Below are 113180 nucleotides of genomic sequence, written 5' to 3'. Positions count from 1 at the left end.
TTTGAAAAAGCACCTTTGAAACAACTATGATCTGGATGACTAAGAATCTACTCAGACAGGCTAAAGCAGTGTTTCCTCAACATCAGCAAGTTTAAGATTCGTGGACTTCAACTCCCAGAATTCCTCAGCTAGCATGAGGAAAAAAAATCTGGCTGGAGAATTCTGGGAGTTGAAATCCACACGTATTAAACTGAGGTTGAGAAACACTGGGCTGTTTTAAGATGGTGCTTACTGGCATTAGGGCTGTGAAAAATACAGGTTTGAAGAGCAGACTCTTAATTTGAAATACTTATAGGAATCCTCTAAACTACATATTTTTCTAAGATTACACAATCACTACCCTTCAATTGCCCTTCCAATCCAGTTTTCAGCAAAACCCACCATGTTCCATGACTAAGAAAGGACTATTCTTGGCTCACAAATAACCTTTTACCCATATATATGCACCTAGACTGCATGACACAGTATTACGAAATAGTCAACCTTAGCCTGCCTGTTGAGCAAACTCACTCTATGTGGTTCATTTATGCTTCAGTGTGTCGTATAAAAAGGTAGACAAAGGAGTAAATTAAGATGCTCGTTTAACTAATTCTAACAATTATTTTGAGCCTGTAATGTGAATAGCCAAGGAGAGCTATTTAGAGGCCTCCCCATATAAACAACACTTGGGGTTCTCAATCAGAAAGCAATTTTACCTGCTGAGCCAATTTTTACAGAATATCCCAGTAATTCCGTGATAATATTTAGTAAGACCAAGAACATCTGGAAAGCCTTTCATGTACGTATCTTCATGTAGTGGAGAAAAAGGTTGGTTTTATATCTGCTTTCTAGAACTGACCTGCCCAATCTCTTATCATCTGAAGTGTGTCCTGCAATCTACACCAGGGGTCCCCGGTCCCTTGACCAGTACCGGGCCGCACAAAAAAGCAAAGCCCATTTGCGGGATGCAGGCAACACACAAAACAACACACCCTCCGGTCAGCGGAAAAACCTCTCTCTACGTAACTGGTCCCTGGTGTCCAAAAGGTTGGGGACCTCTGGTCTACACAGCTTATGGCTAGACTCTCTCATCGGATACCCACAAGGTGTGGGCCAAAGAATGTCTTCCTCGCTGGGTATCCTTTCTCCCCCGATTTTCTTAAAATGCTACAAATCCCCAGTTATCTTTATCGACAAGACAACATCTGGGCCCTACAGACCTCAGATAATTAAAAAAAAGTTTGGGAGATGCAACTCAGCAATTTGCTCTTGTCAGGAGAAAGCGTAAAGGTATGACGGCAGAGACCATGTGCGACTAGAGAAGAGGGTAGATGAAACGCCAGCAACCAACTGCACCCATTTGCCTTCTGGTAAATGGGCATTTTGGGATTAGCCATGCTCCCCAACCTCTGTACGGCAAATAGTTTTGTAATTAAAATTCCAGAATTACAGTCCCCATTCAAAGATGATAAATGTACCTCCCTTTGGAATCATCAAAATTTGCTAAAGGCTCTCCCAGAAGTAGGTTAACATATCGGCCATGGGAAAGGAAAGGAACCAGGATCTTGCCCTACCTGATTGTTTTACAATACAGGTAGTCCTCGACCTACGAGCACAAGTTCAGCCCAAACTTTCTGTGAGTTCTAAGTGACATTTAAGTGAATTTTGCCCCATTTTACAACCTTTTTTTGCCAGAGTTAAATGAATCACTGCAGTTGTTAAATTAGTAACACGGCTGTTAAGTGAATCTGGCTTCCTCGTTGACTTTACTTGACAGAAGGTTGCAAAAGGTGTTCACATGACCCGGAAGCATTGCAAATGTCATAAATATGAGTCGATTGCTAAGCATCTGAATTTTGATCACGTGACCCTGGGATGCTGAAATAGTCATAAGTATGAAAAACGGTTGTAAGTCCCTTTTTTCAGGGCTGTTGTAGCAGACTTTTTTCAGCTAGCAGATTTTGTGCTGTTAACTGCAGGCAGTCCTCCACATGTAATAATACTAATAAAATTGGAAGGGACCTTGGAGGTCATCTAGTCCAACCCCCTGCTCAGGCAGGAAACCCTATACCATTTCAGACAAATGGCTGTCCAGTCTCTTCTTAAAAACTTCCAGTATTGGAGCATTCACAGCTTCTGATCACATATGATCCTAATGGAGCCTGCCCATTATGGTTATACGCTGTGACCCTTGCAAATTGGGTTGATCATACAATCCACCCGATTTTACAACCTTTTTTTTTTTGTGGTGGTCATAAAAATCCCCGATTGTTTTTAAGCAAACCAATTGGTCACTATGGTGTGATTTTGTTGAAAACTGGAAGTTACTTCCAAGTTTTCAACAAAACTGTCGTAAAGCACAGTAACATGATCACAGAACACTGCAAATGTCCATACATGTTGTGCTGCCGAGTGCCCAAAAGTATGGTCATGTGACCTCAGCTCTCTCCCATCCCCTCAAAGTATTAGAACTTCAGAACCAGGCCGTGGCCACCATTTTGCAGGTCAAAATTGTCATTTTGAACAGTTGCTAAGTGACTAGTTGTTAAGTCAAGGACCACCTGTATGCTCATACACTGATTCCTGCAGGCCTCATTTCAGAAAAAGATTACAGGAAATCTCCAGTTAAAGGGATCAGGCAACAGATACAGAAGAGCCACTGGAAGACTGTAAGAAAATGAACTGACACAATAAACAATATTGACCTAGTTCAGGGGTAGGCAACCTTGGCTCTTTTATGACTCGTGGACTTCAACTCCCAGAATTCCTGAGCCAGCCTACCCCTGACCTAGTTACACCCAATGAAAGACACTTTCCTGATTAAACCAGGCCTTTGATAAGAACTGGGAAGATAATGATCTTTAGGAAAAGGAATATAATTCAATGTCATAGTCATTCTTTCCTTGCGGAAGGACTGATCCTAGAATTCATATGGATCAGGGAATAGGCAATAGGAAAGTTTTTACTGGAGAAGCTAGGAGTCTGCAACATTGGGCTATGTAACAATTTCACCAGTCTGTCTGGTTAAATAATATCCAGAATGAAGTATATATATATCGCTCTGGTTCATGAGCAAAAGAAAAAAGAAAAAAAATCAAAGCTAGGTCACAATAGAAGCAACCTGGCTACAAATAGGATCATGTATATTTTTATATATTGTATCTGGCAATTTTTGCACAGGCAACCCAAATTATACATTAAGGAAAGTTAAACCATTTCCATTTGCATAAATTACACTGGTTTATTTAAACAATCCCATTTTGGAGAATTAATTCATCCTGGATTTTACTAATCACAGGGAGAGGAAGGCAGAAAAAGGAAAACAAAAACAAAAACAAATAAAAGGTCATTCTTTTCTGACCTCTTGGAGTACACACAAACCACAGCCCTCATGGGCTAGAAATCTGATTTAAATACATATTCAAAAGGAGTACAGATATTTTTGAAGTGCACAATGCTAGGATCCCACACTATTCAACTTCTCTTTTGCCCCTCATCAGGCGACACATCTACTATTATAAAAAATTGAGGGCAGGGAGGGAACAATTATAGAGAAAAATAAAAAGACAGCATGCACTGGCTGAACAGCATGATGACACATGGAGACAACTGGAATGGCTGAGGACAAAAAGTAGATCAGGATTTCAGGCAGCACATTCAAACAAATGGAAGCATTACAGCAGGAAGCTGGTAAGCTTAACGGTTGTCATAGTAACAAAGGCCTACTTGAGTAACAGAAACCTGCAGGGCAGGAGAGAAGACAGAAGCAAAACATGGGTCCCACCACCTGCTCTTCCCCTCTTCCCTTTTGTTGCTAAAATCTTTGAGACAGTTTGTACAAACGCTAGAGTTTCGTACACACACTGCAGGCGTCTCCCTTTCTTGAACATGGCAGCATCGTTGCATGGCGGCATCGTTGACATAGTACTGCCGCCCTATTTTTGACAGAAAGGCTGCTTCATGGACGCTGCCAACAAAACACAGCAAAAAGGGAGCCTGGGCCAGAAGCTGAATGCAAGAGAGTATGGATCATGGGCCTCCTGCTGCAGCAACTAAGTCCTATCCAATTCCAGAGGCATCAATACACTCTTCTCCTCTCAACTGCTCAGTCTGGATTTATTCCAATCTTTGCTTCCCTCTCCTACTCCGCATCCACAGGTGCTGCCCAATGGAGGGGGTTGAGACTTCAACGTGCCAGGCTTCCTTTCTGGCCAGTCCAGAGTTCCCGCAGCTCCACTTTGCAGCCCAGGTCCCTCAAGGCAGCTTTGGCCACATCATCACAGTCCCGATGGGCTGCCCGGGCTTCGGTGATCAAGTTCTCCGCTCCCATCTCCAGGATGGGCTGGGAGAAGTCCTGCGTATGCGAGACCAAATTGCGAATCAGCATACAAGCTTGCTTCTGGAGAGAAAAGGAAGGAAAAAGACAGATGTGATTATCCAGGACTAATACAGTCTATCAACTTTTTATTTTGAGAGAGGCAGTTTGGTCTACTGATTAAGACACCAGGCTCGAAACTGGGAAGCCATGAGTTCTCGTCCCGCCTTAAACATGAAAACCAGCTGAGTGACTTTGGGCCTGCCATGAGGAGACTGTGAGTTCTAAACCTGCCTTAGGCATGAAAGCCATCTGGGTGATTTGGGGCCAATCACTAGGAGACTGTGAGTTCTAGTCCCACCATAGGCGTGAAAGCTGGCTGGGTGACTTTGGGATGATCACCTGAAGATTGTGAGTTCTAGTCCTACTTCAGGCATGAAAATCAGCTAGGTGACTTGGGACCAGTCCCTTTCTCTCTCAGCCCAAGCCCACCTCACAGGGTTATTGTTGTAGAAAAAATAGGAGAAGGAAAGATCATAAGATATGATTGCCACCTTGAATTGTATGTAAAAAATAATAGAGGCGGGATAAAAATAAAATAAATTTTATAACAGGGTAGAGGTTCTCCTCCATTGGCCTTTTTTCTGCTAGGACCTTTTCAGCTTGGTGTTCTCTAGTCTAGATAGGTTCAGGACAGTCAAACAATTTATATTATTACAGCCAGAAGGCCAGTATGGCTGTCACTGCTTAGGCCTTGATAATGGACTGCAAATCACCTGGGAATCTAGCTGCGGACTCTTGTCTAGCCCTGCTTCTTTTCCTGCACTCCACTCGTCTGATTATCCAAATTACTTCCCACCCCCCAAAATAGTTTAAATCCTTCATGTGTAATAGCAGAATTCTTGCAATAACCTGTTGTATAATTTCTGTTTGGGGCTCCTTTTCTTTTATGCTTCAACATGAAACTCTTGTCCTACTAATCTTAGAGATCCTCTAAAGCAGAGTTCTCCATACTTGGCAACTTGAAGACTTGTGGACTTCAACTCCCAGAATTCCCCAGCCAACGTGGCTGGCTGAGGAATTCTGGGAACTGAAGTTCACAAGTCTTCAAGTTGCCAGGTTTGGAGACTCCTGCTCTAAAGGATCTATTAGTTTTGCTGCTACCACTAAACTCTTTCCTGCTATGGATTTTTCTTTTCCTCCTTTATTTCTTTGCCTATGTATGATGTGGCATGACTTGGTGGAATTTAGAGAAGATATAGAACAGTATACTTACTAAAATTCTAGCTTTTATTAAATAACTTTAAATATGTTTTATGCAAGTTCCCTTACTATTTCAGTTCAAGTTAACTTTCTTTAATAAATTCATCAATCTATCACTCTCACAGTGTCTAACCTAGGGCTAGACTCCCAGCTTCTCTTAGATCTATTCTTTATCTACACTATCCCAATCCATCTCCCCTTGTTTCCTCCAACTCTTTTAAGTATATAAACTAGTAGGAGAGGACCCATGTTACTACAAATTAAGTCAGTGTTCTCAATTTTGGTAACTTTAAGACATATGGATTTCAACTCCCAAAATTCTCCAGTCATCCATGCAATTTTTGTTGTTAGTTGTGAAGTCGTGTCCAACCGATCGCGACCCCATGGACAACGTTCCTCCAGGCCTTCCTGTCCTCTACCACCTTCTGGAGTCCATTTAAGTTCACGCCAACTGCTTCAGTGACTCCATCCAGCCACCTCATTCTCTGTCATCCCCTTCTTCTATTGCCCTCAATCTTTCCCAGCATGAGGCTCTTCTCCAGTGAATCCTTCCTTCTCATTAGGTGGCCAAAGTGCTTGAGTTTCAACTTCAGGATCTGGCCTTCTAAAGAGCAGTAAGGGTTGATCTCCTCTAGGACTGACTGGTTTGATCGCCTTGCAGTCCGGGGGACTCGCAGGAGTCTTCTCCAGCACCATAGTTCAAAGGCCTCAATTCTTTGTCGCTCAGCCTTTCTTATGGTCCAACTTTCGCAGCCATACATTGTAATATGGAATGTTAAGAGTGGGAAATTCTGCTTCAGGAATCCTGTGAGTTGAAATCCACATGTCTTAAAAGTTGTCAAGGTTGGGAAACACTGTTTTAAATGACATTCATATATTCAACCATCACATTGCCCCAGGATTCCCAAGGCTGAAACTAATTTCCCTGACAGATCTTTTGTAATGCTTTTTGGAAGGGTTACAAGATACACCAATTACCTTTTCTAACATATTTTATATTTCCTAAGAGTAGGTACAATACTGCTTTGATATAAGCTACCCCCAGCAGGTATTTGGATGACAAATAAGCTACCCTCTGGGTTTTTGGATAACAATAAAATGTATTTGGATAAAGCAGTGGTTCTCAACCTTTCTAATGCTGCGACCCCATAATACAGTTCCCCATGTTGTGGTGACCCCCAACCACTTATACATCACCGGGTGCCAGGGGCGTGGCCAAAGAAAAGGGAAAAATGGCGGACAGCCTTGTTTGACGACCCCCATGAAATGGTCGTTCGACCCCAAAGGGGGTCCCGACCCACAGGTTGAGAACCACTGGGATAAAGGTTAAGATTCTTTAATAAGTACTAGGTGCCAGATGACCTCCAAGGTCCCTTCCAACTTTACTATTATTATTATTATTAGTCACAATTTGAACGCTTTATTCATTTATATTTCATATTTGTAGACTTCCCATCTACCTCAAGTGCACTTGCAGTACTCTGCATTTTTATCACGCTTGTTCAATATATAGACCCTAGCGGGTTTTTAAAGAGTACTAAACCTGATTTTTTTCCACAGGTTTCAAATGGGTATGCTCAGAATTGTTTTCTTGCAGTCTGGGGGTTTATTTAAATAGAGTGCTTATTCTGTTCCCAGGCAACAGTATTTATTTATCTTTTAAATCTTACTGACAGAAAAAGGCCTCCAAGAGTCCAGAATATAAGCCCAGCAAATAAATAAATATATATATTTTTAAAAAAATTAAAAATAGATTTAAACATTGGTTTTAAAGAGAAAACAAATCCAGTAAAATTGGCAGGGGAAGGACACGGAGGTATTGCAATTATCTAGTACAGTGTTTCTCAACCTTGACAACTTTAAAATATGTGGACTTCAACTCCCAGAATTCCCCAGACAGCATGGCCGGCTGGGGAATTCTCGAAGTTGAAGTCCACACATCTTAAAGTTGCCAAAGTTGAGAAACACTGATCTAGTAGTCAAGAAGAATTAGCTGGTGTTTCCCGATTCCTTTGGCAATTTCAAGCTATTTGCAGCCCACATCCTACACATCCATTCCCAGGGGACAGTCCTGCCACGAGGTTTTCTCAGATATAGAAACAGGAAAGTCAGAAAGGCTGTGCAGGGACGGTGAGAGGTCTAACAGAAAGGAGGCCTGGCCTTAACGAAAACCCATGAAAGTTATCTGACAGCACTCTGGAAATGGGAAAAGAAAACAGGAATGCCTTTCATGGGAAAAACAGGAAGGCAGCTTCCACCAGAAATTTCTATGAGGGAAAAATCAGAGACTGTTGCCATAGCTACAGATCGGTTCTATAGCATGATTTTTCTGTTTTGCCAAAGGAGCACTCTGTGTGTGTGTGTGTGTGTCCGCATGCGCACACGTGCATGTGTGTGTGTGTGTATCAATCATTCATTCATAATTAAGAATCTGTCTATCTCATTTTTCTGTGGTAGGTCATCCCTGGAAATAAAAAAGAAATAATAATAATAACTCTTTTGGCCTTATAGTATTAACAGTATTTCGAAGAAAAAAAATAAAAGAAATGAAAAATCTCTATCATCTGTCTAATCTAGTCCATATCTATCTATCTATCTCCGTATCTATCTCTGTATCTCTGTATCTATCTCCACCTATCTCTGTATCTATCTATCTATTTCTGTATCTATCTATCTCTGTATCTCTGTATCTCTGTATCTATCTCTGTATCTATCTCTGTATCTATCTCTGTATCTATCTCTGTATCTATCTCTGTATCTATCTATCTATCTATCTATCTATCTATCTATCTATCTATCTATCTATCTATCTATCTATCTATCTATCTATCTATCTATCTGGACTGGCGGAAAAGCATGAAAAGAGCTGTGGTCCCAGTGTGGGAATAATGACATCACCTGCACAGCAACTTCCTTGGGGTGTGTCTTCATGGCCTGCAGAGCTGCCAAAGCTCCCCCGCCTTCCATGATGACTCTGCAGTTCTCTGGCTTGCGCAATGCTAGCATACACAATGCCGCACAGCTTTGTTCACACACCTAACAGCAAGAAGTGGTAGAGCCATTAGCAAAATCTTACCCAGCTCCCAAATACTGAAACATTCACTACCTCAGCTCACATCCATGCTAAATCAGGACTTTTAAACCATGGATACAAGCAGGCTGGGACAGCCTAAACCAGGACTGGGGAACTATGGCCCTTTTATGACTTGTGGACTTCAACTCCCAGAACTCCTGAGCCAGCCATGCTGCCTCAGGAATTCTGGGTGTCGAAGTCCACAAGTCATAAAGGGGCCATAGTTCCCCACCTCTGGTTAAACCATAGTTATCCAATCTTTTGGCTTGCCTGGGCAACACTGAATGAAGAATTGTCTTGGGATGCATATAATACATAACATATATACATACATACATGCATACATACAACAAATTTCCTTTACTTTTTAAATATTTTTAATTATTGTGTGGGCCGCGTTACTAGCTGTCCAGGGCTGTATGTAGCCCACAGGCTGTTGGTTGAACATGCCTGGCCTAAACCATTCATGCAGGGGGCAAGGATTATCTCAAATATCACCCTACACCAAAATAAGTACATCGTAGGCTAGTGCAATGTGTGAAACCCAATATTTTGTTTTTATAGTTTCAGGTACTTGAAAATTATAATAAATTATATTTGATATATAGCTGCATTTCTTAAGTTTAGATTCACACTGAGTCGCAGGGACTGCAGCCATAAGCCTGTAATTAGCATATGATTATATTTTGTAATCATGTAGGCCAGTGCGTCTCAACCTTGGCACCTTTAAGATGGGTGGACTTCAACTCCATGGCTGGCTGGAGAATTCTGGGAGTTGAAGTCCATCCATCTTAAAGGTGCCAAGGTTGAGAAACACTGATGTAGGCTATTCATTATATTTTATAATCAGGTAGGCTATTACAGGCCTAAGGTTGCATTCTCTGCAACTCAGTGTGAATCTAAAGTAAGGATACACAGGTTTTTTTTCTTGCAGTGTCATACTTTTTCATCCCTCAAGACTTCTTTCTTTTACTCTATTCCCTCTGTTACATTAGTCATTTTTAAAATCTCAGTTATAGTTGCTACCATCACATCAAACAGGGATGTGAGTTCATTCCAAGGAAAGGTAACACAACTCCTGAGAAGGAAACGAGCATAGATGTATTACACAGAAATTAACCCAGTTTGCATTTGTTTATCATTTTTTCCCATTTCTTGCATTTAAAAAAGCAAACTAAACAAATAATTCCTATTTAAATCAGTTTTGCATTCATTACAGGTAGTCCTTGATTTACAACTATAATGGAGCCTGACCTTTTTTTTTTTGGCAGTCATTAGGGCCCAATATTTGCTATGGAACATTTTGCTGAAAACTAGAAGCAAATGCCGGTTTCCAGCAAAAATGTCATAAATTGGAGTCATGTGACTGTGAGATGCTGCCCATGGCTGTAAATGCAGGCTGACTGCTGGCACCTGAAATGCAGTCATGTGAATGTGTGTGTGGGGGGGAATCCATTGGAACTTCAGAGCTGGGTCATAAGTACCTTTGGGGATGTGTATGTTATAATTTGGAACAGTTGTAATTTGAAGACTAGCTGTACCAGATGAATGTACAACCTTATCAAGAGTTCAGATTCAGTTTTCCAGATGCCTTTGCTGGAAATGTTTTTTCTTTTTTAACCTAAATGGAAATACCAGATTATCACATTTTTCCCACTGAGAAAATAGGTGGGTTGTTTCTGTTGCTTTTGTAATAGACGGATTTGATGGCAAGCAAGGTCTCCTACTAGCACTAGCAGAGATGCCAAGGAAGGAGCAGCTAATTAGACCACTTGAAACAGAGCTACTTTCTCTGGGTGCAAACACTCCCATGTTCTCAACCTACCTGTGGGTTGCCAAGGTGGCGACTCATGGCCAAAATAATGAGATCGGTCCCTCCTGCATTGACAATGGCATCTTTTACATCATCATTGCCTGCAATGGCCCGGATGGCACTGAGCACCTGTTTCACCACGTCCTACAATTTGCGACAGAATGAGAAAGAGTCCCCAAGAAACTCAGAATACGTATTAGAGTTTAAAAAGAAAAAGCAAGAGCTACAGATCTGTGACGGATGAAAGCCCTAGCAAGATCCCTCTCTCCACCTTCAGTCTCTGATAAAAGTGAAATACTCAGTAGAACAGGGGTCTTCAAACTTGGCCCTTTTATGTCTTGTGGACTTCCTCAGCCTGAGGAATTCTGGGAGTTGAAGTCCACAAGTCATAAAAGGGCTAAGTTTGAAGACCCCTGCAATAGAACAATCAAGAATGTGGATAACCTTTTATTACTACTGCTGAAAAAGCTATCTATAAATTATTTCTGTTCATGTAAAGTCACATGTGCAATTTGAGGGACTTCCTGCCCCTGTGTGACTTTTGTACCAGAGGTAATCTTGGCCAATATTCTTTATTCTGTTTTGGCAAAATTAGGGGTAAAAGCAGTATATTCAAATGCTCCCAAAAAAACCTATTCCAGATGGGGCTGATCAACGCCTGTCCCCCATTTCTGGCATATTTTATATAGCACCATGGGTGACATCTTTCTGCAAGACCTCAAGCATCCATTTTGTACTTTTAACCCCACCAAATAACTGAGCAGAAAATTTTGCCTACATCCTTCCAGTGACAATGAAAAAAAGACAATCTCTCCGCAACAAAAGGGGCACGCTCAACTTATTTTTCATGCACGGAGAGACCATTTTGAAATCATTACACAGTAGGCCTCCTTGTTCTTAGACATGCGAGACTAGGACTGCTACGATGTGATTCAGAGTGTTATAGGAATCCAATCACTTGACTTTGGATGTCAAAAGATATCCGTTTCCACTGGGCTTCTTTCTTGGGCTTGCAAATTCTCTTGCCACAGACACCTCCAGTCTCTTGGTAATCTTGTGGTGGGAGACACACTAAAAATATAATGTAAGCCTTGAAATAGATTTAACTGTTTTAAAATACCTCCTTTCCCGCAACCAAAACCTATGCCCTTATTAACAGCACCCTGGTCACTTCAAAAACAGACAGAAAGTATGGGAGAGTCAATTAGCCAACTAAGACAAGCTGGATCATTTCAAAAATAAAGGAGAGATGGAAACTAGTCAGCTAGTCAAGTTGTCCATTAGGTATGGTAAAATGAAAAGTTAAATGCGCCAAAGCTTGAACCCATTCTCTTTCAAATGAACTTGTTCTGGGTCAGTGTTTCTCAACCTTGACAATTTTAAGGCATATGGACTTCAACTCCCAGAATTCCACAGCCAGCAATGCTGGCTGTGGAATTCTGGGAGTTGAAGTCCACATGCCTTAAAATTGTCAAGGTTGAGAAACACTGTTCTGGGTTAACTACAGCAGGGCTTTTCAACCTTTTCACCCATTGTACCACTTTTAGGATATGGCAATATTCGAGTACCACCAGTTGCTTAGCAAGGTGTCAAAAACTTGATGACCAAAAAAAAAAAGGAAAAAAGTGATAAAGTACAGGTAGTCCTCGACTTACAATAGTTCGCTTAGTGACTGTTCAAATTTACAATGGCCCTGACAAAAGTGCCCCCCAAGCCACAGCCGAGCAAGACACCTGCCTGCCCGCCTGGCGGCGCTCTTCCTCCTGTCCGAGGTTTTCATTGTTGTGAGCATTTCTGTTGAGGATTGGCAGCGGGGGTGGGGTGAGGGGGTGTTTGGTTTTTATTCCCCGTCTGCTGGGTAGTTGCAGCAGGTTTTAGTCACTTCACATGACCCTGGGACACTGTGACCATCATAAATATGAATCAGTTGCCAAGCATCTGAATGTAAATCACAAGACCCTGGCTGCAACATTCCAGCTGATCGGCGCTTCTTCTGGGCTCAGCAGAAGCACAGGGATCAGTGCTGCTTTCCAGCTGATTGGTACTTCTTCAGGGTTCAGCAGAAGCACCAGGATCAGAGCCGAACTCCAGCTGGAGCCTGGTGCTGATCCTGGTGCTTCCGCTGAACCCTAATATCCCTGCAGCTCCAGCCATCTCTTGCTCAGGCTTGTGCGGTGCTGCTACTGGTTCAGCTCATTCCCCTCCCCGCTACCACTTTTCTAGGATTGTCGCATACCACCTGCCAGGTGCCAATGTACCACAGGTGGTACTCGTACCACTGGTTGAAAAGCCCTGAACTACAGTTTGTCTTTGGAGATTCTCAGTCCCAAAGGTACTTTTTCAAAAGGCAAGTAGATTTTCTTTGTTTTCCCGTGAAGATGTTTTGCTTCTCATCCAAGAAGCATCCTTAATTCTGTTCTTGAATGAGAAGCGAAATATCTTCAATGAAAAACAAAAAAGTCCACTTGTCTTTTGAAAAAAGCACCTTTGGGATTATCTACAGTTGGTAAGATTCTTACCTAAGTGGTTTCAGCCTTGCTGAAGGGGGTGATAGCTGACAGTTAGATCCCTGGGAACCATGGCACTGCTTGTTCCTGAGCCATAAACAGAGTTTATTAAGCACATAGGGTATGAAGGATCCTTCTCTGTTTGAAGACATAGATAACTATGGTACTGGCGATTAGTGTTCACAACACTGGGCTAAAGAAACAAAATAATCTGTTGCAGTGTTTGGTGTTTATTGCTGTTTTTATTACCTGGTGGTCAATGCAGTCTGCCAACAGTGCCACAATGAAGTTTAAGCCTCCAAGGTCCATGATCTCCTGGCAAAATTCATTCCGAACAGACAGGCGTGCCAAAGTGGCACAGACTTCACTCAAAACACTACAGTCATCAGTGAAGGCTGAGCAGGAGAGAAAAAAAAGACAAAGCATCAGTACAGTTGCCTGTGCAGTACAGGTAGTCCTCAACTTATGATAACAATGGAGTCTGCCCATCATGATTTAAGTTGTGACTGTTATAAAATGGCTTGGACAAGTGACCAAAATGACTGAGAACTTTTTTTTGCCGTCGTGATTAAGCAAATGGCTGCAAAGTGGCAGTCATTAAGCAAATATTGCAGTTGTTAAGCAAACCAATGGTTTTCACTATGCGTGAGGTTTTGCCAAAAAACCAGAAGTAAATGTTAGTTTTTGGCAAAACCAACCACAGGGTGTTGCAAACAGCCATAAATGAGGTTGTGTTGCTAAGTGCCCAAAGTTCAGTCATGGACTGCAGGGGGAGGGGATCATGACCCTCAGAACTTCAAATCCGGATGGTTAAGTAGCCCCCTCATAACTCTGAACAGTCACTAAGTGAGCGGTCGTATGTTGAGGACTATCTGTGCAACACCAGAGAAGTGACCATAAAGCATGGAGCATGGGAAGGGCTTCAGAATTTGGGCCTCTGAAGTGCTCACGAACAAATACAAATAAAAGTCACGTTTTTTTTTAGTATCTATGGCAGTGATGGCAAACCTTTTAGAGACCAAGTGCCCAAACTGCAACCCAAAACCCACTTATGCATCGTCGGGTGCCAGGTGGGTGTGGCCCATTGGCTGGGTGTGGCCAATTGGGTGGGTGGTGGCCCATTGGCTGGGCACAGCTGCGGTGATAAGGGCAGACTGGGTGGGACTAAAAAGTTCAATGAATCAATTCCAACTTTGCAAGATCTTTTTTTTTTCCCGCAAGAAGTTGAAATTGACTGATTGATTGAACCTTTTTTTTTTTTTTTGCACACGGCGGCGGAGGCCTAAACCGAAAAGGTTTTATAAAACCCAGCTGAAGGCTTAGGACTGGGGCGACGGCGTGCATGCCCACAGAGAGGGTTCTGAGTGCCACCTCTGGCACCCATGCCATAGGTTCGCCACCACTGATCTATGGCTTTAGTTCCGTGAAACCAAGGGATATCATTAAAAAAAAAGATACAAATAAAATGGTGGTGTAGATCTATTAAACAATATGGAGATAGAAGCTAAACATGCCCAACAATTTCCCATGGCTGGGGGGGGGGAAGGGAAGGTGAGGGTTCTTTGTCCCCACAGCAACTTGCAAAAAGCAGTTTAAAGTCAGGCACAGGGAACCAGAGCGACACTGTGAGATGATCAGAATTACTTCTTTATTGCTGCTAACCTATTTACAAGAATCTCGCTGGACTGACTGCCTTCTCTTAGGGACAGCCAGATGAGGGCTTCAGGAATTTTGGGGGGAGGTCAGGTCTGGGTCTCTACAAGGGGGCTCTAAGCTTGTCAGTCTCTTCACTCCTCCTCCCATTGTAGCTGGAGAATCCACCACCGGGAAAAGAAGAAACATAGCGGGCCTCTATTATGCAACTGATGTCCCTGTCCTGGAGCATGAAGAAAGAAAGAGAGAGAGAGAGAGCGTGTGAGCAGGGAGATGTTTTTACCTTTGGCTGCCTCTATCAGGATTCCCAAGCCATTATGCTCAGTCACAATCATCCTGGCATGATCATGGGCATGGCCAAAGGGCACCCGGATGTCATCATCAAAGGTCATGATGCGGAGCCCTGAACAGGCCTCTCGGACCACGTCTGCCCGGTCCCCGTGCCGGACTATAGCCTCAGCCAGTAGGGCAAGGATGCCCCCTTTCACAAGATCCTGCCGATTCTGCTCATGTTTCAGGCAAGCATAGCGGATGCAACGGATCCCAGCCAAAGTGAGGTCGGCGTCATCTCGACTCTCCTGAATCACTCGCAGCAACAGCTCCTGCCCGGGCACGTCGAGGAGGTCAGGCTGGCCATCCAGGAGGGCAGACAGGGCTTGGAGGGCTTTTAAAAGGGAGCATCGCTCTTCTGATGCCAGCCGACAAGCCGCCAGGACGGCAGGATAGGCACCTTTCTGGGCAGCCAGATAACGGACCGACAGCTCCTGTCTGCACTGCCTGGCAAAGTTCACCAAAGATTCATCCACCTTGCTTGAATCCGCATCGATGACGGCTTTCTGGAGACAGTCCAATATCTACAGAAGACAAAGGGGGGGGGGAGGAAAGAGTGGAATATCGCTTTATTCTCCGCACTGCATCCTCCTCCTCTTCAATTCTGCAGTCATTCGGAAAACATCTAAAAACCTTTCCAGAATTGGAGGATGCACAGATGGCAGCGGCTTCAATCCCTTCTGTTCATTTGCCTCTTTTCTCTCCGTGCTTTCCATTTGGCTTTTCTCACCACCCTGCTTCTCTGTTTTTCTTTAAACCCCAAGACTTTTAAAGCCGGATTGAAAATATTCCGTTCTTTGCCTTTTTTAAAAAAAAACTCTAGATGTTTTATTATTGTTTTTTATTTTACTGATCTTACGCAAACTGCTTTATGAGGTCTGTCTGAAAAATGGCATTGGAAATACTTTAATATATATACATGCAACATGCAATATCAGGTTAAAGGAGGCTAGATCATGGAGCTTCTACATTTTAAGGCAAATTATACCAAGATCTAGTATCCAATGAGCAAGCAATACGCAAAGGGGAATCTATATCCACAGTGCTATTTTTGTGAGTCCCTAGAGCAGGGGTCTTCAAACTTGGCCCTTTTAGGTCTTGTGGACTTCAACTCTCAGAGTTCCTCAGCTAGCATGCCTGGCTGAGGAATTCTGGGAGTTGAAGTCCACAAGTCCTAAAAGGGCCAAGTTTGAAGACCCCCGCCCTAGAGCTACCTGCATTGATCTACCTGCAAATGGGAAGATGAGCTAACTACAGCTATGTACTGGATCTGATGGACAATCCTTAGCCCTTTCCTGAACAGCATCACCTCACTCACCTGTAAAACCACGTGCTTCTGTTCTTGGCCATTCTCTGAAGCTGGACTGGATACCATCTTTACTATATTACTTAAATCTACGCCTAAAGGAGAGATAAAATAAGGTATCAGACTGAGTTTTCCAGAGTAATTCTCCTATTGTACCCTTCTAAATGCATTGGATTTTAGGTCCCATAAGGCTAGCCATGATCTCAATCTGATAAAAGCTGCACTAAAGACAGATCATGATGGGCAAAAGCTTTTTTTTCTTTTTAGAAAAACTTGTCCAATACCTGAAAAAAAAAACCTCACTGAGGAACTTCCTGACCATTCAGATATTTGGTATTATCAATTAGTAATTTACAGGTAGTTGTTGACTTATGAGCACAATTTGAGCCCAATATTTATGTTGCTAAGCGAGACATTTGATAAGTGAGTTTAGTGAGTTTTGCCCCATTTTATGTCCTTTCTTGCCACAGTTGTTAAGTGAACCACTGCAGTTGTTAAGTGAATCTGGCTTTCCCCCTTGACTTTGCTTGTCAGAAGGACGCAAAAGGGCATCACGTGACCCTGAGACACTGCAATCGTCGTAAATATGAACCAGTTGCCAAGCGTCTGAATTTTGATCACGTGACCATGGGGATGCTGCAACGATTGTAAGTGTGAAAAACAGTCATGTCACTTTTTTCATTGACGTAACTTTGAACAGTCACTAAATGAACTGTTGTAAATTGAGGACTACCTGCATTTTCTCCTTGGGGTGACTATATGGGCAAGGCAAATGTCTTTTGTTAAGGTGATGCTCAAATTATTCCAGCATTTTGGGGAATGGCTATACTGTGTTCACACAAGAACATTTTGATATACTGAGTTTATTTTAACAATATTTAATTTAAGAATAAAATCAGATCATTGTCAGCATTGGGAATTTTTTTCCCCTCTGGTCTCGTAGTTCTGATTGCCATAAGCCGCATCAATTCTCCTGGGAAGCCAAGTGATTGTTGGAACTGGTGCCTATGTCTAAAAAGATGACACTTCACGTAGGTCAATATTCCTGTCCTTCATGCCGTACCTTGAGATTCAAACTGCTGGATGGCTTCATTCAATGCCTCTTCCGGATCCATTGCAAACTCAACGATATTTTCCTGTACCACATCATCAAACGTCTCTTGGGAAATCCACTTGGCTGCCATATTGGCCTGCAGACAAGAAAAATAGCTAGATATTTTATGTAGAGGTATAATTAAAAAAAAATTAAAAGGAGACTGGCATAATAAAAGTAAATTAAGCCAGGAAATGATGAGCTTAGCAGAGAGGTATGGATAAAATAGTGACTCCCCTCTCTCTCAAAAGCCAAAATTCAAGGCTATGCAATGGTGCAGGAAGAAAATAAACCCTATTTTTATACATAATGAATTAAGTCAGTGGTTCTCAACCTGTGGGTCGCAACCCCATTTGAGGTCGAACGACCATTTCACGGGGGTCACCAAACAACGCAGTCCATTTTTTCCCCCTTTTCCTTAGCTGTGCTACTCCCTTTTATTCTATTGGCTTTTGAAAGCCAATAGAATAGACTCTCTTGAATAGAGTCTAATTCTATTGGCTTTCAAAAGCCAATAGGAATTATCCAGGCTGTCTCTGCCCTGCTGAGCCTGCCAAAAGCCCCAGTCTGCAAATGGTGCTGCAAGTTGTCTGCAGCGAAGGCGAGCTGTCTGGAAGCTTCCACCCCTCCCTGCTGAGCAACTACTAAAAATGTAAGTAAAAGAGGGCCAGGGGTGGGAGGTGGGAGGCCGGCGGGCGCAGGGAGGGTTGCTGGCAAGCGGGTGCCTGACCTCCCTTGGGCTGGGCCAGCTGGTGGCCCAGCCGGTGATCGGCCTGCGCCGTCTCTGCCGCTTGCCAGCTACGCCTCGGCGTGGCGCTCCCGGGCAGGGAAAGTCCTCGACTTATGACCAGTTGGGTAGTCCTTGACTTATGACCGGTGGGTAGTCCTTGACTTACGACCGGTTGGGGGTCGCGGCATTAAAAAGGTTAAGAACCACTGAATTAAGTGGAATTCCTCACCACAAAGTAAGGCAATGGCCCTTATTTTGCTGACCTTTTGAAGTCAGGACATATTTGTTGTGGGTATTAGCAACTCTAGAGTAACAGAAGTTCCACATACAAAATCATATCAGCAGTTGGGAGCAATGGAAGGGAACAGCCTAATCCATACCCACCCGGGGTCTTTTGTGCTCTCTAACCTGGTTTGTTTTCTTGCAGACGTTTCATTACTCAAACTAGGTAAAGTCATCAATGCTAGTCCATAACCCATATCTTAACTATTAGGAACTACAGTGGATGGGAAGCTGGACTAGATGTACTACAGGCAATTTTATGATTCTCTTGAATGGCCATTTATATTTTCCTAATAAAGAGCCTCTTGATGCGGGTGAAGAAGGAAAGTGCAAAAGTTGGCTTGAAACTCAACATTAAGAAAACCAAAATCATGGCATCCGGCCCTCTCAATTCCTGGCAAATGGATGGGGAAGAAATGGAGGTAGTGACAGATTTTATTTTTCTGGGCTCAAAGATCACCTCAGATGGGGACTGCAGCCAAGAAATTAAAAGACCCTTGTTCCTGGGGAGGAAAGCTATGGCAAATCTAGACAGCATACTAAAAAGCAGAGACATCACCCTGCCAACAAAAGTACATATAGTCAAGGCCATGGTTTTCCCAGTTGCAATGTATGGCTGTGAAAGTTGGACCATAAGAAAGGCTGAGCGCCAAAGAATTGAGGCCTTTGAACTATGGTGCTGGAGAAGACTCCTGCGAGTCCCTTGGACTGCAAGGCGTTCAAACCGGTCAGTCCTAGAAGAGATCAACCCCGACTGCTCTTTAGAAGGCCAGATCCTGAAGTTGAAACTCAAATACTTTGGCCACCTAATGAGAAGGACGGACTCACTGGAGAAGGGCCTAATGCTGGGAAAGATTGAGGGCAATAGAAGAAGGGGACGACAGAGAATGAGATGGCTGGATGGAGTCACTGAAGCAGTAGGTGTGAACTTAAATGGACTCCAGAAGATGGTAGAGGACAGGAAGACCTGGAAGAACGTTGTCCATGGGGTCGCAATGGGTCAGACACGACTTCACAATTAACAACAACAACAATAAATAAAAATTGTTCCATTTTTTTTTTCAAGTATGGAACCTGAACATCTCCCCTGACCATAACATTTCTAGTGTTCCTGCTTTGTTGGTGTTTCACTCTCTCCAGAACTACTTCTACCAGCCTAATCTGACAACACACAGTTTCACACGATACTGGCTATTAAATTAACCCTTTTTCTGGATTCACACGATAGACAAAGCTATAAACAAAAAAGAATAATAATAAAAAAAGGTTAGTACTGTACTAGCCAAGATTACCAGGTATTTTCCAGCCTGGTAAAGCATCCTATGTGAGCACAGTCAATCTGGGCACAGATATGTATATCCAGATGTAAAAGGGATTTGCATATACCCTCTGTTGAACACATCTGTTTTCATGTGGTAGGTTTTAAAGCCCAATCTCTGCTCTCCTTCAGTTGAAAGCAATAAGAAAAAGAGAAAAGGCAACATGACACCCAGGAAATCAGCCGCCAGATTCTTCTTCAAAGTATCCCCCATGTGGCTCTTCCACTGTTAGAGCAATTATTTTCCATTAGTTTTTGTACAGTATTTGTACTGTTTCATCAGAGATTCTACCCTAACCAACCAATGCATCCAACGAAGTGACATGCAGCTCACAAAAGCTTATGGTTTTCAATAAAATATGTAAGTCAGAAAAGGCGCCACTAGACTCCACATTTTTTGCATCAAAGACTAACCTGGGTCACCTCCTATACCAGTGATGGTGAATCTTTTAGAGACCGAGTGCCCAAAAACTGCCCCCCCATCCCCACTCTGCCCTGCCCACTGGGCCACCCACCACCTCCATGCCCTGCCACCGATCACCCAGGCAGCCGAGCAGCACTATGGTGGCCATGCCCTCCGCCCATGCCCCGCAGCATCATCTGCGCGCAACGGGACGCAAGGGCGGAGTCTTGTCCCCGCTGCCCAGCTACCATGTCCTTGGCTCCGCTGCTTTGTATGGGCCGCGCCCAGGGTCAACCCTCCTCTGTGGGGGGCTGCTGGTGAGGGGGCCGTGGGAGGAGGTAGGGCTGGGGAGATGGTGCGTGTGCCCATAGAGAGGGCTCTGAGTGCCACCTCTGGCACTTGTGCCATAGGTTCGCCACCACTGTCCTATACAGACTCTAGAGTGATTTTCATAAAAGCAATAAAACATATACTCTGAAACCATGGGGGGGAGAGAGAAGAAGGGAGGGAGGGAGAGAGAGAGAGAAAACATGACATCATCCTCAACCCCATCTAATCATCTCCGCTCATAGGGCACTTTATTCCAAAAGATCTACAGAAAAAGATCTGTCTTGACAGCTTTCTTAAATGTTAGCTAGGAGGGAGCCATCATATCTAGGGTGGAGGGAACTATTGCATAATCAAGGGCTGCAACCGAGGACTGCCTCCTGGCCCACAATTCTTAAACCTCTGGGCAGGGGATCAAAATATGCCTTCCCAGCCGTGTGTATGAGAGATAGACATATTCTACTTAAAGAAGACGGTTCCAGAAGCAGTGAAAGCCCAGCATATGATCAATAAAAATAAGGTTCTATTCACTGGTTTTTCAATCTGAAAAAAAAAGATATGCGCACAGCAAAAAGGAGCTGGGGACAAAGAAGCATAAAGTAAACATGTCTGAAAGTTAAATAACACAGCAAAGAGCTGGAAAGGAAACAGTTCAGGTCCCTGTTCCTTATCTTATCTTATCTTATTCCGCAGTTCGATGAAATGGCTGGTAGCTGGAAAAGGCTGAGAAGGAGGAAGCCCAAAGCCACCACTTGCCTTTTATTTGAACAGAGGAGACAGTATCATGCTTGACAGAGCACTGATCTCAGTTGATGCAAGGAAGCAAAGCACCTCTATAGTTCAAAGCTGACCTCTGGCAACAGGGAATGGATTTTCCTTTGCAGAAAAACAAAGATGCTTTTCCCCAGAACAGTCTCCCCCCCCCCAAAAAAAAAGAAAGTGCAAGAGAAACAGGCTAAAGCTATGCCAAAGGTGGTTTGGCAGAATGCCCAGTGAGGTGACCCCTGCAAGAAGAACCATCTTAGAAATTTCCTCCCCAAATATGGCTTAACATCGACCGTGCTAGAGCATCACTAAATGATCTGTATTTCAGTAACAACCATGATTTAACACAGTGAAGGAAAGACATCTGTTTGCACCATGGATTACAATGAAAATCACCCATCGATAGGCTACTGTTCAAATGTATACTGACTGCTGTAATGCTGAACACATACCATTTCAGCCAAACAAGACCTTTACAATTTGCAGAAATAGCTTCCAATTTTGCTGCCCCCACACATTTTCTGGACTTCAGATCCGCACTGCATTTATGAATACTGTGAATTAAAGATTTCTGTCCTGATTTTGTGGCATAGACATGCTTTAAGGAAGAGCGGTCATATACTACAGAAACCAATATTATATAGTTTATTCTTTACAAGAATTCTTGCTACAAATTATGGGAAATACTATAGTCAATCCTTACTCGTGCAAGGATGTAAGCATTACCACCATCGCCTGTCTTCGTACATAGCCACTATTAATAATGCAGTTATTATCGTTTGGCTTACTGCATTTCATTTCTCTGACCTCACTTTTTATGATTCTCCTTTCCAGTCACACACACACAAACACTTATAGCTCAGTAAGACATTTCATGCATCTGATAAACTAGACTGTAATCCTCAAAGACCCCAAAGATATATGCTTATTTTTTACAGATCATAACGATCTACATTTATTTATTTGCAAGGATTAAGCTGCTTATTAAGGTTTGGGATCAACTTTCATGAATGGAATTAAAAGCTTCTGAAATTCACTGTGCGCAACTGACATGCTCAGAAAGACAAGGTCATCCCTCAGAATATAGTATCTAAATGACAAGCTATCAATACACCACTCTGACAGTATGTTTTTTTAAAACTGCTCTTGTTGTATTCAGACTCAGTTCTCCTCTCTGTGTACTGGATATTTATTTTATATAGTTTTTAAGAAGAGATTGGACAACTATTTGTCTGAAATGGTATAGGGGTTGAACTAGAAGACCTCCAAGATCCCTTCCAACTCTGCTATTAAGTAAACATAAGATGAAAAAACACATTGTGTTCAATCGTGGCTTTGCAAATCAACCCAGGTTCACCTTACTTTTCACTGGGAGCTTCTAGAACTGAAGATTTACTATAGCAGTGATGGCGAACCTTTTAGAGACCGAGTGCCCAAACTTCAACCCAAAACCCACTTATGTATTGCCGGGTGCTGGGGCGTGGGCGCCAGGTGGGTGTGGCTACAGTGGTCATGGCAGATGGGTGGGCGTGGCCTGGGTGGGCACGGCCAGCTCAATGTTGCTCCTGGGGAGGGACGCCTGTGGGGATCGGGCAGGGTTGGGGGAGATCCAGGGGTCTCTGGTGGGTGGGGCAGTGGGCAGGAAGCTGGTTGTGCAGGGTGAGGTGAGGCAGGGCGGGGGTGCCATGTTGCAGGGCAAGGCGAGGAATGGGCCAGGCAGCGGCTTCCTGACACCATCGGCCCCTGCACACAAAGGCCAGCAAGCACATGGGTGCTGGGATGTATCCAGCCACATGGGACCTCGGCAAGTTAGCAGGCAGCTGGTTGAAGAGGATGGTTGCCATCTCTGGAGCATGGCACGCATGCCCACAGAGAGGACTCCGAGTGCCGCCTCTGGCACGCGTGCCATAGGTTTGCCACCACTGTACTATAGAATGTCATAAAAATACCTACTTTGCAATAGTGGGAAAACCTATTTGAAATATTAGCCTCTGTTGATTAAATGAAATATTTCTCCTTGCGATATTTAAAATACAACAAAACGCAAGAATGGGGAGACTGCAAAAATACACATCCCAGCTGTTTAATCTCCTAAACATTAGGCAAATGTTTTTCAGTAATGCATTGCTAGTGGAAAGCATCTTCTATTATTGCTATTGAGGCCCTTCCTAGCAATTAAGTCTTATCTGTGCAGAGATTTGATCCAAAGGTAATTATTTAGCAATAAAAGTTTGTGGGTTCCTATTTGTTAGAATTTGGATTCATATTGTGTCCAAAGGAATGTTTAACCTAAATTGATTATGTGCCATCAAGTCGGTATCTACTCTCAGCAACCACACAGGTTCTCTTCATGATTTGCCTAAATAAGGGGTCTTCAAACTTGGTCCTTTTATGACTTGTAGACTTCAACTCCCAGAATTCCTCAGCCAGGCACGCTGGCTGAGGAATTCTGGGAGTTGAAGTCCACAAGTCATAAAAGGGCCAAGTTTGAAGATCCCTGGCCTAAATAGCTGTAGGGTGGATTTTTTTCTAATCCAACTTTGTATTGATAAAGGAACCATACTTTATTTTCATCATACTTCCAGCTGTCAGGAATCTCACCTACAAGGCTGATTAATCCTTGACCACACAGACTTACAAAAATCATATTATGTTTAAATACACTACAAATCACTCTGTGGCCTAGGAAGTCATCACCCCCATAATCTTTTTAAGATTCAGCTGTGGGTTCAAAACAGAGAAGACTTTGAGGTTGTTAGGAGGATAAGGAGGGACAGGAAAGAGCAGAATTAGGTTTTCAAAAATAAAAAGGGATGTACAGGTAGTTCTCGACTTGTAACAGTTCGGTTAGTGACCGTTCAAAGTTATAAGGGCACTGAAAAAAGTGACATGACCATTTTTCACACTTATGACTGGTGCAGCATCCCTATGGTCACACGATTTTTCATTTGGATGCTTGACAACCGGTTTATATTTATGACGGTTGCAGTGTGTCCTGGGGTCATGTGACCCCCTTTAGCAATCTTCTGACCAGCAAAGTCAATGGGGAAGCCAGATTCACTTAACAACCGTGTTACTAACTTAACTGCAATGATTCACTTAACAAATATGACAAGAAAAGTGGGCAAAAACTCACTTAACAGATTCCTTCCTTAGCAACATAAATTTTGGGCTCAATTGCTGTCGTAGGTCGAGGACTACCTATACTGTGTATGTGATACGGTATCTCAAGATTAGCCCTCAGGGCTGGTAGGAAAAAAAAAGAAGTGAAATAACCCAGAGAATGAAAAAAATCACCTCCCAGGATATGCAAAAAAACACCCATTTTTTTCCTTTTTGACGTTAAGCTTGCGGCTTTTCACCATTCCGATTGGAATAAAGAACTCTGCCAAAGCACGCCTACAAGCATATGGCATTCTTTCTCGTTACGGTCTTCGCGGAGGAATAGCAAAGGGACCCCCCCCCCCCAAAAGAGGGTCTCCCCTCCCCAGCCTCGCTTACCTGCTCTGACCCTCGTCTTCGCCCGCGACAAGCCCAGCGCTACTGCCAGGAAACCCAAAGCCGGCGGTGCGTAAAAAAGACGTGCTAAGTGCAGCAACTGCGGCAACGCGTTCTTTTTGGCCGCTGCTCGCCACCGTACAATTGAGACCACGTGATGCAGGGGAAAGCGACTTCGCCAATGGCAGCGCACGGCAGGGGAATTTGAACTACGCATGCGTACGCCAGCACAGTTCTCCAGGGTTTTTAAAGGAAGGTGGGACGAACGTTAATGGAAGCTTCCTGGAGCTGAACTGCGGAGGAGAGAAAAAAAAAAAAAGAACACCGGCGGATCGTTAGGAGGCAGCGACCATCTCGATCTCTTTACTGCCACCTAATGGTTGCCCGAATTTTTTGCAAGCCAGATGTGGTGGGCTAAAGTTGTGAACTTGACGAAATAGCTATCTCCACGTTTGAAAGCATCGGCTCTGGTTTCTTTTTAAAACGGGTGAGAAAGATAACTTGATACTTTTTTTTAAAGATTACTTTATTTCTCCCACCCACGGAATTTCTAAAAAGAATTTAAATTTTTCTTCCAGGCAGCGTTTCGCGCATGCGCAGAGCGGCAGAAACGGCGACGGGAAGCTCTTTTTGCGCATGCGCTGTTGGATAGCGTCATTTCATTAGCTCATTAACGAGGTCCTCCTGTTTGCGCGTGCGCACGAAGTCGGTTCTGGACAGAATTGAAGGGTTGTTTTTTTTCCTTTTTTTTTTTTTTTTTTAAAAAAAAGAGCCGGGTGAGTTAGGAACCTGATCGATGCTTTCTGCGCGTGCAAAAGAGAAAGTGCAAATCCGCCGCAGCAGAGAAGGAGCTCCGGCGCGCGCAGACGGGCGGGCGGGCGAGAGGGTAGAGGCGCTTGGCGCATGCGCAAAAGAGGGGAAAAAATCGGCCCTGGTTAATGGAGGCTGCTTTATGCTAGAGGTTGGCGCGGGTGCTTCTCTTCTTCCCCGTCGCTTGGTAAGCTTTGGGGGTAAAGCAGCAGCGGAAGTCGGAGCAGTGGGGAAGAGCGGGGGAGGAAATGATATCCACTGACCAGGCAGAAAAAAAACCCCAGTCTGGCCTGGCTCCTCTGGCTTTGGGAAGGGTTTTTCAGAAAATGCTATTTTACAGTCCACAGTCTGTGGCTAGTTTGGTAGGATAAATGTTAAAAAGGAGGGTCTGTTCGTGGGGGACTCGCTTGTTCTTGCAGGTGCCGAAAATTGGCAGACAGGCAGTCCTCGACTTACAACAGGTCATTTAGTGACCGCTCAAAGCTACAACGGCACTGAAAAATAGGACTTAATTAATTACCGTTTTTCAGACTTAAAATGCCTTTTTGTAGCATCCCCATGATCAAAATTCAGATGCTGGGCAACCGGTTCAGATTTATGACCGTTGCTGTGGGCTGGGCATCGTGTGATCCCCTTTTTGCCACCTTCTCACAAGCAAAGTCCATGGGGAACTCAGATTCGCTTAACAACTGGGTTGCTAACTTATCAACTGCAGTGATTCACGTAACAGCTGTGGCACGAAAGGTCATAAAATGGGGCAAAGCTCATTTAACAAATGTCTCATTTAACCGCAGAAATTTGGGGCTCAGTTGTGGTTGTAAGTTGAGGGCTATCTGTATTTAACATTTGTCTGGCTTTGTGATTCTTCTTAGCGCTCACCAATGCTTTCCCGTCACATGGGTGTTGATCTGAGAGGAAAATGTTTAAGAATATGGCTTTTTAAAAAAACTTTCTAGGTTTTTTTATCATATTGCAGATGCTCCTCCCCTGCAAGGTAACATCGTCTGGATGTCTGTAACCATCATCACTTCTAGCATGGATATTCTTTTTTTTTTTTTTTAGTTTCTTGGTAATGTTGTAGACTAATCTAGAATCTTTTTGAACAAAATATTACAGGGAGGGGACTTGTCCTCGGTCCCTGCTCACTTTCTCTGAAAAGAGACACTGCATTTGCTGTGGGGTAACTTTGCTGGTGAGTTTTGAGAATTATTTTTTTAGCAGAGGGAATGAATTTGAAATTGCCAAAAAATGAGAAATGTAAGACTTTGACAAAAACCGGTACTTTTGTGGATCAATTGAATTTCAGTGACAAATCTAAATACAGGTAGTCCTCACCTTACAACCACAATTGAGCCCAGAGTTTATGTTGCTAAGTGAGAAATTTATTAAATGAGGTTTGCCCCATTTTATGACCTTTTTTGCCACATTTGTTAGGTGAATCACTGCACTTAAATTAGTAACAAGATTGTTTAGTAAATCTGGCTTCTCCATTAACTTTGCTTGTCATGATCCTGAGACACTACAACCATCATAAATATGAACCAGTTGTCAAGCATCCGAATGTAAATCATGTGACCATGGAGATTCTGCAACAGTCGTTAAGTGTGAAAAATGGGATTCAGCTGGTTTGCACCAGTTCGGCAGAACCGGTAACTAATTTTTTCTAGAAGCGGCATCCACACACAGAACTGGTTGTTCATATATTTGAATCCCACCACTGGTCATGAGTCACTTTTTTCAGTGCTGTGGTAACTTTGAACGGTCACTAAATGAACTGTCGTAAGTCAAGGACTACCTGTCCTCTACCTGCAATACTGAAGAAAGAATGCAGAAAAATGATATGGGGACCTAGGACTCTTCGGATAGGGGGCTGCATGAAAACTTCCACATTCACCAATGCCTTTTGCAAAAATTCAACATAAAGTCAGGATTTCAAATTCAATATAATTGTAATTGCTAATCTGACACCAAAATAATCAAAGATTCAAAATACCCATAATATATATAGTATATAGCATGTCTGTTAAAAGTAACAGTAAAAATCATTTCTAGTTGGAATACCTTGTTCATGGCAAAAGGAAAGGCCGTTAATTAAACTAACCACTAAACTCTTTACATCTTTGCAAATGACACTTGACCCTCTTTGTTAATCATTGTTTTCATACCTGAGGGCATGATATATCTTTCTATATTTTCAATACTCCCATTATTTTTAACATCTCTTAAGAAATGGACAAATATTAAAAATTCATGCTGATCAAATATAGGTAGTCCTCAACTTACAAGCACAACTGAGCCCAAAATTTCTGTGGCTAAGCAAGACAGTTATTAAGTGAATTTTGTCCCCATTTTATGACTTTTCTTGCCATAGTTATTAAGTGAATCACTGCAATTAAGTTGGTAAAACAGTTAAGTGAATCAGGCTTCCCCATTGATTTTGCTTGTCAGAAGCTTGCAAAAGGGGATCACCTGACTTCGGGACACTGCCACTGTCGTAAATATGAGTCAGTTGCCAACCATCTGAATTTTGATCATGTGACCGTGGGGATGCTGAAATAGTGATAAGTGTAAAATACAGTCATAAGTCACTTTTCTCAGTGCCCTTATGACTTTGAATGGTGACTAAGTGAACTGCTGTAAGTCAAGGACTACCTGTAGTAATTAATTCTGTTTTAGCCCACGTGTGAATTACTTTATTTCCAATGGATAATACTGCTAGGCTGCAAGTTTACCTTTTTTTTCTATTACAATTTATTTCTTTGTGGTAATCTTTGATTCTAAAAGAGAAAATAGGAAAATTTGGTCTTCTACGTATTATTGGCTTTTCTTGGTTGTAAAGAACAAAGGGAATTGTAAAAAGCTTTCAGATATATTGGGTAAGATATCCTGCTATTGAAAAGGGAATCTCCTCAGTTCAGGAGGAGGAGTAAATTTACCTTTTTTCCCCATCAATAACTAAAGCCACTCAATGGAGCTCCGTTTAGACCAGTGTTTCTCAACCTTGACATTGCTGGCTGTGGAATTCTGGGAGTTGAAGTCCACATGCCTTAAAATTGTCAAGGTTGAGAAACACTGGATTAGACAGTCAATCCTAAACTCTTCTGTACTCTTCCCAGCCTTTGGCTTATCCTAGATCAGTGGTTCTCAACCTGTGGGTCGGGACCCCATTTGGGGTCGAACGACCATTTCACGGGGGTCGCCAAACACCGCAATCCGCCATTTTTTTCCCCTTTTCCTTAGCTGTGCTACTCCCTTTTATTCTATTGGCTTTTGAAAGCCAGTAGAATAGACTCTCTTGAATAGAGTCTAATTCTATTGGATTTCAAAAGCCAATAGGAATTGTCCAGGCTGTCTCTGCCCTGCTGAGCCCGCCAAAAGTCCCATTCTGCAAACGGTGCTGCACCAGTTGAGTAGTTCTCGACTTACGACCGGTTGAGTAGTCCTTGACTTACGACCAGTTGGGGATCGCAGCATTAAAAAAGGTTGAGAACCACTGTCCTAGATAATCCAAATGCTGTGAAATATTTGAGGCTACAACACCCATCCCCACAAATTGGAGTCCAGACAGTAAATGCCCCAGGCTGCAGAACCCCACTAGGTATATCTTCAGAATTATGTTTTTACAGTCTCAAGGTGATTACTGGAGGTAATCAGAGGTCCCCAACCTTTTGGGCACCAGGGACCGGTTCTGTGGATAAAGGTGCGGACCGGAGAGTGCATGGGTTTTGTGTTCTGCCTGCATCCCACGGACGGGGCTTTGCTTGTTTGTGTGGATCGATTGCTGGCATGCCATGGACCGGTTCTGGGGACCCCTGCCTTATAGGAGCTGCACTCAGTTTCTCTAATATGTTACTTCTCTAGACAAGATTTCAGAAGTAGTTTTGTTTCCTAGGCTGAGAGAGAGTTACTGGCCCAAGCTCACGCATCTAAGGCAGGGCTAGAACTCAACACTTCCATTTTCTAGCCTGGTGCCTTCGCCACTACACCAGCTTGGTTCTTAGTTGATCATATGGGTTTAAAACCGGACAAAGGAGCAGTAGTTGTTCTTTCATCTGGTCTGAGTCCCCAGGTATGGAAAAATCATGATTTCAGAAAGCCAAGATGTACATTGAGTAGATCCAACCAAAGACTTATCTTACCTTCCTTCCCCATTTGTTAGAGGACGTATCTAACACCAACCTGTGTGGACCAGAATGGATTCTAATGAAGTCCAGCATTATAAATAAAGAATTGCTAACTTTTTTCCCCCCTTTCTCTTTGCCATTTCTCTTTAATCTCTTTTCCTTTCCCAAGTGAAGTAATTCCTGTGTGTGAAAAAAGTTGCTCCTATTCAGCATGTTTGTATGAGCTGCACATTAGAAATTTCTCTCCTTTTCTGTGGCAAGAAGCCTCAATTTCTCTTTCCCCCCGCCCCTTTCTTCGTAGTGGCTATCTTGTCTGCAATTAAACATCATGTACATTGGTTCTTGATACATTCCTACTTTCTGTACTACTCTCTGAACTTGTTTTTTGTGTCCTCTCACTGAATTAAATGTACTAAAGGTTTTACCATTAATTATTCGATTGTCACATATACAGATATTAATGAATTTTATTGATTGGTTATTATAGTTTCATTTTGGATTTCCGGAATTTACGTTTGTTTTCATATCCTGTAGTGTTATGATCCTGACAGAATTGGTTCTGTTGGAAGCCCCAGTTTTAAACCCACCTCAATCATATTAAATATAATGGCATCATTAATCATATGACATATATTCACAATTCTTGTGACAAATAATTAATTTGGTTGCATTGGGATTTTGGGAAATTAAATGCCTTTCTGCATGTTTTCTCCCTCTAGTGATCTTGATGCAGTCAAGAGCAGTATTACTAAATGTAGATTTTGAGTTTAGATAGTGCTCTAAACAAACTGATTTATACAGTGTAAACCAGAGTTCTACAACTCTTGCTTTTTATTCCATGTGGTTGATTCTTCCCACATAAAAAATAGTTCTGCTGAAGTTAAGTCTTGAATGGTTGATGATTTAGAAATCTTACTTAGACCTGCCTTTCGTGAAAGCTATAGGATAAAGAGATGTCACTGGCAAATGCATATTCTTAATTTTCCTCACATTTAGTTGCAGAGTCAAGATGGCCTCCCAACGGATGACACGGGAGTCTTTTGATGCGATCATGCAGGCCAACGCAAAACGGTATCTGGATCGAAGTAATCCAATCGACGAGGCGCTTCGTCAACTTAGAGGTAGATTTAGATTGTCCAAATTTACTTATTTATTTGCTACATTTGTTTGCCGCCTATCTCGCCCTGGGATTACTCTAGGTGGCTTACAGTAGTAAAAAGGAAGAAAATAAAAGGTGTGCAAACAGAACAGAAATAAAATAATAGAACCATAAAATAAATAATGAAAAAGGAACCCAGTGAGAATACAATGATGGGATAACCCAAAAGATGGACAAGTGGAGAGCAGAGTGCAAGGGGGAGGTAGGTGGAGTCTGCCATCAATTTAGCAGCCACCTCCAGCAAAGAATTTCTCCCATCTTGTCCCCTGGCCAACCAGTAGAGCCAAGTCTTTAGGTCCTTGTGAAAGGATAGAGGGTGGGGGCAAGTCTTACCTTAAAGGTAAGATGTTCAAAGGGGTAGGCGTTACAGCAGAGAAGGTCCTGATAGTTGGAGTTCTTTGACTGACAGGATTCGAAGTAGACCTTTCCAGTCTTTATAAAATCAATTATTGCCACATATTTGGGACTTGAGTAGAAGTGTGATCATACTCTTTTCCTGATGGTACCCTTTCATTGCATCTTATTCATTATTCAGATTATCCATCCTACACGCACACATACAGAGAGAGAGAGAGAGAGAGAGGCAGATTATGGACAGTTTACAAACAACACAAATGTAAAAACAAAAATACCATCATTTAAAAACTATAAAGGTGTATTAAAAATAATAAATACATAAAACTCACAGCCCATAATCTCATTCACTGAGACAATCAGCACAACCGCTGCACTGGCTCCATCACACTTCCATGTCCCCTGTTGACAAAACCACATCTTCAAGGCTTTGTGATGTGATCATCCCCCTGGCAACAAAAATTAATTTTTTTGATCTTATGTAGTGATGCTGCTCTTATGTTTTTATATAGCACTCTTTCATTGTCATGCGACAGTGATGCTTATATTGCTCCTGGAGATGCAACTCAATCAACTCAATCTCAACTCAGATTATTATGGCTTTCCTTTACTGTCCTTTTGCCCCTTGTTTAACCTTCCTGATGCACAAAATAACTTCAAACTGGCTGTCAGTTTCCAAATTTGAGTAAGGATTGTGAAGGATCTGACTTTTAATCTGTTATCTCCCTTTGAAGCCATTACCTACTGTAATTACCTACTGTACCTACTGTAAGATTTAAAAAAAACTCGGTATATTTGCTATTTTAATTATGCCCTCCATATAATAAATTTCTAAGATACTTACCACAAGAGGCTTATAGACTGTGGTGCATTCATGGAAACAACAAGAAGCAGGAGATGGAAGCATGTATGCAATAGCATAATCTGATTTTTTTTTTTTTTTGTTACTTGGAAAATATTCCAACTTTTTTTTTTTAGGAAGCATGCATCTTGAGAAAGTAAGGGAAGTGTTGCATGGAGATATTCTGGAGGCAATTTCAGGTGCAAAAGACATCAAAGAAGAATTGGGCTTGATTAGTGTTAGAATGGGGCTAGATAGGAAAGTTAAAAAAATCACCCTGGGAAAAAAGCAGTGACAAACCATCACTATAAGAGCCCCATCCCTGTGGAACACTCCACCAGTGCAGATGAGAACTGCCTCTTCCCTTTTTGCCTTCCAGAAGGGCATTTAAACCTGGTTTTGCTGGTTGGTCTAGGCCCCGAGGCGTCGCTCAGCACCTGAGGTGTCTGATGGAGTAAGAAGACCTCTTCCCCGTTCCCATCAATCTCTTAGCTTCTTAGCTTCAGTTTCAGTACAGCTTTTAATAATTTAATCTGTGTAATTGTTAATGTTTTGATATTTTAATTATTTTTACTTGCTTTATAATTTGTAAGCCTCCCAGATTCACCTTGTAGTGGAGATGGGTGGCATAAAAAAATCAATCAATAAATAAGAACTTTGGGGAATGTGAGATGATGGAGCTAGGCAACTGGAGATCAAAAAAGAGGATGTACTGAACTATCAGTCTAGGCCAGTGTAACCTTAGCCATTGTAAGGTGTGGACTTCAACTACCAGAATGATCTAGCCCAGTGTTTCTCAACCTTGACAATTTTAAGGCATGTGGACTTCCAACTCCCAGAATTCCACAGCCAGCATTGCTGGCTGTGGAATTCTGGGAGTTGAAGTCCACATGCCTTAAAATTGTCAAGGTTGAGAAACACTGATCTAGCCAGTATGTTGGCTGAGGAATTTTTTGGGAGTTGAAGTCCATGTATCTTAAAGTTTCCATGGTTGAGAAACACTGCTCTTGAACAGTAAGAAAGGCATTGAGAGAAAAGCCAACATTTGCACAGAACATAGAAGCAGAACAAATGAGAAGAATTAAGAAGTGACTTCAGCAGGTGGCAGTCTTAAGTAGTGACAAAAAAAATCATATTGTTGCCAGCAGAGCTATATGGAATAGTTCATGAAGTTCCCAGGAATTGGATGTGACTCCAGGTAACTCTGTGGAATTCAGTGAGACTTTGGTGCAATAACTCTGTCCATTTGTCAAAAAGGTCAATCGGTGAAACGTGTGAAAGTGTTGCGAAAACGACAAATAATGTTCAATTTCAGCCATCCACAGCTGTTATAGAAGACATAGATCCAAGTAGGCTTTTATGCTTAGGTATAAATTATCCTGATTTAGTAAACAGGTGGGTTTTACCTTGATTAGGTAATATTTAATGTTCCAATAGAATACAGTGTTGCATGATATATTGGTTCCTCATTTTTCAACTCTTTCAAATAGCAATAGCACTTACTTGAGCCGGTCAAAATCGAACTGCTAGCAGTCAGCAGAGTTAGCCTGCAACACTGCATTGTAACCACTGTGCCACAGGCTGATTGTTTTAAAGTTTGGTACCTCTGTGAACAGCAGCTGTCTTTTGTTTCCTTATGCAGTTCACTCCCGGCCAGTCACACGGGCCCAGTACGACGAGGAGGAAGAAGAATTTCAAGACGGTGGGAAGTTCCTGCGGGGTGACTGGAGGAAAAATGCTAGAAATGAATACTCGCTGCCTTCCTACAGGTCCAGCAGCCATGTCACAGAGGAGGAGGATTACTTTTCCAAAAGCAGCAGCAAACTCTCTTCACGGAATCGGGACTATGGCCAGCTGCCTGCATATGAACAAGACTATGGGAATGCATCTGCCCTGGAAAGAGATTACGCTGGCCCATCTTCCCGAGATCGAGACTATGACAATGCTGCCTCACGGGAACGGAAATATGGCTGCACTCCTGTTCGAGACCTTTCCAGACGCCGCGAGGCTGACTACGATTCCTCAGAACTGCTGGGCGACTTCAGATCACCGCGGCTTCTGGAAGAGAACTACAGGACTGCATGTAGTCAGAATTATGACCTGGAGCGGGGTCTTGAGACTGAGGGAGAATTCAGCTCTTCTTTGAATGCCGGGAGGGGAATAGAGAAACATGGGATGGCAACCAGAAGCCTGGGCACAAGTAAGGAGGAGTTGGCTGCTCATCTCAAGAAATGGGCCACTAAAGCTTTGTCCCCAGCAGATGATCTTCTGTTAAATCCGGTGGGTCCCTCCAAGCAAAGATCCCTACCTTCTCTTCGCCCCCAACAAAACCAAAGGCCGTGTCTGGCCTCTCAGAAGGGACTGCAGCCAGAGGGAGCTCTGAAACCTACAGGGTATGTCCGGATCAAAGAGCCCGACTTGGATCTTCTAGATTCTTCTGATATTTTTGCCAATTTTGGGGTTGAGATAATCAAGTGGGCTGGGTTCTGTGAAATTAAGAGAGACCCGGAGTATGCAGAACTTTTCCAGGTGCTCTTCACCTTAGAGACAGAGACCTGTGCCAAAATGCTGGCGTCGTTTAAGTGCTCGCTGAAAACCGAGCACCAAGATTTCTGTATGAACAGCGTCAAGACGCTGCAGCACCCGGCTCTGAGAACACCTAAAGTGGACAGCCAGTTTCTGAATCTGCTGTTGGAGAAAAAGGTGATGTTGACCAAGAATAGCTTTTTTGAGGTCATTAAGCCTTTTGACCGGTATATGATGCGGCTCCAGGACTACCTGCTCAGGAGCACGACGCCTCTGCTGATGGCCTGTAATGCCTATGAGCTCAAAATCAAAACTAACAGCTTCAGCAACACGAGGAAGATGGCCGCCGCTTTTCAGACTACGATGTCCCTCTGCCGAAAATCCTTGGCCCTCCTGGGGCAAACCTTCGCCCTGGCCTCGGCTTTCAGGCAGGAAAAAATCCTGGAGGCCCTCAGCATCCAGGATTCGGCCCCTCCTCCTACCTTATTTCCCAATTTTGATACTTCTGCCTTGTTTGGAAAAGAATATATCGAAACTTTGCAAAGTTGGTTGCAGAAAAGTGGCTGCCAGATGCAGTTAAAGAGACCAGCTGCCAGTCCTCCAGCTCAGGGTCAGTGGAAATGTCATGTAAATCACACTTAAAATTAAGTGTAAGGAGACCTTTTTAGCGTATGAGCAATGGGGAGTGATGTTTTGCGGTGCTCTGCCTCTCATTTTATCTCTATGAAATAATATAATAATAGTAGTAGTAGTAGTAGTAGTAGTAGTAGTAGTAGTAGTAGTAGTAATAATAATAATAAAAAAGTTGGAAGGGACCCTGGAGGTCATCTAGTCCAACCCCCTGCTCAGGCAGGAAACCCTACACCATTTCAGACAAATGGCTGTCCAGTCTCTTCTTAAAAACTTCCAGTGTTGGAGCATTCACCCCTTCTGGAGGCAGGTTGTTCCACTGGTTAATTGTTCTCACTGTCAGGAAGTTTCTCCTTAGTTCTAGGTTGCTTCTCTCCTTGATTAGTTTCCACCCGTTGCTTCTTGTCCTGCCTTCAGGCGCTTTGGAGAATAGCTTGACTCCCTCTTCTTTGTGGCAGCCCCTGAGATACTGGAAGACTGCTATCATGTCCCCTCCCTTTGTTCCTCAACACTAGGTTGAGGAAAAAGCCTATCTCAGAATGAGTGGAAATGAAAACTCAGACGTTCTTTATCTTCAATGAAACCATTTTATCCTTTAACTTTATTTTAGCTATATAGTGGTAGTTGCAGCTATTCCCAATTCAAGGTATGTTGTCATTTTATTGGGAAGATTATACTCTCACGCAAGTTGGGTTTCATGTTGTTGCACTTGGTATCTTTTTAGAAGAGGCTATTGATCTGATTGATTGATTCTGATGCCCGTTTTTCACATTTTTAGAGTTTTAAGGCAAATTCAGAAACAACCATCCAGAAATGGGTTTGTATATCTTTTAAGTTTTTTAAGCCTGTTTCTTTTATACAAACGGATTAAAAATAAAAATAAGTTCTAAGAAGTGCAGACTTGTAGTACTGAAATTCCCAACAGGTACATGGAGTAGATGAAGCAGCCTCTGCTTCTCTCTCAGTTCCCAGAAAAGTTTAATTCATAGTCTTTACACAAAGGACATAGCATAATCAGACAAAGCAGAATGGCAGAATCTCACTACTTAAGAACAAACCAACTGAGGGTGAAGGAACCAAGCTAGAAACCAGGAGACTGAATTCTAGTCCTGCCTTAGGCCCGGAAGCTAGCTCCGTGACTTTGGGCCAATCTCTGTCTCTCAGCCCACCTGACCACACAGAGTTGTGGGGAAAGTAGGAGAAGGAAGAAGTATTAGGTATATTCACTGCCTTGGGTTATTTATGTTATTTGTCTGAAATGGTATAGCAGGGGTAGACAACCTTGGCTCTTTTATGACTCGTGGACTTCAACTCCCAGAATTCCTGAGCCAGCCACGCTGAGGGGAAAGAGAGGTTTCCATGCTGAGCCATGCTGGCTCAGGAATTCTGGGAGTTGAAGTCCACGAGTCATAAAAGAGCCAAGGTTGCCTATCCCTGGTATAGGGTTTCCTGCCTGAGCAGGGGGTTGGACTAGACGACCTCCAAGGTCCCTTCCAACTCTGTTATTCTGTTAATAAAGGCAGGATATAAATAAATAAAAGATAAACTTCTTTGAACAAGAAATGCAGTAGCCATTATGTGCTGGGAAATAGGTGATAATCTTGCTATACTGAGAAATAGGCCAGCTGACTAAACAGGAGGCGAGGTCTAGAAAAATGATGTGACAAAATAAGCTTATTGTTAAGGAATATTCCCCCCCTCCCCCACCAGTTCAAAATACAATTTTATGGAGGCTTCTCTTAACTTGCTTGTTAAATGCAACACTCTGCTATCCAGGAGTGTGTACTGAAAAATGTATAAATAGCTGGATTTGTTTTTTTAAAAATCCATTAAGTGATTAGTCATTCTAAGTAATTTTTGAGACTCTGGTAAGTACCTATGGTAACCATTAGATATATATATTTTGTGCCTGTGGCACAAAATCAAACTCTTCCATTCACACATAACCCACACAATTTATGGTACAGAGCAGGGGTAGACAACCTTGGCTCTTTTATGACTCGTGGACTTCAACTCCCAGAATTCCTGAGCCAGCATGGCTCAGCATGGAAACCTCTCCCTTTCCCCTAAGCTTGGCTAGTTTAGGAATTCTGGGAGTTGAAGTCCACGAGTCATAAAAGAGCCAAGGTTTCTTACCCCTGGTATAGCATTAAACTGAAAACATAACCTGTGTCGTGCACATTACCAGTGCTAATGGTGATGAGCACACACTTTTTGGAATTGTGTGATAAATTTATTAGCAGGAAGACATCAAGTAACTATCTTCATTGTTATTGTGACTTCTATTTTTTTTTTCTTGTTTGGCGCTTGTTCTTTCTTTGCGTAGCCCCACAACGTGCTGATAGGAAAGTCGTTGAGACGATTGAAAAACTGGTGAAAACGATGGTTTCTGGCATGTTAACAGGGAAAGAGAAGGCCGAACTGAAACATAACCCGGAGTATTGGTACTTATCTTACTTGGTTCCTTCAAAGTGCTTGGAAGCAATATCTAGCTCCAATTTTATCATATCTTTGTGATATTCTAAAAGGTAAGTTAGAAAATAAATGTCTGGTTTAAGATGTCCTGTTCCATTCAGGAACCCACGGATACGTGAGTATGCTTAAATAAGCAAATAAATAGAGATGGACCTTAGAAACCCTAGTTCAGTGGTTCTCAACCTGTGGGTCGGGACCCCATTTGGGGTCGAATGACCATTTCACGGGGGTCGCCAAACAATGCAGTCCGCCATTTTTCCCCCCTTTTCCTTAGCTGTGCTACTCCCTTTTATTCTATTGGCTTTTGAAAGCCAATAGAATAGACTCTCTTGAATAGAGTCTAATTCTATTGGCTTTCAAAAGCCAATAGGAATTGTCCAGACTGTCTCTGCCCTGCTGAGCCCGCCAAAAGTCCCTGTCTGCAAACGGTGCTGCACCTGTTGATTAGTCCTCGACTTACGACCGGTTGAGTAGTCCTCGACTTACGACCGGTTGGGGGTCGCGGCATTAAAAAGGTTGAGAACCACCGCCCTAGTTCAAGGCCTGGTTTTCAACTTGCTGACTGGGGAATTTGGGGATGTGGAGTGCATCGGCCTTAAAGTTGCCAAGGTTAAGAAACAGTGATTTTGGTAGTCACCCAATGAAAATGCTGTCGTTGGGAGACAATGAAGTCATTGTTGAAGAATCACTCTGCTTTGTGACCCCATGTCTGCATCTGATGTCATTTTGTTGGAGGAATTAATGGCTGCTAAATAGTCACAACCAGTGGCTGATCTTTTCACACAGTATAGGTTAGCATGTTGTACCTAGGTTGCTTGTCTTTTTAAGTCTAGCATTCTTATTCTGAGAGCTGCCTGCACTGTTAAGGAAACTGGCACCAAGGGCGATTTCTAAAAAGTACCTTCTTGGGGAGGTTTAGTTCACTGGTTCTTAACCTTTTTGAACGAATCGCCCCCTTGAGCCAATGCGGAAGTTGTCATCGCCCCCCTCCCCCAACATAACCTCTCAATCATAGGAAATAATTCTTCAATTTATGCAAACACTTTTTTTCTTTTCTTTAACATTGTCCTCAGGACATATCGATGCAAATAATCTATTTCCAGTCTTTTCCCCATATCTCCCATATTCTGGCCAATGGCGCGCCACTGTATGGGTAAGGCTGCTGCGCAACGCGCATGAAGATAAGCGATGTGTATTCACATATGTACGGCGTTCTGTACTGAAGCTAGCTGGAGGAACATTTGAAAACACAATTCAATCCACTAATAGCGAGCGATCTGATGTTTTTGTACGACAGATATGCAACGATTCACTGTACGAAAATGTCTCAAAAGTGTCCCCAAAACATCTCGCTCCATCACCCCCATATTGCCCCCTTTTCCTTCCTTCGCCCCCGTCACCTTTTTCGTTCCATCGCCCCCCTGAAAAATGAAATCGCCCCCCTGGGGGGCAATATCGCCCAGGTTAAGAACCACTGGTTTAGTTGATGTGTCTGCAGTCCTTAGATCGGGGGTATGGCTGGCTCAGGAATTCTGGGAATTGAAGTCCACGAGTCCTAAAAGAGCCAAGGTTGCCTACCCCTTCCCTACATGAAGGAGTTGCTCTCTCTGTCTCTCAAATGGGAAATTCCTCCTTTGGGAAGTTGCAAATTCTGATTGGAATTGGGAAATATCCTGTTTTCCCTTGTTTGTAAAAACTAAGAAGAATTGGAGCCATTGATAGCTCCAAGGAGAGAGAGAGTTCCATAAAATGGGGACTCCCACACAATAGCTTTTATTCAGACCCATGTCTCTTGCAGGGAATGGGGACTCTCAGTAGGCTTCAGATAGAACCCATTTGTTTTAATGGTATCTCAGCTACTTTTGTGCTAGGTAACCGCTGGTCTTACCTGGTTTGTTATAAAACATCTGTAAAGAAACAGCCAAGCTCAGAGAGCACCAAGGACTCCACAGTTTTGAGACAGCCAGACGTCCATGCTGGATTATGAGGGCTCTCCCCTTAGATGAAAAAGCCGTGGTGACACAGTGGTTAGAATGCAGTATTGCAGGCTAACTCGCTGCTCACTGCCAGGAGTTCGATCCTGACCGGTTCAAAGTTGACTCAGCCTTCCATCCTTCCCAGGTCGGTAAAATGAGGACCCACATGGTTGGGGTCAGTATGCTGACTCTGTAAGCCGCTTAGAGAGGGATGGAAAGCGCTGTGAAGCGGTATATAAGTCTAAGTCAGTGGTTCTCAACCTGTGGGTCGGGACCCCATTTGGGGTCGAACGACCATTTCACGGGGGTCGCCAAACAACGCAATCCGCCATTTTTTCCCCCTTTTTTTTAGCTGTGCTACTCCCTTTTATTCTATTGGCTTTTGAAAGCCAGTAGAATAGACTCTCTTGAATAGAGTCTAATTCTATTGGCTTTCAAAAGCCAATAGGAATTGTCCAGGCTGTCTCTGCCCTGCTGAGCCCGCCAAAAGTCCCATTCTGCCAACGGTGCTGCACCAGTTGAGCAGTCCTTGACTTACAACCGGTTGAGTAGTCCTCAACTTAAGACTGGTTGGAGGTCGCGGCATTAAAAAGGTTGAGAACCACTGGTCTAAATGCTAGTGCTAGGTGAGCCTTTGGAAGACAGGTGAGAGTGTTCTTTTCGCATACAAGTGGGGGAAGCAGGAACAGCAGAGAGGAATGAGGGAAAGTGTTTGCAACAGGAGGGAGAGAGGGGAGGGGGGCAGAAAGGAGAGGCAAAAGATCGGGGGGGGGAGGTGGAATTTGGAGAAGAGTTTCCAGCTTTATTTGATTTATTTTCCATCGCCTCATAAAACAGGTTTCTGCTTGAAGAGGAAAGCCTTGAATACAAGTATTATAAGCTGAAGCTGGATGAGACGGAGAGGCTTACGTCTACAGCCAAGGAGGAAACCAAAGACAAGAAGACCCCTGAGCAGCAAATCTCAGAAGCCGTGAAGATTCTTTTGTACAGGAGGAAAGTAGCAAAGATCAAGAAGAAGCTCTTTCAGAGGAGAAGGCCCGGGATCCTGCAAAGGGCCGCGAGGTCCAGAAGAGCCAGGAGGTCCACAACTGGGACCCAGACGCTCTTGTCTGCCGGGTCGATGCTGAAGCAGCAAGCAGCAGGCACACCGGTGTCCAGTCCCAACAGTGACAAACCCAACAGTGATCAGGCAGAGACGCAGCCCCTAAAAGAACCCTCAGAGAAAACGGACTCACTGAGGCTTTCTGAAAATGCCCCATCTTTGATGAGCCAATTCCCTGACGGTAGGTAAAACCATAGAGGAGGAGGGAATACTCTCAGGAAAGGCCACAAACAGTTTTAAGTCAGTGTTTCTCCACCTCAAGCCGCTTGAAGAGGTGCGGACTTCAACTCCCAGAATTCCCCAGCCAAGGTTGAGAAACACTGATTTAAGTGATTTTTCAGCCTCGCCCAGAATGATGCAGCCTGAGGTCTCGGGGGTTAAACGCAGCTGCCAGAAGCGTTTGGTGTGATTCCCCAGGCCTTCAGAAGTTCTTACAAATTGTCCTTTTAATGCAGACATGTCAAACACAAGGCCCGGGGGCCAGATGCGGCCCGCAAAGTGGTTTCATGTGGCCCACAAGGCCATCCTGGAAACAGTGAGGGAACGGCCCCCGCTGCCTTGGCCCTGGCCCCGGCCGGCCGGGAGCCAATGTACAATTTTGTGGTGGCCATCTATGCTGAAACGCATTCAGTCTTAGCTCCACAAGGCCGTCTGGAAACAGCAAGGAACCAGCTCCTGCCCATTGGGTGCATGCTGGGGAGGTGTCACCCTTTGTGAGGAATAAAGAAATGGACCATGCCTTGGCGCTTGTCCTGGTCCCCCCCCCCTTCTGCCAGAGACCCTCAGATCTGTCCCACTCCTGCCCAGGCCCCACCATAGGCACTCTTGATGCGAACGATGTAGAGCTGGCCACACCCACCCAGTAGGTCACACCCACTCCATCTACGCCCATCCATCCTGGCCGTATCTGGCCCCCCGAGGGCAACCACAATGCTGATACGGCCCTCAATGAAATTGAGTTTGACACCCCTGTTTTAATGTAAGAAAATTGTGATATAGAACAAGGATCTGCAACCTTGACAACTTTTAAGACTTGTGGTTGAATATCCAGCGGTACTAAATGTCAGACTGACACTCCCAGTGTTCTTAAATTACTAAGAATGCTTTCAGATCTCCAGGTCGACCCGATCTGAACAAATGAAGGTAGCCACCGTTTTGTACTTTTTTCTGTCAACTGATAATCTGCAAATAGTATTATATCTTCAAAACCAATTATAAAGAACATGTCCTAAATTGTTATTCCACCATTCATCTGAAGTAGGAATGTTAATGTCCTATCTAATTAATTTTCATACTTTCTCCTGTCAGTTGAGTCACTGCAGTGAGTTTTGTTCACTTATTCCATGTCACGGAGCTTCTTTCAGGATTAACTGTGCTCAAGAAAATAGCCTGCTGACTCTGCTTCAAATGATCATGTTATGCCCACTATTTCTTCTAGTAAACAGGTAGTCCTTGACTTGTGACCGGTCACTTAGTGTCTATTCAAAGTGACAATGGACCCCCCCTGATCTCAAGTTAGGATACTCCCCTCCCACACACACATATATGCATGCGTCACAATCGTGGGATTACATTTTGAGGGCGTGGCAACCAGCTCACCTTCATAGCCATCTGCAGCATCCCGTGGTCGTCTGACTGTGATTTTTTTAAATGTTTTTTGCTGGTTTGGCTGGTTTACTCCAGCAAAAGCACCCATTGGGTAAAATGGATTCCCTTAATGACTGCCACAAACAATGTCGTAAAATCGGGTCCAGTCACATGGCGCCATGCTTAATGACTGCAATGACTTATAACCATTTACAGTCGTAAGTCAAGGATCACCTGGATACAATGGTGTTGTGTACCTCTACGGTTTTTTTTCTTCTTTCAACTTGGATAAATGGCGACAAAACCAGGAACGCTCAGTCAAGCTGAAGTTGCCAGGCATAGAGTGAGTGACAGATGAATTCCCTCCACTTTCATACCCACAGAAGAGGCAAAGGTTAAGCAGAAGGAGTGGAAATCACAACTGCAGATGAGCTTCTGCTCTGTTATTGTTGACCCAGCTTTTTGCCTTTTTTTGTCCAAAACACACGCAGCTGCAATAAGCAACCGGCCCTTAGATCAGGATTTGAATGATGTACCAAAACATGCTGAAGGTATGATAGCCATCATAATAGCTTGTGGTGAAGATTACAGTCCGATTGATTCAGTGATAAGTAGACTATAGTGTTACTGCATACCAAACCCCTTCCTAGCTTGGTGTCTGATGCAAATAAATGCAGTCCACGTTTTCTGGTGCAGCTATGCCCTCAACATAAAAATTCTTGCAGAACCATTAGAGCAGTGGTTCTCAACCTGTGGGTCGGGACCCCAGTTGGGGTCGAACGACCATTTCACGGGGGTCGCCAAACAAGGCTGTCCACCATTTTTTCCCCCTTTTCTTTGGCCACACCCCTGGCACCCGGTGATGTATAAGTGGTTGGGGTCACCACAACATGGGGAACTGTATTATGGGGTCGTGGAATTAGAAAGGTTGAGAACCACTGCATTAGAGTCTAATTGGCTTTTCATTCTAAATCATCTCAATATAACTGTTGACGTGTTCTCCAGAAATTTACGTGTACATTTTTGGTGCACCATTTGAATCCTATTTCTCCACATATTGCAGCTACGGGGAGCCACTGAGCCTCGGAGAAATATCCCCCCCCCTAGCTTTGCACTAAGTTCATAAGAAGAGGGAGTCAAGCTATTCTTCAAACCACCTAAGGGCAGGACAAGAAGCGACGGATGGAAACTAACCAAGGAGAGAAGCAACCTAGAACTGAGGAGAAACTTCCTGACAGTTAGAAAAATTAATCAGTGGAACAACCTGCCTCCAGAAGCGGTGAATGCTCCAATACTGGAAGATTTTAAGAAGAGACTGGACAGCCATTTGTCTGAAATGGTATAGGGTTTCCTGCCTGAGCAGGGATTGGACTAGATGACCTCCAAGGTCCCTTCCAACTTTATTATTATTATTAAGGACAAGATCTTGAGGAAGGGAGAGTCTTGGCTCAGTAGCACAGCAGAAGTTCTATATGCAGGCTTTCCCAAGCACAGTCTTTGGCATTTTTGCATCAGGGAGTAATGATTAAAAACAGATTAATGCAATGTATTCATTTTGCCTTTTACTGGCATTCAAAATAAGATTCTGTTGATGGTGCCTCTATATGTACCGTTTCCTTGCCAAAAAACTTATCTTTCCTGGATGCTTTCTTTCTCTTGCTTTTCAGTGGACCCTAAAGTCATGGTAACTGCTCAGAAGCTGGCTGAATTTGTTGCTGAGGTTGGGCCGGAAATCGAGCAGTTCAGCATTGATAACAGTGCCGATAATCCAGACCTGTTGTGAGTGCTTTGTTGTTTATCCACCCCTCAGTCTTACTTGTCAATGAAAAGTGCAAATGGATAAGAGAAATACTTTGACATTATTTAACAATCATTTAGGGAATTCAGAGGTTGCTGCTGTTCTTGTTGAAATCTTTGCAAGACACTTGCAAAAGGATTGACTGCAACCTCATTTTTCAGAGTGGGAGGGGAGAACTGAGGTGGAAAGCAAGTTTTTTGCCTAAGATCACTTACTTGATCAACCTAGAGGTGGGATTTAATTTGCTGATCGGTTGTGTTGCCACCACACTATAGCAATAGCACTTAGACTTATATACTGCTTTGTAGTGCTTTGTAGCCCTCTCTAAGCAGTTTACAGAGTCGGCATATTGTACCCAACAATCTGGGTTCCCTTTTTACCAACCTCAGAAGTATGGAAGGCTGAGTCAAGCTTGAGCTGGTCAGAATCGAACTGCCGGCAGTTGGCAGAATTAACCTGCAGTACTGCATTCTAACCACTGCGCCACCACAGCTCCCTATCTGCCAGACAAAAGTAATAAATAGAACTCTCTTTGATGGGAGGGCATCAATTTTTAAACTGTTGGATCATAAGTTACTTGAGGGAAGGGGCTGTAATAGTTCTTTACAAAGCTGATCAAGTTTGCTTAGACAAGACAATAGCTTGCAATAGTAGACCATTTGCTGAAATTTGGCTGCATAGTTTTTGCCCGATCTGGGGGCTGCAGATTGGAACTGAGGGCCACATATACCTGCAAAGTGCGGATTTAGCATGCTTTATCAAGCCTAACTTAAGGTTCTTTTAAGAAGAAAATACTGTGAGGAAGAAGGTAGCTTTGTGTGCCCCCCCCCCAAGTGCATTCCACTTTTCTTGGAGGAAAAGTGGAATGAATTTGTAATAATAAATAACACTGTTCTACACTCCCCCCCCACAGATTTCTGCAGGATCCAGAGAGTTCTGCCTTCAAGTTTTATCGCATGAAGGTCCATGAATTATGCCCTTCTATCACCTTTGGTGGTGGGCAGGGATCTGGTGACCTCCCCGAAGGGTCTGAACCAAAGGAAAGTGAATGGGGAAACCTGGAGGAGGAGGAAGAGGAGGAGGAAGAAGAAGAGGAGGAGGAAGAAGAAGAAGAGGAGGAGGAGGAGGAGGCTCCCCAACCTGAAATGGAAGATGAAGAGGGAGAGGAGGAGGAGGAAGCTACAAGACCAGCCGAGGAACCAGAAGAGGCCATGTTGGAAGAGGGGCTTATGCAAGGGGACCATTCCAAGACAGCTGAAGAAGGACAGACCAGCAGCACAGCCACAGGTGCCCTTTCAGAGTCCCTGGCACAGGGACCCACGCAGGGCACCCACTTTGGGCGCAAGAGAATCAGTAGCAAATCCCTGAAAGTGGGTGTGATTCCAGCATCGAAGAGAGTGTGTCTCATAGACGAACCAACAGGTAAGCTGGGAAAGTGTTTCATTGTGTTACTGCTAGGCTACATTGCCTTTGACCTTGTTCTCATAGGGTGCCAAACTGTTACGTGTGAGATCCTTGTTGGTTTCTGAGCGCCGTTGTTTTCTTGCAGACGTTTCATTATCCAGCTAGATCACATGATCAGTGCTGCTAAGTGTGTGTGTGGGGGGGGGGTTTGCTAGCACCAACCACATTACCCAATTGGGTAATGAAACAAATGTCTGAAAGAAAACAATCTAGCTCAGTGATCACCAGGCACCCCACAGCTCAACCTTGGGCTACAAATATTCTTTTAACACTGGTGCCTTGTGAATGGTTTGGGGCCTTTGGGCCCACTGTCTAAACTCAGCAACCAATTTTGTGGCTTGCTCGGTGTTTAAACCCAGTTTCTTTTAAATCGTGAGCCAAGTACTTTCCAATTTCGTTGCGAACGTAGCACTCTGTGCGGGTGGCAGGCAGAAGAAGGAGAAAATCCTTGAAATTCTTAACTGAATTCCTAATTATGACATGGCTTTGAGAGACAGGTAATTTGTACAGCGAGGTTTCTTAACAGCGTATTACTTGTTTTGTTCATTTATTTTGGGGGTTTTGCTGTAAAACGTGCCCTTCTCTCCAAATCTCAGGGCGTACTAAAAAAAAGCATTATTTTTCCACATATTTCTTGCAGGGCTGCACTTAGCCTCCACCTCTCTTGCTGAAGATCAGACAGGGTCAGAAGCATTGGAAAGCAGCTAGCAAATGGTGCAGTTAATTGCAGCTGGCAGTTTTGACTGATTTTTTTGTGCTATATTAAACCTGGTTTTTCACAACACAGTTAATGGAACACACTCATTTTCTGGGTCAACGCAATCCGTTCAATTCACAGAATTGTCCAAAGAGGCTGGGTTTGCAGAACTAGCGAAGGACAAAAATATATATATATATGTTCAAATACTACATTTAAAAACTAATCAAATGTAGCATTTCGTATAAATGCAGTCTTTAACTGATCTGGTAATACGTGTGTGTGTGTGTGTGTGTGTGTGTGTGTGTGTGTGTATGTTTTCTGAGGTTTTTGCGGGTATTTGTATGTAGGTCTTTGGTTGTTCGGGTTTTCTCCCGCGTAAAATTGGAAGTGTCTTGGCGACGTTTCGACGAAGTCTCATTCGTCATCTTCAGGCTGGTGTTTTCACCAGCCTGAAGATGACGAATGAGACTTCGTCGAAACGTCACCAAGACACTTCCAATTTTACGCGGGAGAAAACCCGAACAACCAAAGACCTACATACATACATACGTACATACATACATACATATATATATGGTTCCAGCCTTATTTGAGGGTAATGTGTTGCCTACGAGTCTTCACCATATTGATTTGTGATGATTGCAAAACCTTAGCAGACTTAACCCCAGCAAGCCCACAATGAGGAGTCCTTGGTTGTTGCTCTCTGAGCTTGGTTGTTTTCTTGCAGAGATTAATAATAATAATAACAACAAAAACAACAACAACTGCTTCCATCCTGTGATGATATCTATAATACCATCAAACATCCAAATCTGCCTATCCCAGGTCCTGAGTAAGGATTCGATAGGTAGACAAAATGCCAAATCCAGTCTGAACATCTGGCTGACTATGCGATGATCCATAATAATAATAATATTGGAAGGGACTATTTCAGACAAATGGCTGTCCAGTCTCTTCTTAAACTAGACTGGAGGCTAAAGCATATAAGGAACGGCTGCTGGAATTGGGTATGTCTAGTTTAATGAAGAAAAGGACGAGGGGGACATGATAGCAGTCTTCCAATATCTCAGGGGCTGCCACAAAGAAGAGGGAGTCAAGCTATTCTCCAAAGCACCTGAAGGCAGGACAAGAAGCAACGGATGGAAACTAATCAAGGAGAGAAGCAACCTAGAACTACGGAGAAACTTCCTGACAGTTAGAACAATTAACCAGTGGAACAATCTGCCTCCAGAAGCGGTGAATGCTTCAACACTGGAAGATTTTAAGAAGAGACTGGACAGCCATTTGTCTGAAATGGTGTAGGGTTTCCTGCCTGAGCGGGGATTGGACTAGATGACCTCCAAAGTCCCTTCCAACTTTATTATTATTATTATTAGTATTATTATTATTGATCATCGCACAGTCAGCCAGATGTTCAGACTGGATTTGGCATTTTGTCTACCTATCGAGTCCTTACCCAGGACCTGGGATAGGCAGATGTGGATGTTTGATGGTATTACAGATATCGTTGCAGGATGGAAGCAGTTCCTAATAAGGCTGCCTTTTGCAATTGACTAATAGCGAATTTGTCAATTCCAATGGTGTTCAAGTGGTGCTCCAGTTGTTTTGGAATTGCACCCAAGGAGCCTATGACTATTGGTACTACCCTTGCTTGCTTTTGCCACAGTCTTTCTATTCTATTTGTAGGTCTTTGTATTTTGTTATCTTCTCCAGTTCTTTCTCGTCTATTCTGCTGTCTCCAGGCACTGCCACGTCCACTATCCAGACTTTTTTGTCTTTCTTATCGACAATTGTTAAGTCTGGGGTGTTATGTTGCAGGTGCTTGTCTGTTTGAATTCTGAAGTCCCAGAGCAGTTTAATTTATCATTTTCTATGACTTTCTCTATTTTATGATCCCACCAGTTTTTGCTTACAGGCAAATGATATTTTTTGCAGATCTTCCAATGCACATTGTTGCTACTTTGTCATGCCGCTGCTTGTAGTCAGTCTGTGCAATCTTCTTGCAGCAGCTTACCAGGTGGTCCACTGTTTCTTCAGCTTCTTTGCATAGGCGGCACTTACTGTCTGTTGCTGTCTTCTCAATTTTGACTTTATATGCATTTGTCCTTAAGGCTTGGTCTTGTGCAACCAGAATTAGTCCCTCAGTCTCTTTCTTCAATTTTCCTGCTCTTAGCCATATTATTATTATTATTATTACTATTATAGCAGGTTCCTCGTGTACATAGTAACTTGAGACTGATCAGCACTTCCTATTGCTAATCTAATGCCCCTTGTTTTGGAGACCATCTAAATCTGGTGCTGGAGAGAAAGGGGAACTGTTTCTATCATAGATCTGCCCGGGCTTCCTGAAAGCATCTCTCTCTAGTCACAGTAATAACTGATCTATATGGATTCCTGCTCTAAAGCCCCAAAGTGCAATTATGTGACAGTATTTATTTGACATAGGATTGATTTGGCCTCTTAATTTTGCTTTTTTTTTAGTACATGATCCGGTGCGGATCTCTTACGATCGACCTCGCGGCTATCCAGCATATAAAAATAAGAAGGTGAGGCAAAAATGATTCTCTTTTCAGACCGGGATTTTTATATGGCAACTTTTCTCCCAGTAATGCAAAACAGAATGTGCCGTAAAGATTAGGAGAGAAGTATTCTTTTTAATTTTTGTTCCTATTCTGTTACATGAGCTTGTATTTAAGTTCAGTGGTCTATACAGTATACATATTGCAGAGGTCTCCAACCTTTCTCAGATGGCGGACTGGAGGGAAAGGGGGGGGGAAGCATCTTACGTGTGCGTGCACACACAAAGAAGGTTGTGAGCACCTGTGATGCAAATGGGGTGGTGCTAGCACCCGTATAAAACTCACTAGCACCACCCCGGTTTTGCTGCACAGTGCCCCATTTTTGCTGTGCAGCGCCCCGTTTGCGTAGCAGCATGAGGGGGCAAGTGCACGCACACATGTGCATGTGCTGGCCAGCCTGTTCCGAGGCCCACAGGTTGGGGTCCCTGCCATATTGGATCACAAATTAGACTTTGCATGCTGGAATTGTTCTGCATACAAGTAGTCCTTGATTTTATGACTGCAGTTGGGACCAGATTTTATTTTGCCAAGCAGGACAGTTGCTAAATGAGTCGCACCCAATTTTGTGCCAATTTTTTGCCATGCTTCTTAAGCGAATCCGTTTATTTGTAGCGCAATGCAGTTACGACGGCACTTTAAAAAATGACTTAGAACTAGTCCTTGCACTTACAGCCATCACAGCATCTTACTCACAATGCCGTTGTAACCTTGAACAGGTGCTAAACAAATGGTTGTAAGGCTATAGGTAGTCCTCAACTTACAACAGTTCATTTAGTGACCATTCAAAGCTATAATGGCACTGTAAAAAGCGACCTATGACCGTTTTTCACAGTTACGGCTATTGCAGCATCCCCATGATTTATGTGATCAAAATTCAGACGCTTGGCAACTGGTTCATACTTATGACCATTGCTGGGTCCCCCTTTTGCAACCTACTGACAAAGTCAATGGGGAAGCCAGATTCACTTTAACAGTCAGGTTACCAACTTATCAGCTTCTGTGATTCATTTAACAACTGTGACAAGGAAGGTCGTAAAATGGGGCAAAACTCATTAAAAAAAACAACAGACCTTTTGGGCTCAATTGTGGTCATACGTCGAGGACTACCTGTACTTGTATATCCCTGCACAGTTTCCCTGCAGCCAAGTTAGTTGGCATGGAAGAGTTAAAGCTCCCGATAATCACAGGTCAGCATTAGTAGTAGCTGTCAGGGTTCCGACAGATGAAACTGTCCAGAGAACTTCGAGGCATTGTTTACCTTAAAGAATCTTTATTTGAGTAGCATAGCATGGGCACTAACATAATTGAAGCCAAAAACTGAATTCCCCTCCCTTGAGCACACAGTATCAAAGCTCAATTCCTTCCTCCAGTTAACAGTCATAAAACATATTGCCCAATTAATTTAAAGTGCCAGCTGCCAATTCTTTATCATCTCTTATTTCAATTACCTTGGTTCTCACGCTAGATTCAGTGTTATTATGTCTAGCTAGACTCTCATGCACACTCCCCCCCCCCTCCTCCCCAGCATCATCTAACTCTAAAAGCAAAAAGAAGAAAATGGTTGCATCACCATCTGTGGTCAATGCAAAAACATCCGATATTAGCAGCGTTGACAATACCTATGTATTCTGCCTGACAAGGGAGGCTGGGTGAAGCAAACTCCTTAGAGTTGGAAGGAGCCACTTTAGCCTCTGTTCACAATGTCATTCTTCCTAGGTATGTGGGGCCTGGGATGTAGTTTCTTAATGACGTTCCATTGATGGCTTCATTGATCAATGTGCTTGATAAACGAGGCACAGAAAGGACACTTCGCCAGTTCCTGGACAGTAAAAATACACATTTGAAGATCAGCAAAGTAAAGCACTCATGTCTGCATTTAAAATTCAGCAGGCTTACAAAGAAAACACGAGCGATCTACGTGCGCAAGGGAGAAAACATTTTTGCACAATTCTTTGGAATAGGAAACACTTAGTTTCCAGCAAAAAAAAGAACCATGGTAAATCATGGTAACAGGAGCGCAGGACGTCGCAAGTGGCCATTCAGGCAGGCCAGTTGCTGAATGCCAAAAATGTGATCACATGACCACGAGGGGGCGGGCCATCAAAACTTTGAATCCACGTCGTAAGTAGCCCTGGGGAGGTCCATTGTAAATTCAAATGGTCACTAAGTGGCTGGTTGTAACTCAAGGAACACCTCTATAGTGAGTTTCTAGGGAGGCTAAAGGAAAGGTATAAAGCAGTGGTGGCGAACCTATGGCACGGGTGCCAGAGTCGGCACTCAGAGCCCTCTCTGTGGGCACGTGTGCCATCGCCCCAGTCCTAGGCCTTCAGCTGGGTTTTATAAAGCCTTTTTGCTTTAGGCCTTCGCCGCCGTGTGTAAAAAAAAAAAAAGTTCAATCAGTCAATTTCAACTTCTCGCGGGGGAAAAAAAGATCTTGCAAAGTTGGAATTGATTGATTGAACTTTTTAGTCCCACCAAGTCTGCCTTTACAACTGCAGCCATGCCCAGCCAATGGGCCACACCCAGCCAATGGGCCACACCTACCTGGCACCCGATGATGCATAAGTGGGTTTTGGGTTGCAGTTTAGGCACTCGGTCTCTAAAAGGTTTGCCATCACTGGTATAAAAGGAGCATCACTGCAGATTTGTCTTTAGGTAAGTTTATATTTTAAGGAACTGACCACATCCCTTTGTGACCCGTTTGGTGAATATCAACTCTTTTTTTTTTCAACATCTGTCATACGGTTTCAAAATGTGAAAAATGTCTCCATTTTCCCCCAAGCATTGGGGATCTCTGCTTATGGTTGTGTTTAACATATTGTGTTCCACTCTGTTGAATCTTATTTTTATTTGTCAGCAACAGAAAACAAAGGATTTGGAATTCTATAATAAGAGACTAAATGAGAAGAACATTGGCTTCCAAATACTTCAAAAAATGGGTTGGCAAGAAGGGCGTGGCCTCGGGTTACATGGCAAAGGCATCCAGGAACCTGTCAAAGTGTATGTATAAAGGGGCAAGAGAAGCATTTAAGCACTCACGCATTTGGATTTGACCGTTTTCCAAATGTCCAGTTTCCACTTAACTCCCTAGAATTAATGTTTAAGCGTCTACATTTGTTGCCGCTTATTAAAGAGCTTTTCTAACTTGACATGCAACAAATTCCAAGCTTCTTTGGAGCTCAGGATAAAGGAAATTTTGACTTTCTTAATTAAATTTCCACCCACAAATAGTGGGAATACCAAATACGTGTTTTGCAATCTGCCTGTACAATTTTTTTTTTTTTTTTTTTTAAAAAACCATCCCCTTATCCAATTTTTTTGTGATCAGTGATAGTTAGCAACAAGCACGGAATACCACCCTTCTATTTTTGTACCTTGGTGCAAAAAAAAAAAAAAAGGAGAAAACAAAGATTTATTTTGCATCCCTGTTGTTCCGTACAGTGTAACATCCAGAATGTTCCAAAGGGATTGATTTATTTCAGTTCAGAAAATATTTATTTAGTTATTTAAAACATTTATATTGCATCCCACCTTCTGATCAACTCTGGGTGGCTCTCGCAACATTTAAACTACAAAACTGAACACATTAAAATAACAGCAGCAAAAATGCTTGTTTTGTGTGTGTAGAAGGATAGGCCAGAGGCTATTTTGCCTTCATTGGAGCCCTTTGAATGTAGAATAAACTGCTTATTACTTTATTTCTTTATTTTATCATATTTACACATTGGTCCAATCACAGGAGGAAATAAAAAACGTTTCCTGCTATTAGTAAAAAACACATATTCAGATAAGCCAGGGGTCATCCCCAATTTTATTAAAGGCCAATGACAGATTGGTATAACTCTTTATGGCCTTCTGGAATGAGGGTTCAGGACTAATATTTCTTGCAGTGGTGCGTTCCATGGTATGGAAGCTATTACTGAAATGATCTGCCATCTGATCACCCTATTTTGTGTGCGTATTGCACCAATCTGCAAGTGTCTGAGAAATGAACATCCTAAGGTTCAGTAAAAAGCAAGGCCACAAATACAACAATAATAAAAAATAAATGCATTCCATCCAACAAGGTTTATCACAATAAATCCCCACCAAACGTTGTTGTTGTTAATTGTGAACAACAAACCCCATGGACAACGTTCCTCCAGGTCTTCCTGTCCTCTACCATCTTCTGCAGTCCATTTAAGTTCACGCCTACTGCTTCAGTGACTCCATCCAGCCACCTCATTATCTGTCGTCCTTAGCACTATATTTATTATCTATATCCTCAAAAGATAGCCTATACCTCTAAAGCAGAGTTCCCCAGTTTTTCTGAGTTGGCGGCCCGGGGGGTGGGATAGAGGGGACGGTTTTCTGGGAGAGGCAGGCACATGAGCACATGAACACCTATTACTCAAGTGGGGCTGAGAGCACTTGTGATGCCTGAGTGTGGCTGAGAGTGCCAGCAATGCTCACGCGTGTGAGGCCCCAAATGCCCACGACACACAAATGGGGCTATGATTGCGCACGCATGCACGCACACACACACACCAGCCAGCTTCTGATGCAGCTTGGTTGTGAGTAGGCCACGGACCGGTAGTGGGCCGTGCGTGGCCCATAGGTTGGGGACCCCTGCTCTAAGGAGCTCTAGAACAGGGTCACCAACCTTTCGGGGTTGGCAGCCCAGTGGGAAAGGGAGGGTCAGATACCTTTAAGCCACTAGTATATATAATGGAAACAAACACCACTCCCTTCTATTGCTGATGATGTTACCTAGTTGGGTAATGAAATGTCTGCAAGAAAACAACAAAGCTCAAAGAGCACCTCCCGCTTCCTAATTAAATACAATACCCCTATTTATCTCCAAAATCCACCATCTCCCAGAGCCCCTTCCCACGTTACCTGTGTACTTCTCAGGCATATTTCTTACCTTGTGAGTTAAGATCCATAAATCCTTGGCAATCTGATTTCTCCAGACCCTTCACTCACTCAGCTCCACCATGACTTCTAGCCACCTTGATCTAATCTCCAGAGATCGTTGGTTTGTGTTCCAGTGTGGCTTTTATCATGTTCTTAGCCCTTAGCCTGCGCAAGCCATTCTCTCCCTGCCTTCTCAGACCTCTGGTGCTGTTGCCATTTCTCTCACATATCTGGTCAGAGACCATGTGTTGATAGGCACAGACCTGGACTTTAATCTTTAGACTGTTGCCTCTGGCTGCTTGTTACATGTTTTGTAGCTATCTGCCTAAAAAGCAGTGTCGACGAGGATTCCAGGAACTCCGTTTCAGCTCTTTGACAGATTTTCTCCACTGTCTATTGCATGTGCTTCAACTCTGAGAATTACCCAGCCAGCCTGGGATTGGCCTGTTCCTACCAGTCTGAGTCATCCATTTACTCCAACGTCCTGTCCCCCCAGTCATTTTCCAGCATAAACAGCTGCACTTAGTACTTTCATCCTTGCAAATCTTCTCAGTTTCCCTGCTGTGGTCTAACAGTCAAACACTACCCTGAAGCAAAATCCCCGGGCATATAACTAAACAACAGTCTTCTTCTTAGCAATTTCCCACTTAACAGTGGACAAGCTAAATTGTCTCTCCCAGGGACCATCTTTAAAAAATCCTAGTTACTATATATATGTTTTTTAATTAGATATTTTATATATAGATATAAGTACACGTTCATACATATGTTTTTAATTAGATATTTTATATATAGATTCAAGTACACGTTCATATATGAATACACATATGTACTTAATTAGTAGGTGTGCATGTGTTGAGATTAGCAAGTAGCAAGGTAGCTTTTTCAGGGCTATTGGTCTCTGCCTCTGTTACTTTAAAAGAAACTGAGTAAACCATACCGTACACTTGACTTGTGGGGACCTGAACTACCAGAGGCCGTAGTCTTCTTCCGAAAACCATTTCCCAGAAATCCAAGGTCCTACTGTTCTCTTTGCAACATCAAATAGTCATTGTGTGAAATAAGAGATCAGATTATAGGTTTTCTGGTCTGTCTTAACAATGTGATTTTTCTTCGCATCAGCGTCAGCTCTTGAGGTCCTGGTAACGTACTTGTGCTAAACTCAAGGGTTTATTTCCTTGGGAGATGCGTTTGAGGTGGTATTTATTGCCTCAATGCTTGCCTTTTTGTGAACAAGTAATCCTCCCATTTTCTCTCTGCTGTATGCTCTCCAGTGTCTTTCGGTTAAGTATTATTGTACTCTAGCTCCCGTCAGCTCCAGCCAAGTACAGTATATCCAGGATAGCGGATGTTGTATTCGGTATCTGAAGGACTGCAGGTTGCCAACTCTCATAGGAATGTCTTTGAAGTTGTCTAGTCTTCCTTCATAATGTATCAGATTCCTGCAATCTTTCCCTTGCCTTATCTCAGTGGTGGCGAACCTATGGCATGTGTGCCAGAGGTGGAATGTGCGCCATGCCCCGGAGATGGCAACCATCCTCTTCAACCAGCTGCCCGCTAATTCACTGAGGCCCCACGTGGCCGGATGCATCCCAGCATCCATGCGCTCGCTGTCCTCTGTGTGCGGGGCTGATGGTGTCAGGCAGCAGCCGCCCTGGCTCCTTCCTCACCTTGCCCTGCGACAATGGCACCCCCACTCTGCCTCACCCCGCAGGACGAGCCTCCTGCCCACTGCCCCACCTGTCAGAGACCCCCTGGATCTCCCCCAACTCTGCCCGGCCCCCACAGGCGTCCCTCCCCAGGAGCAACATTGAGCTGGCCACCTATCTACCATGACCACCGTAGCCACACCTGGCGGGCCACGCCCACCTGGCACCCGGTGATACATAAGTGAGATTTCGGTTGCAGTTTGGGCACTCGGTCTCGAAAAGGTTTGCCATCCCTGCCTTATCTGATGCTAACGTGTTCTTGAATTTTTCTTGAATTTTCCATTACCTTGAAAAGCATTTCTCTTCTGTCTTCTAAATAAACAAGAAAGAAGGATCTTGACTCCTCCTCCTTCCTTCAGTCCTTTTGAAAGTAGTAATTTAATCCTGAGCTGTATAGCTTCTGCTCCCAACGTACAAAGTCTCAGTGTCAGCCCACAGAGTAACTTCCAATTTGAGAGCAAAAATTTGTAACTGAAATATAAATAATTGTCTTGAGCACATTAGAGCTTTGGTTCATCTAACTAGCTGTTCACTGGAAAGGTGAGAGGTCCTACATTCCCTCCAGATGACTATGGACCCTTAATTTCCATAATTTCTGGTGTAATGTTGGCCTGGCATTAACTCCCTTTTTTCAGCGCCGTTGTAACTTTGAACGGTCACTAAACAAACTGTGGTAAGTCGAGGACTACCTGTAATGGTATATATGGTAATTGAGAAGGTTCCACAGGGCATCCACAACTGTACAGTAAAGTATCGTATTTTGAAAGCCACAAAGTTGCTGGATTTAATTCATCTCTCCTTCCCTGTTTTCCCAGATTCTACCGAAGAGGCAGTGCCTGTTGTCATAAACTAGATGATGATGATGATAATAATAGTAATAATAATAGTAAAGTTGGAAGGGACCTTGGAGGTCATCTAGTCCAACCCCCTGCTCAGGCAGAAAACCCTATACCATTTCAGACAAGTGGTTGCCCAGTCTCTTTTTAAAAACTTCCAGTGTTGGAGCATTCACCGCTTCTGGAGGCAGGTTGTTCCACTGGTTAATTGTTCTAACTGTCAGGAAGTTTCTCCTTAGTTCTAGGCTGCTTCTCTCCTTGCTTAGGTTCCACCCGTTGCTTCTTGTCCTGCCTTCAGGTGCCTTGGAAAATAGCTTGACACCCTCTTCTTTGTGGCAGCCCCTGAGATATTGGAACACTACTATCATGTCCCTCCTCATCCTTCTCTTCATTAAACTAGACATACCCAATTCCAGCAACCGTTCCTTATATGCTTTAGCCTCCAGTCCCCTAATCATCTTTGTTGCTCTTCTCTGCACTCTTTCTAGAGACTCAACATCTTTTTTACATCGCAGTGACCAAAACTGGATGCAGTATTCCAAGTGTGGCCTTCCCAAGGCATTGTAAAGTGGTATTAACACTTCTCGTGATCTTGATTCTGTCCCTCTGTTAATGCAGCCAAGCACTGTGTTGGATTTTTTGGCAGCTGTAGCACGCGGCTGGCTCCTATTTAAGAGATTGTCCACTAGGACTGCGAGATCCCTCACAGTTGTTTCTACCCTCTGTCCCTTGAGATTTCCCCCAAGATCCCTCAGCAACATGGAACTTTCTGAACCACATCTGACTCTTCTCCATCGGTCTTTCTCTTCGTGCTAACAAACTGGAGAGGGTTCAGTGCCTTCTAGATAATATCTGTAAAAGAAAGTGTGACTATTGTATATAATGATGTGATAACTGAACACCAGACAGAGGAGCTAGATTGTTTTGTTCCATGGCAGAATTGCCCATTTTCCTTTTGTGTTTTCCTTTCGTCTCCTAGGTTAGTAATCTTCCAGTACCTAGGGACACAAGGACTAATCACCGCTGATTCTTTTCCAATTTACCATTATTCCCAAGGAACAGAACATAATAGTTTTAAGTCTGGATTCCTTTGCTTTCATCAGAAATGTCGTTTAATCCCATATTGTATTAATCATCACCACCCAAATATTGGCAACATTTCAGTAATTTCTTTTTTTTTTATAATAATTTTTTATTTTTTCAAACTCTCCCCCATACATATACCGTGATATTTATCAGATGTTAACATATATTCTTTTTACATTCATATATACTTTTAATAAAATGAAATAAATACATACACATGACTTTTGGTGTTGCTCACCCATTTCCCCTTTCACTGTATCCACACTCCTTCTTCTCTACCTTCTTTCTCCCTTTCTTCTCTTCCCTACTTCCCTCTTCTTCCTCTCCTCTTTCCTTCACCACTCTCCTCCCCTTTCTCCCCACTTCTCCTCCAACCTTCCTACTTCCTTCTCCCCTCCTTTATTCTTTTCTCTCTCCTCTCCTTTCTTCCTTCTCATCCCTCTTCAGATACAATTCAGGGATAACGTCCGAGCAACTCCTCTCTCCAAATTTCCCTATCTGTATTATATACAATAAGATTAATTTTCTCTTACATTAATACTTCTATTTATCTTTCTTCTATTTCATTAATTTCTATGTTATAAGCTAGAGCAGAGTGCCTCAGCCACTAGTTAGATGACGTCAGTTTTCATGTTCTTTGCCACTAGGGGGGTCTGGGAAAAAATAGTGTTGCAGCTCTAGTCTCAGGATGATGGCAGTGCTCAACACAAGGAATCCACTGCATGTTTTCCGTTTCTTAAGATGCTGACCTACTTTGACGAATCCTTCCTGAGCAGCTTTGCTCAAGATGGTGCGGAAGTATTCCAGATCTTTCTATGCTGCTCTGGCTTTTTTTATTCAAACCAGACCTAGCCATTTCTTATTCTTGCGCTGTCTTGCCTGGGAATTATGAACTTGGCTCTAATCTGTCGGGGGCTTCCTGAAGACCAGGTTGTGTACCACAGCTTTTCTCTTTGATCCTCCTATTCTGCAAGTCCTTTAAATATCAAGACTGCTTCATTCCTAATGGGCCATTCACCCGTGTGAATTGATCCTTTATATAACCGCCAACCATGCATAAGTCACAGGTCAGAATCCCAGAGCTTTATAGCAGTACCCCCCCCACACAAAAAAAATTACAGAATTGAATATTGCAAAGATAAAGACCCCTAAATAGTCTGTTCCTGTTCACACAGAGTGTTTATTTATCATATTTTGGAACAGAGAGAACTCTGCGCAGTGTATAATAAAAAAAAATATCTCTGGATTTATAAGGTCTCCACATTCATCCCAGAAGGTGCCACTACGAATTCTTAATGAAAATACAACAACTAAATCTTCCTGTCCCTCCCGGCCAATTACAATAGGTCCCCCCTATTGGATGGTGCATTATTAGATACATGGTGGATTACTATTTGATGATATAGTCAAAAGAGATCCAAATTATTTTTCCATATTGAGATAATTGATACAAAAGGCTTGAATCTTGCTTTTACAAGTTCGCTGTTTCTTTCACCATGATCTACACATTTGGAAATACTGTTCTAAGACAAAAATTAATCTCAAGGATATTCAGAAAAGCCTTACTCATTATATCTCATTTACATCTAAACTAATTTGGTCTTTTCTTCTCCTTTATACTTTTATACAGGACCGTTGCTTTAAAAAAAAGGCATCACTCTCATTCCTTCTAATCCAAATTAATTTTATTCATTTGTTTATATATAGGATGCACTGGGGATTCCTCCCTTTCAGCAGTTGTAGTTCTTTGTCGCATGGGTCAACCGTTCTGATCCTGCATGGTCGGTGCTCGTTGCAAGTTGTTATGTTGTTCCTCCCACTCCCTTGGTGCCTGATAGGCACTATATAAAATATATATATATAAAAATCCTGGATTCTGCATGTAACTCAGAACAATTTTTTTCCAAGTTCCAAGCCTTAAAAAAGCAGCACATCCAAAATCTTTTGTTGAGGTTCATACTACTTAATAAAAACAGGCATTCAGTGAATCATTTGGCACCAGAGACACAACAGAGTGCTTGCTGCTCTTTTGGGGAAGCCGGAAGATTAAAAGGAAAATGAAGAGAGCGTATTGGTGATCATCATTTGTTGTTGTTGTTGTTAATTGCGAAGTCGTGTCCGACCCATCGCGACCCCATGGACAACGTTCCTCCAGGTCTTCCTGTCCTCTACCATCTTCTGGAGCCCATTTAAGTTCACACCTACTGCTTCAGTGACTCCATCCAGCCATCTCATTCTCTTTCGTCCCCTTCTTCTATTGCCCTCAATCTTTCCCAGCATTAGGCCCTTCTCCAGTGAGTCCTTCCTTCTCATTAGGTGGCCAAAGTATTTGAGTTTCAACTTCAGGATCTGGACTTCTAAAGAGCAGTCGGGGTTGATCTCTTCTAGGACTGACCGGTTTGAACACCTTGCAGTCCAAGGGACTCACAGGAGTCTTCTCCAGCACCATAATTCAAAGGCCTCAATTCTTTGGTGCTCAGCCTTTCTTTTCTTTTCTTTTCTTTTTTTTTATTAAAAAGTTTTATAAATTTTACAGAAAATAAAAGACAATACAAAAACAAAAAACAACATATACAAATAAAAAACAAACATTACCCAACAAAACCCCCCTTCCCCTACCCAACCCCCCCCTCCCCCCCCAGGGCCTCCCAGAGCAGAATATAGGCTTAATTAAAAAAAAGTTAAAAAAATTTATATTTATAAAAAAAGAGAATATAAAATAGAAAATATATATATAGAGAGAGTTAAAAATTATGAAAAAACTATATAGTATTTTTTTATATCAAATTTAAATTGTATGAATTTTATCCATTTATCCCAAACAGCAAGAAATTTCTCTTACCATTGACATTGAAGTCCCCTTATACATATTCAAAGCAAAATAATCCTTTAAACACTCCTTTAGTTTCTGAACATTTTTTTCTTGTCTAAATAAATTCTCATTAACCCTCCAGGATCTTCTCTCCTCTTTTTCTTGAGTCAACTCCATCCAGACTGGACTATGATCCGTCAAAGACCTAGGGAAAATCTTAACATTCTTTACTCTATTATATAAGTCCGTTGTAATCAAGAAGAAGTCAATTCTTGAGAAGGATTGGTGTCTATCTGAAAAGAAGGTAAAGTCTTTCTCCTCTTGATTACATTCCCGCCAATAGTCCCGTAATTCCCAGTCCTCTTTCATATCAAAAAAGGCTTTAGGTACTTTTGCCTGCTTAAGAAGAGGAGAGGAACCTTTTTTGTCCCTTTGTACATCTAAGACACCGTTCCAATCCCCCATTAGTACCACAGATCTGTAGTCCAGCAGATTTATTTTTTCATGTAAGAGTCTGTAAAATTGTTCCTGTTGCTGATTTGGTGCATATAGTCCCACTATAAGTACTTTCTTACCATATAAGCCCAATTCAACCATCACATACCTCCCTTGGGGGTCAGACTCCACCAGACAAACTGGTAGATTTTGCTTAACATAGATAACAACTCACCCCTTCTTCCCGGGAGCAGAAGATACGAAGTGAGATCCCAAACGGGCATTAACTAAATATTTCTGATCCTTAAGTAAAATATGAGTTTCCTGTAAGCAAATAACATCATTATTACGTTGCTTCAAATAATAAAAGATTTTTTTCCTTTTCTGAGGAGAATTCAATCCATTAACATTCCAGGTCAAAAACTTTGCCATCTCCCTTGTCCCGCAGCCTGGAGAAGACACCTTGGAGATCTGAAATTGCAACATGTGTTGCATGACTCTTGGGTCTTGCTCCTCCCACCGGCGGTGATACATTTCCAGGAGAAATCTCTTTGGCCTCTTTCTTACGTTGCTCCTTCTCTTTACGTTTATAAGCTGCATGAGTCATTCTCTGCTCTTTAACCTCCGTCTGGCGTTGCCATTCAGCTTGCAGCATCCCAGCAGAAACCAAACCTAATGCCTCAGACTGCTGCTCCGCCTCTTTGCCACTCAGGGATTTCTGAACAGATAAAGTTGAGCCTGCACCTAGGACTGAAGTATAGAATTCTCTAGCTTTATCAACCGTATTCAATCTATAACGTGTCCCCGCATGGCTCAAAACAATACCCATCGGGATTTCCCATCTAAATGGCATCGATCTAGCTTTAAGCTCATTAGCTAAGAAAGCAAAATCTTTCCTGCTTCTTAAAATTTTTGATGGGATTTCCTTTAGTATGATGACATCTTGGGAAGCTATCTGAAATCTTTTATTATAAAAGGCTTGTATGATCTCATTACTCAGAGACTTCTTCGTAAAATAAATCACCACATCTCTAGGCAAATTCTTCTGCTTAGCAATCCAAGAGTTAAGCCTATACACTTTTTCAACTTCTCTGCGTAATTCTCCTTTGTCCATATCCAAAACCACAGCCAAATCAGTAAGGACCACCTCCATCAGATCTTGATTCATATCTTCCTTGAGGCCTCTAATCCTCAAGGCATATTCCATCTGCCTATACTGAAACATCAGAATATCTTCTTGTGAAGTCTCCACCTTCCTTTCCACATCTTGAATTTTATCATCAAAGGAGTCAACTTTATCTTCAACTTCCTCGAGTCTTGCATCCAGCTTAACCACCACTGTAGCCAAACCTGAGACTGCTGCAAGTATATCTTGTCGCAAAATATTATTGTTATTTTCCAATTGATCCTTTATCCCACTTATCTCTTCTTTGAAGTCAGATTTAATTTCTGATTTAAGCTGTGTAGTAAATTGCTTCATTTCCTCTCTCATTTGAGCTACAGCCTCTCCCATTATACCTCTAGCCTCTTGTGCTGAAAGTCCAGGCAAAGGAGGGGAGGGTGGTGGCTGTGCCGGTGGTGCGTGTTTAAGTTGTTGTTGTGGTTGTGCAGTAGAAGTTATAGGGGAGGAAATCACCTTAGATGTTGTAGAAGGCGGCTGTCTCTTTGAAGCCATTTTAAGTGACACAGTTCTCACTTCCCTTTCCCCCCCAAAAAAAAGAGATGAGGGGGAAAGAGAGAAAATTTTACTTTTAAAAGAGGCAGCAGAAACACTATAATCCTTAAAAATCCAGAGAAAAAGGACCAAGAAAAAAAAATCAAAAAAGAGGATTCAATACCAAAAGCAAAAGTAAAGTCCAGTCCTTAAAAGGAGAAAGTGAAACAAAAGACAAGGGAAAAAAAAACTCCGTCACTTTCAAAACGCCATCTTAATTCCTTCTCCACAGTAATAAAAAAAAGAGAAATAATCAGAACTAAATAAAAAAAATAAACACCTAAATTATATAAGAAAAAATCCTTTAAACTGCTCTGTCCGTTTTTTAAGAATTACTTACCAACTCTCTATAAGCACGGAGATAGAAGCGGCAGTTTCTTTTGCTTCCTAGGAAGCAAAAACAGCTGGGAGGCGGAGACAGCAAGAGCTCGGAGGGAACACTCCTTTCACCCCCTCTAGAATTAAATCCAGAGAGGGTTCAGGGGTTCTACCTCTATTCTTGCACTCTCTGTCCCTTCCCTTTGCCCGGGAAGGGAATTCCGAGCCGCGGGCCAGCTGGTACGCGCTGCGCTCCGCGGCTCTGACACTTTCCCAGCTGGACAGCTAGAGGATAGCCGCCATCGCTGTCGCTCCGTACCGGAAGCCCCGGTGCTCAGCCTTTCTTATGGTCCAGCTTTCACAGCCATACATTGCAACTGGGAAAACCATGGCCTGGACTATACGCACTTTTGTTGGCAGGGTGATGTCTCTGCTTTTTAGTATGCTGTCTAGTTTTGCCATAGCCTTCCTCCCCAGGAGCAAGCGTCTTTTAATTTCTTGGCTGCAGTCCCCATCTGAGGTGATCTTTGAGCCCAGAAAAATAAAATCTGTCACTACCTCCATTTCTTCCCCATCTATTTGCCAGGAATTGAGAGGGCCGGATGCCATGACTTTGGTTTTCTTAATGTTGAGTTTCAAGCCAACTTTTGCACTCTCATTCTTCACCCGCATCAAGAGGCTCTTTAGTTTGATTTTTAGTGATTTTTTTCATACATTCAATAGTACTTGTTCAACAAACGTGTTGTCTGAGTTTACATTCACTAATACAGGGCTTTTCAACCTTTTCACCCATTGTACCACTTTTAGGATATGGCAACATCCGAGTACCACCAGTCGCCTAGCAAGGTGTCAAAAACTTGACCAAAAAAAAAAAGGAAAAAAGTGATAAAGTAAAGATAGTCCTCGACTTACAACAGTTCACTTAGTGACTGTTCAAAGTTATAATGGCCCTGAAAAAAGTGCCCCCCAAGCCACAGCCGAGCAAGACGCGTGCCCGCCTGGCGGCGCTCTTCCTCCTGTCCGAGGTTTTCACTGTTGTGAGCATTTCTGTTGAGGATTGGCAGCAGGGGTGGGGTGGGGAGTGTTTGGTTTTTATTCCCCCCCCCCCATCTATTGGGTGGTTGCAGCAGGTTTTGGTCACTTCACATGACCCTGTGACACTGTGATCGTCATAAATATGAATCGGTTGTCAAGCATCTGAATGTAAATCACAAGACCCTGGAGATGCTGCAACATTCCAGCTGATCGGCGCTTCTTCTGGGCTCAGTCCAAGTTTGATAATATTCCATTTCTTTTTTTTCTTTCAACCTCAAAGTCAGTCTTTCCATCTCTGCACATTCTAGTATTTTTTTAATTCTTTCTTCATCTGATGGTATTTCTTCATTTTTCCAATACTGAACGAATATAATTCTTGCCACTGTTGTTACATGTAGAATCAAATATATGCTTTGTTTATCAATCTTGTTTATCTATCTTTTCCAGTAGTTTAGGAACTGTCTCCAAAGGTTCTTCTAGGATAAATACCAAATCAAGAGGTCCATTATTTTGATTCCACTGAGTTAACGCCTGTGGAAACAAGCTGAGAAGGCTGTTCCTTTTCCTGGCCTTTATGGCAGCTCCTTCTGTTTTTGTAAGAATGGATATTCAAGTTTGAATATCTAACAGATCTTCTAAATAACTGCAACAGGTTTAGCTCCTTTGGGAAGACGATTAGGGTTTTTTTTGTTTGTTTGTTTTTTTGCAAGCCTCTGAAATTTACACCGCAGCTGATTTTAGGCACCCAATAACTCACAGATCAACAACTGGAAACTTGATTATCTTTTTGAAAGCCTGGCAACTAGGGATGTTCCCCCCCCCCTTCATCCTGCACTTTGTCATCGGAGCTGACAGTAAGAAATTGAGATGATCTCCATGTTTATTTTAATTTTGTTTGCCTCCTGTAGGGGCTCTACCTCGGCAGGGGAGGGCTTGGGTGTTGCAGGGAAGAACAAAGAGGATACCTTTGCTACGTTCCGTCAGAGAATGATCCAGATGTACTATATGAAAAGAGCCAATAAATAGGTAGGTGTGTAAAACGGAGCCAGTTGTTTTTGTTTTAAATTGTTGCAAGAGTAAAAAAAAAAAAAAGTCTGCAGAGATTTTTCTGCTTTTCACATTGTTGATTCATGTTGAAAATCCAGAATGACATTACTGACGTTAAGTTTTGAGGGCTAGAATGCCTCTATTGCTGTTTGGTCTGGCAAGAAATTGATTTCAGTTTTGGATCTTTCCCAGTTCCCTCCCAACATACAAAAAGCCTAGAATTTAAACATCTCCAGTATCCTGAGAGAAGATACCTGATTTTCAGAAGCAGGAGCAATCAGTCCTGCTTTTCATCAAAAGTCACCTATGACTTAACAATAATTGATAATGATATCCCCTTCAAATGTTTTAAGCTGTAATTCCTAGCAACCTTAACCAGCATAGACAATGTCCAGGCTGGCTAAATTATGGTCAGAATTGTGGGCCTTCCTGTTGGGACACAGTAGGGGAGCCCACTGTATTTATTTGGAACAAAGTAGGCTGGATTATTCCTGTCCCAAATAGGTGAAATTCCTCCAATTTTTTTCCTCAAGGTCAGCATGTCAATTTTATCATCTTTAATACGAACTCCCAGTATGCATCGCCTCTGGGAGTATAATTAAATTTGGTAAATTCTGCTATTTTCATCGATTCAGGAGTCCGGGAAGTTGCTTATGAAAAATTCGGCAGCAGACCAAAACCATTACCTTAGCATAAATTTCATGAACTTGTTTTGGGGACCTTTACCAACAATCAGTGTGTCTGGCCTCCTCCCCAAATATGTGCAGTATTTAAGCCAGCCTGAGTGTCTTTTGTTCCTATTCTCAGATTGCCTTTTCTTAACTTCCATGATATTCTCAGGAAGCTTCCTTTGTATTTAGGAGATAAAGCTGCCTGCAATTTGCATGTCTATTTTATGTCCTGTTAAATAAATATGATTACAGTTTGTTGAAGGTGGCGATTGGACCTCTTCAAGATAACATCTCTTTTTTCCATGAGTCTACCAAGGCTGCCACATATATGGCAAAGACTTACATTAATCAAATAACATCTTGTACCATTAAGACTCTTGGGTGTAAAACCCAGCTTAAAAACTGATTATTCGCAGCATCCTGATATGATTTTAAAATTCTTGCAGATTACTCATATCTCTTAATTCCGGTAGCGTGTTTGCCATCAAATTTGTCAAGTCTTTCAGTTTTTCTATGATTGTCTCCAGAAGATGTCTTCATCTTATTGGTATTACCCTTTTTTTTTTGTATTTCAATTCTCACAGCCATGGAGTTTCTTTTCCCCACCACATTCCACTTTGGGGTGGGGTTTGAAATATGCATGATTCCCCATGCTCGTTTTCATTTTAAAAACTTGCGATGGCCTATATTGCAGTACCTAGTTTTATATTCTCCTAGTTGCTTTCTTGAGACAAGCTTTAGAGCTCCAGGAAATGCCAGATAAAATCATGGCACAGAATAAAAGCTTTGAAGAACAGGCTAGCAAGCAACAAATGATGTGTTCCATCACTTTCTAAGACAATCGGAAGCCATTGATACAAATCAACTGCTTCGTTGCTTGAACTGAAATATTTGCAAGTGCATTTGAATTGTTGAAGAATTCTAAGTAATTCCCATCCTCCAGGCCTTTGGGATCCAGTCCTACCCAATGGACCACTGCCTTGAAGCCTAGACACCATTCTGTATCTTTTTCTGTTCTAGCTCCTTATTTTTAGGGTTGTTGATTTCTCTTTCCTTGTACATCACAGAGCATCACATCGCAAATGTTTGCCTGCTATCAAAACAACTAGTTTGATCTGTAAACTTGAAATACTCTAGACATGCAACTTCTGTTGGGTTAAATCATCCTTTTTTTAAAAAAAATATGTTTTGTTTAATAGTCAGCTTTCCTATTCTTTCAAGTTGCTTTAAAAGCATTTTCTCTCTCAACTTCAGAATTTGCAACAATTGAGATGAATATTCAAATGTTTTCTCTTACGCTCTGGGGGGGGGGCACTTTCTCAGTCAGTTTTTCTGTGCCTTTTGTGGGCCAAAACTGAGCTGTCAATTCTTGGGAGGCATCAACTGAAGGCTCTAAATCTCCAGACAGGGGAAATGATGGTTTCTTTGAACCCAGTTTTGATGGGGGTGACCCTGCTGATTTCAGCTTGCTTCAGAGCTGCACGAGTATATAATGAACGGTCGAACATTTAAAAATACAAATTCTCTTACTTGGGGGTGGTGACAAGGAGAAAAACATTTACCTCCAGCCCTCCCAGATTATTGCGATTCTAATCAGTCTTCCTTGTATGAAGATTTGATCTGGGACAAAAATTATACAGCAGCAGCAGCACTGGTGCTTTTAAAGTGTTGCTTTTCAATCGATCCTATGTTGGATATTTGGGTTTCCTAACCAAGCTTCGTGGTTTTTTGTTTGTCTGTTTTGAAACCTGCTTTAGCAGGCAACATCTACCAGCAAACACCTGACTGCATTTGCAAAAAAAAATAAAAACAGTTTTTTAAAAAAATCCAGTTTCAATCTGTGTCAGTTCACTACCTTTTCTATTATTCTAGTTTTCCAGGCTCTCTGATAACGAAGATTAGAAGCATCCAAGAACATTTTTCACTCCCGTCACTAGGGTGTCTCTCTCTTCTGTGTCAATTTTGGTTTGGAATGTTTGGATTTTTGAAGTCCTCAGTCAGATATTTTTCCTTTCTTCTTGTAAAACCTATCAGTATTGACCAGTAATGAATAGCAAATTGTTAGCCAATGATTGATCTTAACGTTTCTTTTAAAATATCTTAATGGCATGTAATCCTTTTATCAAGGTCTACAATAAAAAAAATCAGTAGAAAAAGCCAGCTTTTGTTTCAATTCTTGCATCTACAAATAAGTGCTTGTCTTATGAAGGGAAGGTATGTTCGGGGGAAAAGTTGGGTCACCCTTTTAAATAGTAACTACATGAAGCATTCATGCCACTTTACAATGCCTTCGTAAGGCCACACTTGGAATACTGCATCCAGTTTTGGTCACCACGATGTAAAAAAGATGCTGAGACAGTGCAGTGCAGAGCAACAAAGATGATTAGGGGACTGGAGGCTAAAACATATAAGGAACAGTTGCTGGAATTGGGTATGTCCAGTTTAATGAAAAGAAGGACGAAGGGGGACATGATAGCAGTCTTCCAATATCTCAGGGGCTGCCACAAAGAAGAGGGAATGAAGCTATTCTCCAAAGTGCCTGAAGGCAGGACAAGAAGCAACGGGTAGAAACTAATCAAGGAGAGAAGCAACCTAGAACTAAGGAGAAACTTCCTGACAGTGAGAACAATTAACCAGTGGAACAACCTGCCTCCAGAAGCTGTGAATGCTCCAACACTGGAGGTTTTTAAGAAGAGACTGGACAGCCATTTGTCCGAAATGGTGTAGAGTTTCCTGCCTGAGTAGGGGGTTGGACTAGATTACCTCCAAGGTCCCTTCCAACTATTATTATTATTATTATAGAAGGTACCCCAAAAGCAGCAAAAAGTTGAATCTGGTGGGGTTTCCTCAATGAAGCTGATCTAACCTTGTATGGTGCCAAGGTTGTCTTCGAAGAGGATGTCTCACATCCTTCTAGAGAAGGAATATAATCGTGAAGCTTTTTTTCCTTTCTGGATATCTATTTCAGACTGAGCTCATGCTCTATTAATATTGATAGTAGCAAAACAAATAGATTGACTAGTTCACACTCATGTCATTCCTCAAAAAAAAAAAAAACCCTCACATTTATTACTTTGATGGATTAATTCATAAACTTTCTTAGGGAACCGGTTAGCACAACCAATCTTATAAATGCCATGCATAGGAGGCAGATGATTAAATGCAGTAATTAATAACACTGGATGACTAGATTTGTAAACATATATGGTACACTCGTATATCACTGCTGCTAGAGGCTGTTCTAATTGTGTCTAGCAGGCTGGGGGTGCAGCTAACAACCTGAACAGCTCAGTCCTTAAACTCAGTAACACGCTACACTATCCTGATAGTTAGTTGGTGACTTGGCGTAGTCCTTGACTTATAAGCTCATTTAGTGACCATTCAAATTTACAATGGCACTGAAAAAAGTGACTTTTGACCATTTTTCACACTTATGACCATTGCAGCATCCCCAGGGTCACATGATCAACATTCGCACGCTTGGCAACTGGCTCATTTACGACGGTTGTAGCAGCCAGGGATCATGTGATCCCCCTTTTGCGATCTGACAAGCCAAGTCAGTGGGGAAGCCAGATTCACTTAGCGACTATGTTACTAACTGAACAGTTGCAATGACTCACTTAACAACTGTGGCAACAAAAGTCATAAAATGGGGCAAAATTTCACTTAACGAATGTCTCACATAAATTTTGAGCTCAGTTGCGGTCATAAGCCGAGGACTACCTGTATTCATCTCACATACACTTGCATGTTAAGTGGCTCATTTGACGTAATGCAGGGGTAGGCAACCTTGGCATAGCTGGCTCAGGAATTCTGGGCAACGAGTCCACGAGTCATAAAAGAGCCAAGGCTGCCTACCCCTGACTTAGTGGATCATCTGAACTTGGGGCTTGGTTTGTTTCTCTTGGAACCTGATGGCAGTATGCAGAATAATAGTGTTGTAAGAATAAGAGAAGCATGTATAGTAGAAGCATGCAGGTGTTATATATGCCTATCCTGATCACTGTCTTTATGTTCTTGTTTTGGGCCTTTCTGTGAAATATTGCTCTCCCAGATTAAGAAAGGCCCACTAAGACAAGCCAAGATTTATGTGCTTAATCTGAGTCACCTTGGAACAGAGTGTTCTCTTGTGTGTTTTAAATTCAGCATGTCCAGCACTTCTACTGCATTATATGTGCCATCTGATACACATGAGAACTGACTGCAGCATGTTGCTAGAGGTACAGGTGCATAATATTTTACAGCCAGAGTGCTTCCAATCAAGGAAATAGGACAGAAATTACTCCACTCTTCTTTTACCCAACCGTCTTTTTTCTGATTACTTAAATTGGAACGAATTCCCTAATTATTGATAATATGACTTTGATTTTTTAAATGGTCTTCCGAACAAAATTACTTCTCCAACGTACGTCTGTCCTGCAAGCTGAAATTTTGAAAATGGGACTTTTTAGAGTTGCCTGTCTTATTTATTACTGGCACTTGCTCATCCCAAACCACGGTAGCCTAAGAACTACGGGTGAGAAAAGGGTGAAGTGACATCCAAGCTCCCAGAAGGTAGCCATCAAGGGACCACACTGCGCATCTTCATCGTCTGCCTCAGAACCTCTTCCAGGTCAGTGGACAATTTTGCAAACTGATTTCAGCTTCTACATTTTTCAGTCCTATTATGGAAACTCAGAACATGGGGGGGGGGAAGAGGAGGAAGAAGTATTGATACTTCAACCCTGAGCTACAAATATTCGCCTTCATTGGAAAAAGTGTTGGATATGTTCAGAGCCTGGAGTTATTTGTAAAAATAACAAAGATGGGAAATACATACATACATAGTTTCCTGTCAGTGGGCTCTTCTGCGTAAGACTTGTAAGTCTCTCACTGGAGCAAGATGGGTCCTAAAAACATTTAAGTTAGATTTATCATATTTTGACCAAAGACAAATAACAAACATTTCAAATCCAAAGAGCCGCTTCTTTCCCAAATATCCAGACAGTTGAAAATCAATAATTGCTTGACTTGTTATATACTCTCAGAAGAAGCTATTATATGTGCTGTTGGATGAACCATGACTTTGCCCTTGGTTCACCTTAAAAAGCCCAATCTATGCAGTCCAATGAGACATGAATCTCAGTTCCTCAAAATGCAGGTGGAATGTAATGAGTCCTGGTAGGGCAGTGGTTAGAATGCAGTACTGCAGACTAACTCTGCCCACATCCTGGAGTTCGACCCCCATGGGCTTGAGGTTGACTCAGCCTTTCATCCTTCTGATGTTGGTAAAATGAGGAGCCAGATGTTGGGGGCAATACGCTGACATTGTAAACCGCCCAGAGAGTTCTGTAAAGCACTATGGAGTGAATGAGGGGGGACATGATAGCAGTGTTCCAATATCTCAGGGGCTGCCACAAAGAAGAGGGAGTCAAGCTATTCTCCAAGGCGCTTGAAGGCAGGATGAGAAGCAACCGGTGGAAACTGATCAAAGAGAGAAGCAACTTAGAACTAAGGAGAAACTTTCTGACAGTTAGAACAATTAACCAATGGAACAACCTGCCTCCAGAAGCAGTGAATGCTCCAACACTGGAAGTTTTTAAGAAGAGACTGGACAGCCATTTGTCTGAAATGGTGTAGGCTTTCCTGCCTGAGCAGGGGGTTGGACTCAATGCCCTCCAAGGTCCCTTCTAACTTTATTATTATTATAAGTCTACATGCTATTGCTATGTAATAATGAAGGTCCATTTAGTTCTATACTTTCCCTGAGATGCTTGAGAACCATCATTCTAGCCCAGGAGTAGGCAACCTTGACTCTCTTATGAATCGTGGACTTCAACTCCCAGAATTCTTGAGCCAGCATGTTAACAAAATAACCGAGCTGGAATGGACCTTGGAGGTCATCTAGTCCAACCCCCTGCTCAAGCAGGAGATCGTCTACCATTTCAGACAAATAGCTGCCCAGTCTCTTTTTAAAAGCTTCCCGTGATGGAGCACCCAAATAAAATAACCCAGTTATTTTTTCTTTTTAAAAAAACCCAAATTACTTCCTCGTAATCGTCAACTGGGTTATTTTATGGATTAGGGCCACCTGATCCGGGCTGCAAAAATCCTGACGGTCGTTAAACAGCAAGAGAGAGGGGAAGAAAGCCTGCTCGCTAGACGTCCTGGAGTTCGCTCTTCGTGAAGAAACCTAAGCCAGGGGTAGGCGAACCTTGGCTCTTTTGTGACTCGTGGACTTCAACTCCCAGAATTCCTGAGCCAGCATGGCTCAGCTTGGAAAACTCTCCCTGTCCCCTCAGCATGGCTGGCTCAGGAATTCTGGGAGTTGAAGTCCACGAGTCATAAAAGAGCCAAGGTTGCCTACCCCTGACTAAGCGAAAGGTTCGACTGTCCAGTGGTCGAAGGTCACGTGGTCTTCGGAAGAACCCCTGCGCCGAACAGGACGCTGGGTGGGCGTGGCTAAGATAAAGGGGAGGGGCGTGGGGAAGTATTTAAATCCTCGCCTCAACGGTCTTTCTTAGGGTAGTTAGGAAGAGGGGCGTGGGTGTTCTCTGTGTGCTATAACCGGGGTGAGGTTGGCTGGCTGGCTTGCTTCTGACGGGCGAAATAATTGCGGGGCGGGGGGGTCCTCTGGAGTGCTTACAAATACGGATATGAAAAAGGGATGTCTTAAAAGCATGAAAACATGGTGGGTGCTTTTCGCCCAGTCATCCTCTTGTCAGTCTAACTCGCCTCACGGGGTAGTGGTGGGGGGAAAGTAGGAGGAGGAAGGCGTATGAGGAATGTTTGCCGCCTTGGGTTACTTATAAAGTAATAAAGGCGGGATAAAAAAATAATGTCACCCATTGAATGAGGCATTTTCGAGGGTCTGAGGGAGCGCTAACCTGGCTAATTATGGCGGGATCCTTGTTGTGAGGCGCGGCTTCTTGACCTGAGACGCCTGTCATAAAAGAAGCTAATTGGGAAGGAGACAGAGGAGAAAATGGGGGAAGTGGAATGGGGGGTGGTGGTGGATGGACCTTACCTGGGAAAAAGGGGAGAGTTAGGTGGATAGTAAACTCTGAGAGGAATTAAGGTCAGTATAGAAAAAACTGAGGAAGGGTGGAGAAAGAGGTGAAAATAATACAAGTGCCAGTTCGCGGAAAATTAATATGCTCTGAGAACATGATATTGCAGGAATTTTATTAAATTTATATGTGTGTGTATGTTTGTGTGTATGTATGTAATTGAATACTGGCTGAGGGTGGTGTGAGTTGCAGTCCTATACCATATATCTAGAGTGGAGGAAGGTATTCTGTTGATAGTATCCTGAGAAGAGTAACAGAGTGCCTCCAATTTGGGCACTCTGATATGAAAAATTGAGAGTAGAGTAGACTTGCCTGGAGATACCAATAGAAGGAGGAAGAGTTTACTGGCAGAAATATTGGGGAGAATTTGGAGTGGTTCTTGGTAGAAAAGGTGGAGAAAGTAAAATCCTGAAAGATAATGAGCTAGAATTGGGAATTAGAATCTAGAAATAGAGCCTTCCTTCCTTCCTTCCTTCCTTCCTTCCTTCCTTCCTTCCTTCCTTCCTTCCTTCCTTCCCAATAAAGGAGTTGATCAACAATTAAAACTTTAACATTTAAATTAATATTGTAGAACAAACTAATTATTATCTCTGTGTTTGTTTTTGTGTTTTTGACTGAAATTCCATGAAATCAATGCATAGAATATGCAACAATCTAGTTAAAAACCATGGGCGCTACAGTTGCTTTTTGTCTTCTAATGCTTTGTGGAATAATTCAGCAGCAGGATGCGAGTAATCTTCTGAACATCATACCAAGAAAAACAGTGAAATACCAGTGTAAGCATCTTGTTGAATCTATTAAAAACTACAGAAATATGTGTCCAACAGGACGATTTCTTATTGAATATGGCTCCCATCACTTGTTTATTAGTTATGGAAATTAAATGGAATTGCTTTGTGTAAATATAACCATATTGGATCTTTACAATGAGTAAAAATTGAATGGTTATCTTGCATTAATGTATAGTCTGTGAACTTTTAAAAATATCTGGCTTGTCCCTGTCTCCCTGTCAAGATCAGAGCTAGACTGATTTTTGAGCCAACTATAATATAAAGCTTATGTTGAGAGCTCCTGAAACATTATTAGATGGACTTATCCAACTTTCCTCACTAGGAAGGCTGAACTTCCTTCAAGATGATTTTTTATGCCAAACTAAAATCTGGCATAAAATACTAGTACTTACATTACTGGTAAAATACCAGTACTTACAGTATATAATATGCTTGTGTTATAGATTTCTTTTTGTACATTTATAAGCCAGTTTTCCATTTAAAAGTGCCTGTGGCAATGGACAACATTTCAAAGCAAAAAGGATGCAAGAAAACTCCATATGTGGAAACTGAAACTAGAAACCAGTTTTTAACCATCTATATAAAGATTTGATTCTATCCAAGATCATATTTAATAAAGATTTAAACATTTTAAAACATTCCTTTTTTTAAAGCTGAAAATCTAAAGATATTTGAAAAGCAAGGACTGTCCAATTTTTCTACTCTCTTGCTGAGTGAAGAAACAAATACTTTATATGCTGGAGTCAAAGATTATATCCTTGTTTTTAACTTAAGTGACATTTCTAAAGAAATATCCACAGTAAGTATTTTACAATTTTCATGTATCTTTCTACTGAAGACATTTGCTTACTTTCAATAAAGTTTTTTTTATTTTACCTGACATTCATCCCTGTAATTCTGTAGTGTCTACTCAAACCAACAGAAATTCCCTGTAATGTCAGAAACCTTTCTAATCCCATTGGTAGGGAAATTTTAGCAGGATGTAATTTTAAAAAAGTGCGAAGCATATCCTTAGTCACTGAGAAGTGGAATCTCTTGAAAGCATGAATCTAGTATGCTATTAAAACTCTTCTCCAAGTGAAACAGTATATCATTGGGCAACAAGGAATGTGCCTCCCATGCTTTTTTATCCAGAAAAGGATTACTGACTGGAAGGGGTCCTACCTGAAGGGTAGGGGGAAGGTAGGGATAGGGGGGCTTGACTGTCACTCCACACCATCCTGCCCACAAAATATTTAAGATAAAATGGAACATTTAGTCTGATTTTGTCAGATTGAAAACTCAATATTTCATAGTGCTTGATGCAGCACAAGTGATACAGTACACCAAGTTGAACCTGTACATTCATACCCTGGTCCTGCTTTAGTAGTTCCTATTGTCCTCTATGTTCTAGTGAGCACTTTCCTCGCATCTTCCCACTAGAGCTGCTGTTTGTGTGAGAGAAAAAGAGCTGTCACATTCTATGCTGATCTTTTGGTAATTAAAAGAATTTGGAAGTCATTATGATAATACCGCTTCAAGAAGCAAAGAGATAATGAGACATGCCTCTCACTCATGGAAAGTGTAGAGACTGGCAAACAGGCTATATTCATAATAATCACAGCCTGATTCAATGTTGAAGCACCAAAAAAATCAAAACTATTTCTTGCATTTCTTTTTGCTTCCCACTGGCTGATCCCTGCTTCCAGAATTTCTGATCTAAAACACAATTAGTACCATATAGCTCATCTCAGCAGCTGACAGAGAAACTATTTTTTAATCAGTTTATCCTCTAGCCTAATGACTGTTCTCACTGGCAGCAGCTGTCAGGGTTTTGTCTGTTATTTGGTCATTTTTGCTAAGAATACCAGAAAATGAAGCTGGCTGTGTCCAAACAGGAAATTATACAGCTGAACTATGTAAAACCTAAGAGGCTAAGCGGGTCCTGTGGACATTATATTTCCATTGATTTTGGCTTGACTCTTTTGATTTTATAAAATGGAGCTAAGGCCCTTCATTATTTGCAAATTACCATTATTGGCAAAAATCTGTTACCCAGAGAAGGATAATCTTTGCAATAGCTGTAAATATCTGAAGCTCAGTTATAGCATGAGGGTGAAGGTTCATTCTCTAAGTTCGTGGGCTGGCTTTCGAACGTTTCATTACCAGGCTAGGTAACATTTTCAGTGGAGTGTAGGGGATATCAGTGTCAGTGTTGTTCTGGTTATAAACAGAATAACAAGGTTAATCTTACCTATTTGCTCTTGCCAATTGCCAATATGCAGCTCCAGAGCTCCTGGAACTCCTACTATTCCTGAAAAAAAGAGACTCCACCCTCTCCCAAACCATCTTGGGCTTATAGGATATTTTTCTCCCCCTTTCCATCTAATCCCTTGGCAATTGTCAGAAAGAGAACTAGAGACTGATACAGAAATTGGAGTAGAGAGTCACAGCTGGGAGATACAACTAGATAAAAAAAAATGTTTCAGAAAAATACTCAGCCTAAACAAGAAGCCATTTCTAGTTTAAAATCACTAGGTCTGATATCATCTCGGCCATAAAATCTTAAGACATGGATTTTATGTGTTAATTGTCCTATTCCAACTCTGATCGGGTTGCTGGAACGTGCTACATTCCACCAGCTGCTGCTTAAACTGTAAGTTTTGGGAGAATCCACCAGGAAAGTAGCAAGGCCCTGATTGGATCTCCATTATATTTATAGGGTATTATACTCTATTTAAACCCCATTCCAACTCTGATCGGGTTGCTGGAACGTGCTACATTCCACCAGCTGCTGCTTAAACTGTAAGTTTTGGGAGAATCCACCAGGAAAGTAGCAAGGCCCTGATTGGATCTCCATTATATTTATAGGGTATTATACTCTATTTAAACCCCATTCCAACTCTGATCGGGTTGCTGGAACGTGCTACATTCCACCAGCTGCTGCTTAAACTGTAAGTTTTGGGAGAATCCACCAGGAAAGTAGCAAGGCCCTGATTGGATCTCCATTATATTTATAGGGTATTATACTCTATTTAAACCCCATTCCAACTCTGATCGGGTTGCTGGAACGTGCTACATTCCACCAGCTGCTGCTTAAACTGTAAGTTTTGGGAGAATCCACCAGGAAAGTAGCAAGGCCCTGATTGGATCTCCATTATATTTATAGGGTATTATACTCTATTTAAACCCCATTCCAACTCTGATCGGGTTGCTGGAACGTGCTACATTCCACCAGCTGCTGCTTAAACTGTAAGTTTTGGGAGAATCCACCAGGAAAGTAGCAAGGCCCTGATTGGATCTCCATTATATTTATAGGGTATTATACTCTATTTAAACCCCATTCCAACTCTGATCGGGTTGCTGGAACGTGCTACATTCCACCAGCTGCTGCTTAAACTGTAAGTTTTGGGAGAATCCACCAGGAAAGTAGCAAGGCCCTGATTGGATCTCCATTATATTTATAGGGTATTATACTCTATTTAAACCCCATTCCAACTCTGATCGGGTTGCTGGAACGTGCTACATTCCACCAGCTGCTGCTTAAACTGTAAGTTTTGGGAGAATCCACCAGGAAAGTAGCAAGGCCCTGATTGGATCTCCATTATATTTATAGGGTATTATACTCTATTTAAACCCCATTCCAACTCTGATCGGGTTGCTGGAACGTGCTACATTCCACCAGCTGCTGCTTAAACTGTAAGTTTTGGGAGAATCCACCAGGAAAGTAGCGGCCCGCGCGCCTAACGGCGCGCGAATTATATAACTATATAACTAAAAATCACAAACAGTAGCAGTACATTCAGGGCAAGTGTGTCTGACATCCCCTGTATCTAAGATGTCCGGCTTAGTTCAGTGCAACACCTGCTTTGCAGCCGTCCTTCGCAGTACCCTTTTCAAACTTGGAAACTGTCCTATCTGTAAACAAATCACTAGCCTACAAGGACAGATCATTTACCTAGGGTCTGTAATCCGTGCTCTTCGGGCAGAAATTAGGTGTCCAGTTCAGCCCCTCTACTCTAGTAAGCCTCCCTGCTATCAGCCCCCTTTACCACAAAGATCCTGCAGGAAAAGGGCAGTGTGGACAACCGTGGGATCTGGCAGGGTGAGAGCTGTGAACCATAAACACAAAGCTTTCGCTGTGTCCCTGCACAACAGCTACAGTGCTCTTGCTGACCTTAATAGGGACATTAAGGAGACTGGTAAAGGTATTTGTGAAGATAACTCAAATAAGCAGGGGATTGTGGTCCGAGATGAAGAACTAGATTTTGATAGGGAGAAGTGTGAATCAGGTATTGCACATCAGTCATGCAAGAATAGAAAGGCTCCCAAAAAGAGAAGCTACCTTCTGGTAGGTGATTCAATTATAAGGGATGTAAATTTAGGAAAGGACACAGAGGCTTTGAAAGAGGTCAGGTGTCTTCCAGGTGCTACTGCCAGTAGGGACAAGAAGCGTATTTCTAAAATAATCAAGAATGGCAGCAAGGACTGTGATGTGGAGGCTATTGTACACCTTGGCACTAATGATCTGTCCCAAAAAGATGTACTCTCTGTGCAGAATGATTTCCAGAGCTTGGGGAAGGAACTTAGCAGAATAGGCTGTAGGCTTACTTTCTCAGAGGTTTTACCAGTGTATAAGGAGCAAAACGGAAAAGGCCAGCGCATAGCACAATTCAATATGTGGCTAAAGGAATGGTGTAAAGGGGAAGGCTTTGGATATATTAGTCACGATGTCAGTAGCTGGTCCAATCAAAAGATGTACAAAAGAGATGGTTTGCATCCATCAAAAAAAGGGACTGAGTTACTCGGCTATAAATTCACAGATTTTCTGGAGGGAAATTTAAACTAAACAGCGGGGACAGGGAGTTAATTGATACGGAACAACCCTGTCCCCGGCAATTTAAAAACTATAGGGCTATCAGTGCATGTAGCACAGATGTGTGTGTGGACAAGAATACCAACCTTGCTACCAATCAAAATGAAGCCTCTAATAGCGAGTGCCATATAAAGTGCACTAACCAAATAGGTGGTAAGACAATAGGGGAACTCAGGCACCACACAGGTTATGTAGAAAGGAAACACAGGGCCACCCACAAAGGACTCAAATGTTTATACACCAATGCACAAAGTATGAACAGCAAACAGGGTGAACTAGAAATTCAGGTTAATGAGGGCAGATACGATATTGTTGCCATTACGGAAACATGGTGGGATGAAACTCACACATGGAACACACAGCTAGAGGGATTTAAATTATTTAAAAGAAACAGACCAAATAAAAGAGGAGGTGGAGTTGCTCTCTATATAAGAAATAACTACATCTTCACAGAAATAGAGTACAACAATGATAAAAACTGTCTTGAATGCATTTGGGTCAATATAAAAGGGGGGGGGAATGACATTGCCATAGGTGTATACTACAGACCACCCAACCAAACAGAGGAAATAGATGAACTTTTTGCTAGTCAGCTAACTAAGGTATGTAGGAAGCACATCACAATAGTAATGGGGGACTTTAACTACCCTGACATCAACTGGGAGACAAACTCCGCACCAAGTGGAAGATCAAACAGGTTCCTGGCAAACCTAGCAGACAACTTTGTCTCCCAAAAAGTAGAGAATGGAACTAGGGGATTAGCCATTTTGGATCTAATTCTCACTAACAGAGATGAAATGATAGACGGTGTTGGAGCCATAGGAACCCTGGGAGGAAGTGATCATGCAATATTAGAATTCAACATTATAGAAGCACAACCAATAGAACACAGTCAAACTAGAGTCTTGGACTTCAAGAGAGCTAATTTCAATAAACTTAGAGAGGGCTTGGGAAGGATTCCATGGATGAGAATCCTCAAGGGGAAAACAACTCAAGAAGCTTGGGAAATTTTGAAAAATGAGATAATAAAAGCACAGTCTAGCACAATACCAACAAAGAGGAAAAATAACAGCTCTCAAAAGAAACCAGCATGGCTGCATAAAGAACTCTCTGACAAATTGAAAGATAAAAAGGACAAGTATAGAAAGTGGAAAGAGGGGAACATAACTAAGTCAGAATATCAGCAAATAGCCCGAGCCTGCAAAGATGAAGTGAAGAAAGCCAAGGCTCAAAATGAACTGAGGCTTGCGACCAAAGTCAAAAATAACAAAAAAAGCTTCTTTCAACATGTAAAAAACAAGAAAAAAGTGAAGGAAATGATTGGTCCATTAGTGGGTGGAAGTGGCAAGAAGGTGACAAGCAACAGGGAGAAAGCAGAACTATTTAACTCATTTTTTGCATCTGTCTTTACACAAAGGGAAAAAACAGACCAACCTATCAAAAATAGTGCCACAAAAAACAAAACAGAAACACAAGTTAAGATAGGCAAGAAAATCGTTAGTGAGCACCTGTCCAGCCTAGATGAGTTCAAATCGCCAGGACCAGACGGATTACACCCCAGAGTTCTCAAGGAACTGGCAGATGTGATATCGGAGCCACTGAACTATATTTTTCAAAGATCCTGGAACACAGGGGAACTACCAGAGGACTGGAAAAGAGCTGATGTAGTTCCCATCCTCAAAAAAGGAAAAAAAATGGATCCAGGAAATTACAGACCTATCAGCCTGACCTCAATACCTGGGAAGATCCTGGAAAAGATAATCAAACAACGAATCAACGAACACCTAGAGGCAAACAAAGTCATTACTAAAAGCCAACATGGGTTTGTCAAAAATAGATCATGCCAGACAAATCTTATTGCATTCTTTGACCAAGTGACAAAATTAGTGGATCAGAGGAATGCTGTGGACATAATTTACTTGGACTTCAGTAAGGCATTTGATAAAGTAGATCACAACCTACTACTTGACAAGATAGAAAAATGTGGGGTAGACAGAACCACCACCAGATGGATCCGTAGCTGGCTGACCGGCCGTACTCAGCGAGTGGTCCTCAATGGAACTGCATCTATATGGAGGGAAGTGTGTAGTGGGGTGCCCCAGGGCTCTGTTCTGGGCCCAGTACTCTTCAACATCTTCATCAACGATTTGGATGAAGGGATAGATGGGGAACTCATCAAATTTGCAGACGACACCAAGCTGGCAGGAATAGCCAACACTCCAGAAGACAGGCTTCAGATACAGAAGGATCTGGACAGACTTGAACACTGGGCACTAACTAACAAAATGAAATTCAATGGTGAAAAAAGCAAGGTTCTACATTTAGGCAAGAAAAACCAAATGCACAAGTACAGCATAGGTGGCACCATGCTCAATAGTAGTAACTGTGAGAGGGACCTCGGAGTCCTAGTAGACAATCACCTAAATATGAGCCAGCAGTGTGCTGCAGCTGCCAAAAAGGCCAACACAGTGCTAGGCTGCATTAACAGAGGGATAGAATCAAGATCACGTGAAGTATTAATACCACTCTTCAATGCCTTGGTAAGGCCACACTTGGAATACTGCATCCAGTTTTGGTCACCACGATGTAAAAAAGATGTTGAGACTCTAGAAAGAGTACAGAGAAGAGCAACAAAGATGATTAGGGGACTGGAGGCTAAAACATATAAGGAACGGTTGCGAGAATTGGGTATGTCTAGTTTAACGAAGAGAAGGACAAGGGGGGACATGATAGCAGTATTCCAATATCTCAGGGGCTGCCATAAAGAAGAGGGAATTAAGCTATTTTCCAAAGCACCTGAAGGCAGGACAAGAAGCAACGGGTGGAAACTAATCAAGGAGAGAAGCAACCTAGAACTAAGGAGAAACTTCCTGACAGTGAGAACAATTAATCAGTGGAACAGCCTGCCTCCAGAAGCAGTAAATGCTCCAACACTGGAAGTTTTTAAGAAGAGACTGGACAGCCATTTGTCCGAAATGGTGTAGGGTTTCCTGCCCGAGCAGGGGGTTGGACTAGATGACCTCCAAGGTCCCTTCCAACTTTACTACTATTACTATTACTATAGCAGTGGTTCTCAACCTGTGGGTCGGGACCCCATTTGGGGTCGAACGACCATTTCACGGGGGTCACCAAACAACGCAGTCCACCATTTTTTCCCCCTTTTCCTTAGCTGTGCTACTCCCTTTTATTCTATTGGCTTTTGAAAGCCAATAGAATAGACTCTCTTGAATAGAGTCTAATTCTATTGGCTTTCAAAAGCCAATAGGAATTGTCCAGGCTGTCTCTGCCCTGCTGAGCCTGCCAAAAGTCCCATTCTGCAAATGGTGCTGCACCAGTTGAGTAGTCCTTGACTTACGACCGGTTGAGTAGTCCTCGACTTACGACCGGTTGGGGGTTGCGGCATTAAAAAGGTTGAGAACCACTGTCCTATAGGAAAGAGGGTATGCCTAACTGAAGGAACTGGCTAGAAACAATAGCATTGACTCAGCATGTTTACTTTATGGAAGATTTTAATATGTTCATTTGCCTGTTTTGATTCCTAGGTATCCTGGTTTGCTTCAGAGGATAGTAAGCTTCAATGTCTTCGCAAAGGAAAAAGCAAGGTGTGCCTTGGTGAAAATATTAAATTGATTTCCGAGATAGAGTATGGTTGCACTTCAGGCTTAAATAAATAGATTTGTTATAGAAATGGCTAGTATATATTATCATATAAAAGTAAGTTGAGGTTTTATGTTACTACCTTATTCAACTGTACCAAAAAGAGCCAGAAGTCAATGTTTTCTCCTTCTTTTCCCCTTTCCCCTACACTTTTCCTCCTTTATTTTCCCATTATTTACATTTTTCTTTGTACTATTGTATATTTTGGTAAACTAATACAATGTTCTAGTCTTAAATTGATTTTAACAATTTCATTTTCTGAGAGAAATGTGAAATGTGAATTGAAATCTCAAGCAGAAATTACTTGGGAACACTAATAAAATAGTGGGGGATTTGATGAGGAAAGTCCTTATAAGAGATGACCAGGCTGAGCTGGAGGGAGGGGTCAAATGTGTCATCAGTCTCAAGTCTCTTCGCATCCACAAGAGATCCAAGTCCAGCCCACCTTGAATTCCATTGACTCTTCTCTCCCTCCAACTTGCTTTGACCGTTAGTAATTCAGATTCTTGTAGAGAGCTTAAGCTTGCAACAAACCTTTGTATTCCTTTGAACCGCCTGTACTCCTGATTTCCTGTGCTTGACAGTCCTACCTGTCAAGCTAGTATCTGTGGTTGGCAATATATAAAGGAACCTGCCTTCAGCAGAAATGATCAGAGAATAAGAAAAGAAAATACATGAGAGGGAATATGATAGCATCCTTTGACTATCTGAAAGAATGGTCTGGGGGCAAATATTAGGTAGAATGAGAACTTTAGTGATATATGGTACAAGTTACAAACTGGGAAAACGTAAATCATTTTTGACTTCCATCTCCTTAGGAGGTACAACTGGCTGTTTTAATCTTCAGTCCTACCTTTAAACTAAAGAAAATGTCCATATTGAAGTCAGATTCCTCATTCCTGGTGGTCCAGGAGGCTATCATTACAGGAAAATGTCTAATCTCCAATTAGTTAGCCCATCTAACTATAGGTTGTCTATCATTTTTGAAAACTCTGGCTCTTATTTGAGAAGCAATCTCCTGCAGTCAGCTGTTAATCTTGAAATCTGACAGTTGTTCTCTCAAAACACAAGGCTTCTTGGAATCTTATAGCTCCCCAGCCTTGGATACCTGACCAATAAGTTGGCCTTAAAATAAAAACTAATTTCTTCAGGCCAGTAGTTCTCTTCCCCGAGTAGTCCTTATTGACAGAAAGGCTGAATGTTTCTTTCAAAACTTATTCTACAGTCCTGAAAAGAAAACAAGGGCTCCCTCTGTACATCATTATCCTCTTCTTAGTTCTCAGATAGTCTTGTGTTATGGACTGCTAGACACTAGTTATCTCAGGAGAAAGGAATATGAGCTGAATTTGGTGTCTGAAGTCTTGGAGCAATTTTTTCATTAGATTGGACCAGGTTACAGGAAGTTTGGAGTCCCTCCTTTTATTTGAAAGTGGATTATTTGGTAGTCTTGTATATTCTATTGGTTTTGCCTGCTATAAATTGTCTTTGCATTCAGGACAAATAATCTGCCATCAACAATACTTGGATGGATTGGATTGCAGTGTTTGGTTGTGTGTTGGTTAGTGTATCATTTCAGTAGTGGTCAATATATAATTCTATGGCTTGCCTAGCAGCTAATAATGAAGTGATGGTATTGTCCATTTAGTAACTAAACATGAGGGGTCCTTAGTGCTCTCCGAGCTTGCTTGTTTTCTTCAAAACGTTGCATTACCCAAACTAGGAAACCTCATCAATGCTAGTAAGGAGTGCTGTTTGCTGTCAGTTTATATTCTGGTGGCTTGCCCTGTCTGTGTGGGTGGGAGCGGTCTTAGAGGTTTTTTTGCTTGGGCTGTTTACTATTGGCTCTTTGGCAGTTTCTTGATTTGGGGTATTGTTTATTTCTCCATTATTGGTAACTAAAGATTTATGCTCCATGGTTGAGGTTGGTTTCTTGTGGTAGCATCTGCCCTTCTTTATTATTGTTCAAGTATTGTCACCAGTTGTCATTTTGTAAAACATTTTCCTACAAAGCACCATAAAAATGGGAATTTTTAACACTGGAGCTTGATAAAAAAAGTGAACTTCAGTTACTGAAGTAGTGTTTGTCTATTACTACTGCTATTTATGAATTCGTTCATTTGAGAAGATGGGAACGGATAGTCTAAACCAGAGTTTTTCCACTTCTGCAGCTTTAAAACGGCTGAAAAAAATTTGGCAGTTGAAGTTCACACAAATCGTTGAGATCAAAAAACTGGTCTCAGTCAACTATTGCCAGGCATTTCTAGGTCTCCTTTTTGGAGTCAGTTGAAGAACAGCTTCAACATTGTTAATTTAGGGATAAATGACTTTCTAACTCACCACATCACCAAAATGTTTCTCACTAGAACTAGAACTAAGGAGAAAATTCCTGACAGTTAGAACAATTAACCAGTGGAACAACCTGCCTCCAGAAGCAGTGAATGCTCCAACACTGGAAGTTTTTAAGAAGAAACAGGACAGCCATTTGTCCGAAACGGTATAGGGTTACCTGCCTGAGCAGGGGGTTGGACTAGATGACCTCCAAGGTCCCTTCCAACTTTATTATTATTATTATTGTTATTATTATTATTACTTCTGACTAGACCAGTGGTTCTCAACCTGTGGGTCGCGACCCCATTTGGGGTCGAACGACCATTTCACGGGGGTCGCCAAACAACGCAGTCTGCCATTTTTTCCCCCTTTTCCTTAGCTGTGCTACTCCCTTTTATTCTATTGGCTTTTGAAAGCCAATAGAATAGACTCTCTTGAATAGAGTCTAATTCTATTGGCTTTCAAAAGCCAATAGGAATTGTCCAGGCTGTCTCTGCCCTGCTGAGCCCGCCAAAAGTTCCATTCTGCAAACGGTGCTGCAAGTTGTCTGCAGCGAAGGCGAGCTGTCTGGAAGCTTCCACCCCTCCCTGCTGAGCAACTACTAAAAATGTAAGTAAAAGAGGGCCAGGGGCGGGAGGTGGGAGGCCGGCGGGCGCAGGGAGGGTTGCTGGCATGCATGGGGCCCGGCGGGTGCCTTATCTCCCTTGGGCTGGGCCAGCTGATGGCCCAGCTGGTGGTCGGCCTGCTCCGTCTCTGCCGCTTGCCAGCTACGCCTCGGCCGGCGCAGGGGGAGGCACCACGCATGCGTGGCGCTCCCGAGCAGGGAAAGTCCTCAACTTATGACCGGTTGGGTAGTCCTCGACTTACGACCGTTGGGTAGTCCTCGATTTACGACCGGTTGGGGGGTCGTGGCATTAAAAAGGTTGAGAATCACTGGACTAGACCCATATAAACATTCGAAGCTTGACCATCAAACTTCCTTTCTTAATCAGTTACTGGTTTTAAATGTATCAAATGATCCAGTCAAGATTTGCTGAAAATGACAAAAAGGATGGTAATACATTCATCAGTTTCCTACAATACTAGATTCAATAGTGTTTGAAATTTGGATTCCTGCATTGAGAATGTCATTAACTTAAATGTAACTTCAACCTCTAGGATTCTAACAGGGATTATCATAGCACTAGAAGCTATGTTTTGTGGGGAAAAAACAAAGGAATTAAGAATGTCTAGTCTTAAGAAAATCAGGCTAAGGGGAGACATGATTAGATATTAGAAAATTTAGAAAATGTAAGTCTCCTAGCCTGACATAAGGCCTTGAAGAGCTAGTACTTCCCATAAGCACTGGGGTAGTGTGAAGCTGCAGCTGAATGTGAATATTTGTGTGATGATGAAATGGGTTGCCTTTTGGGCGCAGGGAAGCTTTTGTTGTGGTTTCATAGGTGTTGTGTTTTTTCTTATTTGTGAACTGCCAAGATTTATGATAAACAGATAGGAGGCTATATGAGTTTTTTAAATAAGTTAATTAAATACTTCCTAAGAGCAAAAGCTTTCAGCAGTGAGACCAATTACCTACAGAGGGTCTCTCTCACTGGAAATGTTCTAGCAGAAACTAAACTGTCATCGGTCTAAGATGTTTTAATTTGCATTTATTTTTCACAGAGCCATATTTTGGACTTGACAGCCTAAATAGTATTTTTGAACTCTGTTCTAGCAAGAAACTCTCTAATTTTTCCTCTTCTTTAGCTTTCTTTCATAAAATCTTTTGAATGGGAATACTACAGCTAGAAACTGAGAACTTGATTCATGTATACTCTCTGCTCTGCTACTGAATGGGGCTCTGTTCTTCAAAGTACCCTTTCCAAACCCATCCGCTTGTTTCACTTAGGAGTTAGGATTTTGTTTCCCTCAGCTGCTGTCTTTAACAGGTGAGGATGTTAATACAAATCCACTGAATTATGAACCTTTTCTTTCCATCCATCTCCAAATCCAAGTAGTAATATGCATGGTCTGGAGATTATCCTGGCCATTAATTATTAAATAGAATAACATTACATTTTTAGATCCTCTTAAGTACAGATAGGCCTCGACTTACAACAATTCATTTAGTGACTGTTCAAAGTTACACTGAAAAAGTGACATAACCATTTTTCATACTTATGACTGTTGCAGCAACCCCATGGTCACATGATTTACATTTGGATGCTTGACAACTGGTTCATATTTATGATGACTGCAGTGTCCCTGGGTCATGTGACCATTTTTTGCAACCTTCTAACAAACTATGGGGAAATCAGATTCACTTAACAACCGGGTTACTAATTTAACAACTGCAGTGGTTCACTTAACAAATGTGACAAGGAAAGTCATAAAATGGGACAAAACTCACTTAACAAATTTCTCACTTAGTAACATAAATTCTGGGCTCAATTGTGGTTGTAAGTCGAGGACTACCTGTACACATATATTTATGCTTCACTGCAAACTACTTTGTGAACTCTTCCAAAAACACAGTTTTGAATAGAAATATAGGAAACATTGGGAAAACTGTGAATTATCTTATATAGGAAGAAGTATGGTTATGTGTTATTTATTTATTGCAACATTTCTATATCACTCTAACTTCTCACTACTTGATAAAAACCTAGACCCCCTTTCACCTGAAGAGAGTGCCAGAATAAAATAGTTATGGCTATTATCTCCTTCTGCTGCTTCAGCAGTAGCTGCAATTCTAGCAGAACCTTTAAGTCATGGACCTGCTTTTTCAGGGGAAGGGCCAGCTTGTCCAGAACCATGTTAAGCACTGGGATCAAGCCAAATCAATCTATAAATAGTAAAAGAGCAAGGGCTTAATATATGGTTTGAAGGAGAAAATGCATTTTTTTTCTCGCTAGAATCAGTAAAAGGGTCTCAAATACATTAGAAGTAATTTAATATATTTTGAAGAGAGAAATTAAAACTCATTATCATATAAATAATTTTCCTGTTCATCCAGTGTCCTAAAATTACTTAACTGCACTATTTATCAGTGCATTTGTTAGAAAAGTGCACCCTGTGTTCTTTCCAGAAGACAAGCATTGTTCTCCTGCCCAGGGATCTTACAATGCCAGTCTTTGCTTACCTTCAACAGCAGAATTGTTTTATAAGGTTGAGAATATAATTGCAGTTTTTGAAGTTAATCATTTGTGTGCATTTTTCAGGCAGAATGCAACAACTATATACTTATTATGCATAAGATAAATGCAACAAATTTATATGTCTGTGGCACAAATGCATTTCATCCAGCTTGTCGTTACATGGTAAGTTCATAGCATATTTTGGGGGGATATTGCAATATGTCTTTTACTTATGGGAACAAATTGTCATTTAGTCATAGTATTTATCCTAAGCCACTTTCTGAGTCATAGGAGGCTACAAAATAGTATAAGAATGCTAGAAATAAGTAATGTAGAATACACATCTCAATGGTTTGTACAAGCAAGTACAGGTAGTCCTCGACTTACAACCATTATTGAGCCCAAAATTTCTGTTGCTTAGTGAACATTTGCCCCATTTTATGACCTTTCTTGCCACAGTTGTTAAGTGAATCACTATAGTTGTTAAGTTAGTAACATGGCTGTTAAGTGAATCTTGCTTCTCGATTGATTTTGCTTGTCAGAAATCACAAAAGGTGATCACATGATCCTGAGACACTGCAGCCATCAAATATGAATCAGTTGCCAAGTATCTAAATTTTGATCATGTAACCATGGAGATGCTGCAATGGTCATGAATGTGAAAAATGATCATATACTTTTTTCAGTGCCATTGTAACTTTGAATGGTCACTAAATGAACTGTTGTAAGTTGAGGACTACCATTAGGACTATCCATTGCAAAAAATTTTCTTCGCCCTGTTAAAATGGAGGAAATGGTACTATTTACAAAAGATAGTACAAGATCCAACCATATTCATCCTATTTCTTTTACTTGGTTTTTAAAATTGTTATGTTATCCTAAACAAGGGTCATAAATTCTTTATAAGAATTCTAATTTATCATAGTATTTGAACTAGCTAAGCAACCCTTAGTTATCATGTTTGAGAAATTGGGAATATCACTAATCCCCACAATGGAAATATGGATGATATTAATAACTGTTAAGAAAAAGGTTTTGCAAATATTATGAAAAAGACTTGCAATTTAGGAATAAGTTGTCAATCCTCTTGCTCTTTTTGATCACACTCCTTTGCCTATGTCAAAGGAGATACTCCTCATGGGCTGGGACCAGATCCCTCACAAAACAGCAACAGCCTCACCATTTTAATTAGGAACAGTAGTGACCAAACAAGTCAATTACAATCGTTGTGCATCAGAAAGCCAAAATAACATCAGATCAAAGAATCCGAATACCCTCTGGAAAGCATGTACAGTAAGTGTTATATCTCATCCTTCCAACTGTTTTCTCTATTCTCCCAAGTCTGCTGTTCCAGAGAAATGCCACATAGTGATGAATGACATCTCCTCCTAATGTACTGTAGGTGATAAAATAGCATCTTCACAAAAGTTCTGCAATTTTTAAAATTCCATTCAAGAAAAATTAATGGGGTTGGAGAGCCAGCTTAGACTAATATGTGAGATTACAGATTTTCTGTGGAATGAGATAAATTCTGGAATGGTATGGAAAGAAGCCTCTTTGGATTTCTCGGAGACTTGTTTTCACATACCATTCAGCTTACTAAAACCATCTTTGAGTATGAGTTTTCACTTCTAATAATTAATATTCTCTGGAACAAACGTCTTTATTAATATTACAGTTGCAGGAAATTATGTTCATTGCAGGAAACTGTGTTCATATCTGGATAATTTCCATTGTCTGCTGTCCTTCTCTCTACAACAAGGCAAAATAGACATAGGGGCCATAAAATTTTTTAGAGAAGAGCCTTACAGCTCCCTCACATAGATTTCACCACTTGTGAGCTGTTTAAGTATTCAACTGTATATTTTTTCCTCTTTTTAAAAAAGTATAGTTTTATTGAAATTATCATAATATAAAATACAAATGAAAATAAAGATATTAGGGAAATGTGGAAGGGAAGAGAGGGAAAAAGTGCGGGTTAGGGAAAAAGGAAAGAAAAAATGTTAACTTCCAACCCTTTTCAGCATAATAAAATAAAAATAGTAAGGCAAACCTTAATTTTTTACTTTTACATATTTACTATAAACTAGTCATTTCTATAACAATAAACTTATCTAATCAGCAAATCCCAGTCAGAATTTCATTTCTTTTTCTGTCTCAAACACAAAATCTAGAAGCCTTTCAAAGTAGAAAGAAAGTTGGGTATATTTTTTCTTTGATTAAAACAGTTATTTTATCCATCTTTGCTAGCTCCATCAATTTTTCCATCCATTCTTCCATTGTGGGGATTAATACATGTTTCCAGTTTTGCACATAAACAATTCTTGTTGTAGTCAACATATGCAAAAAAAACTTCCAGAGTTTTTTCAAGTTCTTTGTCCAATAGTCCTAAAAGGAAAATATCTGGTTTCAATTTTATATTCATTTTAAGAAACTTCTGCATTAAAATATAAATCTGGCCCAAATATTACTTTGTTTTATTACAAGTCCATCAAAGATGATAAGACATTCCTTCTTTACAATTATGTTTTCATCATACATTTGAAATACTTATATATATTTGGCTGTATTTTTTCTTCAGATGAACAGAAAACAAATATTGGAAAGGATTACAGTATTAGGTTCTGCATGCCACCCTACAGAGGCTCAATGATGGTATATAGCAGTGGTGGCGAACCTATGGCACGGGTGCTAGAGGCGGCACTCAGAGCCCTCTCTGTGGGCATGTGCGCCCTCACTCCAGTCCTAGGCCTTCAGCTGGATTTTATAAAACCTTTTCGCTTTAGGCCTCCACTGCCGTGTACAAAAAAAAAGGTTCAATCAATCAGTGAATTTCAACTTCTCACGGGAAAAAAAAAGATCTTGTAAAGTTGGAATTGATTGATTGAACTTTTTAGTCCCAGTCTGCTGTTACCACTGCAGCCACGCCCACCAATGGGCCACACCCATCCAATGGGCCACACCCACCCGGCACCCGACGATGCATAAATGGGTTTGGGGTTGCATTTTGGGCACTCGATCTCTAAAAGGTTCACCATCACTGGTATATAGTGACATAATTTTGAGAAGTGAAAATACTCTCATAATTTTATTCTGGTTCCATACTGATAAACATTTCCCTTCAGAGGTGGCTGACCTTTGCTTTTCATATGAACACCTTTATGGATCCTCCAATGCATTATTGTAACCTCTGATGTTAGTACATGGAGATGAGAAGTACATTGCTCATGAAAGATGACATACTCTTGGGAATGCTTTGGAATCCTATAGTAACTCCATACAGTCATCATAGGATCATTTAGTTTCCAGTCTGTTCAATCCATTATATGTTAAGATAATCAAAACTAGTTACTGAGTCTTACCAAGGAGACTTTAAGTTATGCTGTCTGATAAATAAGACTTCCATTCTTTTTTGTGATCAGATTCTCACTTTCTCTCCTAGTTTAGAGCATATTAGGTCTTGACATTTAACAGAAATCTGGCTCAAGTGGGTGGACGTACATTCAAAGGAATGGATTTTTTCACAATTCAATCAACGGCAAAATTAGGATAGATTTTTGACAGCTAGTGGAGATGGCAGATGGACTACTGTCAGTTGATCTTTAGGACTCTCTTACATTTTTCCACTCAACCTTTTGCTAAACAGGACTTTTTACAGCATCAGAATATGGAGAGCATCCTAGACTTTGGTTTCCAGTCTTGAGATTTTTCTCAATAGAACCTCCTTAGTCTTTGCTTTCATATAAAGCACTGTTTCAGTCATCCAGATTCATGCTCAGCTTGGAAGTTGAATGGAGTCAAGGGGCTTTATCTTTTAATGGATAAGTAAACCATGGTTTAGCAAGAAGTGTGAACATTGTCACTAATACATCTCTCTGGGAATTATTTAAAATAGGTAATTGACAATATGAAATTAAAGTTGTATACAAGAGCTACAGAAAGCAGAGGAAGATGTCCATATGAACCAACTGTGAGTTATGCCTCTTTAATGGTCGGTAAGTTTTCTCCTTGCCCTGAAAAATTTCTTGATATCTTTTTTATTTAGTCATGGTTGTCAAGCACTGATTACTCAAATTAGAATGAATATATTTCAGATGTGATGTTGCTTATCAGTCTTTGAATAAAAGACTGGTTTGAAAACGCTATCAGGAAACTAATGGCATATGCAATCCACCTGTATATCAGTTCTTCCTCAATAGCTGGCTGATGTAGGAATTTATTTTTGAAAGATGCTAATGACATATTTATTCTTTTTCAACTTTGTCTCATTTCACCTTTGTTCTTTCCTGTATACTATAGATCATAGTGGGGAGGGGGGATATTACCCTATTCTGCAAGCAGCAGCTTTTTGGTTAAAAAAATTAAAGAAGAAGCTGATATATTTACACAAAAACTCTTTTCAAACCATTTTCTATTGTCATTGGCAATCAATGTAGCCTTTTAAACTTAGCTGCTTGTTTTCCTCTATTTTTGGAACTTGCTGATATGTTTGACCATGGCTTCATTCTGTCAGCCATATGTTTGCAATGGAAGCTAAATTGCTGACAGCAGTCAAAGTGTCAGTCTCGGCTAAAGGCTGTACAAAGCTCTTAAGCAAAATGCCCTCAACTCTCTCCTCCCACCTCCATTGTAATTCCACATAGTCGTCATTATTGTAGCTGTCTCCTTTCTCTGACTTCAGTCCATTTTTCTTGCTCCTGTCAGTGCTAAGTCACCTTCAAGCACAATTGAACAGATAACAATAGCAAGAAGGAGAAATAGTAAGCTCAAGAGGAGGAACAGATGTTGGTGTGGAGTAAGAGGGACTGACTTTGCCAATCCTTAATGTTGGCACTAGTATTTTCATATTAAGATGAAGAAAGCTATGCTATTGAACTTGCAATAATGCAAGGATGGCTTTTTGTGTTCATGTTGTTTATTAAAAATTGGTTGGTTATGTGCCATTGAGTCAGATTCAATTCCTAGCAATTGAATACTCATAATCCTGACTTGCCTTACAAAAGTGTAATTTTTCTAATGATGCTCCTGTTCTGTTTTAATACCACATATCAACCTTTATCTACCTTTTCCTCTTCTACTTCCTTTATGTCTTGCCATGAAGTATAGCAACATTTATTTAACTTGCTAAATTAAAATTAGATTAAGCAGGTTTAATAGTTGTGCATGCTTCATCATTCTGTGGAGAACTGCTGTAGCTCAAACTAATGTTAGGCTACTCACATGTTAAACAACCATATTTAATCTATTTTTATTTTAAAGGAAAAGGAGCTATGAGACCCTAGTCCAGCATCATATTGTTGATGCTGATCATGGACCTTTCCATAACCCACATGCATGTTATTAAATTCCAAAGGTGCCATTTGTAGCAGTGGCCAGGATTTGACATGGCTCACACGTCTTCTATGCTTTTGCTTCTATATTTATCTGTGAGCTATCCTTGAGCTATAGCTCACACAATATACCCATCTCCTTTTGCAAATTGTGGCAGGGCTAAAAAGATACATCTTTTTATTTGCTTCATCTCAGATGGTGCACTTTATACAGCTACTTCAAATAACTTCTTGGGTACAGAGCCAATTATATTGCGGAGTTTCAGGAATCCTTTAAGGACAGAATATAAAGCATCTTGGCTTAATGGTAAGACATTTTGTATAAAATTAATGGAGCAAGTGGGGCTTCTTTTGGAAGTTAGTCTTTACTGTGATTTCAGCTGCCTGTGTCACACATTATCACAAATCAAATTTTTAACATACAATTAAAGTTGTCAGCATTAGACAAATTTGCTTGATGAGAAAATAACACTATAAGGAGCATATTGGAGCTCTGGTAGTAGCTTAATAAGTAAGTAATTTTTTATTGAAAAAATAAGTCTTCTTTTCCAATTTTATCAGGGATAAATGTAGCTCAAGAAAATATCTTGAAATTATAACCTAGTCTTTAGACAAAAACAGCTGTATAATAGAATTGTTGCAGATTTTAGTTAGAGAGCTTTGGAATAAAGGCTGTTTTAGAAGATTTTAAAATAATGGACATGCTGCCATCCCCATTCATTCTTGGTCCACAAGTTGGCTAATTGCTCTATAACTCTCACTCAGAACACCCTAGAAGGAAAAGGAAAGAGATTCACTGGATTCTCTCACAGGATCCTTTTGCTTCTTTTCCAAAAACAGTATTGTCTTCTTTTTTTCCCCAGTTGATTAATGTTAGGAATAGGGTAAGCTAATCCTGTCTTCTCCCACCCTATCAGGAAAGCAATTAATAAACAGATTCATTTTTTCAGAGTTGGAGTGTTATAGAAAACAAAAGTTCTGTTTCAGACTCTGTGTACTCCTGCTTTAATTCAGTAATCTACTCTGAACATTTCCCCCCCTCCCCCAAGTACTACTGTGATACCTCATTGTGGCATAAAGAAAAGTTCCTGGGAGGGATGAGTGAAGAATTTCAGGAGTGTATATACAAAGAATGTATACTTCTAGTGGGTCACATAACTCATGAAGTGATATAGGAAGATGCTGGAGGCAAATGATCTTTTTAATGACAATGGCAAAGGTATCATTTCATATTGTGCAGGAAAAGACAAGAGTAAATGTGTTTTACTAAGAAAACCATTTGGATAAGCAATATAAAGTGATTAATGAAATAGTCCTGGATGATGAACCTGAATCTTTAAGATTATACTCAACATGCTACTGAGAAAGAGCTAAGGCTCCTTTGTAGTATCAATGACACAGTCAGACCAAAGCCTTCTGGACATCTGGTTGTTGATGTTGCCATGTGGGAAAATAAAACCTGAAGCTGCAAAAATAAATTTATAGTGGGAATTTTGAGTGTAAATGCCTGAATGTGGGAAGGCTCAACACACTGAAAGCTAAAATGAATCAATAACAGGCATCAGTGAATTGAAACTGAGTGGAATTGGACACTTTCAGACTATGCACTTTACTACTCAGGGCACAAAAATCATAGAATGAATGGTGTTGCTTTCATAATCAGAAAGGATATAGAAAAGACTATATATAGACATAGCACAGTGACTGAATAATATCAATTAGAATTAGATTATGTAATAACAAGTACAACAATCAGCCTTAGAATAAATTTCAACAATAAACAACAATCATGAAACATGCCATAAACATTTAGTAGTGCAGCAATGAAGGTCTTAGAAAAAATATGTATGATCTACCTACATCTACAGCTATTGAGAGTTATGCAGGCAACAGTTCTCCCTGTGATATTTTGTTGGAAGCAAAAGTTGGACTTTGAAAAAATAGAATAGAGTATTGGTACTTTTGAACATTGGTGCTGGAGATTTCTGAGAATACCATGATTAGCTAAGAAAACAAATAAATGAATCATAGAAACAAATGAATGCAGAGTTCTCAAGATGCAAATGACTATACTCAATATTTTGCAGACATATTATGAAATTTATAACCCAAGGAAAGATGAAAGGAAAGTGAAAAGAATGAGCAGTAGCAAGATGGATGGAATCAGTTATAGGGTCAATTATATAGGTGTGAAGACCTAAAGGATGAGGTTGGAGGCAAATCATCTTGGGGAAGATCTTTCTGTATGGTCACTAAGAGCTGATATCAACTCGATGGCCCATAATCAGTTTGAATATGATGTTGTCCATTCAGAGACATCCAGATACAAAACTCTCATTTGAATTGTTGACAGAATGCTAGCAGTCAACAGTCATTTTCTGTGCAGACATCAATCAGTCATTATCCTGCCTCATTAGCTTCCTAGTCCATATGTTCTAACACTTTTCAGTAGAGACCGTCTTCAATTTTTACATCAAAATTGCCAATAATGAATAGAACATCATTCTTTGGGGTTTGATCCATTATGTCTTGTTTCATTCAACAACTTCTTCAGCATCTATTGTTGGAGCATATACCAGTGTAATTATGAAACTAATTTGTCACTTTTGAATCTTCATGGGAATTATTATGTCACTGACTGGGCTGAATCCTATTACACATGCAGTAATAGACTTACAAACATTAAATGCCATTCCATTTTTTTCTGTAAGTTTCAATTCCAGCATAGATTATTTTGAATTTGTATAATTGGAAACGTCCCCTCTCCAATATGCTCTGTGTTTTTCTTTTAATCCTGGCTATGTCAATTCCAAACCTCTGGAAGGCTTCAATACAATCATGTCATACTGCTTAGACCTACTTGGTGAAGTTCATCTCCAATAGTCAAAGCGTTTCTTCCAGACATGGGGATCTTATCAAGTTTTTATTTTATTTTATTTTATTATTTTATTTTATTTATTTGTTATATTTCTATGCTGCCCATCTCCCCTAAAAGGTGACTTTGTTCCTTTTTGTTGAACCTCTTTCTGTAAATATTTTTGTTGTGTTTAATGAAACAGCTTGTCATTGCTTCCTGCATTCTTCCTTACAATGCCAAATCCAATAAAGTTTTGGCAAGATCCCCACCTGGACTTAACAAACAGTGGTTTACAAAATTCTGGGATAGCATTACAGGTGAATATGGCTTATGTCTCCATCACGTTTTGCTTTGCTAGATTCTTGCTTTTTGGAAAAGTACCTGGTTTGGCCTGTTTCCTTTAGATATACCCTTTATTTACATCTTTGATATTCATTATTTTCCCCTAACACAGAATTCTCCAGTTCTTTAGCACAATAATATTTCTTCACGGACATTTTTGATTAGCCCTTTTTGAACTCAGTTCCATATTACTTAAATTCTCAATTCCTGCCTGAATTTCCTTCAAGTTCTTCCTAGCCCAGGACTGACTCTATGCCATTTCTTCTGTGCCTTGCCTTGGATTCCTTCCTCAGACCTCCTCTAAGTCCTCAATTATCCCTAGTGCATTTTAAATCTTATCAAAGCTATTTGATTTTTTTTATAGTATCTGAACTACAAATTGTTTTGTTGACTGTCCTAAGCTAAACTGTCAGAAGAGTAGCACAGTGTGTGTCCTTTACTCTTAGGAAAAATGGCATACTTGTTTATTAAATTTAATTATAACCTTCTAGCGCAACATCAAGGTTCTCCCAAGGATTCCATCCCTGATGCTTTATATAAACTTATTTCATTTAATTAATTGCTTCAAAATCAGATAATGAATCCATAAATAAAGTTCTTTAATCCACTGACAGGGTTATTTGTCACCAGTTTTACTTCCAGCAGGATTCCTTATTCTTTTTGTGACATAACAGAAACAAGATGCAAGGAGATTTAATTAGTTTCTATAAACAGTGCTTTTATTTTTAAAAGGGCAAAATTGCTCTCATTTAATATGGGTAATAACCCATTATCCTTCTTATAAAAGATTAATCTTTCATGTATAGCTCGGTGACATGTTAATTTGTGTTAATTTTTGCTGTGCCCCAATTTTTAAGAAGTAAAATTGGAAAAGGGGAGGGACTCAAGCAAATATGCGCAAAGGAAAGGATTTAAAATATCACCATGAGGTAATTCATGTCCTCATTTTAACTCATGCAAGTTTCAGCACCTGCTGAAAAATTATACCTTACTAATAGATTGTGCATTGGTTTAAATAAAGATACCCAACGGTATATAAAGAGGTGACTGATGGGAAGGAAAAAGCAATCAGGCCAGATGGATTGCTATTTGATACATTGGGGAAGAAAAAATGTAAAGAATATTTCTAGGAAAGTGGAAATCAAAATCATATTTGGCCAATGCAGGAGCTAGATGCTAGGCCGTTGAACTTTGATATATTTGATTATTATGTTTTTAAAGATTTAAACTAAAACATTTGAATTCATAAAACCATAAATGCCCACACTTTACTGGACATTTTGATTATTTTAAAGAGAAAAATGGAATAGCAATGACTTCTCAGTATTTTTCCTTTAGCTAAAACTATAGATTACAACCACAAAAGTCCTAAAATCTGCTGGATTTTCTTTGCAGTCTTGCTTGTTTTTGTCTGTTCCAGAACCTACTTTTATTGATATGGAACTTATACAGGAAAATGAAGCAGTCTCTGACTCTGACAGAATTTTTGTGTTCTTCACGGAAACTGCTATTGAATTTGAGTTCTATGATAAGCTTCGGGTGTCACGAGTAGCTCAACTCTGCAAAGTGCGTGTTTGAATTCTTCATTTTCTTCTCTATTAGACTATGAAAAATTGAGTCAGTGGAGATGTTAGGCTGATAGGAAATGGTTCATATTTTCATTAAAAAAACAGAATTAGGAGAAATAAATTGTACTCCCATCTCTTTAAGGAAGAAAACTCTTTATTGATTCTGTCTTGAGAACACAATTTTTCCTTTTCGCTACTGTATTAAGAGGAAAAAAGACAGGCAGCTAGCTCTCAATTGGCTAACCATCAAGAGAAGTTTTGAAATTCTATAGATCTTACATATGTATATCTAATGTTTCCCTACTCAAGATGTCCCAGTCCTGAAAATGTCTTAGTGTGGCAGTGTGGAGTGGTGCTCCTTTTTTTCACCAACCTTAATTCAAAACAGTGGAGTAATGCCACAATACAGAACTGAGACACACTACGCCTAAAACCTGTAGTCCTGTACCAATTAAAGCACCAGGGCAAGACTCTTTGCTTTGCTCAACAACTTGTCTCTGCAAATGCAGATATGAATAACAGATTGCTAAAGGACACTGCTTTGACATGGCATACCAGCTCCTAGAAGTGGGTTTTAAAGAAAGGGAAGTTTCACTTCTAATGCTGTATCAAAGCAACATTTACTTGGTCGTTTGTTAAAGAGGAGTTAGCCTTTGAAGCTTTGCACAGGTTTAGTATTTAGGAAATCAAACATCCATACATTTCAGTTCCAAATCAATTATGAATATTTTCTGTTGTGTTTATTATTTTCCCTGCTCACGGTTCTCTTGGTGCATCTTCTGGATCTATTAGATTCATTTTTCAGTGGTGTTTATCCAACTACTTGATTTGTTTTCATAAAGCAATGAAATAATGTATTAATTCATTAAAAAAAAAACAAGTGTAGCATTTTTGAACATTTTGCTAAGTAGCTTTGTAACAGGATTTATTTCCCCCCCCCCCAAGGGTGATCTTGGTGGAAAGCGAACGTTAAAAAAAAGATGGACTTCATTTTTAAAATCTACCCTTCTCTGCTCTGTTCCTGAACTGCAATTCCAATTTAATATCCTTCATGATGTCTTTGTAGTCAAGAATTCAAACTGGCAGGAAACCATAATTTATGGGATTTTTACCCAGCAATGGTAAGAGTTTTTCTCCAAGACATTTTCAATCTCCCTCTTAAAATTAACCACGAAAGATGGGTATATTGGAAGTATAATGGTAATCACATAGTTTAAGGCAAGATCTATAATCACTGGCAAATACAGATGCAAGTTAAGGTAAAGGTATAACATTCGATTCAATTAGTGTTGCATTGTACTCTGGCATAAAGAATAAAAGGTCAAAATCACTCAGATTTGTGAACTCTTATAAAACATTCAGGAGGCTTAACTGGGAAATTTATTGCAGCAGCTAAACCAGTCCAATGGTCCTGAATTTTTTAAAAAACAGCTGTATCATCTTATGGCCGCCATATTGCTTCTGCTCAGAATACTTTTGCAGCATCAACTCCCTAATTTTGTTAGGGAATACTGTTCTCAATCATCACTAGAATGACATGGACAATAAAGTGCAAATGATTTAATTTATGTTTTGGTGACCTCAAGATTAAATTATTATACATGTATAAAATCGTATTTTGAATTCTTGCTTATTAAACAGACCATAGTTGCCAGATTGATACATTAAACCTAAATGAAGGTGGTTCATACAAAAAAAAAGCCAGAAATAAGCATACTATACTATGATTTCTCCCGCAAATCCTGCTAATCTGTCCTATTATGGCAGGGGCAAGATGTTCCTGGGAGAGATAGGCAAAAAATAACAGTGTGTACACCAAGTATTACTCCCAGCAAGGTCACCTAAGATATGAAGCTCATAGCACTTGCCCAGTTAAAGTTTAATTATATTAAATTTTCTACTTTGACCCTCAAAAGCTGCTTGAATCCTCCCTTTCAACCCTCCAAAAAGAACAGAAAAATTTCAGCTCCATTCATTTAGAGACCTCTCCCCTATTACTAGTTGCTGGTGATGGCCTTCCAGGGCTAAAATAATTCTAGAAATAAAGGGTAACTCTACAAGCCAAAAATGTTAGCTCAATCCTAGATTAGACCTTAGCTCAAGTTTACCCAAACTTTAATGATGGGATTAAACAGCAACTGAAATCTTGAAGTAAAAACCAGTAAGCTGCTTGGTTTCACTGCCTCATTGTGGTATATATGTGCATGTGTGTTTGTGTGCCTGGAAGAGATGAGGAAAGAGCACTGGAAAGATATGCCAAGAAAACTACAATGAAAAAATCATATAAAGTGATTGAGGATGTAGTGCTGGACGATTGACCTCTCAGGTCAGATGGCACTCAACTTGCTGCTGAAGAAGAGCTGAGGATTTTTTGGGGTACCAGTATTGTTTATGACACAGATGGATTAGGGCAGTGGTTCTCAACCTGTGGGTCGGGATTCCATTTGGGGTCGAACGACCATTTCACGGGGGTCGCCAAACAACGCAGTCTAATTCTATTGGCTTTCAAAAGCCAATAGGAATTGTCCAGGCTGTCTCTGCCCTGCTGAGCCCGCCAAAAGTCCCATTCTGCAAACGGTGCTGCACCAGTTGAGTAGTCCTCGACTTACGACCGGTTGAGTAGTCCTCGACTTACAACCAGTTGGGAGTTGTGGCATTAAGGTTGAGAACCACTGGATTAGGGCCTTCAAGACTTCTAGTTGCTGATATTGCCATACAGGAAAAGAAAATTGAAGCTGCAGCAAAAGTATGGAATGTAAGTAATATGAAATGAAAGCTCAATACAATAAAAGATGAAATAAATCATTTATACATAGACAAATGGATCATAGAAGAAATCAATCCAGAGTCCTTGTTCAAGGTGGCACAAATAATCAGGCTCAAATTATCACCTTTTTGGACAAATTATGTGAAGATCTAGCTCTGGAGAAGTTTGTAATGCTGAAAAAGATGGAAGGAAAAAAGAAAAGAATAACCAGACCGCAAGATAATAGATTTAATTAGAACAGCAATAGGTTAAAACAAGGGTCCCCAATCCCTGGTCTGTGGACCAGCACTGGGCCACACAAACAAGCGAAGCCCCATCTGTGGGATGCAGGCAGCATGCGAAACCACGCCCCCTCTGGTCCACAGAAAAACCTTTCTCCACAGAAACCAGTCCCTGATGCCCCAAAGGTTGGGGGCAACCGGATTAAAGAGCTGAAGGCCCAGGCTGTTCACAGATACAGTTCTTTGATCACATTAAATATTGTCATAACGTTTGATTTATTAATATAGTAATATGGCCATCAAGTAAGTGACATTATTTTCTATAATGGAGAAATGTACAGAAATTTGAGCTAATGTTTTGCAAGCTGTTACCCACTTTCTTAGGCTAAGAAACCCATAACACGCATTTAATTCCTTTATGTTATTTTATTATTTATTCCTTTTACATTCAAGTGGCAAGCTCTTACCTAATGCTTTTTGGAAAGATATAGAAGAGGTAGAATACGTTATCAGGCTTAGTCACTCTTTGCTATATGCAGCAATATCTCTGGCAGTAAGGACAATACCAGTTAATTTTGACTCATTTTGGCCAATATACCACAAGTGAAACGAAGGGTAGTTTTACCTTCAGCATGTTCACATTATTCCATTGGAGCACAGAATATTTTTGCTATATTTCTGCATTAAGGTAGATAATTTTGCACTTTCAAAAAGTGAGAAAGAATGCAGAATTCTATTTTGCAGAATTCTATTTTGTTCTTTATTTAAGGGGAAACTTGGATATTTCAGCTGTTTGTGCATTCCGGATGGAGACTATTCAAGATATATTTCTGAAAGGAAGCTACAAAGGTCCTGTTGCTTTGGAAAATTCCCATATGAAATGGGTGGTGTACAGAGGAGATGTTCCAAGTCCTCGTCCTGGGGCTGTAAGTCTCAATTTCTCTTGTTGAATAGGCATTTCCTTGATGAGTATGAATATGGTTTGGTTCAAGACAGGGAAGTTTGAATTTATTCAAAATATTTTTCACACCCTGCAGGCTAACATATTTAAGTAACAGATGCTGCTATCAGAAGATTAATTGTACTTTTCATTTGGCTCTGCCATTTCTTAATCAAAACTACAAGCAGAGATCTTACAAAGCATGTATAGGGCAAAACCCTTTGACAGGAATGACATTATAGCACAAAACATTTCAAATATTTAAGCATTTACAAATAATATTGGATAATATGTGGTAATTACACTGAATTTAACTCCTTAAATGAACCCATTCCCAGACTCTACCATGTGTTAAGCTATCAAGTGTCTATTACATAATTCCTTATCAATACTCCTCTTGGTAAGTAGTAATAGCTGATTTTCTAAATAAACGGAATACATAACCCACTTGTTCATTATTTTACAGTGTGCCAATGTTTCTGCTCTACACTTGGGGTACACCTCTTCAATTGACTTGCCAGACAAAGTCCTCCAGTTTGCCCGAGACCACCCTTTGTTGGACAGTATTGTAAACTCAGTTGGTCTTCAGCCTGTCTTCCTGAAAAGGGGTACCAAGTACACACAACTCATAATAAGCCAAGCCACTGACTTGGATAATGTCACATATGACATCTTTTTCCTAGGGACAGGTAAGGCACTTACTATGCTGCTTCCACAGTACTTTAAAAAAAATGCTATCTTGTCAGCTTTCAATAATTTTTAGGTGTTTTAAAGCAAGGAGCAGTAAACAACAGCTCTAGTCCACCTCTATACTAGCACATCATACCCATAATATATTTTTGGTTTCCTAGTGATATCTCATAGAAAATATAGATGAAGTCTTTGCTCCCTATAATGTATTTTCCAGTAGATCCTGTTGTAATATGTGGGAATGACTTCGGGAGACAGGAAGGAGAGCCACAGACAACCAGCATGTAAATGATATCTTAGCCCATGGAAATGGAGATGGTGTCAGAAAAGTTTCAGAGAAGATCCCTCCCTAGTTTTCCAGCGAGTAGAAGAGAAGGAGGGGAGAAAGTTCAGTCTTACAACATTCTGTTAATCTAATCTTTGTGCTTCTTGTCTGGACTACTCTACCTTACAGGGTTAACATCTATTTATACCCCCATGAGGATCTGAGAAAGTTGAATGTTTGAACAAACAAATTCCCTGGTCATCATTATGACTAGAATTTTGCTATTTGATTGACTAGAAAATTGTCACCAGATTTGATTTATCCCAATTTATTGACTAGCCAGACAAAATAACTAAGCTCTGCTATTAAAGAAATACAATTTGGGTCATGAGTTTCTAATACATCTATAAAACATAAAGCAACTAAGATTTAACTGTGTTTTATTTTATACAGATAAGGGCTATTTGCATAAAGCTCTCAATTGTCATGGAGAAATTATTATTTTGGAAGAAATACAGTTGTTTCCATCAGCAGAACCTGTACAGATACTCAAACTAGCCTCTCTAAAGGTACAACATTGTCCTGGTCTATTCAGCATGACACCCTTCCCTTCTGTATCATTTCATTGTGTAACTTTTGGATTTATCTATTGAATGGTTTTTAATATCATTTAGCAAAAAAGATAACCATTTAGTGCTGTCTTTTCAGGGCCTGTTATATGCCAGTTCTCCTTCCCAGCTAGTACAGCTCCCTGTTGCAATTTGCAGCTGGTATAAACAATGCTTTGATTGTATCTTGGCAAGAGATCCCTACTGTGCATGGTCCCTCTCTCTTCACAGTTGTATCCTCCTGGCTAACCACCTTGAGCATTCACAGTGAGTAATATAATCAATGGGACAAGTAATGAGACTTGATTCAGATTTTAAAATGTATACATTACTCTACATTTTTAATCTTTTGTTTGCTTTGAAGCTTTGTCTGAATTGGCTTGCAACAGAATAAAACAAATCAAAGAAACTGCCCGCTATTGTCTGTTTTTGCTGTGTCTATTTTTGGTGAAATTGTTCATTTTTCTTCAGGAAGTGATGAAGCTAGCTCCCTGTAGGTATTTTTTTCCCTAGCTGATAACTGAGGAACTACTTGCAATGGAAGCTTCAGCCAGCCTTTGTACTACTGAGGATTCTAATATTTTTTTCCAGTGGAATTGCTGTTCCGATTGAATCTCGTTTTTTTTTTTTATCTCTGAGGAGGCTTTTTCAGCTTTTATTGTAGGAGAGAATTCTGAATAGGGGAACAAGCTCAATTTTTTTTAGATGACTTTATGCTGAAGTTGTTTCTCCCTATCTGCTTTTGGGGTGGGGAACCAGTACAGCATGTGACCATGAAAAAAATGAGTTTTATTAGAACCTCCAGGTCCTGCTGAGGACAAAGCAGAACAGCTAAGGAGCCCTTCACAACCTTCCCCAATTCACAAAATACTTTACTGATACAATGAATTAAGGATAAATCAAGGAGAAAACCAACCTAGAAATAAGGAGAAATTTCCTGACAGAACAATTGATCAGTGGAACAGCTTGGCTTCAGAAGATGTGGATGGGTGCTCCATCACTGGAGGTTTTTAAGAAGGGATTGGACAACCATTTGTCTAAAATGGTAGAGGGTCTCCTGCTTGAGGAGAAGACCCCCAAGATCCCTTCCAGCTGTTATTCTATTAGTGTTTCCCATTTGAAAAGAGCATGTTTTGCACTGGATGAATAAGTCCCTGAAAAGAATGGGAGGTTAAGAGAATTTCAACACAACCTATGTTGCCTGGCAATGTTGTTTGGACTGCAAACGTTATGCTGATCTTTGACCATAGTAAAGGTTTGATTTCATTTGGGACTATCAGTTCTTTTATCCTTTAATGCTGGGTTATTTTATGATACAGTATTGTGTCAGCCCATCCATAGGTTGGCGTATTGTGTAAACAAGCTTTAAAATATGTCTGGAGATTGTGAGCTTTTGGATGAAGACAATAAGGTATAGACTTAAATCCCAACAGAATTGAGAGCTTTGAAGAGGGAAACCCTCAAATTCCAGAGATATTTCATCTTTCCCACTTGGTTTGGATTCATACTTTCCTGTGCAGAGCTGGCTTGTAATATCTGAGTTCTCCTAGACTTAGCTCATCCTTAAAAACAGACAAAAGCCCTGGCTAGGAGAGTCTTTGCACAGATCCATCTGGTATATCACAGATTTTCCTGAGTCAGGAGGTTTTGTTCACTGTAAATTATGCCTTGAACATCTCCCAATTAACACTCCGATATGGTATAATGAGTTGAGTGATTAGGCACTTTTTGACAAAGTTGCATGGATACCCATGGTTATCCCTGTTGCGGGGCTTGCAAGCATTCACTAGCCCCATTGTCTCCAACTGTCTAGTGAGGAGGGGCCAAAATCATTGTCCTGCCTTTGTCTTTCCTTTGCAGTGCTGGTGTTAGGATGAGGCTTCAACACTGAGCTTGAGGCAATAAGATAGCTTGTCAGCTGCAGGGAGAGGGAAATGCCAAGGAAACAGGGGATGGGTATTGGTTGCTCAGCAGAAAAGCTAGGATAGGAATAATGTGAAACCCATGCAGAAGTGCCAGCTGCAAATGGTACATCCCATCTTCTATCTAGTTTATGCCATTGAAGCAAATTTTTCTTAGCCTCTCTTTGGAGGAGAGTTTCTGATTGTTGCTATTCTCAGACTTCCTTCTCTGCATTTCAAGGCCGAAAGTAGATTTTAAAGAGAAGATTTCTGTCTGCTTTTAATGTTTTTGAATATCTCTATGAAGTAGTTTATATAATTTCTTTCTTCTTTTGTTAAGAGATCTAATCCAGAGCATCAAGAATGGTGATATCTACAGGTGTCCTGAAGTAGGTAGGGGAATTTTTTTAAAAAAAAAATATTCTCATGGCAACATATATTTTCTAAACAGTGACTATTGTTTAGTTACAAAATTGTTGCTATAATAAGATAAATTGCACCATACAACTATTCCATGTTTATGTGAATCATCTAACATTAAATGCTATAATCCATCCTCATTTACTCAAAGTTCAATTGCTTAAAGCGGATTTATCTCTTTTGCTGTATAGGTAATTTCATTATTTAAACCAATTTTACCCAAAGCTAAAGGACACATTGGTAACAGTTTCTCCATAACCTTGGGCAGTTTCTGAGCCTTTAGTGTCTAAATAGGATCAACTGCTGACAACTGCCATGCTTGCTTTCTCTCAAACAAAGACATTATTAGTACTCTAATCCATGCTGATCTGGAAGCTGCCACTTAAATTTTCCATGATGTCTATAATGTAACATCATTCTAATATACTGTGAAAAATTTAAATTGATCACTCTCAGACTCAGCTGTCTAATGCTTCTTGGATTAGAGGGTGTATCCGATTTTTTAAGATATTTGTGTACATTCAACCATTGTCTGGGTGCCACATAATGAGCTTGAGGAAAAAATGCAGAATACTCTAAATTTTATAAAGAGATTGGGAGTACAACTAATAGAAAGGATTGTCATATGTCATTAATTGGCAGGAGAAAAGCTCTTTAGACAAAATTAGGTGAATTAAAACGTTTAATTACAGGTAGTGCTTATTTAACAACTGCCTCATTTAGCAACTGTTCAATTACAACAATAACTGAATAAAGTAATTTTATGTCCAATCCTTGAATCTATAATTTTTGCAGCTCTATAAAGCAATGAGCAGCTGGAGTAAGATCATAAGCATAATCACCGTTTCACGTAGCGATCACTTTGCCTAATGACCACATTGATAGTCTCAATCACGGTTGCTAAATGAGGACAGCCTATATTACTTATGCAATGAAATAAATGTAGAGAAGAAACAGAAAAAGTAGTAATCTAATATGGCTTTAAAGAAAAAAAAAGTCTATCCTATATAAACAAGTATTCAGATTGTGATCTGATGCAACAAATGTGCCGTGAATATATTTAAGGGCATATTTTTGTAATTTTTATTAAAAATTTAAAAAAGAAAGATAAACATTAATGCAAATCAATATAAAATAAGGAAGAAAAAAAGAAGAAATCAAAGACAAAGCCAAAAATGCCAAAAAATAAAATAAAAATAAGAAAGAAAAGGATACAAACTTCAGATATTCTCCACAGCAATTATAATTATATTTTAAAATCTCTTTCTAAAGTTATACCATGATCCTCTTTTCTGTAATATGTCCTATCTAATTTTCAAAACCATATGCTCATTTTTTTCATTTTTACACCATAATTGTGTTTCCAGTCACCAATAAAGACGTCTTTTCTCTAATTGAAGAAGTTAATTTATCCATTTAGCAAGATCTGTTAATTTCACAAAGCATTCCTCCATAGTGAATATTGTTGAATCTTTCTTTTTTTGTTCATACAATCTCGCTACAATAATCAAATATTGAAATAATCTTCCTTGACTCCAAGCATCACAAATCCAATATTTTTTAGTTTTTTTAAATATACACCAAGCATGATAGAATGTCCCTTTATGTTGTTCACATTTCCAACCTATGTTTGAAATAGTTTTATACATTTTAGTTAATTTCTCTGGTGTGATGTACCAACAGTATATTAATTTATAAGCATTCCCTTTAGGATCATAACATAATGTAAATTTCAACCCTTTTGCCATTGATTCATCTGTATGTCGTAACCAGAATTCTTAGCCAACTTTATCATATAGGCTTTAATCTGTTCTTCCTCTGTTTCAAATTTCAATAAAAGTTTATACCTTTTAGCAATTACATGTTCATGATCACAGTGCACAATTGTACTTCAAACTCTGCCTTACTTTGCTCTATAGTATACCTTAAGCTTTTTTTATTCATTTTGAATCTTTTTGATAATTATAAATGATATAACTATATCCCTCTGTTATTAGTTGCTCTCTTGATTTCATTTTAAATTCCGCTTGATGGTTTTCCAATAATTCCTAGTGTGTCAACCATTTGTCTTTCCCTCCTTTTCTCTTCTGTGATATGCTTCTTGAGTGGATGCCCACAAAGGTGTTTTGGGGGCCCAACCAATGGCTTTATATTTATTCCATATTCTCATATAACGTGAATATGTGCAGGCACAGGCACAAACCACAGCAGAGGACCTGGAGTTATGCTAATGCATTGGGATCACCTTGCTATTTGACTTTGCCTGGCAACAGTAATGTCAGAGGTGGGTGTGTAGCAGCAAAATATCTCTCCTCCAAATATGGTATTTCTCCATAGTAACTACAATAATGGTCTCTTCTTCCCTCTCCCCATTGCGCAGATATGGATAAATGTTTCTCTACAGACCCATGGAACTGTTTAATTGGACCTGAATTCTTTCCAGCATAAAGATCATAACTACATTTTTCATGAGCACTATGCCATCCTGTCCCAATAATTTCATAGCACAGAGTGGAACTGAAAGTCCTTCTAATCTAAACCATTTATCCATTGCTAAAAACAGCAGTACAGACAACCGTAGTAGGTTTTAATATAGGATAGCAATTCACTGAAAGACTCGGGAGGGTTGTTGCCTGCTTGTTTAAGTGCTTTCATCTCCTTTTCAATCCAGCAGAGGATGGCTGTGATTTTTTTTTTCCAGAGATACACTGAAAGTCTTGCAGTTTGTATGTGTGTGAGTCTAAAATGCTGTTTCTCTGAGCTTACATTATTTGAGTAAAAAGGCATGCTGTTTTTGGATATAAATTGTCTTGACTTTGGGGAGTCGACTGAAGATAGGGACAAGCATGCTCCTTTTACCTTCTGGAGTCATCTTCTCTGAAGTACTGCTTCTTCATTTTTAACCTTGGGCTGAACCCAGGGAATTCCTACATGAGACTGAGCATCCGCAGAATCAGTACATTGGCTTATAGCAAAATCCCTGGTACTGTTGCCACTGAGAGAAGCTGGTATCAGATTGCAAATGTTAAAGAGCTGGAAACACATTAAATTTTTAAAAAACCCAAAGCACCATGCAACACATTTTAAGCAGTACTTTCAAAGCACATGATGCAGAGGCGAATGGGAGCTAGGACCTCTTTAATTTTTTTTTCTCCGACAACTGCTATGTAAAATTAAAACCATTTATTTGTAAGAAGATCCTTCATATTGGATACCTCTATGCAGGATCACAAACATGTATAATTTACCAGTATCTTTTGCTGTATTTATTATCTGAAATGTTAATACCTTATGTCCCCTTCCATTAATGGCAATACAGATCGTGTGACAGGTAGCTAGTACAGACAGTGAAGAAAGTTGGCACAGTTCCTAGCATGAGGCAGGAAGCTACAAGCTGACCACCAAGCCTTCTTGCTTTTCAGAAAAGAAAATCAGAAAGTACCCTGTCAACCTTGGCAGCAGCCCTCATCTTAACTGTGAACCTTTGTCCAACATAGCCAATCTCCTCTGGATGTTTAACAAGAGCCACTTGCGGGAAGACGAGGCCAAATATCTCATCCATACAAAAGGACTGGTTGTCTTTAATGTAACAGTTACTGATACTGGGCTGTATGAATGTCATTCTGTTGAAAACGTCAGTGGGAGAAAATTTCGTGTAACAGTAGCCGTCTATCTCCTTCAGCCCCAGCCAGAGAAAACTTTCTACGGTCCTAAGTGTGACTTGTCCAACCAGGTGTGTTCTGAAATAGCAGGTCCAAAAAGCAAACCTTTGGGAGGCCCAGAGACAGAGAACCCAAAGCAAGCACCATCCAGAAGAATCCAGAGTTCATTGTTCAGTCTAATAAGTGCGGGGTCTGCCTTTGCCCTCCTTTTCTTCCTTTTGCTTTCTTGGAATATTTACAAGGGCTATATCTCCCTGCCCTGGACCTCTGGACCTAAAACATCAGCAGATGAATCAGCAAGTGCAGAAATGAGTCTGGAGCAGACTCAGACAAGCTCAACCTCACAAACAATGACCATCTCCACTGGCAAATCAAGCCCATTGATGTCTTCCTCCTTTATAGTGGATTGCACTATAAAAATGAGGCCAAGCATTAACGCCACTAAAATCTGTAGTTCTTCAAATTGTCTGGTCATGGATGAAACCAAAATTCCAGATAAAAACCCTGAAATACAAGATTGCTCCAAGGGAAGGAGTTCAACACCTCTTTGATCCCATAAACTGGATGCTATGTACAGAAACACTTTTTTTTTTTTTTGAAAAAAAGTGTTTGATTTCTAAATGGATCTTCCTTTTCTTCCTGTCATTTTTAGGGGGGTTCTGAAAAATAAATCTCTTGAATTTTTTTTATCAAGCCTTATTTTTTCTCCATATTTTTTCCCATATTTTCAGAACTGTAGGAGAATGCCACCATCAGCAAATTATAAATACTTCTAATTTCTAATTCTTAAAATTAGTATAACCGTTTAAAACTGAGAAGTATTATGTATGGATTCCAGGATGTTTGTGAACAGCGTTTTCTGTTTAGACTAGACAAACCATTTGTTTAAAGATGGGATTGTATTTTCCTCTGTTGTACAAATTCCATTTGTCATCACCTGTGAGTTTTACAATACTAGGAGACGACACATTTCTGTGGCTACATTTCAAGAATTGTACTGGTCCATAGGATACTGTGCCATTGTAGGGATTGCTTTCCAGGATTCTGGCTAATTAAAACTAGCAAGTGTTCTTACATCTGAGATTTCATTTTAAAATGTGTAAGAATAAGAATGATCTGCCCTTCGGAAAAGCCACTTTTCACACTTATTTCTGAGTCACTGATTTGCAGAAAGCCTCTGAAATGGAAGAAACGGTGATTCCTTTAGATATGCCAAAAATAACCTTTCTTGAAGCAGTGATTTTGTTCCAGTAACTGAGCCAGCTAAGCCAGATATTGAAAAGCAGTAAAATTGTCCACTTGGTGACTGGCAGTGAGTAACTCAGACCTGTGATTTTTCCAGGAATACATCAGGCACTCTTCTCTGAAAGCCCATCGTTCTGTTTTGGGAACAACTAAGGGAACTAAATGGTACCTAATGCAGAAATGGAGCAGAATGGTCTACCCTCTCCAAGTGACGGCTGATTGGAAGGAGATAGGCTTAAAGCATAAATCAAGCAGAGATTCAGCAGGCAGGCTGCTGAGCATCTCTTGAGGAAGGTATCTTTGAACATTAGTTCTTCTGGCAGGCTAGCCATTCTAGCAACAGTGGTTCTGAACCTGTGGGTCGGGACCCCATTTGGGGTCAAATGACTATTTCATGGGGGTCGCCAAACAACGCAGTCCGCCATTTTTTCCCCCTTTTCCTTAGCTGTGCTACTCCCTTTTATTCTATTGGCTTTTGAAAGCCAAATAGAATAGAGTCTAATTCTATTGGCTTTCAAAAGCCAATAGGAATTGTCCAGGCTGTCTCTGCCCTGCTGAGCCCGCCAAAAGTCCCATTCTGCAAACGGTGCTGCACCAGTTGAGTAGTCCTCTACTTACGACCGGTTGAGTAGTCCTCGACTTACGACCGGTTGGGGGTCGCGGCATTAAAAAGGTTGAGAACCACTGAACTAGAATGAGAAAGCTACAATGAGAAATGTAGGTGTTATTCAAAAGTATGATCAGATACAAAAAATTCTGAAAATGTCATGACATCCTGGGTTTACCTTGGATCTAAAATGGCACGACCTTTCCTTGCTTTAGCTTCACTTTCACTGTCCTTTCATTTCCGCTGGTAACAGGAGGCTAAACTTTAAGTATTGAAAGGACATTTTGAAAAGTAGAGCAGGCAGCATTCTCACCTCGCTAGCAATCGGCTATCTAATATCGACAGCCTTTTTTAGAAACTAATTATCTGGCACAAGGCGGATTATTTTAATTGGGTCAAAAGAAACAGGAGATGAATGTTGGTGGGATCACTTTGGGTATCGTGTCTTGTGCGTCTAAAGTGCATCCTCGAAACTTGCTGTTGGAAATGTAAAGGGGCAGTTTATGTGGAGCACTAATTACTCAGCTGTTCACAAGTTTCCACATGAAGTTCTCACCGAGACTTGTGACTCACAGGCTTGCGATGTTGTACTTGAACAGAAGGTTGGGTTCAGGTGTCACTGTAATCCATGTTCCTTGAAGGCAAGGCAAGGCTTAGCTCACTGATAGCCTGCTTGAGATTGTGGTGTATCCACTGACAAAGAGAATCCTCCCCAATCTGGCGCTCTCCAAATTACTAGCTCCCATAAGGCCTAGTAATTAACTAATTAAGTCACTGCTTGAAAATAATGGAATTGTCCTATGTATTAGGAAAGATCTTTCATCATCCTAAAGCAGTGTTTCTCAACCTTGACAATTTTAAGGCATGTGGACTTCAACTCCCAGAATTCCACAGCCAGCGTTGCTGGCTGTGGAATTCTGGGAGTTGAAGTCCACATGCCTTAAAATTGTCAAGGTTGAGAAACACTGTCCTAAAGTCTTTCTTAGGAAGAACTGGGGAAAGCTGATGTGCTCCAATATTTAGTTTCCAACAGTAGCCAGTCAGTAGTAAAGTCATTAACTAAATTATGGAAGAAATCACCAGGTGTGCTATCTGTCCTCATTATCTTGTTCTTGTCCATAGACAAGCTTTTTTTTTTTTTGTTAATGATTATGACGATAGCCACTGATTTAATCTTAAACTGCCCATCTGGTTCAGGTACAGTCTATCTGGTATCTCATGCATCTTCCAACAATAAACAGGTATCTTGCAAAGCTTACAAGCTAGCCTAAAGAACAACAGTTACTCTTGTTCCAGACAAAAATGAGCTGTTGCTTGTTTGTACAGCTTGGTATCTTGCCTTTGAATATGGCTGGGCCAAGGCCAAATGACCATGAAGAAAAGTCAGGTCACCTCAGTCATCAGACATAGAGATGGGATAAGCAGAAAACAGCAAAAGGCTTTTAAAAGAACAGACTCTCTGGCCTGTTGCCCCAGGTAATTGGAGAATGATGTCCTAGTGCAGTGGTTCTCAACCTGTGGGTCGGGACCCCATTTGGGGTCGAATGACCATTTCACGGGGGTCGCCAAACAACGCAGTCCGTCATTTTTTTCCCCCTTTTCCTTAGCTGTGCTACTCTCTTTTATTCTATTGGCTTTTGAAAGCCAATAGAATAGACTCTCTTGAATAGAGTCTAATTCTATTGGCTTTCAAAAGCCAATAGGAATTGTCCAGGCTGTCTCTGCCCTGCTGAGCCCGCCAAAAGTCCCATTCTGCAAATGGTGCTACAAGTTGTCTGCAGCGAAGGTGAGCTATCTGGAAGCTTCCACTCCTCCCTGCTGAGCAACTACTAAAAATGTAAGTAAAGGAGGACCGGGGGTGGGAGGTGGGAGGCCGGCGGGCGCAGGGAGGGTTGCTGGCGCGCGTGGGGCCCAGCGGGTGCCTTACCTCCCTTGGGCTGGGCCAGCTGGTGGCCCAGCCGGTGGTCGCCCTGTGCTGCCCCTTGCCCCTTGCCAGCTGCGCTTCAGCCGGCGCAGGGGGTGGCACCACGCATGCGCGGCGCTCCCGGGCAGGGAAAGTCCTCGACTTACGACCGGTTGGGTAGTCCTCGACTTACGACCGGTTGGGATCGCAGCATTAAAAAGGTTGAGAACCACTGTCCTAGTGTGTATCTTAAGGTAATTGCCAGTCCAGTTGGCTTTTATTTATAGAGGTGTGTGTTCCTGTATGGACCATCTTCTCCTTACCAAACAGCAACGTTTCATGCCTAGTCCTGGCTTGTCTTTTCCCTCTGATTACCATGGTTGGGTAGAGACAGGATCCAGAAGAACCGTTGTGTTTTCATCTTAGCAAAAGTGGCTCTTCCATTTTTCAGATACAACTTAGTATTGAATACATTATCTACACATCAACAGCATGGATGGGTTCTCATTCTTTCCAGCTTCCTGGAAGTGCTGATCAATCAGGATGCTAGAGTAAATTTATTTAATTAAATTTATTTGCCACCCATCTTGTTGAATGTTCTGTGCCTGAGCTGGCTGGATAGCATTGTTTTAAAAGATGGTAAAAATTGTGCTGATCGCATTCTGTGAGAAAAGTTACAGTAAATTAAATATATTTAGTTTGCTAAAGTTGGCCAGTTA

At 41.1% G+C, this 113180-nt stretch overlaps 3 protein-coding genes across 9 annotated transcripts; 2 read left to right on the top strand and 1 right to left on the bottom strand.

Annotated features, from left to right (window-relative positions):
* Positions 1 to 3194: 3194 nt before the first annotated feature.
* On the bottom strand, positions 3195 to 24797 carry ARMC6 (armadillo repeat containing 6). 2 transcript variants are annotated; one of them, XM_039323354.1, is made up of 8 exons: positions 24659 to 24797; positions 17303 to 17429; positions 16252 to 16334; positions 14887 to 15457; positions 13200 to 13345; positions 10456 to 10587; positions 8456 to 8593; positions 3195 to 4378 (listed from the first exon to the last, which is right to left on the bottom strand). In XM_039323354.1, the coding sequence occupies exons 2-8, from the start codon at positions 17421 to 17423 to the stop codon at positions 4166 to 4168; spliced, it is 1404 nt and encodes a 467-aa protein (XP_039179288.1). In that variant the 5' UTR covers positions 17424 to 17429; positions 24659 to 24797; the 3' UTR covers positions 3195 to 4165. The 2 variants fall into 2 exon arrangements, with proteins under 2 accessions (XP_039179288.1, XP_039179370.1); XM_039323436.1 differs by having other exon boundaries at positions 17303 to 17448; positions 24659 to 24773.
* Positions 24798 to 24908: 111 nt separating this feature from the next.
* On the top strand, positions 24909 to 67499 carry SUGP2 (SURP and G-patch domain containing 2). Of its 6 annotated transcripts, XM_039322883.1 has the most exons (12): positions 24911 to 25142; positions 25234 to 25431; positions 30586 to 30710; positions 33586 to 35079; positions 37426 to 37543; positions 40388 to 40833; positions 43907 to 44018; positions 44951 to 45459; positions 48683 to 48747; positions 51638 to 51780; positions 64530 to 64647; positions 67212 to 67499. In XM_039322883.1, exons 3-11 carry the CDS (start codon positions 30599 to 30601, stop codon positions 64645 to 64647), a joined length of 3117 nt encoding a protein of 1038 aa, XP_039178817.1. In that variant the 5' UTR covers positions 24911 to 25142; positions 25234 to 25431; positions 30586 to 30598; the 3' UTR covers positions 67212 to 67499. The 6 variants fall into 6 exon arrangements, with proteins under 6 accessions (XP_039179159.1, XP_039178817.1, XP_039178987.1 ...); XM_039323053.1 differs by lacking the exon at positions 25234 to 25431 and having other exon boundaries at positions 30592 to 30710; XM_039323139.1 differs by lacking the exon at positions 25234 to 25431 and having other exon boundaries at positions 51644 to 51780.
* A 2012-nt stretch (positions 67500 to 69511) lies between these two features.
* On the top strand, positions 69512 to 110362 carry LOC120299614 (semaphorin-4E-like). The gene is made up of 16 exons (XM_039324632.1): positions 69512 to 69559; positions 69898 to 69951; positions 73107 to 73164; positions 73833 to 73978; positions 81577 to 81636; positions 87220 to 87318; positions 91031 to 91130; positions 92662 to 92772; positions 97085 to 97230; positions 98178 to 98353; positions 100990 to 101146; positions 101627 to 101849; positions 102569 to 102684; positions 102824 to 102990; positions 104965 to 105017; positions 108467 to 110362. The coding sequence occupies exons 1-16, from the start codon at positions 69512 to 69514 to the stop codon at positions 109255 to 109257; spliced, it is 2505 nt and encodes an 834-aa protein (XP_039180566.1). The 3' UTR covers positions 109258 to 110362.
* Positions 110363 to 113180: the final 2818 nt, after the last annotated feature.

Source organism: Crotalus tigris, unplaced genomic scaffold (assembly GCF_016545835.1).
Source record: "Crotalus tigris isolate CLP2741 ecotype Arizona unplaced genomic scaffold, ASM1654583v1 scf7180000017543.2237141, whole genome shotgun sequence".
Lineage (NCBI taxonomy): Eukaryota > Metazoa > Chordata > Lepidosauria > Squamata > Viperidae > Crotalus > Crotalus tigris.
Note: the sequence above shows the minus strand (reverse complement) of the source record. Positions and strands in the feature narration are given on the sequence as shown.

Excerpts from the sequence above, each read along its gene's own strand:
- ARMC6 (XM_039323354.1), bottom strand. The coding sequence starts at position 17,423 with ATGGCAGCCAAGTGGATTTCCCAAGAGACGTTTGATGATGTGGTACAG. Across the intron at positions 16,335-17,302 it reads CCAGCAGTTTGAATCTCAAG|GCGTAGATTTAAGTAATATA; the intron begins GTACGGCATGAA and ends TCTCTCCTTTAG. Across the intron at positions 10,588-13,199 it reads CAGACTGCATTGACCACCAG|GACGTGGTGAAACAGGTGCT; the intron begins GTAATAAAAACA and ends CGCAAATTGTAG.
- SUGP2 (XM_039323053.1), top strand. The coding sequence starts at position 30,599 with ATGGCCTCCCAACGGATGACACGGGAGTCTTTTGATGCGATCATGCAG. Across the intron at positions 35,080-37,425 it reads TGCCAGTCCTCCAGCTCAGG|CCCCACAACGTGCTGATAGG; the intron begins GTCAGTGGAAAT and ends TTCTTTGCGTAG. Across the intron at positions 48,748-51,637 it reads CAGCATATAAAAATAAGAAG|CAACAGAAAACAAAGGATTT; the intron begins GTGAGGCAAAAA and ends TTTATTTGTCAG.
- LOC120299614 (XM_039324632.1), top strand. The coding sequence starts at position 69,512 with ATGTGCCATCTGATACACATGAGAACTGACTGCAGCATGTTGCTAGAG. Across the intron at positions 98,354-100,989 it reads GGGATTTTTACCCAGCAATG|GGGAAACTTGGATATTTCAG; the intron begins GTAAGAGTTTTT and ends TCTTTATTTAAG. Across the intron at positions 101,147-101,626 it reads CAAGTCCTCGTCCTGGGGCT|TGTGCCAATGTTTCTGCTCT; the intron begins GTAAGTCTCAAT and ends ATTATTTTACAG.